The 116,741-nt window shown below is 41.1% G+C and overlaps 3 protein-coding genes across 3 annotated transcripts; 1 reads left to right on the plus strand and 2 right to left on the minus strand.

Moving 5' to 3' along the window:
* Positions 1 to 52,730: 52,730 nt before the first annotated feature.
* PLET1 (placenta expressed transcript 1) lies at positions 52,731 to 62,555 on the plus strand. Its single transcript, XM_049778414.1, has 4 exons — positions 52,731 to 52,914; positions 57,851 to 58,052; positions 60,556 to 60,611; positions 62,356 to 62,555. The coding sequence occupies exons 1-4, from the start codon at positions 52,731 to 52,733 to the stop codon at positions 62,553 to 62,555; spliced, it is 642 nt and encodes a 213-aa protein (XP_049634371.1).
* Positions 62,556 to 77,744: 15,189 nt separating this feature from the next.
* PTS (6-pyruvoyltetrahydropterin synthase) lies at positions 77,745 to 87,519 on the minus strand. Its single transcript, XM_049778692.1, has 6 exons — positions 87,383 to 87,519; positions 84,288 to 84,367; positions 83,019 to 83,041; positions 82,596 to 82,652; positions 78,358 to 78,428; positions 77,745 to 78,176 (listed from the first exon to the last, which is right to left on the minus strand). The coding sequence occupies exons 1-6, from the start codon at positions 87,463 to 87,465 to the stop codon at positions 78,053 to 78,055; spliced, it is 438 nt and encodes a 145-aa protein (XP_049634649.1). The 5' UTR covers positions 87,466 to 87,519; the 3' UTR covers positions 77,745 to 78,052.
* Positions 87,520 to 87,567: 48 nt separating this feature from the next.
* Positions 87,568 to 109,176, minus strand: BCO2 (beta-carotene oxygenase 2). Its single transcript, XM_049778415.1, is given in 20 exon segments — positions 87,568 to 87,639; positions 91,712 to 91,783; positions 91,962 to 92,002; positions 93,327 to 93,368; positions 93,371 to 93,391; positions 93,394 to 93,439; positions 94,435 to 94,532; positions 94,535 to 94,625; positions 95,186 to 95,324; positions 98,629 to 98,799; positions 100,497 to 100,523; positions 100,525 to 100,562; positions 100,564 to 100,643; positions 100,646 to 100,668; positions 101,144 to 101,205; positions 101,207 to 101,250; positions 105,030 to 105,092; positions 105,095 to 105,158; positions 108,967 to 109,043; positions 109,155 to 109,176. Coding segments are annotated over 20 exon segments (1,293 nt in total).
* Positions 109,177 to 116,741: the final 7,565 nt, after the last annotated feature.

The raw sequence follows: 116,741 nt of genomic DNA on the forward strand, positions 1-116,741 counted from the left end.
TTTGAACCCCAGATTTTTTTTCTCAAGCTACTTCTATCTACTATTTTCCAAACCAGCCTCTTCCTTAAAATATACCATGACAACACCAACTTTGAGCACTCTCACCCCAGAATCCACAGCACCTCAAGAACTGGCCAGTGCTCAAAACGCATTGTCTACACTAATTGTCAAGACCTAGTACAAAATAAAGATATGGGCCCTTTGTTTCAAAAGGCATTAAGACTTATATGAAGGTGACAGTAGAGACTTAAACTCCTTCGAGCTCAGTCCCTGAGTGGTCACACTGTCCAATGGAAGTTGTCCTTGTCCTCAGACCTCTCCAGAAGGAACAAAACAACAGGAGGATTACAGGGGATGAAGCAGAGCCATCCCCACCTTGGCATCTCCAGCCATGCATACTTGGGTACCTACGCTAGCTTTCTGTAAATTAACTCAGTCTTTGGATAGAAAACCATGATAAACTTGTGGGTACAACAAAAGGGGAAAAAAAACGATGTTTTAATAAAACTCATTAGAATGCCTTTATTAACTCCAGAAATAAAAAGATTAGTTGAAAAATTACACTATTCTGCTGAGAGGCCACGATTCCAGAAACATTAATTGCTGGGTCGTCTCACTACTGATTAAATAAGAAATCTTGAATACTGCTAGATAATCGTAATGGAATATAAGTCATTCTAGTTGAGTGTGAGTTTTACTTCTGTCCACTAAGCTGGCAGGTCACCTTTCTGCTTTGCAAGTGTGAAAGAGGCACTTCTGGGCAGTGGCAGCACTGGGAACCATTATTTCCGGTGTTGTCTCTGTCGCCACCGCTGTGTTTGCAGGTGGGAAAGGAACGCGCCATACAATAGGGAGTCTAAGATGATAGAAATAAATCGCATTTAATGGCACGGCTGAGCCCTTCTCCCTCTCATCTCATTATCTGGCTCTGGGCTTTCTGACACCAGAAATCATCTGCAGTCCCCCTGGCTTCAGGGTCATTGAGAAGTAGGAGTTGTGGCATCTTGTTTGGCTTCAGGAAAGAAGCTCCAAATTCTTAAAACAAACTCTGGTGGGGATTATGGAGACATGAAACACATTTGGCTTCATGAACTCTCCCTCATTTCTTCTAAAAGACCTGATAAGAGTCTGCTGAGGTCCATTCTTTCATTTTTCAAGGTCAATGTCATAAAAGTAAACTTGTCACCATTCTTGTTACCCACCTATCTCAGAGACAGGCTATTACCTCTGCATCCTGCTTCCTACATTGTTTGAATTGAGAGTCATGGTGGAAAAGACAATAGAGATGAAGGCCAAGAGAATTGGTCCATAGTAGGAAGCTTGCCACAAAGAGTGCAGAAGTACAGTTAGGGCAGAGAAGGGGCTACTAACTGTGACAATGACAGTGGAAGATGAGCTCTTAGAAAATAACTGGATGCTGAAAGAAAGTAAAATGATAATGTATGATATCCCTTTAGTAACAATATTGCAAACCACAGTGTCTAAAAGGGAAAAAGGGGGTCTGAAGCAGTGGTGTAAGCAGTAAGGCACCTGCCTTTCCTGTGCTAGTCTAGGACGGACCATGGTTCAATTCCCCGGTGTCCCATATTGTCCCCCAAGTCAGGATCAATTTCTGAGTGCATAGCCAGGAGTAACCCCTGAGCATCATCACTGGGTGTGGCCCAAAAAAATTTTAAGGAAGAAGGAGAAGAAGAAGAAGAAGAAGAAGAAGAAGAAGAAGAAGAAGAAGAAGAAGAAGAAGAAGAAGAAGAAGAAGAAGAAGAAGAAGAAGAAGAAGAAGAAGAAGAAGAGGAGGAGGAGAGGAGGAGGAGGAGGAGGAGGAGGAGGAGGAGGAGGAGGAGGAGGAGGAGGAAGAGGAGGAGGAGGAAGAGGAGGAGGAGGAGGAGAAAGAGGAGGAGGAGGAGGAGGAGAAGAAAGAGGAGGAGAAAATATCTGCCATAGAGGCAAGTGAAGAGGAGGAGTATGGGAAACTAGAAAACTAGGTGGCAGGAAATGTGTACTGGTGAAAGGTGTTGGAATGATTGAAGGTGTTGTATGATTGAAACTCAAATTGTGAACATCTGTGTAATTGTGTATCTTACGGTAATTCAATTTAAAATTTTATAACTTAAATTAAAGAGTCGTGATAAAGCCAGGATGAGCACCCTATCATGAGCCCATCACCCCCATTCTCACCTGACCCAGGGAAAATTTCTGCCCTGCTTGAAAGCTGGCCCTGGGCTCGCCCTTCTAAACCTGGACCCATCACCTGGTTTTCTATTGCAGTTGGAAGGGTGGAGAAAGGGAGAAAGGGAGTGTCAAAGCAGGCTGGGGAAGGGTAAAGATCTTGCAGGCTTTAAGACTGCTTGATAGGGCCAAAGGAGTTGCATAGGCTTAAGAGGCAGCATGGATTAAGGGTATCAAGGCATCATGGAAGAACAGAGGATAGAGGTCTCAGAATTAATATGCTAGGCTGGGTCCAGAGATAGATCGTGCAGCAGGGGAAAAGCTTGTAGTACCACATGTAGTCCCTGATCTCCACCAGTAGTGATCCCTGAACACAGAGCCAGGAGTAAGCCCTGGGCACTGCCAGGTGTGTCCCTCTAAACAAAAGCTAGTAGGCCACTGGAAAGGGACAGAAGTAGAGCAGCCTTTCTCCCTCCCTCTTCCCCAGGGCACAGTTGCCCCTTCTCTCCTCCCTGTCCCTACCCTTTCTCAATGCAATTCAGAGCCTCTCCCTCCTCTCTTACATAAGACCACTAAAGATGAAGGAAGGCCACTCACTACTATTCTGTAGAAAGATCAGGATACAAAAGGTTGTAGCTGCCCCTTCTGGTCACCAGTCAGTGTTTCTGTGGGCTGTCAGGTCTCTGAAGAAAGGAAGAGGGAATTGTCACACATACAAACACACACACACACACAAACATACACACACATTCTCTCTCTCTCTCTCTCTCTCTCTCTCTCACACACACACACACACACACACACACACACACACACACACCTCGTCTGCCCAAGTTTTCCGTTTTGTTTCATTTATCCTTCTTGAATACAAAGCCCAAAGCAAAAAAGACTCACTTCAAATTTGTGACTTTTCCCACTTGGAAACTGAACTTTCAAGTTCCCTGCCCACCTACCTTGCTCTTTCTGCCTGAGATCTGTCTCTTCTGGAAACACAGCCCAGAGAGCCTGATCAGGCCACCACCAGGCCACCCCCAGGGATGTTCTTTCTGTCAGGGTTTGTAGTCAACCCATCTGCATCCAGAACCTTATTTCATTTCCACCATGCACTTTCCAGGGAGGTGTGACAAATTGTCTTATCTTTGTCTAACCTTTGAGGGACCCGTGCTTGCTTCGGGGGTTTAACTTTAATATATGGCTGCAGTTTAATAGCAAAGTGATTCTCTTAAAATGTCAGCTTGTAAAATGCTGAGTCATTCACCAAGAAAAGGCCGTTCCTGTGTAGAAATTAGAATCACTGGGGCGCAAAGAGCGATGCCCACATATCTTGCATCTAAGTAGAGGGAGATGGAACTAAAGTTCAGATCCAATTTTGGAAAGTGGCTCTCAGCTCCAAATGGAGCTTTTTTCTGAAAGAGGATGAGTCAGAGAGAATGATGACTCATTGGCAAGAAAACTGTTACTCCTGAAAGCAAATGTAGTAGCAGAGATGATACAGCTAACGTTTTAAAGACAGAACAAAATCAGCTACGCTAATGAAACAACACTAGGAAGACAGGCAAGCAAGCAGAGTCTGAGATGTAAGATATATCTAGAATGATTAGACCAGGGACCCGGGTGGCCAGAAAACTCCAATGTTTGTGCTGTGTAGCTGTATGGGCGTTATGTGTATGCAGAGACTCAGCTTCCTGACAATAATTATTTCAGGAAAAAAATCATTAACAGGTTCTTAAGTCAGTGGGCAAAACCAGGATGTGTGCTTATAAAGTATCTTCCCACCAATTTACTGATAATTATGATAGTAAATTCACAAAGGAGAAACCTAAGTTTCTTTACCTAAAAGATCAAGCTAACATCACTGGTACTAGAACAAAGAAACTGTGAACAGAGCATCTTTCCTCTGGTGTTATCTGTATTGGGGAGATGGAGAACCCTGGCCCTGGTCTTTTAGTCCCACTGATACCAGCTGAATCTAAGCCAGAAGGAAATATCACATAAATCCATATCAAATAAGATCTTTCTAGAAGCTACCTGGCCAGTACTCTCTAAATGTGAAAAAGTCATGAGAGGCCAACTAAAACGAAAACACTATTCCTGACGAAAGGACAGTCAAAGGTAGTGTAGGATCCAGAACTGCATTCCAGACCTGCAAAGAGGTGTGAGTGGGGGGAATGATGGCATGTCAATGAAGCCTGAAGCACAGATAATAGGCCCAGATTTGAGTCCATTTCCCAGTCCTGACTGTTGGGCTCTAGATTTGTATTATCAGTAACACTTAGGGGACTCTGACTGGGGGGGGGGGTACATTGCGTTCTCTGAGCTATGAAATTCAAAACGGAAAGTGAGACACGAAACTCTGAAGCAAATAAAAGGATGTCAATTTAGCCATTCTAAGAATGGGAGTCGTGCTTCAGAGGACCTCCTCCTCAGCCTCGGAGAAAATGAATGCAGGTAACTGTGGAGAATTTAATGGAACTGGCAAAAGTGTATAAAAATAGTGAGTCACGCTTCGTGGTTTTCTCTTTCCCCTGTACCTGTGTGAAGCCCACACATTTCCATTGAGGCGGACAACGTGGGCTTTAGAGCCCAAAGAGCCAGCATGAGCAGATGACTGGAACCAGAGAGGCCAGGGGGCAATGGCTGGGGGTCCCTCGGGGCAGCTGTGCTTCCTCCAAACACCAAAGGGCTGTCTCATTGCCTATGCTAGGATGTAAGAGGGGCCTAGAGAGACATGCCTCAAATGCATCTACCCTAGATCCCATCTCCAGCACCTCAAGGTCCCCTTGGAACCATCAGGTTTGCCCCCCCCCCACTGTCCCAGCACCTCTGCGTGTGGCCCCAGCATTGCCACAGTCCCCACATGGTAACATCCTCTGGGCTGAGAATTCTATGGACAGGGGGGTGAGGGTGGGAAGAGACATCTGCAAATCTGCCTGCCTGGCAACACGCAGACACACCTACATTCTCATCTTGTGGATTTGCAACAAGATTCAAAGTCAAACCAAGGTCCTTACACTTTGCTGGTGCCTCTCTGTCCTAGCACACAGAGCACTGAGCCACACCCCAATACAGGTGACCCCTCACCTGTCCAGCAATTGGCATGTGCCCTGCGGGCTTAGATATGATGCAAAGCCCCACGAGTCAGACAGTGACTGTCTTGGCTTCTAAAAGGTATAATCACTGTTTATCACAGAGCAAACAGTGACAGATTGGCACATCACCAGACCATCTCCTGTCACCTCCCCCTAGACCATATCCCTCCCCTCATAGTGACACACTTTTGAGGGTGTACAGGCATGGAAGGCAGAACCAGGACTCCAATCTTTTCATCCCACATACCAGCCTTCCTGGGTGCTCTTAGTTTGGACTCGGATCCACTTTGTCACAACTCAGGACAGTCCTGACATGAACTTTTGTTCCTAAAGTTTCAATCGCTTCAAGACTCCATGAAACAGAAATATGGAATTCTTAGTTTCCTCCTAAATTTTATTTCCCCAGTCCTGCCTCTGTGCTGTGGCCAGACTATGGGGCAGACACTTGCTTTGCCCTTACTGTACTTTCTGTATGAGGACCAGGAGATGCATTCCTCTTTCTGTTGGAATGGCAGCTTCTGTGCAGTCTTCCTTGCCTGATGTCCTGGTTCCTAATGTAAAAGTATTTTAATTGCTTGGTTGTATTAGGTAGCACTGGAATTTGGTTTTAACTTGGTATTCTTGAATTGCTTTTACAATAAACAAATTTTGTAATCATAAAAGAAAATTGTGGGGCCAGGAAGAAAGCCCAGGACTGGTCCACAGAAGCAGATGGGAAGTAAAAGGAAGAAGCCAGCCTAGGTAAAATTGCACAATGAGTTTTGCACTATCTAGAGAGCAGGGAGTTTTGGGATGGAGGGAAGAGGATTCCCATAAACCTCCAGAGCCTTATGTGTTGAGCACAGAAAGGGAAGCACGGGTGATGCTCAGGGCTTCATGGCTGGGCACAGGGAGGGAAGCTGGTCAGAACCTCCCTTTCAGCATGTAATCCCAGGACCAGCAATGGCAGCTGAGAGCTTATTGGAGATGCAAATCGCCATCCTCCCAAATCAGAATGGGGCCTCACCTTACTGACCCTGGCTGAGAAGCCTGCATCAGAGTGGGCATCCTCAAGCATTGAACAAGAAAGCACAGAGGCATCTCTCAATCTTGGCCAAGCAAGCTGAGTCATCTGCATCTACAAAACCTGGGGCTGACCTCAGCTCACCACAGTCAGAAGCTGGGGAGCAGGATGGGGGTCGTGTCACTAGGTACAGTAATAGGAGGAAGAAATCTAGGGTCAACAGACTCAAGAGGGTCAGAACAAACAGCCTCACCTGTCTGTGACACTACACAGCCAGTCATGGCACTGTCCATCAGGACCCCTCAGCTATCATGATACCAGACCCCCCAAACTGTAACACATCTCCCAGAATGGCCTGTTCTCTTTTGCTTCAGGTACCACATTTCCTCTTCAAAGTCACAGGAAGCCTCATCTCTTTGGGGGTTGCCCCTTCATCTAAGCTGCATTCACCTTCCAGGAATCCTGAGGCAGAGGGAAAAAAAGTAGTTTCTCCTACCTTCCTTGGCTCTTCCTTCAGCAGCCAGGCATGTGCCCCACAGAAGGAGGGGCACTATCCACCAGGTCTACCAATTCATAAGCAGAATCTGCATGACCTTGTGACCATGACACAGACTGCCTTCCTTTTCCTTTGGCACAGGTCAGAAATATGAGTACAAAGGAAGCCAGGAGGTTTTTGAGGACAGTGGAGGACATGCAAAGCCTTCCTGGCACTTCTGGCCCTCCTAGAAACATTCATCAGGTTCTAGGCAGCCTCAGCTTTTGTCTGAACCAAACACCTTCTTAAATTCCTACCCCTCCTCCTGAGACATTCATGTCTCCATTAACTAATAGCAAACAGTTGAGCCACTAGGATAGGTCCATCTTCTGACAGCAAAGGATGCCTCAGATTTGTCAACCTTTGACCACATGTTGACCACTTCCTGTGTGACAAAGAATTATTATCCTTATATTCTACATTCAAAAGCTGTGACTTGAGAGCCGGGTTGTCAGGGCACACGTGTTTGCATGTGTGAGGTCCTGGATTAGATCCCTGGCACTACTTGGCCCCGTAAGCAACACTGAGTCTGGACTTGGGGGTCCCCAAGAACTGCCATGCTAAAAGCAACAGTCAGGCCTGCAACTCTGGGCAGAACATTGTGAGGAGGTGCCCTGAAATACTTAGAATGCCCACCACAGAAACAGAAACAAGTCTAAGGTGTGTGTCCTTTGGTAAAGTCACCTAAAATCTAGGAGTTTTCTGTAAAAAGAAAGGAAAATCTGAGACTTTTTTTTTTTTTTTTGGCAGTGCTAGCATTAAACCAGGTCCCTTCCCATAAACACCTTGAGTTCTGTCCTAAAGAAATATCCCCTGGCCCTTTCTGGAGGTATGGGGAGTGAGGGGAGTTAGAGCCAGGGATGAACTCCAGGGCGCACGCACACACACACACACACACACACACACACACACACACACATTCTCTTTCTCCTTCTTCTTCTTTTCTTCTTCTTCTTCTTCTTCTTCTTCTTCTTCTTCTTCTTCTTCTTCTTCTCTTCTTCTTCTTCTTCTTCTTCTTCTTCTTCTTCTTCTTCTTCTTCTTCTTCTTCTTCTTCTTCTTCTTCTTCTTCTTCTTCTTCTTCTTCTTCTTCTTCTTCTTCTTCTTCTTCTTCTTCTTCTTCTTCTTCTTCTTCTTCTCTCTTCTCTCTCTGTCAGTCTGTCTGTCTTTCCCCCCACCAAAAAAAAGAAATACTTGTATCTTATTCCACTGAATACATTGTTGAGAGACCATCTTCTACTTTTACCTCCACACAACCAGTGGTGTTAGTTGACAGGCTGTGTCCAGTTGCAACCATCCTGCCTCAGTACTAGAAGGGGAGCTTCGTTTCCAAATAAAGTCGGGCTGAAAGGAGAGTTTGCAGGATGTGGATTTCATATTAAAGAGCTTTTCTAATTACAGGGGAGAACGTAATGGGAGACAGCTGGTGATACAGGTGTGCAGACTTGTAAATCACTCAGCAACTCCCCCAGAGCCCCCCAGACCCACAGATCAATGGGAAAAGTGGTTCTCTGCTCCACTCAGGATACTTAGAGGCCTGGGAGAAGGATGGGGCCAGGCTCAGCTCAGGAGGACAAGACCTGCTGAGTTACAGTACCAAGGCCAAGAGATCAAGGCCTCTGAGGGACACAAGACCTAGAGTCTGCCTGTGTCCTCTCAAACCTACACACAACCATAATGAACTGGTCCTGTGGCTACTGACCCCAAACAGCTCATTCAATTCTCTCTAACCTAGAATCTGGAATCAAGATAGATTCCTGGGCAGAGTCATCAGACAAAGATGAATTATCTGAGTGTTAGGAATTCAGGAGCTGGAAGAAGTTTATTTTATATTATTCTATATCCACAGAAAAGAATCCCATATAAAATCCTAATCCCTATACCAGTTTGACAGTGAAATCCAGAGAATTAGATTCTGAATTTCAGAGCCCCTAGTCCCAACTCTTAAAAGCCTAAATGGCCTTGGGTTCTGGGAAATATTCAGTGTCTCAATTTTATTTCTTTTTCTTTCTTTCTACTCCCCCTTCCAAACTGGCTATAGATAGTTTGTTATTAACAAACAAAAGTAGCTTAAAAAAAACTCAAGTAAGAGAAACAACCCATGATCGCCACCCATGTCTCACCCTTGCCTCTTCCAAAAGCCTAGTGGTAGAGTTTAGAAAAGTAAGAACAGTTTGTGACACAATGGATGCAGTGAATGAGAACAGAACAGGGTGAATAAGTAGACAGAACTAATTATTTAGACCTATATTGTTGGGGGGGGCAGGTTCAGGAGTCCATATGATGCCTGAAATCAAACCCGAGGCTCCCACATGCAAAGTCTATGCTCCAGTCCTTTTAATCAACTCCTTGTCCCCCTGGAAATGTTTAAAAATTAAAATAAGAGCCAGAGAGAGATATGAGCACAAGTTTTGCATGTAGAAGACTTGGGTTTGATTCCCAGAACCACATAGTCTCACCAGAACTGTTGAAAGTGAGCCCAAACACAGAGCCAGGAGTGGCCCCCAGCACTGCTGAATCAGACAAGAATTAAGTCAGAGCTACTTCAGGGTTTAAAATGGCATCTGACTGGAACTCCTGATGAAGTATCTCTACACTTCTCCCTAAATTATTTATTACTGTAAGGACAGGTGACTAGAGGGGAAAGACAAACATTCCCGATACTGGAAATGAATATTGACCAATAGTTATAATAATGTATATTGAAGGGATTTCTATTAAATAAATAAAGCTGGCCAGAGTTGATAGTACACTGAGTAGGTCACTTGCTTTGCATACAGTCAACCTAGATTCGATCGCCAGCACTCCCCATAGTCACAAGCCCTGCCAGAAATAACCCCTGAACACAGAACTAAGAGTTAGGCCTGGGCACTGACAAATCTGGCCACCCAAAAATAATTAAGCTCATGCAGTTGAGCAGCACTGAGATTTAAAAAAAAAAAAAAGTCCCTGCTTCACTTTGTGAAATGGCTGCCCCAGTAATCTGAAAATGATTTTTTTATTTATTTGCTTCTTGTTTCTGTTACCTTCTACCCAAGCCCCAGGATCAAACCAACACCAAACTTACCATGGGTGTCACTTTTTGGATAATATTCTCTGTCTTCTACTGTATCTACATCCATTCACATGATATAATTCCTGGTAAATCACAAATCAGGGCATAAAAGATTAGTAAGGGCACATTCCAGTTTGGAAAATATTTTCTCTTGCTGCCCTTCATTGAAATGTCCTACCATACTCCATGAATGAGTGAGGTTTTCACATGCTCCATCCATTCTGAATATTCCAGAACAGGTAGAAGCAGAAAACCCACATGGGTTCAACAGGGCTCCCTGGGATAAAACCCTTTGATTCTGGAAACTTGAACTGTGCATGGTGACTAGCCCTCCAACAGCACACCTGAGGAATACGGCTATGTGCAAAGGCAAAGGCAGCCAACATTCCCTCTTTTAGCAAGCATCATGTTTCCACAGAGCTCTATTGGCTTATGTAAACAAAGAGTTGCATACTGCTAGATGGAGGACCCCTTGCAGTTTCACAGAAAAACAGTACTACATTCAGGAAGAGTGGCAGGGGAGGAGAGGGAAAAAGATTATTTAAAAAGAAAATTTTAAGAACTTGACATCTATAAGAGGAAAAATAAAATTTGATCCTATGATCTTGAATCTGCAACATATGGAAAATAAGCTGAGATAGGATATGGAAATATATTACAGTGGGTAGTACACTTGCCCTGCATGTAGCCAACCTGGGTTTGATCTCCTGCACCCCATAGGGTTCCCCAAGACCCACCAGAAGTGATCCCTGAGCACAAAACAAGGATTAAGACCTGTGTACTGCCAGATGTGGTCCAAAAAACAAGGAGGGGAGAGAGGGAGAGAAAGCGCAAAGCTGAGATAAACTGGTAAGATGATAGAAAAATCCCATCTGAGATATTTTGAATTCTTTCTAAAATATTAGGTGGACCAGTTAGAGGGGGAAATAAGGGAGGCCTCAAGACCAAACAGGTGCAAGACTACTAAGTAATAGGTTAGATACAGAGGGGACCACATATTCTAGCCGCCCTGGGGGTGAGGGAAGAAGAAATGGGAGGGAAGACAAAAACGGATGGGTAGGGAGAACAATTCGGTGATGGATGGGAATCCCTCCTGATTTTATGTAAATATGTACCTAAAATATTATTGTCAACAATATGTAAGCCACTATGATCAAAATAAAATTATATTATAATAAAAAAAAGAAATCAAAGGAGAGTCAACTAGCATCCAATTCTGATTCTAGACAGAATGGGGATGGTCATTTATTCATGTGCAAAGGAACAATTCAAAGGAACATGGCTCAGCTGTACATTACATCTTGAAAGTGTGAGGCCTAGACCCAATTCTCCAAACTTTAGCCTCCCCAATTCCAAAAATGTGCAAATTTTTTGTATATTTTCTATATAAAATATAATTTTTCTATATTCATTAAATACAGAATATATATTTATATTCATTAAAAATAAAGAATATAACAATTGTTAAAAAATATTAGGTGGAAACACAAAGGGAGTGTCTCTGTTTATGCTAAGCCTTGTTTTTCTTTAAATAGATTGTATTATAAAATAAAAATGTTGGGGCTGGAGAGATAGCACAGAGGTAGAGCGTTTTCCTTGCATGAAATTAATTCAGGACAGACAATGGTTTGAATCCTGGCATCCCATATGGTCCCCCAAGCCTGCCAGGAATGATTTCTGAGAGCAGAGCCAGGAGTAACCCCTGAACTCCGTCAGGTGTGACTCCCCAAAATTAAAAATAAAAATGTTATTCTTTTGAAATAAATAGATAAAACTTTAGACCACAAGAGACAACAATTAATTAAAAGCATGGATATTTGAAAGTATTTTTCTCCAAAATAATGTTATATAAGAGTCAGTTATTAATCACTCAGTTTCAGATATCATTAGCTACTGAAAATTATTTTACCAAAATTCAGAGCAAAAGAACATTCTACATGTTCTCACCGAGGATAAGGGGACCAAAATTATAAATGCTGAAAACAAATAATTACTTTATGTCCTCATTTGAGATCATTTCACTCCTCTCTCTGCCCTTTTTTTTTTTTTTTTTTTTTTGGCGACAGCAGAAAATAACTAAGGAAACAAACTGCTGCAGTGCAATTCTCATAGAAGCTCTACAAAAATTTAGTGAAAATTTTTTAGGAAAAGATCTATGAGAAATTGACCCAAGCCCTATCCCTACCACCATACATAGTCCCAAGCATTGCCAGGAGTAATCAATCCCTGAGCAAATCGGGGTGTGCCCTGATAAACAAAAAGCAAAGCAAAACAAAACAAAATAATGTCTAATTACAGTATCTTTAACTGCTGTACAAACACATCTAATATTTGCATATTTGCTTTATCACAATAAGTGTTTCTGTTACTTACAAAACAGCCCCAAGCAAATGTTCCCAGGTGCTAGGAATAATTCTTCCACCTTGGGCCTCTCAAATAACAAAAGTTCTGCAGTCTTTATAATATATCCTCATTAATATATGGACTTTGTCATTTACTGCCACTCAGCTAGACTGGGGGGAAAAAGATCAAGGGGGGGCTTACTAGGTACTCTTTTAGGGGAGTCCTAAGAAGTCACCACATCATGTGGAGTCACCTACTGACTAGAACCCAGTCACATGGGAAAATTTAAGGGATTACAAACCCTTAAAGAAGATGCTGGGACAAAGCAATAGAACAGCAGGTAGGGTCTTTGTTTTGCATTTTGTTTTGTGTTTTACAGCTGACCTGGGCTCCACTCCCAGCATCCCATATGGTCTCCCAATCCCTGGACACAAAGCCAGGAGTCAGTCCTGAGCATCAACGGGTATGCTCACAGCTTACTTACTCAAAAATAAACCAAAAAGAATATGGCCAGTGGTCTCCAAAAACAGATGAAAAGGAATTTTGTTTTGACCAAAAGACTCTTTCCAAACATTAAAAGAGGTTAATGAGTGCAACTGATATGTAGAAAATCAAGTAAGTGTTGTGATGATGAGCTTAAGAAAGTCTCAAGATGCAGAGAATGAGGACAAAGCTGTGATGTGCTCATATGTCACGGATTCTAAGACAGAAACACTTTGGAATTTGTGTTGTCTTACAGTCAGTGGCATCTTGTGTTCACTGTGGGGTAGGGTGAGGTTGTCAAGTCCAAGGCAGAGAAAGCTTGGACCCAGCTGTTTATATTGTAAGCACTTTAATTGAGTCATGTACATTGTTGGATTACATGTGGGTTTAATTGCCATTTAAAATGTCTTTTAAAAGATTACACTATGATTTGGCACTGAAGCAAGAGGTTATTGTGTATGCAGAAAGGCGTGGAAATAGAGCAGCAGGATATAATTTGATATTACTGAAGCAAACCTCTGTGACTGGACCAAGGACTGCTACCGGACTAAATCTCTTTATTTTAAGGAAAATGAAGAGTGTAAGAGGACCCAAGAAAGGGAAAGAAAGTTATCCCTAAATAGAATTCATGTCATGCTTTGTAATTGAGACACACAATATAAAGGTTATTATTATATAGTTGTCTGACATTTGCCAAACATTGCAACTAAAGACAGAAGATGCAACTGCTAAATCCTTCACAATAGATTAAATATTTTAAAACAAGAATCTGGTGTGATCAATTTATCCAATTTCACAACACTGTAATTACAACACTGTCACAATTGATTTGGCAGCAGCTTTTTCTTCCTATTGCATATAAAATAACTCATCAATAAATACTATTTTAGATTTAAAATAAATATTAATTAAAAACAAGAGATAACAGCCATGGAAGACCAGGGATAATTCAACCTAAGAATTATTCTTCTGTGGAAGAATTCAGATCAAATAAAAAGCAATACATAGGTATCATTAAAGAAAACCTTCTAAATAGAACTAAGTAGAAGGGAATTTAATTTAAGTGAAACAAAATAGGGTTCACCAGTTTCCTGGTAAAGGTAACCAAGAGAAACAATTCCAGAAATACACTAATATTTTTTTTTTCGTTTTGGGGCCACACCCAGTGATGCTCAAGGGTTACTCCTGGCTGTGTACTCAGCAATCACTCCTGGCTTTGGGGATCATATGGGATGCTGGGAGATCGAACTGTCCATGTGGGCCTTACTGCTCTGGCCTCAATACTAATAATCTTTTTAACTATTAAAACCTGCTTTCTATATATGTCCAGATTTTTGTTAGGACGTGGAATGTCTTTGAAGTAATCAAAATCATGCTCTTTGATTTTCTCATTCATAATAAAAAAGCAATATCCTCAGAGTTTTGAAATGAAAAAGATGTAGGCTCAATAATTTTACCCATAGATGGTTTTAGTTTGGGAGATAAAACCAAAAAAAGAAATTCATAAGGACTCAAATATGTTATTCATATACTTCAAAATATACTCCAACTACCAAACGATGGGTTCAACTTAGGAGCTCAAAAATAGAAAAATTAAAATGTGACTGTTAAAAAATAATGTGATTGTTGGTGAGCACTGAAGCCAATGAAAAATAGTTCAATAATATGACCTAATACACATATCAAGAAACATTTTAGAACTAGAAGACATATAACATTAAAAAATAAAAGATTTAATAGGATCAGATAGTACAGAAGTTATGGTATATGCCTTGCATGTGCTCAACCCCGATTTAATGTTTAGAACTAGATGGTTCCCCTGGGTGTGACCTGGAGGCCCTGAGCTCCCCTTGGGAGAACGCCCCTGGAAAAAAAAATTTTATAGGGGCCAGCAAGGTGGTGCTAGACGTAAGGTGTCTGCCTTGCAAGCACTAGCCAAGGAAAGATCGCAACCACGGTTCGATCCCCCAGCGTCCCATAAGGTTCCCTCAAGCCTGGGGCAATTTCTGAGCGTTTAGCCAGGAGTAACCCCTGAGCATCAAACGGGTGTGGCCCGAAAAACCAAAAAAAAAAAATTTATAACCATCCAAATCCCAAACACATACTTTTTAAATTTAGAGTCACATTTGGCAGTGCTGAGGACTTACTTCTGACTGTGGCTAGAGATCACTCATGGTGTGACTCAGGGAACCATATATGATGGCAGGGATTGAACCCAGGTTGGTCCCTGCAATGCAAAGTACTACCACTCTGGCTCCAACTCAAATTTTTTTGGATGGGGTCACATTCTGTGACTTTCAGGAGATCCATCTACAATTGGGGCAACTTCGTGAATGCTTTCCAATAAAATCCTTTGAGCATCTTCCCAGCCTCTCAAACCTATATTTAATTAACATTCAGGTCAAAAGGGATAGATGAGGGAAATAAATATATAAAAGTCTTTGTCCTTTACATTTGTGACTAAAAATAACATTTTTATTCTTGACTATCAACCAAAGAAATATTGATTACCAAGCACCAATATTTTTGTTTTGTTTTGTTTGGGGGTAACAACTGGCAGTGCTCAGGGATTACTCCTGGCTCTGTGCTCAGGGGGGGTCATTGCCTGGAGATGCTCGGTGGACCATCTAGGATGCCAGGGATCAAACTGGAGTCAGCTGCATACAAGGCAAATGCCCTGCATACTGTGCTATCGCTCTGGCAGACCAACATTTTTAAGAGTGCAATATGAGAGTATGAGTGCAATTGAGGGCCCAGAGAGATAGCACAGCGGCGTTTGCCTTGCAAGCGGCCGATCCAGGACCTAAGGTGGTTGGTTTGAATCCCGGTGTCCCATATGGTCCCCCGTGCCTGCCAGGAGCTATTTCTGAACAGACAGCCAGGAGTCACCCCTGAGCACTGCCGGGTGTGGCCCAAAAACAAAAAAAAAAAAAAAAGAGAGAGAGAGTATGAGTGCAATTGAGTGCAATGTGAGAATAGGAAACTGTCTCTAAAGAGTTAAAGTTTCACCTGAGCCTCACCATTAGCCAATGTAAAGGATCCATTTTAAATTTTTTAATTAAATCTGCACCTTCATTAAGAAAAAAAAAAGCTAAGTTCCTGAGGAAGCTTTTAGAGAAAATCAGTCTTCAGATGTGATTTCAATTCTCTTTCAACAGGCATTTCCCATTGGCTTTGGCATCTACTCTGAACAGATATTGTGCTCCTTCCTGAAGGCATGAATCTCTCTACACCTCGTGGCAGTCTCCATTACACACACACACACACACACACACACACACACACACACACGTAATTCATGCCCACATGCACCATTCAAACAGACACCAGGCTCCCCATTGTACAGATGTAAAAACTGAGGCTCCCAACACTGGCTTTTGCAAAAGCACAGGCCATAAGTGGGTGGCAAGGCAGGAATTTCTGACTCAGAAGTTCATTGCACCACATCATATTATTTCTTCAACTCAAAGAGGAAGACAGAAACTGGGTGGGAGATTATAAAGAAATTCATTCTCTGATTTATTAGGGTATCAGAGCAGGTGCCTGGTCCTTTAGTGAATAATGATGAATGAGATTGGGGGTGCCCTGACCAGAACACACTGGCCTAGACACTCCTCTATCCTGTAAAACAATGACTGGCAAAGCAGACACAGGCTGCTTGCTGTGTTCTCTAACATCCCAGGGAGACATTACCAGGGAGTGTCCTGGTTGGTCTCTGAGGCCTAAAAGCAGCCACGGTGCATGTGCCTTTGGTTATGTTTCCTTTGTTTGTTTGTTTGGCAGCCACACCCAGTGATTTTCAGGGGTTACTCCTGGCTATGTGCTCAGAAATCGCTCCTGGCTTTGGGGGACCATATGGGACTTATGGGACCAAATAGGACCTCCAGGGCTTCAGAGACGGGGCAGAAGTTTTGACCATAGAGGCATCAAATCATGAAACATCAGACCTTGGCCATGGAGACATTTTTCGGTCCCCATGTCCATGTCCCACCTGCAAAACAAAACAAGCAAGCAAGCAAACAAACAAACAAAACCACTTCCCATCACCCCCACTCTGGAGCAGGAATCCCTCCAGTGGGCACCAAGGACTCCAGCTCATCTTGGAGTCACTTAACCCAAGGCCTTGCTCCCCGCTACATCCTAGGATACTCAAAACCTGAGCATCCCCGTGCGGAGCCCTTGGAGACCCCCCGGGGTGTCTCGGCTCTGGGCGGGTCCCCGTTTCTGGGTCTTTTCGGGCCTATGCTGCCACCTCTCGGCCACCGCTTCCTTTCCCTCTCCCGACCCTGCCCCCCAAAAAAGCATCCCGGGGGGCGTGGGGCGTGCTGGGCGTCGGAGGTTGGGGATGGAGGGATAGATGTTGGGGCGCTGACTCTCCATCCCCAACCGGCCCTGCAGTCGGAGAGACTGCCTTTCAGGTCCCCTTGCCGAATTGGGGGTCAGCCGAGATGAGGGGATTCTGAGAGCCCATCCCGCGCCTCGTCCTGGCCAGGACATCTCCCAGACCCAGTCTGACGCACCTCCTACACCGCATAAAAGAAAAAAAATTAAAACGGGAACCCCAAAATTATGAACCATCCTGGCGGCTTAAAGGAAGACAGGTGGAGATGAGGATTTTTTTTTTTTTTTCAGATTTTCTCTGTCCAAGTCACTGGATTGGAATTTCCAGAGCAGAGGACAAGAAACTCATTTTGCAGAGTTCCCCCAAGTGGTCGCAATGGAGGAGTAGCTTGAAAATCTGTATTCCCACAGGAGAGAAAGATCAAGGGGCTGGGGACACACACACACACACACACACACACACGATAAAGCAGAAAGGAAAAGACAATTCACATTCAATTATTCAATTTCCAGTTTCACCAGGCACACAATAGACAAGATCCGATTTGGGTCCAGAGCTCCGAATAAAAGCTTTTTCTGAGCTCCTGTACCTATAGCACAAGGCCAGAGGTCCAGCCTTCTCTGTTCATACTGACCTTGGCAGTGTAGTGACTTTTCTTCATAATGCCCTATGCCACAACAAATACCGAAGTATTATATTCATTGACTAGAAGGCCCCAAACAATGCAACGGACATTTATGTGCTCACACCCGAGTAGCCATTAGAAAAAATAATAATAACACATATAAGTTGAGAGGGAGCTGTCTCAATTTCATTCTTCAGTAATCACAACTCCTTATGCATACCTGCTGGGCACTGTCAAGCTCTATCCTGGCACCTCCTATATTCTACTGGTTCTTCCCTGTGCCTGCTTTGCATCCATGAGCTGAGCACATGTTACAACTGCAGAAGCCCCGGGCTCCATCTTCAGCATCACATGTTCTGATGGTGGTTGGGAAGATTTCATCATGCAGTCTCGTTTCTGCTCTGGGACTTTCATCACATCCTGGAAAAGACATATGAGATGACCTAGGCCAGCACCCAAGCCCCGTGTCAGAAGAGTGAGCTGCTGGGACACCAGCTACAGTCACTTCTTTCTGTCAGGGTGGCAGGGGGACTCCTGCCAACTGGGCTCTGGATTGATGATTGGGTCAACAATGTGGCACTGATCTGGCCCAATATGCTGCAAGGACCCACCCATCGGTGTTATGGGGGTCATGCGTTGTCAGTGATCAAAATCAAGGCCTTGCACATGCCAGACATGTTCCCCAGTCCTTTGACCAAGCTCCCTGGCCCTACCGTCCCTTCTTCCATTTCTGAGCATGCTCCTCTGAGTCTGGAGAATGAATTCGTGACTGTACTTTATCATCTCTTGGGCCAGGATCCGCACTAGGTCAGAGTGATTAATCCCTCTTGGGCTGATGACGTCATATCTACCACAGGCATATTCCCTTTGCCACCCAGTGGGGGAAAAGATATGCTTGCCAAAAAGACTGTTGGAACAGCACTTACATGGAGGCTGGCCAGGGAGCGAGTAGCCACAGGCAGGAACAATGAAGCTGGCAATGTTTGTGATTGTCTGCATGGGGGTTGACCTGGGAGACCTGGGGGTCTAGCCTGAGTCCTCAGCAGATTCTGCCACTGGTGCTGGCAGCTCCCAGAAGAGCAGAAACACTCCCCTGAAATCATGAGCTGGAGGCCTGGCTAATGTGAGAGCCAATGGGTCTCCTCAAACTAGGAATGAAAGGAAAATGCCCGGGCATGGTAAACTGTCTCCTGAGGCCCTGGAGAAATGGGCATCTCTGTAGAAGAACTAGAAGAGGGAGATATGGAGAAAGAACAAACTCTGGAACATGACAGAAATATGAGGTGACAGATTTGATGGCTAAGGTCATGAAACCAGAAGAGAATCAGATAAACAAATGTAAGCACAAGCTAAAAAGTAGACATGGAGAATTGAGGAGAGTGATTTTGAGGGCCAGGGAGCTAGCCCCAGGACTAGAGCCTGAGTCTTGTATATGTAAAGCTCCAGGTTGGATCCCGAATGGCACTGAGCACTGCAGGCTGTGGTCCCCATCCATAGAGAGGCCTGAGCAAGGAAATGTCAAACTCATTGGCTGATTTCTGAGGCCTCCACAAAAATTAATACAATCAATAATTTCAAAATGCAGGACCAGGTTTTCCCAGTCAGTCAGAGTCAGGAAAGTGTGAGGGATGCTCTTTGGAATGGGGAGTCATGAAACCAGAACCCCTGGGGATCGTCACTGTACACAAGGAAAGCTAATCACATTTACCCTCAGTTCCCAGGCTGTGAGGTCACCTGCCAGCATGTCTTGCAGGGCTCTTGAGGAACTGGACTACCTTACAGAGCTTCAAGAAAAAGCCCCCAGTGGAAGCCCCTCTACCCAGATCTCATAGCAATGCCACACAAAATGCCTCAGAGCAGCAAAGTAGCCTGAGTGATTGGGAAGGAGATAGAGGCGAAACCCCATGGGCCTCAGGGCAGCCTGCATCCCTTCTCCAGCCACTTCTCACCCAACAGTCACTCATTTCCCATCACCAGAACATGCCAGGCCCCTTCCTGCATGGCCCTCTAACCCAGCCCAGCCTAAGGCCAAGTCCCCAAACCCCAAATGTAGTTTCCTGATGTTCCCCACTTCCCTCTAGAGGACCACATGGTAGGTTCTCAGTGGGACAGCGCCTACCTTGAAGGTGAGGCCTTGGCCTTGACCCCACCATCACAGAGACAAGGGGGAAGACACCCCTTCACAAAGGCAGACAAACACATGTCCCAAGGGTTCTGAATAATCTCCTATGAGTGGCGCAAGAAAAGCAACTTATCTTAGATTATGTTTTTTAGACTCTAGTCAAGAAAGGTAAAGAAAGATTAAAATGTGGGAGGTCAGATTCCAGGACAGACCTCAGCAGGAGAACATTTGCCCTGCATGTCTAAAGTCCTGGGTTCAAGATCAGTTCAAGATCTCTTCTCCAATACAGACGGATCAACTCAGCTCCTACCAGTTCTCACTAGATCCCCAGAGGAGCCCACCTGCCATTGCTGCTGTCATCAGGCATCCAGCCCTTCCGCTTGACTGCAGCTGGGAGCAGGGCCTTGAACTCACTGGCCCACAAGAGACAGATACAGTCAGGAACAAAAGGAAAAGGCAGAGAAGTGTTTCCATTTGATTTCTTTGCACCTTGTGGTGCCCACAAAAGCTACTCATGGGTTACTCCTGGACTATCTATCTAGCCCTCAAGTCAATTTCTTTTTTTTTTTTCTTTTTTTTTTTCTTCTTTTTCTTTTTTTTCTTTTCTTTTTTTTCTTTTTTTTTAATTGTATTAACTTCAAAAATATAATTATCCATAATTTTTTTCTTTTTTTTATAATGCAATGTATTGTATATAATAATATATTGTATATACATTGTATTCCATTATTGAATAACAATATTTTTTTTCTTAACACCACCCATCACCAGTGCAACATTCCCATCACCAATGTCCCAAGTCTCCCTCCTCCCCACCCGACCCCCGCCTGTACTCTAAACAGGTTCTCAATTTCCCTCATACATTCTCATTATTAGGACAATTCAAAATGTAGTTATTTATCCAACTAAACTCATCACTCTTTGTGATGAGCTTCCTGAGGTGAGCTGGAATTTCCAGCTCTTTTCTCTTTTGTGTCTGAAAGTTATTATTGCAAGAATGTCTTTCATTTTTCTTAAAACCCATAAATGTGTGAGACCATTCTGCGTTTTTCTCTCTCTCTCTGACTTATTTCACTCAGCATAATAGATTCCGTGTACATCCATGTATAGGAAAATTTCATGACTTCATCTCTCCTGACAGCTGCATAATATTCCATTGTGTATATGTACCACAGTTTCTTTAGCCATTCATCTGTTGAAGAGCATCTTGGTTGTTTCCAGAGTCTTGCTATGGTAAATAGAGCTGCAATGAATATAGGTGTAAGGAAGGGGTTTTTGTATTGTATTTTTGTGTTCCTAGGGTATATTCCTAGGAGTGGGATAGCTGGATCGTATGGGAGCTCGATTTCCAGTTTTTGGAGGAATCTCCATATCGCTTTCCATAAAGGTTGAACTAGACGGCATTCCCACCAGCAGTGGATAAGAGTTCCTTTCTCCCCACATCCCCGCCAACACTGTTTATTCTCATTCTTTGTGATGTGTGCCATTCTCTGTGGTGTGAGGTGGTATCTCATCGTTGTTTTGATTTGCATCTCCCTGATGATTAGTGATGTGGAGCACTTTTTCATGTGTCTTTTGGCCATCTGTATTTCTTCTTTGTCAAAGTGTCTGTTCATTTCTTCTCCCCATTTTTTGATGGGATTAGATGTTTTTTTCTTGTAAAGTTCTGTCAGTGCCTTGTATATTTTGGAGATTAGCCCCTTATCTGATGGGTATTGGGTGAATAGTTTCTCCCACTCAGTGGGTGGCTCTTGTATCTTGGGCACTATTTCCTTTGAGGTGCAGAAGCTTCTCAGCTTAATATATTCCCATCTGTTAATTTCTGCTTTCACTTGCTTGGAGAGTGCAGTTTCTTCCTTGAAGATGCCTTTAGCCTCAATGTCCTGGAGTGTTTTACCTACGTATTGTTCTATATATCTTATGGTTTTGGGGCTGATATCGAGGTCTTTAATCCATTTGGATTTTACCTTCGTACATGATGTTAGCTGGGGGTCTAAGTTCAATTTTTTGCAAGTGGCTACCCAGTTGTGCCAACACCACTTGTTGAAGAGGCTTTCTTTGTTCCATTTAGGATTTTTTGCTCCTTTATCAAAAATTAGGTGATTGTATGTCTGGGGAACATTCTCTGAGTATTCAAGCTTATTCCACTGATCTGAGGGCCTGTCCTTATTCCAATACCATGCTGTTTTGATAACTATTGCTTTGTAGTAAAGTTTAAAGTTGGGGAAAGTAATTCCTCCCATATTCTTTTTCCCAATGATTGCTTTAGCTATTCGAGGGTGTTTATTGTTCCAAATAAATTTCAAAAGTGCCTGGTCCACTTCTTTGAAGAATGTCATGGGTATCTTTAGGGGGATCGCATTAAATCTGTACAGTGCTTTGGGGAGTATTGCCATTTTAATGATGTTAATCCTGCCAATCCATGAGCAGGGTATGTGTTTCCATTTCCGTGTGTCCTCTCTTATTTCTTGGAGCAGAGTTTTATAGTTTTCCTTGTATAGGTCCTTCACATTTTTAGTCAAGTTGATTCCAAGATATTTGAGTTTGTGTGACACTATAGTGAATGGAGTTGTTTTCTTAATGTCCATTTCTTCCTTATTAGTATTGGTGTATAGAAAGGCCATTGATTTTTGTGTGTTAATTTTGTAGCCTGCCACCTTGCTATATGAGTCTATTGTTTCTAGAAGCTTTTTGGTAGAGTCTTTGGGGTTTTCTACGTAGAGTATCATGTCATCTGCAAACAGTGAGAGCTTGACTTCTTCCTTTCCTATCTGGATTCCCTTGATATCCTTTTCTTGCCTAATCACTATAGCGAGTACTTCCAGTGCTATGTTGAATAGGAGTGGTGAGAGAGGACAGCCTTGTCTTGTGCCAGAATTTAGAGGAAAGGCTTTCAGTTTTTCTCCATTGAGGACAATATTTGCCTCTGGCTTGTGGTAGATGGCCTTAACTATATTGAGAAAGGTTCCTTCCATTCCCATCTTGCTGAGAGTTTTGATCAAGAATGGGTGTTGGACCTTGTCAAATGCTTTCTCTGTGTCGATTGATATGATCATGTGATTTTTATTTTTCTTGCTGTTGATGTTGTGTATTATGTTGATAGATTTACGGATGTTAAACCAGCCTTGCATTCCTGGAATGAAACCTACTTGATCGTAGTGGATGATCTTCTTAATGAGGCATTGAATTCTATTTGCCAGGATTTTGTTGAAGATCTTTGCATCTGCATTCATCAGCGATATTGGTCTGTAATTTTCTTTTTTCGTAGCATCTCTGTCTGGTTTAGGTATCAAGGTAATGTTGGCTTCATAAAAGCTATTTGGAAGTTTTCCTGTTTTTTCAATTTCATGAAAGAGTCTTGCCAGGATTGGTAGTAGTTCCTCTTGAAAGGTTTGAAAGAATTCATTAGTAAATCCATCTGGGCCTGGGCTTTTGTTTTTGGGCAGACATTTGATTACTTTCTTAATTTCCTCAATAGTAATGGGTGTGTTTAGATATGCTACATCCTCTTCATTCAATCGTGGAAGATTATAAGATTCCAAGAATTTATCCATTTCTTCCAGGTTTTCATTTTTAGTGGCATAGAGTTTCTCAAAGTAGTTTCTGATTACCCTTTGAATCTCTACCATATCAGTAGTGATCTCTCCTTTTTCATTCCTAATACGAGTTATCAAGTTTCTCTCTCTTTCTTTCTTTGTTAGTTTTGCCAGTGGTCTATCAATCTTGTTTATTTTTTCAAAGAACCAACTTCTGCTTTCGTTGATCTTTTGGATGGTTTTTCTGGTTTCCACTTCATTGATTTCTGCTCTCAGCTTTGTTATTTCCTTCTGCCTCCCTATTTTTGGATCCTTTTGTTGAGCACTTTCTAATTCTATGAGCTTCGTCATTAAGCTATTCAGGTATGCCCCTTCTTCTTTCCTGATGTGTGCTTGCAAAGCTATAAATTTTCCTCTCAGTACTGCTTTTGCTGTGTCCCATAGGTTCTGATAATTTGTGTCTCCATTGTCATTTGTTTTCAGGTAGGTTTTGATTTCCTCTTTGATTTCATCTCAGACCCACTGATTATTCAGTATGAGGCTATTTAACTTCCAGGTGTTAAAATTTTTCTTCTGTGTCCCTTTGTAGTTTATATATAATTTCAGGGCTTTGTGGTCAGCAAAGGCAGCCTGCAAAATTTCTATCCTCTTGATATTATGGAGGTATGTTTTGTGTGCTAACATGTAGTCTATCCTAGAGAATGTCCCATGTACATTAGAGAAAAATGTGTATCCAGGCTTCTGGGGGTGGAGTGTCCTTTATATATCTACTAGGCCTCTTTCTTCCATTTCTCTCCTCAGGTCTAGTATATTCTTGTTGGGTTTCAGTCTGGTTGACCTGTCTAGTGTTGACAATGCCGTGTTGAGGTCTCCCACAATTATTGTGTTGTTATTGATATTATTTTTCAGATTTGTCAACAGTTGTATTAAATATTTTGCTGGCCCCTCATTCGGTGCATATATGTTTAGGAGGGTGATTTCTTCCTGCTGTACATATCCCTTTATTAATACAAAATGTCCATATTTGTCCCTTACAACTTTCCTAAGTATAAAGTTTGCATCATCTGATATTAATATGACCACTCCTGCTTTTTTTTGGGTGTTGTTTGCTTGGATGATTTTCCTCCAGCCTTTTATTTTGAGTCTATGTTTGTTCTGACTATTCAGGTGCGTTTCTTGTAGGCAGCAGAAGGTTGGATTGAGTTTTTTGATCCATTTAGCCACTCTGTGTCTCTTAACTGGTGCATTTAGTCCATTGACATTGAGAGAAAGAATTGTCCTGGGAGTTAGTGCCATCTTTATATTAAAGTTTGGTGTGTCTGTTGGTAAGCCTTGTCTTAAAGTATGCCGTTCAGTTTTTCTTTTAAGAATGGTTTTGAGTCTGTGAAGTTTTTGAGCTGTTGTTTGTCTGTGAAACTATGTATTGTTCCTTCAAACCTGAAAGTGAGTTTTGCTGGGTGCAGTATTCTAGGCGAAGCATTTATTTCATTGAGTTTTGTCACTATGTCCCACCACTGCCTTCTGGCCTTGAGTGTTTCTGGTGACAGGTCTGCAGTAAATCTCAAGGATGTTCCCTTGAATGTAATTTCTCTTTTCAATCTTGCTGCTTTCAGAATTCTGTCTCTATCTATGGGATTTGTCATTGTGACTAGGATGTGTCTTGGGGTGTTTTTTCTGGGGTCTCTTTTAGTTGGCACTCTTCGGGCATGCAGGATTTGATCACATGTATTCATTATCTCTGGTAATTTCTCTTTAATGATGTTCTTGACTGTTGATTCTTCCTGGAGATTTTCTTCCTGAGTCTCTGGGACTCCAATGATTCTTAAGTTGTTTCTGTTGAGCTTATCATAGACTTCTATTTTCATCTGTTCCCATTCTTTGAGTAATTTTTCCATTGTTTGATCATTTGCTTTGAGGCTTTTTTCCAATTTCTTCTGCTGTATGTAATTGTTATGTATCTCATCTTCCAGTGTACTGATTCTATCCTCAGCTGCTGTTAACCTGTGGGAAATCTCAAACATGTTTTTCTTCAATTCATCTACTGAGTTTCTCAGACCTGTTATTTGATCTGAAATTTCTGTTTGGAGTTTTCTCATTTCTATCTTCATATTCTCCTGATTCTTTTTAGTTTTCTCTTCTATACTTTGTTTGAGTTCTTTGAACATGCTCCATATTGCAACTCTAAACTCCTTATCTGAGAGACTGACTAGGTGGTTGGTCATGTTCAAGTCATCAGAGTTGCCATCTTCATTCTCTATGTCTGGCACTGGCCCGTGTTGTTTCCCCATTGTCACACTAGTACTGCGTGTTTTTCTACGTGTTGTGATTGTATTCATCGGCTAAATGCTGTGCACCGTCGCGAAGGGGGCGAAGGGGAGCGGAGCAACCGTGCACCTCTGGCTTCTCCCTTTCTGGGCGTGTCGACTCACCTCCACGGAAGGCTCACAGGAAGGCAGGCTGGCAGATGGGCCGCACCCAGGATGAAATCAGGCCAAAAATGCAGGACAGCAGAGTAGAGAGGCAGAAGTGTGCTGGCATCTGAGATCCAGCGAAGTTCAGTGGCTCCTCCCTTTCTGGGCGTGTCGACTCACCTCCACGGAAGGCTCATGGGAAGGCAGACTCCCCAGAAAGCTCACAGGAAGGCAGGCTGGCTGATGAGCCGCACCAAGGGTGAAATCAGGCCGAAAATGCAGGACAGCAGAGTAGAGAGGCAGAAGGGTGCTGGCATCTGAGATCCAGCGAAGTTCAGTGGCTCCTCCCTTTCTGGGCGTGTCAACTCACCTCCACGGAAGGCTCACGGGAAGGCAGACTCCCCGGAAAGTTCACAGGAAGGCAGGCTGGCTGATGAGCTGCACCAAGGGTCTCAAGTCAATTTCTGTTTCAACCAACAGAACTGGGAAATGTCAGGAAATAAACAGATCAGCTGGGAAGGAACACAGAGGCTGAAAGATCTCAAGGTGGAGAAACTCTAGAGGGACCCCAACACAAATAAGGGGGAAACAAAAGGCATCTGTGAACAAGCAGCAGCTCTGGTAGAGGGGGGATTGGAACAATGCAGAGCAAGGTCAGCAAAGGTGGAGCCAGGAGAGCAGTCAGCTAGCCTAGTGGGAAGGCCAGCTCTCTCGCTCTCCTCACCTATCTGAGCCCAGATTTGGGGTCTCTACACACCGAGTCCCCCTCTTCTGTGCTGCCAAAATTCGCTCACTTCCTCCCTGACTTCCTGTCAGCTGGTGTGTAAAGTCTACTATGACCAAGAGATCTCCTAAATCACTTTGCAGATAGAGGTGAACACAGAATAGTGATTGCCAATTAATAAGAAAGTTCCCAAAAAGAAGAACAAAATTTCTAGAGTTTGGGGGACTTATGCTATTAGCATATATAATCATTAGCATAGTTAATCATTTTGGTTTAGGACAATTATGAGAAAAATGGACAAAGAAGCAAAAGTCAGTCTCTGTCTCTCTCACTCCTCCCTTCATTCCACCTTCCCTCCAACACACACATACACCACTGCAAAATCATCCACCAGATCATTCTCCCAGAAGGCCATTCAAAGGATGCTGTACTCTACAACAGCCCCCACTTACCCCTCTGAATTATTTGAGCAGATAAAGATATCAATCCCTTTGAGCAGAGACCTAGAAAAAAGGAGTGGGGGGGAGGCATGAAATAAGACTCAAGGGCCACTAGAGGGCGATGCTTCCCTATTGAACACGTCACAGCCACAGCCCTACCAGGGTAGATTAAGAGCGGGAATGAGAAAAGAGGGACCTTTCCTCATGAAGGCCTTCCTCATCTTTCTCCATGATTCTTTCCAGGACCAAGAGGGCTCCTTCTCCTCCTTGTTTTATAAGGCTCACATGGCAATCTAGAATCCGTGGAAGGTTAAGAGAGGAAACCAAGAGGAAAAAATTCGAATGCCACCTCAGGTAGCTGAGAGGACATGAAGGGACATACTAGCTCAGCTCTGCCTTAAATAGCAGAACAACCATAAATGTGATGTTTCTGCTCTTAATGTCCAATTGCAAGAGGAAGAAGAAAAACCACAGGCTCACTATCTGATGGACACAGAGCAAGCAAGCACAAGCAACAAGAGAGGACAAGGTCAGAGTTTGCAGGGAAAGGGCAGCAGCCAGCCACATGTGCTCCATGGCATGCGGGACACCTTCTTGTCCATGCGTGCCCCAGGCAGGCACCTTCCTTCATTCCTTTTCTCCTGCACAAGCCCAGGTTTTATAGCAGCTGAAGTTAACACAATGTGGAGGACCAGCTTTATGAGAAAGATGACAGAAGCACAGATTCAAAACAGCAGATGAAGGACCTAAATGAATGAACGCCCAGTATCTCAAGGCAAATCACTTCTCCCTCACATACCATTGGCAATTAACTTGTTTACTTTTTGAGAGGACTGGGGCCTTGATAGCAGTGCTGGGCCATGCCCTCTCCCTTTGCCCCATGGAACCTTCTCTGCCTTGCTGCTTTGACCTCTGGCCACTTGGGCCTGGACTCTGCAACTAGGAAGCCCAGTCATGACAATAAAGGCCTTCCTCAGGCCTACCCAGCGCCCTGTTCACTATCACTCTGCCCATCCTCTCCTTTCCCAGGAAGCTCAGCTCCCCCCACCATCCCCTAGGTCTGGTTCCCTGGACCTTCCTGCTTAGAATTCTCTTCCTCTTCGTAGTGTGTCCAAATCCCACTCTTCTTTTCAGCTCCAAGGGCTGCATTTTCTTTCTCTCAAGTCCTGAGTAGAACCAGCTACCTCTTAACTTCAACCCCATTCCCACTCTCTGTCCTTGGTTCTTGACAGGCCCTTATTACTGTTTTTCTTTCTCAAACCCTCCTCCATGCTGCGGTTGATCCCACTCTTCCACTCCAGCTGGAAAGGCACCCCACTGCTCTTCTGCAAGACTGATCAGCACTCTCACGAGAAGACAGAAGGAAAAAGGTGGAAAGTAATGTCGGGTACCATGCTGCCCTCTTGTTTCTGGGATAAACCTATGAACAGAAAGCAGGGAAAGATGATCCCAGGTTACATGTATGGGTTTGCCAGTACCTGGGTATACCTGTAAGCAGAGGAATAGGAGAATCCAGTAGCTAGGAGAACTCTGAGGAGAAAACAAGGAGAAGGTGAAGGATGTCACTGAGAATTTGGAGAAAGATTTGTTCCAACTTGTACAGAAAAAAGTAGCAGGATCCAAGAGGAGGCTCCATCTACAAGAAAAGGGCCAAGGAGAGCAGGGAGAGAACTCCACCCAAAGGACCAGATTTCTGCTCATGACATCAGTGGTTGGGGCTCTATGGGGCCTAATGCAACCCTTCTAACTGACTTCTCAGTCATCAAGGATGGATGGATTTTCTCCATAAAGGATGGGGAAATCTTAGGAAACACAGCCACGATCTATGAAGTGCCATAGGCCAGTCACTTTGCATTTCAGTGTCTCAGTTCATCCAACTGTCAAATGCACTTTTACAAATGATTCCTAAGCTCTCATCTTTCTCATGCAGATGTATTAATAATTTATACCTTTAATTACTTTTATTTTTAAATGTGACTCCAGCATCATTTCCTTCCTAAGTACTTTGCTTTTTATTAAGATATGTACTATTGGGGCCAGAGAGATAGCACAGCGGTAAGGTGTTTGCCTTGCATGCGAAAGGTCGCTGGTTCAAATCCCAGCATCCCATATAGTTCCCCGAGCCTGCCGGGGGTGATTTCTGAGCGTAGAGCCAGGAATAACCCCTGAGCATTGCCAGGTGTAACCAAAAATATATATATGTACTATTGATTATGCCATAATTTTTATATCTTTATTTAAGCATCATGATTACAAACATGTTTGTAGTTGGGTTTCAGTTATAAAAAAAAAAAAAAAAGAATATCCACCCTTCACCAGTATGACCTTCCCACCACCAATGACTCCTATCTCCCTCCTCTACCCCTGCCTGTATTCGAGACAGGCATAACACTTCTCTCACTCACTACCATTGTCATGATAGCTGTAAATGTAGTTATTTCTCTAACTGCATTCACCACTATTTCTGGTGAGCTTCATATCTTGGCTGGTCCTTCCAGCCCTCGTCTCTATTGTCTTTGGGTATTATTATAATAATGTCTTTTATTTTTCTTAAATCCCATAGATGAGTGAGTCTATTCGATGTCTATCTCTCTCACTCTCCCTTATTTCCCTCAGCATAATAGTTCCCATGTCCATCTGTGTATAGGAAAATTTCATGGCTTCATTTTCCTGACGGCTGCATAATATTCCACTGCGTATATGTACCACAGTTTCTTTAGCCATTCATCTGTTGAAGGGCATCTTGGTTATTTCTATATTCTTGCTATTGTAAATAATGCTGCAATATATAGGTGCAAGGAACGTATTTCTGTATTGCGTTTTTGTTTTCCTACTGCATATCCCTAGGAGTGGTATAGCTGGATCATATAGGAGCTCAATTTCCAGTCTTTTGAGTAATCTCCATATTGCTTTCCATAAAGGCTGGACTAGACAGCATTACCACCAGCAGTGACTGAGAGTTCCTTTCTCCCCATGTCCCTGACAGCACTGGTTGTTCTTGATGTTTGGGATGTGAACCAGTGTCTGTGGCATGAGATGGCACCTCATTGTTGTTTTGATTTGCATCTCCCTGGTGATTAGTGATGTGGAACATTTTTAATGTGATTTTAACTGTTCATCATAGGATGGCTGATCATGGTAAATACACATATATCAGCACACACACAGAAAGCCGGTCACTGAAATACCACCCGGCAGAGATGACACCACTAACATTTCTACTAGTCTGTTTAGTGTGCAGGTGTGCATGTTTTGTTTGCTTGTTTTTTAGTGGACACTGAGTACCTGAGGATCTGAGCCTCATCAGGCATGGAACTAAGAGCTCCACACACATGCCACCAATTCTTATAGTGACACTGAGGAACAAACATCAATACGCTGCATAACGCAAAAGGAACATTAAAGCCCCTGTCAAAGCCACGGTATCAAGTAATTCCACCCTCACAAGATTTTAGCACTGGGGGGCCGGAGAGATAGCATGGAGGTAAGACGTTTGCCTTTCATGCAGAAGGTCATCAGTTCGAATCCCGGAATTCCATTTGGTACCCCGAGTCTGCCAGGAGCAATTTCTGAGCATGGAGCCAGGAGTAACCCCTGAGTGCTGCCAGGTGTAACCAATATATATATATATATATATTTTTTTTTAGCACTGGGCTAATTTAATGATTTTTTTTTAACTTAATGTTTATCATGTTCCTGTTTTTAAAGTTCTTTCCTTCTAAATTTCTACAGGTTGCTTCAAGATACTCAATCACACAGTTCCTCATTCTTTTTTTTTTTTTTTTTTTTTTGGTTTTGGGGCCACACCCGTTTGACACTCAGGGGTACTCCTGGCTATGCGCTTAGAAATCGCCCCTGGCTTGGGGGGACCATATGGGATGCTGGGGGATCGAACCTCGGTCCGTCCTACGCTAGCGCTTGCAAGGTAGACACCTTACCTCTAGCGCCACGTTCCCAGCCCCAAGTTCCTCATTCTTTAGAACTTAAGATGTTTCCCCTAGCTTAGCCAATGATATTATTTATCTTCCATATAATTGGGGGGGGGGTGTTGGGCCACACCTGGTGGCACTCAGGGGTTACTCCTGGCTCTGCACTCAGAACTCATCCTGGCAGGCTTGGGGGACCATATGGGATGCCAGGAATCGAACCGAGTTCCTTCCAGTTGGCCATGTGCAAGGCTCTATCCCCTATAATTCTTTTCATTTGCTTTAATCATTTCCTTAGGGAAAGTTCAGAGAGTCTAGACATTGAGGTCACAGAAAATGAATCTTTTAAAGGCTACTGGCAAATAGTTTTCCTTCCTCAGAAATGGAATAATGAGTCTACCTTTTACCATTTATAAAAGTGTCATTTACCTGCAATTACATTCATGTGGAGAATTACCTTATTTTTATTCACCCATGTTGATACTTTAAATGGCATTTTTGTTAACTAGTTAAATTTCTAGCACAAATGACCATCGCATGATTCATTTTAATAGACACTTATATAAATTTTTGAAAGACAGGAGAGAGATGAACGATAAGAAGGAGAATTGGTTTTATTTATTTGATAAAACCCAAGCATCTAACCTTACCATCAGAGCAATTATTCAAAGATCAAGCATTACTTCATATTCAACATCATATATGTTTCCAAGGAGACCCTGAAGAAAGTAAAATATTTATCCTTTGTTATTGTAATCTTGTCTGGAATGGATAGCAATACACAGGAAAGTGTTGTGAATGCAATTCCTCCTGCTCCAAGTCTCTCATGTTTTTGTTTCCTTATTTTAGTAGGATTCTTTGGGTCAAGGTTAAACTTCTGTCTTCCCAGATCACCCTGAGAAGGTAGGGATGGTGTCTTACTCATCCTCCCTTTCATTACATCAGAGTGTGATTTCATAATTTCTCCACAATCACCCAGTGTTGAAAATGGGCACGTTGCCAGGACTTCAACCTGCTGCCAACCCACCCACACATTAGTCCTGTTGATAAACAAACAAGGGCTGGGAATATGGCTCAGAGGTAGAGCACTGGTCTCACATGTGTGAGGCACTGGGGTTCAATTCAAGGTGCTGTATGGTGTCCCAAGCACTACTGGAAGCAAGTACCAAACTGGGAGCAGTCCCAAGCACTACTGGAAGCAAGTACCAAACTGGGAGCAGTCCCCAGGCAACACCAGGTGTGGCCCAAAAACAAACAAAAAGTAGAATCAATTTTGCTGGGTCCCACCAAGACTCAATACCTAACCTTATTATAGTTTCTGCCTCTTGGTAGTATATTTTTGAAGCACATTAGTTTGTAATATTATATGCAGGTTTCAAGTATCTAACATTACACTTAGATCTCTGTATATACTCCATTAGGCTCTCTATCCAAAGTCTAGTCTCCACTCATCACCACACACTTGACTCCTTTTATCCACTTTGCCACCTCCTTCCATCTTCTCTCTGGAAGCCAAGGTTTTTATTCTCAGGCTCTAAGTATATGGTTTGTTTTTGGTTTGTTGGATTTCTTTTTTTTGTTTTTGTTTTTGTTTGTTTGTTTTGGGACTACACCTGGTGGTGATCAGAGGTTACTCCTGACTCTACATTCAGAAATTATTACTGGCAGGCCAAGGACCAAACCCTGGTTGGCCTCATGCAAGGCAGCACCCTACCCTCTGTGTATCACTCTGGCCCCCATTTGTTGGCTTTCTTAATCGTCCCTTTCAAGTTAGGTCAGCCCTATTGCTCTTTCAGTGGGTGGGGGGAATACAATGTTCCCTGAGTTTCCCTCTGCTATTATGCCTGTGTTTATCTCTATTCCCTTAGGCCAGCCCACAGTTAAACAAACATCTGCTTAATTTAGATTCTGACTTCAAGAGAATTTGAAGACAATTTCAGATTAATGTGGGCCAGACAGGTTGGAGAGGTCAGGCTGCGAAAGCTGGGCCTGAATAAGAAAATCAGGAACTCTGTGTGAGATGGAGACAAAGTGGGATGGGGCTTTGTCAGACTCTCTTCACCCACTTCTGAGAAGGCTCCAATCAGAGGGAAGAGAGATGGAACACATCTGAGCCACGGGAAGGGGAGTCTGCCTTGATTAGCTCAGCTCATGGTTCACACAGGCCTCAAATGGACAGAAGACAGGACTGAGAGAAGCTAGGACCAAAAGGGGAGCCCAACCCCAGAAGGGAATTTCCAGAAGAGTGATCTACTGGCGCTGCGAGGGGAAAGTGAAGCAATACTTGACCCCACCCACTGGATGGCATGTGTGTCAGCTAATGACAGATACTGGCCAGGGCCTATGGCCACACACCCCCATGTGTCACCCACATGACAATAGAGGCAGTTCATACAGTCATAATCATTGATGAGACAGATCCTGTACATGGTGATGGATCTATATTGAGTCACTGAATACCATCAGATGATAAGCACTTGGGGGCCACTGACACTCATGAGAATCACTCATGCACTCAGGAACAATCTGGTTTTGGAGGAGATAACAATCTTTTGGGAGGCCATACTCTGCAGCATTCATGGTCTACTCCAGATTCAGTGCTAAAGGATCACTCCTAGCAGTGCTCAGAAGAAAATATGCTGCGATCAAATCAGCTGTGTGCAAGGCAAGGATCTTAACTCTTGTATTAACTCCCATTCCAAGAAATATATTTAGGAATGGGGGCTCCCAAGTAGTGCTCAAAGGCCCACAGGCCCCTCCTGGCAGTTCTCAGTTGACTAGGCTGAAGGTTCAATGGGAGGGTCCGACAATGTGGTATTGTCAGATCCTGCAGAGCCAGGGGTCACCAGGGCCACCCCCAGTGATTCTTAGGGACCTTTAGGGCTGCATACACCTGGGACCATGTGATGTTTGGGCTCAAATCAAGTGAGTCTGAAGGAAGCGTGTGCTATCTCTCCCAGCTCGGAAACATGGGTGTTCAATAAGCATCCTTGACACTGATGCAGATATCTGAGGACCACAGCAGACCACAGAATCTAGGATTGTTCTGGAGCTCAGCTTGGCTGGGGCTGATTTCCTGTGGGGCCCTGGAGTAGTCAGTTCATAAGCACCAAGGAGCCCACCAGCCCCAGCTCCAGTCTACCAGAAGCCCTGTGGACTGTCCATCCTCCCCAGAGGGGACTTGCAAGCCACTGTCTCCTCTTTCCCCCTCACTGTTCCTCTCCAACATCTCCTCTGTGCCACTCAAACCTGGTAGACTCCTGCTCTACATTTTGGACACTTTTTGGACCCATTTCTCTTAGATGAACCTGCCCTGCTGAGGGAACCACCTCCTATAAACACCACTAGCCTAGAGTGCCCAGGATAGGAGGAAAAGTGGATCTTAGGTGCTGAGGGATAGGTAACCAAGGTGAAGGGCTCTCTGAGGAATGCAGCCCCTCAGTACCCAGAGTATGGCCAAGGCCTGGATTGAGCCTTCTCAGGAGTTGAACGAACAAACTCCAATCCTTTGAAGCCCATGAGCCTCTTGTAGAGCGCTGACCTCTCATCCTGCAGTAGCCCCAAGAACACTAAGAGACCTGTTGCCCTCACCACTGCTCAGTGCCACTTTCCAGCCTCGTCTTTCCCTGAAAGCCCTCACCACTGGGTTCAACTCCTCATGGAAACATGTATCTCCAATCATGCCCCAAAAGCCCGACTCCTCTCCCCTACAGCCCTCATCCTGCTGTGAAACTTGGGCACTCACACAGCTTATCCAATCTGGAGTCTGTGCTCACAAACTTATCCTGAAAGTTCCACGCCACCCCCTCAAATGCCTCTACAACCAAGAAACTTCCAGAAACATCCCACTCCAGTAACCAACTACAAACAGTACTCCTCTTTCTGATAACTCTCTCCTTTCTCTCCAACATCTCTACTCCTCGCCGAGACCCTCCAGCCCCTGTCCATCACGTCCTACCCATCCAATCACCCAGCCTAGAGCACACAGTTGGCTTTCAACTCTTCTCTCACAGTAGTCACTCACTAGCTCATTGTTATAAAAAAAAATCTAAATTTTCTGAGTCCCATGAGCCTTCCCCAGCACTTCCCTGACTTTCCCAAGGATCTTGAGAGAATCTTGTCCCTTCCTCCTCTGCTGATGAAGAAAGGGACAACATTCTCCCAGGACCAGTGCTCCCCAATCTTCATGGCTCTGAGCACCACAAGTCAAGGGCTCCTTTGATTTGCAGGTTCTCTCCCTGCCCCCATCCCCCTGTAAGAAGCCATCCACAATCCCTTCAGATCCCCAACCTGAGCAACCCTCTTCCTATTTTTAAGAGAAACTGAGGCCTTCACATGAGAGGAACCTTAGCCTTCCATCCCCCACCTCCCCACCCTGGTCTCTGCACTCTCAGGTGTTCCCACAGGTGCCCTGCATTATGGGTCTCTTGATGCTGACCATCTTCCTTCCCCCGCCTCTGTTTTCACTCCTTGCCTTTCCATCTCTCTGTTTAGTTGATGCATTCAACTTTTTAAGATTTCAAGTACAAAGTATTTCCTTTGTCCCTACAAAATCTTTCCTTTGTTTCTTCCATTCCCACTATATTTTCCTCCTTCCTTGGCTACTAAATTCTGTACATCCCCGATGCTCCCTTCCTCGTCTGTCTCCCTTCACTCTCCTCCTCTTCCCAATGCAATCCACTGTGCTCTCTGACTCCCTATTCACCTCTCCTCCCTCAAAATTCACTATTACCTGTCCATGGCCAAGCCAGTGGACAACTTCCCACACTTTCCTCACTGTTACCTCTCACCTTGTGGCTCATTATCTCCCTCCCACCCCAAACAGTCCTGAGCATCAGATCAGTGAATGCAACTGTGAGCTGGACAGGGGCCTCCATTTAGTCCTGCTGAGAACTGAACTCAAAACAACCAGCCTTACTCATGCCCGCCCCTCCTGGGATGCCTTTCTCATCCACAGCTCCGCTTACAACCATCCTCACCACTTTCCTCTTCTCTGAAATCTGCCACTTGAAACTTCTCTGATTATTAATATCAGTTTATAAAATGTTCCCCTCCCCTTTAGCCTTTTATCTACTTCATATTTATTTTTGCCTACTTTCCATTTTGTAAGAATTCATCCTCACACACACACTCCTATCCCCAGACTTCAGCTTCCTAACTTGTCTCCTTTGGCCAGATTATCCACTCTCACATCTATGACCCCCCTCAGTCACAAAAGTCACTGATAGCCAAATCCAGGCCTGGCGACATCATTTGCCTGGCATACTAAAAGGCCTCTCTTTAGAGTGACTTGTCTGCTGTTAACTCTTCAAAATCAATCTGCTCAGGAATCTTCTTGTCTTAAACATAGATTGGTAGGGGAATGCCTTCCTCATATCAGGCTATTTCTCTCAGCCAAGCTCACCTGATCCAGCCTCCACCAACTGTGAACACTTCTACCTCTACCTATCAAACAGCCTGTACATCATTTTCTCAGGTTTAAAAAATGGATAACTTCAAAACAATGGATATACCAAAGATGGAGGAGCTGGAGCGGTGGCTTAGGCAGTAGGGCATTTGCCTGGCATGCGCTAATCTAGGACAGACCACGGTTCTACACCCCTCTCCCCAGCATCCCATATGGTCCCTCAAGCCAGGGGCAATTTCTGAGCACATAGCCAGGAGTAACCCCTGAGTGTCACCAGGTGTGGCTCAAAAACAAACAAAAAAATGGAGATAAATATCGGAATCTTTACCAAGAAAGGTCAAGATATATGTTTTGCATGCAGGATGCTGTGGACGTGATGCATCTCAGCAATTCTCGTGGGTCATAATACTTTCACGAGAGGAAAATGGGTACACGAGCGGACGAATATGAAATATGAAATATTGAGACCACACAAAAATGTTTGTATGGGGACCCACATCTATAAGACAAGAGACAAACTTTACTTTTCAGCTGATGACACTTCAAGCACAACTGGTATGCAAGGTATTTTCAAGGGAACAAAGGGCAGAGAATCTTAGGAGAAGAAAGACAATGATACCATGCCCTAGAATATGCATATCTAAAGAACTAGCAATGTAGGTGAGAAAGAGCCCTGCTTGAGGTAAGGCAAAACAGGAGGTCGAGGTGTTCTGGTTTGCAAGAAGTTCGCAGGAAAGTAGAATTCAAGAAAGTCAGAAGCTATAGTTAACACCGTGGAGCTAAAAGCAGGAAAAAGCAAGTTGCTGGGAACTAGCTTGGCTCAACCTTTGGGTTGCAAATATACTAGCCAGCAGGAAATTTACCAGTCTTTGGCACTGAAAATTTCTATAAGATTGCAGGATAACTAAGGCCGAATTTCTAGTTATGCAAGGAAGACAAAGTCAAATAAATAAAAGTAAAGAGATATATAATGTCACAGCCATGTCAGAAATATAGCCAGTAATCCATGCAGGGGTTATGATTGATTTCTCCAATGAGCCTTCTGGCTGAAATATTTCTTGGGGGGAAATCAGGCACTGCACCAGGAAAGCCAAAAGACACGTCTGGTGCGTGCTTCCCTAATAATGGAGACATACATGCTGCATGCCTTGACAGCAGGAGGGAGGCCTAAATTAGATCCTGGGAAGTACATCAGGGTTACCCAAGTATGGCAAGGAGCACAAAGCACAAAGGAAGGGCAAGCAGAAAATATGCAATGGTATAAGGTGTGGTACATTGTATGATGAAACTCAATTGTGAACAACTTTATAACTGTATCTCATGCTGATCCAATTAAAAATTTTTTGACATGCTTTGAAAGTATCAATTTAGGAGCATACCTCCCAACTCTAAACTAAATTCCAAAGCAGGAACAGAGTCTTGGGCCCTGGTTTTTTGTGGTCTGGTTTACCTGGAGCCATCTCCAGTGCCACAAGTCTGACCACCTGACATAGTAATAAGTGTCACCCAAGAGTAACCAAGTATGTTGCAGCACCACCAGCATTTGGATCTTGGCACTGCAGCAATATGAATTATTAAATTGTCACAGTAGGGTGAGGAGACAGGTATTAGAAATGGGAACTCAATTGAGGCTGGGTCAACAGTACAGCAGCTGGTAAGGCGCTTGCCTTGCATACATATAGCTAACCCACATTCCATTCACATCATCCCATATGATGCCCCAGCTCCAATTGAAGTGATTCCTAAGTGCAGAGCCAGGAAGTCCTGAGCACTGCCAGGTGTAACCCAAACAAAACAAACAAATAAACTCTCCCAGTTGGCAGGTCACAGATTGGTCAATAGAAAAGCAGTGACTGAAACCAACTCTGAGTCTCCCAAAACATGCATCTTGAATTTCTTGGTAAAGATTCTGATGTTTATCTCATCTTTTTTGTTTGTTTGTTTGTTTTTGAACCATACCTGGTGACACTCAGGGGTTACTCCTGGCTATGCGCTCAGAAATCGCCATATGGTGAGGAAGGAGAAAGAGGAGGAGGAAGGGGGAGGAGGCAGAGGAGGAGGAGGAGGAGGAGGAGAAGGAAGAAGGAGGAGGAGGAGAAGGAAGAAAAGAAGAAGAAGAAGAAGAAGAAGAAGAAGAAGAAGAAGAAGAAGAAGAAGAAGAAGAAGAAGAAGAAGAAGAAGAAGAAGAAGGAGGAGGAGGAGGAGGAGGAGGAGGAGGAGGAGGAGGAGGAGGAGGAGAAGAAGCAGAAGGAGAAGAAGAAGAAGAAGAAGAAGAAGAAGAAGAAGAAGAAGAAGAAGAAGAAGAAGAAGAAGACGAAGAGAAAGAAGAAGAAGAAGAAGAGGAAGAAGAAGAGGAAGAAGAAGAGGAAGAAAAAGAAGAGGAAGAAGAAGAAGAAGAAGAGAAAGAAGAAGAAGAGGAAGAGGAAGAAGAAGAGGAAGAAGAAGAAGAAGAAGAAGAAGAGGAAGAAGAAGAAGAAGAAGAGAAAGAAGAAGAAGAAGAAGAAGAAGAAGAAGAAGAAGAAGAAGAAGAAGAAGAAGAAGAAGAAGAAATCCATACAAGGAGTAATGGCACATGTGAGAAATCAAAGGAAATAAAGATGGGCAAGATGATTAAAACCTGGTATAGGCAGGGTAAACCTGGCAGTGCCAGTTCTAAGCAAAGCTCTAATTTCAGTAAATGGGTCAGTCGCACCAGGTCTCTAAACCAACATGCTGGGCCTGGGGCAGCCAGTGTCCCAACAAATATTACTGAAAGCTTTGCAACCATCTTCTCAGTCCTGCACTTGCCCCTCTCCAGGCTCAAGTCTTCAGGGTGTTCCTAGAATAGAAAGAGATGGTTCTGGACAAGACAGAGGTTCTAGACAAGGACACAGGGTCAAAAGGAAACTAAAAATATCTTGCTGTGTTGACAGAACACAAAGGAAGTTAGTATGTTGTGATGTCCAGGGGTGGAGAGAGGGTGGGTGCCCTTCTCTGCCCTACTCCAGGGCCCACAGAGGTGAAGTCCGGGATGACCTCATGCGTGAACCTGGCAGGATGCTGGGCAAGGACATTCCTCCCTCCTCCAGTCAATGACCAGTCTCTGAGGCCCTGAACAGCCAGCACCTCCTTTTCCTGAGGTTTGAGGAGCCCGGGGACTCCCTTCTTGCCCTCCTCGCCTCCAGATCACTTCTTCATTCTCCAGCAGTCTCACACACCTGTTCCCTACCTGGCACCTGCTCTGTACACTGAGATAAGGGCCTTGGGGGAGGCAAGTTTCATGTGGAGGAGGACTGTGCCGCCCTGCTCGCCCACCTCCCTCTGGCAACCCAGCCAACTCCACCCCTGTGCATCTGCAAAAAAACGGATGGGCTGGAGCCTAGAGCCAAACGGAAGCTGAAAGCCCTGACTCACACCCCGTTGCTCCAGAAGAGAAGCCTGAGAATGTGGAATTTCCCTCTGGAAGGGGCGTGGGTAGCACCCAGGGAACACCCCAGTCAAATCTCTCCAACAATAACAATTAAAGGAGAACAGTATTTATTGAGCACTGCCTCCATAGCCGAGCATTGTGCTTCAAGTATATTATCCCATTAAAGGCTCCCCCCAAATGGGTGGAGGACATAGCCCAGAGACAGAACACATGTGAGTTCAGTCCTAAACACCACAGGGCCCCTGTGTGCTGCCAGGTGCAGCTCTGATGGCCCATGCCACCAGACCAGTGTCACTGGCTCCTACTTTTTAAAAATAATGCTCTGACCAACGAGATAGTACAGCTGGTAAGATGCTTGCCATGCATGCAACTGACCCGGTTCAATCCCCTGCATTCCATATGCACCCCCATCCCTAGGCTCATCAGGAGTGATTCCTCGATGCAAAGCCAGGAGTAACCCTTGAGCGTAACTGGGTGTGTTCCATTTAAAAAAAAATGCTTCCAAGAACCTTAGTTGCAGTGGGTTGATTCTCCTAGTTTATGCTAGAATTAATGGAGCAGCTCTTTGGAGGGGTCTGCAGAGAAGCAGGGTTCCTCCCAGAAGTCTCTCCCTGAGTTCAAAGCCACATATGGGGTCTGAATGGGGTGTATTGTTTCCGGTCTGACAGCTGCATGGATCTGCTTTGCCATGGCCATCAGCTTCCTGACCTCAGCACTGCTTTCCAACTGCTCTTGGGAAGTGATGCGGGCGCAGAAAGGCCAGCTGAGCCACCAAAGGGCTCCGGCCACACTGGCTAGCCAACAAATGTGTCCTGACCTCTGGGACTGGATAATTCACCCTCCTGGGACCATCCTGGTCATTGCAGGGGGCTCTGCACTATTCCGGCCTCTACCTGCTGGAGGCCAGAAGCAAACCCTGCCAGTGGTGCCGAACAGAATTCCTCCAAATGTCTCCTGAGAGGCCAAATCACCCCTATTGGGAACTACTACTCAAGAGTAAGCAAATAAAAGTGACAGTACTTATTCCCTGTGAGAAAACACCACGAAAGCTTTTTTCAACCTACAATAAAACAGCGTCTTATTACTCATAGTTAATAAATGTGAGAGTTCCTGAGAATTACTTATAAAATAAAAGCCCCAGAGCACCAATTTTAGAAGATCAAGATAATGTCTCTGCTCTGCCTGAGCCAAATCACTTTCTGCCCATGGAATCCTTTATATGGGGATGTTAGAGGCGAAAAGAAATGCAGAAGCTAAAAGGAGAGGGTCTGGGCTCAAATTCCAGCTTACAGTCCAAAACGAATATCAGGAGATGGACTTGTTATAAATACTTGTAAATATCAGTGCCTTTACTTACTAGTTTTGTTCTTGTTTTTGGTTTTGGTTTTGGTTTTTGGGTCACACCAGGCAGCACTCAGGTGTTACTCCTGGCTCTACACTCAGAAATCGCTCCTAGCAGGCTCGGGGTACCATAAGGGATGTGGGGATTCGAACCACCATCCTTCTGCATGTAAGACAAATGCCCTACCTCCATGCTTTCTCTCTGGCCCCTACTTACTAGATTTTGGTCAAGCGACCTTTAGGTCATTTTAGAGGGCTGGGTCCCAGTCTCTCTAAAACTGACAGGAGTTTCTAGTTGATGGATTTTGGTAAGGATTAAACACAAAAGCTACAAACCAATCATTTCCTAACGTTGGACTCAAGAGAACTCAAAAACAGTTAGTTCCTTCCCCGCCTGTACTTATTTCCAGTTGCTAAAGAGGATCCTAAATGTCTGATAGACTTTATTTTTTTCCTTCTCTATTATCCTAAAGAATAGCTCTCAATCCTGGCTGCACTCTCAGAGTTTCCAAAATTTCAACAACTGGTCCCTCTCCACCCTGCAGACTAGATCTGAAGAGGACAGATCCCGAGTGTCCAAGTACACTTTGGTGATGATGGTAATACATTATGCTTCACTTCATTTTCTTGACACCACAGAATAAGGCTGCATAGCATTTAGAAATCATAAAAAATTGCAATAAGTCTAAAGAAATAGAATATCAGGAAAGATACATGCCTTGCATGCAGTAATGCCTGATCCAATCTCTGGCACCACATCTGGTTCCTGAGCAGTATCAGGAATGATCACTGAGCACAGAGTAAACTTTGAGCAGTTTCAAGTGTGGACCCAACCACACAAAATAAAATATTTGCTATACAGATTACAAATAATCAAATTGTAATTTTAAAAGATTAATACATCTTCCAGCATTCTACTGTATTCTTAGAATTCAATAGCTTTATTAATTTTTAATTTCATGTTTTCATTTTCATGATAATTTTTAAATAGGCTTTATGTGAATTCCTATAAAGTTTATCTTTGAAGCGATAATTTGTAATGAAGGACATGTTCATAAACAAAGACTTTAATTTCTGTGCTCAGGGGTCACTCCTGGAGGTGCTCAGAAGACCATATGCAGTGGCAGGGAATGCACCCAGATCAACTGTGAGCAATGTAAGCACCTTACCCACTATCTCTCTGGCCCCAACACTTTAATTTCCTTTTAAATATTCATATTAGCTATTGTAATTTACAATGCTGATAATGGCAAGGACTATATATAAAACATTCAAGCTCCACACCCTTCACCAGAGTGTCTACCAGTGTCCCTATGACTCCCCTGACCCTAAACCCAAGCTTCCTACTAAAGACCAGTTCTGTTTCTGTTACCTTCTGTTACCTTTTTTCTATGTTTCTTTATATTCCTACATATGATGGAGATTATTCTGTATTTGACCCTCTCCTTTTGGCTAACCTCTTACCATAAAATTTTTCATATGTAACAGTAAATTGCATAATTTGTATTTTTTCTTAAGTTGAACAGTATTTCATTATGTATATGTGCTATAGTTTCTTTATCTAGTCATCTGTTTTTGGACTCTCGGATAGTTCCCAAATTTTAGCTATTTTCATGAACAATGAACCCAAAAGTGCAATATCTTTTTAAAATAGTTTTTGGACCATTTTGGGTAAATATCAAGATATGGAATTTCTGTGTTATATAGAAACTCAATTCCTAGGGTTTTTTGTTTTTTTTTTAGGCATTTCTATACTGTTTTTCAAAAGCATTGAACCAATTGACATTCCCATCAGCAAGCATTAAATGAGGGTCCCTTTTCCCCACACCCTCACCAACACTGTTGACTCTAATTTCTTAAGTCAGAGGTTCTCAAAGTTTAAGGAATCTAGTCAGAGAACATATTTTCCTTATTTTATTCAGAATATTTTAAAAATTGAAGAAACTACCCACCACTCAAAATCTACAATGACTATAATTTAATAGAAACAATAATATTTTAATACCAAAGTGTCAAAGGGTCATAATGTCAGAATAAAAGGCAAGTTTCAAATTTAATAGGCCTTTTGTTTTCTTTCCTTTTTTTTAATAGCTTCACCATTTTTCCTCTTATTTCTCTAACTCTACAAAGATAATAAAACTATTGAACAGATTATCACCAGTCTGTAGTTTAAGGACAATCTGAAAAATCAGGACTCATTGATTCCTAAGGCTCCTAGCCTTTAGTATCTCACACAATGTCCCAACCCAAGTCCACCAACCACTGTAAGTATCCAAGGTAGTGTGGGAGCTAATACAGGTAAGCAATCAAGTCCAACTGGACTCTTGACAGGGAGTTTAGGATTAAAGTCACCTAAATGATTAATAAAAAAATCTTTTCAAAAAAAAATGGCTGATGGGGCCACAGAGATAACATGGAGGTAGGGCATTTGCCTTGCATGTAGAAGGACAATGGTTCAAATCCCGGCATCCCATATGGTCCCCCGAGCCTGCCAGGAGCAATTTCTGAGCATAGAGCCAGGAGTAAGCCCTGAGCACTGCCGGGTGTGACCCAAAAACAAAAAACGAAAAAAAGAAGAAGAAAACAATGACTGATAACAAGAATGTGGTGTATTCCTTACATTGCATTGCAAGTCCAGACATAAATAAAACCATCAGACCTGCAAGGTTGGGTCAAGGGATGACAAAAGAGATATCCGAACCACCTGACTAATTATAAGGGGGCATGTATGCACATACACAAATATATACATTTGTGTATACATATACTTTTATACATGCATATACATATTCAAAGTCTTAAGCAGATGGAACATTTGACCACAACAACTGTAATGTCTCTGCAGGCTCTATAAAGTGCATGGAGACTGGGCAAGAGTCCCAAACATATTACATAGCATATAGGACATATAAAAATCAAGCTGTGCTTCTCCTTTAGCTTAACTAAAGCATTCCTGAATCCAGCCATTAGTGGAGAATGCAATTGGCCAGATGCAAGGTGAGAGGGATCTTGCACTGACCTCCCGGCTAGAGTCTTAGGCAAGTTGCTTGTTTGCCTTGGAGTGTTTCCTCAGATAAAATGAAGAGAATTTCATTAAAACAGCTCCTTGGGGGCAGTTCAACTTGAAGATCCTCAGTCTGATAAATAATAGCATGATACCTCTCCAACAAAGTGTAACACCTCAAAAATAACGAGCATGTTCTACCTTTTTCAACAGCCAAACACTGGATTATCCCCGAAAAGTATATGGATCTGCATTAAGGGGACCTCTAAAGTAAAGCAAAGGGCACACCCCCCTGAGTCAAATCTTACAAAGAAGCACTCACTGGAGGCAGAAGGATGACAGTGCGTGCAGAACAGCCACTCCCTCTCTGAGCAACCCTGTCTCCAACACCTGGTGCCTGCTTCTGTGGTGAGGAAACATCACTTTCTGGCCAGTGACAGTGTCACGCATATTATTGCCTTTTCCTTTTTCAACCCTGACGTACTCCAATGTGGACAGAATGAGAAAATTAGGTTCAGACAACCCACACGCAGTTGGAGGGAATGTGAAAGAGAGGATTGGGATAGAGGCTTTCTAGCCTGTGCTGCTCTCTGTGGTCTTGTGGTTGCCATGGCAGCCCTTACACCTCTTACACATATGGAATACCAGATCAAAAGCTCCAGGGAGCCACAAATGAGGAATGGTCCCTGCATTCACCAGTGGTCACTCTGCCTTCCCAGCTTGCGCGCTGCATGGGCTACACCTTGCGCTGTTCGATGCCAACTGTTGACAATGCACATGTGAGACAGGCTCTCTCCCTTTCTACTAAAAGTCACCAGGGGTGATTTTTTTTTTTTGCATGCCAAGATAGAATCCAGGATTGCAGATATGTAAAGCAAGTGTTCCTATGCTGAGCCACACTACTGGGCCACAGTGGTTTCTTCTGAAGAATTTCAGTAAAAAAAAAATAAAATAAAATAAAATAAAAAAAAAAGAATTTCAGGAACTCTCTCTTTTTTGGGGGGGGCCACACCCAGTGATGCTCAAGGATTACTCCTGGCTATGTGCCCAGAAAATCGCTCCTGGCTTAAGGGACCCTATGGGATGCTGAGGGGGTCAAACCACGGTCCATTCTAGGTCAGCCGTGTGCAAGGCAAATGCCCTAATGCCTGTGCCACCGCTCCGGCCCCTCAGGAATTCTCTTTAGAATTTCACCTTGAAAAACCAAGCCACTGTCTCTGCTCTTCTGGCAGATCTCCTTGCCAGAGAAACCAGTGACATCATGGAGTGTCACCAGACCTCTACAGCACAGAGAACCTTGGCACATTCGCCCTGAGGTGCCTGGCAAGTTTAGACTGAACAGTAATCACAGAATCTAGCCTTTCCGGTATTGATTATTAGTCTGGTGTTCTCTCTCAGCAGTGTTCAATTATAGCAGCAGATCCCTCACATTTAAAGTGTGGCCTGAAAATTTGGCACCAAATGGGAGTCTATACTGGCAAGGATACTCAGTTCTTACATACCTCAGGCCCACAAAAATCAAAAACTGTGCCAACAAGATGTTTCAGGAGACTGGAAAGGCATTTGTCCCAAAAATTACCATCCAAAAATCCTTATAAAAATTTTATAATGTAAATTTAAGGAATCAAACCCCAAAATTCCAGAGAAGGGAATGGAAGAGTAGAGGGAAGTCCCAATATGCATATTTTTAGAAAAACTCATTTTCTGGAGCCAGAGAGACAGAACAGCAGATGTATGACACTTGCCTTGCACACAGCAGACTCGGATTCAATTCATGAAATTGGTCCCCTAAGTACCCAACGAGTGATTTCAGAGCACAAAACTGGGAGTAAGCCCTGAGTGTGTGACCCAAAAACAAAAACCAAAAGAAAACAAACCCCAAAACTAATTTTCTTATGATTCCCTGGACTCAAGAAAAATCAACTCCTTTTTAGCTAAACAAAGAACAACTTTATTTTGTCAGCAGCTCTCCTGGTCAACAGCCCTCTCCTCCCTAGAGGTAATGTGGATGATTTCACAGAGGCCCTCTTGTGGGCAGAGCTCAAGTCCAATTCTGTTTCAATCAGAGTGTTCCATTCCAGGCTGCTCCCCAGATCCCCAAACTTTTGCCCTCAATTCACTGGCAGATTTATATTACTGTCTCTATATAAACAGCATTTTATTTTCTCCTGATCTGCCTTAATCTATTATAAGTTTAGAAAATAAGAACAGGCAGGAGGAAGGAAGGAAGGAAGGAAGGAAGGAAGGAAGGAAGGAAGGAAGGAAGGAAGGAAGGAAGGAAGGAAGGAAGGAAGGAAGGAAGGAAGGAAGGAAGGAAGGAAGGAAGGAAGGAAGGAAGGAAGGAAGGAGAGGGAGGAAGGAAGGAAGGAGAGGGAGGAAGGAAGGAGAGGGAGGAAGGAAGGAGAGGGAGGAAGGAAGGAGAGGGAGGAAGGAAGGAGAGGGAGGGAGAGAGAGAGGAGGAAGGAAGGGAGGGAGGGAGGGAAGGAGGGAGGAAGGGAGGAAAGAAGGGAAGAAGGAAGGGAGGGAGAGAGAGAGGGAGGGAAGAAGGAAGGGAGGGAGGGAGGGAGGGAAGAAGGAATGGAGGGAGGGAAGAGGGAGGGAGGGAGGAAATTAACAAATATTACATGTGTCAACCATCCTATCTTCCAAACAATTCATATATTTCTCACTTAATATATACATAAAATAGATATATTGCTCCAGTTTGGAAAAGTGAAGTCAAAAGTTCAAATATGTTTAAAAAATAACCCTCACATTAGGATTTGAAACTGAATCTCATACGAAACTATGGTCACATTCTTTACTACACCATATTACAGCAATATAAATTATGCTGAAATACACTTCATATACCATAAAACTCAACTTGGGGCTTTCTCTTCAAGTCTGTGTTCTCCCTTGAACACACATCTCATTTGCTTGTCTCAATATTTCTTTGCTTGCCACGCTGGAGAAGCCTATGCTCTCTCTCAAACCTGCACTTCTCCCTTTTCTACACTCACATCTTTCTAATTAAGTTTCAATAAAAACTTTGTTTCAGGGGCCGAAGCAAAAGCACAGCACGTAGGTTATTTGCTTTGCATGAGGTTGACCTAGATTCAATCCCCAGTATCCCATATAGTCCTCAGCCTGCCAGGAGTGCCTGATAGCCACCAGGTATGGCCCAAAAACTAAAGCAAAAAATGTTTGTTTTGTTTCACAAAACACTTCAATTCGGTGGTTTTGAGTATATATACATGTTTGTGAAATTATGACCACTATCTAATTCAAAACATTTCCATGACCCTCAAAAAATTTCAATTAGAATTCACTTCACATTCTCCTTTTCCCCCAGTCCCAAGTAACTACTTTCTGTCTCAATGAGTTAGACTATTCTAGAAATTTCATACACAGGAAATCACATATATAGTGTATTTTTTGCTCTATAAGATGCAACTGACTATAATATAAGATGCACATAGTTTTTAGATGCTCTCCTTCCCTGCACTCAGGCTTCAGCTCCAGGCAAACTTCACTCCATAAGATGCACTTTGGGGGGTGGGGCGGGGGAGTGTATCTTATGGAACAAAAAAATACAGTATATTATATATATCATATATATTCATAAAAATTATACAACATTTGTTTCAATAAGGCTTCACTTTACAATAATGTTTTCAAAGTTTAACCAACTATAGTATCTATCAGCACTTCATCCCACTGCATAGCTGAATAATAGAATTACTATACTTTACTTATCCATTTGTTAAACCCCCATTAGGAAGAATAACTCTGGAAACAGAATTTTTGGTAATTATGAATTGCCAAAATGAATTTTGTTAGATAAATAAAAAATAAGTAAAATAAATTAATAAAAAATAAATTGTGTTAAATATTTATATACAAATGTTGTATGGACATGTCTTCAATTCTTTTGAATATATATCCCAGAGTGGAGTTACTTACTGGGTTCTGTAATAGTAATTTACATTTTCTTAAGATATTTACTATCTCTTTTTCCTTTTTTTGGCAGTTCCAGAGATTAAACCCCATGCAATAACTTTAAGTTTACTGACATTTTCTTCTGCCAGTTAAAAATCTGTTGTTGAATCCTGGGGCCAGAGTGATAGCACAACAGTAGGGAGTTGTACGTGGACAACCTGAGACAGCATCCCATATGGTTCCCCAAGCCTGCCAGGAGCAATTTCTGAGCACATAATCAGGAATAACCCTGAGAGACACCAGGTGTGGCTCCCCCACACACAAAAAAAATAAAACTGTTGTTGACTACTAGTGTTTGTTTGTTTGTTTGTTTGGGGGATGGGGAGAGGCCAAACCCATGCTCAGGGGTTACTCCTGGCTCTGAGTTCAGGGGTCATTCCAGCAGTGCTCAGAGGACCCTATGGGATGTTGAGAATTGAACCTGGGTCAGCCACATGCAAGACAAGCATTCTACCCCTACTGTACTATTGCTCCGGCCCCTCTTTGAAAATATTTATGATGCTTAAGTTAACATCTTTGTCTAATAAGCTCACTCAACAACTGGGCTTCTTTGAGGACAGTTTTCATTGACTAGGAGCTTTTCCCTATATATGAATAATACTTCTGTTTCACTGCATATCTTATATACATTTCTTTTGAAAACTGAACATATGTATTATATGTGAGATACTTGTGTTTCTGTGTGTAACATGGTCATTCTAGGCAACAGATTTTCCTCCTTCCCAGAGTTTGTTGAAATTTCCATTGCTACAATTTTCTGTTGTTGCTGCTATTTGTTTAATGATTTTTTTAATTACTTGTGTAGGGCTAGAGCAATAGCACAGTGATAGAGCACGCAGCTGACCTGGGATGGACCAAGGTTCGATCCCTGGTATCCCAGGAATCCCTAGCATCCCGAGCTTGTCGGGAGCAATTTCTGAGTGCAGAGCCAGGAATAACCCCTGAGTGTCACCGGGTGTGGCCCCCCCCCCCCAAAAAAAAACCCAAAATTATGTAAAGTTGTATTCTTTATCATGAGTGACCCAAGTCTCAATTAGCCTTATTAGTCAACAAATGATTTAATAGAAATTTTCTTAAAGGCTTTGAACCAATGTCTCCCAGACTTTGTCAAATTCCTCAGTGTGCAACTAGGGAGCATGTTTTCAATGTTCAAGTAGGAAGTCTGTGATCCTACTGTAACCTTCATTCCTTGCTTCTACAATACCTCAAGATCAAGACTTTCTCAGTCGTTCCTGGCATGTGCATAGCCCTCTACATGCACATAGCCCTCCAGTTTTCCAGGATTCTTCCCTCTTCCCTTCTCCTTTTGTTGTTGTTACAATGACCAGAGACCAGAGGGTTACACACCCTGTGGCACTAGTTGAGAAGTCACACATTTTATTGAGGTGCCAATGCACACTTAGATGCTGTTCACTACAGATCACTTTGCTGTGCTATGGCATTGCACCTGGCATGAGAGGTGGGTGGTACCAGGGATTGAACTCATAGCCTCATATCTGCAAGGCAGGTGCTCTTCTGTGGAGCTTTCCCAGGGCCCCAAGATTTCTGGGAACTTGTCAAAATCCACAATCAATAACTTATTCCTCAGTTTTGTCTTTAATATTTCTCTGCTTTGTTAGTCCAAACTGTAATCACCACCTCAGGCAGCACCCATGTTAAACCATTTCTGCTGATGTTTTCAACAAATCCACTAGCAATATCATTGTTTACATGAAGAAATTTATGAGGTATGTCAAATAAAACAGTCCTGAGAATGCAGCTGTACCGGAAATTTCCAGACAGGTCACATAGTGGTAATTCTTTGGGGATGGGATTCTTTGAAGAGGCTTGCTTGCACCACTGGTGTTAAGGTTGATTATCCTCACTGTTAATTTTTATTAATATCTTTGTTTAAACACCTTGATTACAAATATGATTGTAGTTGGGTTTCAGTCATGTAAAGAACACCCCTCTTCACCAGTGCAACATTCCCATCACCAATGTCCCAAATCTCCCTCCTCCTTACCCCACCACAACCCCACCCCTGCCTGTACTCGAGACAAGCTTTCTACTTCCCTCATTCACTCACATTGTTATCTCCACTGACTTCTAAAGCAACTGCAGCACAGGTGTGGGGTATAGAAGTTAAAATCTTACCATGCTTTGGCCATCTTTCTTAGATAGTTGTTCCTTTGGTTTTTAAAAACCTTTGGTGGACCTGAAGAAATGTAGCACAGTTGGCACGGCATGTGCATTGCATGTGGCCAAGTCTAGTTTGATCCGGGCATCCCACTGCGTGCAGAGCCAGGAGTAACCCCTGATCACCACTGAGTGTGCCTCCCCCCAAAAATTATAGTTAATTTCTAGAATTCAAAAAAAGTTTATTTGGACCATATTCTTTTCTTTTTAAAGTTAAATTCCTTTATTTTCATGAAGGAATTGCTATATTGCATTAAAATGGATAAACAATTGTCATGTTATATCCTATGTTTATTTAACTGCTTATCAAAAATGGAAACTTGGGAAGATTTTCATTGGAGTTGCCCCTTATGAGAGAGGATAAACATAAAACATAATAGTTATCATTAGAGATATTCTTACAGTATTTCTTATTTAACTATTTAACATATACTAGTTGTTAACTTCAATTTTTTTTTGTTTTTGTTTCTGGGCCACACCCAGCAGCGCTCAGGGATTACTCCTGGCTATCTGCTCAGAAATAGCTCCTGGCAGGCACAGGGGACCATATGGGATGCCCGGGATTCGAACCAACCACCTTAGGATCTGGATCGGCTGCTTACAAGGCAAATGCTGCTGTGCTATCTCTCTAGCCCCGTTAACTTCAAATTTTTATTTTAAATATAAGATATGTCATTGAGAGAAAACCCTTCATCTTTTAAAACATAAAAAATTATTAAGCCCTGGGCCGGCGAGGTGGCGCTAGAGGTAAGGTGTCTGCCTTGCAAGCACTAGCCAAGGAAGGACCACTGTTCGATCCCCCGGCATCCCATATGGTCCCCCCAAGCCAGGGGCAATTTCTGAGCGCTTAGCCAGGAGTAACCCCTGTGCATCAAACGGGTGTGGCCTGAAAAACAAAAACAAAAACAAAAAAATTATTAAGCCCTTTACAAACATCATATGAGATATGAGGATATTTTTTGCCATGAAAATGAATAATTTTAATTAAAATTTCACTTGATTTTGTTTTTTTCTTTTATTTTTTAATTTTTATTGTGACTGAAGTTCATTACACAAAATTATTTACGGTACATAGTGACAATGAATGAAGGGCATTCCCACCACCAATGTTGTCCTCCCTCCACTCCCGTTCCCATCATGTCTCCTGTATCTCCCTCCTTTACCACCCCCCCAGAATACTAGTGTAACTGGTCTCCACTTTACAGCTTGTTGTAGGTTGGGTATCTATTCTGTTTGGTGTTCCAGTCTGGTCATTTTTTATTTACACTACATGATCATATGACTGGTCCTGGTATCATCCTTTTCCCCCTCAATTTATGAGGCCACAACCAACATGCCTGCTGACTCAAGCTTGTGACCCCTCTCACCCCCATCAAATCATGGACTGTTGCATGATACTGGATTCAGCTGCAGCAAAACCCCCAGCTCAAGGACATTACAGGACTCTGAAATGCCGCAAATCATATCTTAAACTCTAGACCAGGGCCCGGAGAGATAGCACAGCGGTGTTTGCCTTGCAAGCAGCTAATCCAGGTTCGAATCCCGGTGTCCCATATGGTCCCCCGTGCCTGCCAGGAGCTATTTCTGAGCAGACAGCCAGGAGTAACCCCAGAGCACCGCTGGGTGTGGCCCAAAAACCAAAAAAAAAAAAAAAAAAAAAAAAACTCTAGACCAAAGTCTGTGATACAAAAAAGTGCCTTGGCTTTCACTTCCCACAAGAATATCTCAGAAGACCTAATTGGGTCTATGTAAGCTTAATACCTTTATAATAATGCATTTAAGATATGTATTCCTAAACATACAGTATTTGGACCATATTCTTTTTTTTTTTTCTTTTTTTGGTTTTTGGGCCACACCCAGCGATGCTCAGGGGTTACTCCTGGCAGGCACAGGGGACCATATGGGACACCGGGATTCGAACCAACCACCTTTGGTCCTGGATCGGCTGCTTGCAAGGCAAATGCCACTGTGCTATCTCTCCGGGCCCTGGACAATATTCTTAAAGTTCTGCTTTGATGAAGTAGATTTTTCTAGGTATTTGCTCTACCGTTTTCTAAGATTTCTCTTAAGGAAACATTTCTTAATATGACCTAATTCAAGTCTTCTGTAGTTTTCTATAGAATTGCTTTCTTCAACACATATAGTAGAAGCTATTTCTTCTTTTATCCTTCAGTGCCTTCACTGAAATGGAACAGTGTATGAAATATTCCAGGGCAAGTTCTTATGTACAAGTTTCTGGCAGAGAGAAGAGTGTGCAGCTTCTAAATGGACCAGAAATCTGATTACTCAACTCCCAATTTTACTTTACTTGTTTTAACATTCAGTCAGTAGCTTAATCCAATACCAGATGCTGAGATGAATGAAATACAAAAATTAAATCAGGATAAGCATATTACCCTTCTTGAGTAAAACTGGAATTGATAAAAAATCATAGTGCCAGGTAGAGGAACATTTGTTCCAGGTTATACCTTCAAAATGCAGAAACCAGTTCATTTTGGGAGGGGTGAGATTTGCATAGATGACTTCACCCTGCCCTCCAGCCACACAGCATATAAGCAGATGATCTGTCAGTCTAACCCACTCCCAGTCCCTGCTGTCTCCAGACCAAGACCATGGCAGTCCTCTACTTCACACTGAAGCCATGGGGGCTATTTCTGTGCCTGGGGCTGCTGCTTCCTTCTGCCTGCATGGCAGAGTACAATGGCAGTTGCTCAGTCTTCAAGGAGATCCTGTCCTCACCTGGCCCAAACATCCAGGTCGAGCCTAATGCCTACACAAGCAACAACACCTACAAAGGTAAGCAGAAGCCTTCGGAGGGGAAGCAATCAGAATTTCAGAACACACCCTCCCAGAGATCCTGCTCTTAAAGACAGGAAAAGTGTGAGTGAACCAATGGAAGTAATGAAGAATAAGAATATGTGAAGTGTTGTTGGGTAGAACTTTCTGTGCAAACATGTGTCATAGTATTCGCTTTGCCCCAATACTCAGGCTAAACAAACCCCTATAAGATCATGCCCATAATCTATAAGATCTAGAACCTAGAAGATTCTAGAGCTCACATAAAATGGGCATTTTTACTATGTCCTGGGATAATCACTCTGCTGCAGTTCGTTGTCTTTTTGCATCTAATTGATCAAACAAAACGCCACTGAGGGTGGCAAAATCCTGAACCAAACCAGGAGGCACAGTTTGCATTTAGTCCTCAGGACAATGATCTGGTAAGCCAGACAAGGGAAGGACAGTGGCCCTCCTATGTGCACTGTCTGAAGCTGGGAGATATTGAATGGTTCACTTGAGGTTGCTTGAGCACTAAGTGGTAGAAAGTACTCTTGGGTCTTGGTCTTTCTAGTCCTAATACAAAGACACTTTTCTCAGAGGCATTGAGAAATGTTTTCTAAAGATCCCTTTGGGGATCAGCCAATCCAACAAGTTAAGGCAAGGGCTTTTTAATTATTTTGATAACAACAATTACAGTGGTGACTCACATAGATGAATGCTTTCAGCCTTCCTACTATCAGGTAGATACCATTGTCATTCCACTTTGTAGATAATAGGAGTAATTCGAGGGGTCACAAGGTTGACTCGTTCATGTCACAGAGTCATCAGAAAGTTGACACTGAACCCTTGAGCTGCAGAGACCCTGCCCTTTTCACCACTCCTACTATGACAGTTATGAGATATATGTGTGTTAATTATATTGCTTGCTACTGTTCTGAGGATGAATGCTCTCAGTGTTTCCATTTTACTGTTGAGAAATGAGGCCTGGGGAAAGTTTTATCCAAAGCCACTGGTGGAGTGACAAGGCTAAGAGCTGAACAAAATAACCCCCCCCCCATGTATCTAGCTTTATTCTGCCAGACTGACAGTGTCAGAGTCCTTGTTGTCCCACTTGTTCAGAATCACTTTGCAGAGATATCCAGAATGACACCACACCCAAGATCTCCAGCTCTCGGGCATTGGCAGGATACTCTGCTCTCATGTAGTCCTCCCAACTGGTTTTATTTTACAACCCTCCTGCCCCATCACACCATGGTGGAAGCTCACTAAATCAATGCCTCCTTTTGTGTTCACTTCCCAGAATAGACTATAAATCAGGATGACCAAGAGAGTAATGTATGACCTTCTTTGGTTTGGGGGGCCACACCCATTTGATGCTCAAGGGTTACTCCTGGCTAAGCGCTCAGAAATTGCCCCTGGCTTGGGGGGACCATATGGGATGCCGGGGGATCGAACCGTGGTTCTTCCTTGGCTAGCGCTTGCAAGGCAGACACCTTACCTCTAGTGCCACCTCACCGCCCCCATGTATGATCTTCTTTATGAAGAAGGTAGGTGGGAGTAAGGGATGGTTCGGGGGCCTCTACTGAAGAAATCACAGACCTTTGATTTCAGGACCAAACTCAGGAGAGGAAGAAGGAGGCTGTTGAAATGAAAGAGAGGAACTGTGGAACTTGGGGAACTGGGGTGTAAGCTGGGAGCCTTCTAAAAACAAGATGATAGGGTGAGTCTCTAAGACAACTAGAAGAGGAACATGCTAGATGACAGGGAATTGTGGCAGAAACTGAGATTTTAGGAGAAGGGAAGGAAAAAAAGGAAGAAGGACCTTGGGTGCCCACACAGTGCCAGGCCTGTGCCCACACAGGTCCCAACTGCCTCTCAGAACAGAAACATCAGAGACTCTGTGGCAAGTTGGCAGGAGTGATTTCCCTGAGATCCAAATCCTACACCCATAAAGCCTCTGATTACACAAGAGGTTTGGTCCTCCCTAGTTACTGTCACAAAAAGACTCTGTTAGGACTTGGAATTTCGGGGGAGACAGTAAATGACCACACAAACCAATGTTTTCTCATTTTGCCTTTGGCCTTCTGTTTGTCTAAAGTTTGAGGTCTTGTGACAACCTTGGGCAGTTTTGTGTAAATGATTTGAAAGGTCCTAAGACACAACTGTTGATTGAGCAGTAGCTCCATAGATTCTCCATATCTGTCTTAGTCTTATTTAAAAGACCCCAGAATATATTTGCTTAATACCCAAACTATGATGAGCAAGCTTTTTTTTGTTTGTTTGTTTGTTTGTTTTGGGCCACACTTGTTTGACACTCAGGAGTTACTCCTGGCTATGCGCTCAGAAATCGCCCCTGGCTTGGGGAGACCATATGGGATGCCAGGGGATCAAACCAAGGTCCGTCCTAGATTAGCACTTCCAAGGCAGATGGCTTACCTCTAGCGCCACCTCTCTGGCCCCCCTCACTATTCTTTTTGATCTGTGAGGACCCATATCCAGTGGTTGTCAAGGCCTATTCTGGCTCTGTACTCAGGAGTGACCCCTGACTTGGAAGACATGGGGGAGTGTATGTGGTACTGGGGATTTACATGAGAATCAGCCACTTGCACTATCACTGTATCCTATATCCTTCCACCCCCTGACTCCATTGTTAACTTCTGTGGGCAAGAGGGATACAACCAGCCTGCCATTTTTCCTGAAATGTGGCATGTTACAACACTGCATGCACCGTGTTTAATCAGTAAGTAATTATTTCATGCCTGCCACAGACCCAGCACAGGGCTCGCTAGATACTGGTATAGATACAACCAAAGTAGATATACAGTACAAACTGGAAAATAATTGAGTACATACACACACACACACACACACACACACACACACACACACACACACATCCCAAGAAGGGATGGGCGGTGTGATAAGAAAGGATGGGAGGATTTCAGATAAGCAGGAGCAGAAACCAGAGGCAGGTGTGAGACAATCCCCGGAAAATGTGGTTTTCCTTGAGTGGGAGGAAAAGTAGCACAGGGAGGGTAGGATCTGAGGATCACAAAAGCCATGTTCTAGGTGCTATCACTAGAGGACAGAGGCTGTGATATATAGGCATAAACAACTTCAGTATCTAGAAAGGACACTTTGGAGGTTGGAGAGTGGCATGACCCAGCCATAGTATTGTGTGGGGTATTCCAATCTGGCACATCCTGGAGGGAGGAGAAGATAAGGAAAGCAGAAGAAAGGACAGAGGCATGAACATGCCCACGGGAGCAGAGACAGGCTTGCTGAATGCCTGGTTGACGCCAACTCGCATCACCCAACACTAGCCACAGAATCAACACTCCAATAACTAGGGCAAACATCTGGTTCTCGTCGAGCAAGTTCAAGTGTGTGAGTGTGTGGATCTGGCTGAGCCCACCATTAATTATCAGAAATAAACAGATAAATGGATTTTGTTAGAAATAATGAGATTCAGCAATATGTCCAACACCAACCATATATAAGTATTTACATTCTTCTTTGTTTCCTCCCAAAGATCTCCCAAAGTAAATTCTGATATCCAGAAACTGGGTAAATTAGTCTCCCTAGTTCCAGAACCAGGACCTCATTCAATGTAGATGTTTCACCAGTATTTGTGGGGTGAATGATGGGAAGTTTAGTCACAGTGGTGACATGTTGGAACACAGAACCGATTAACTAATCTAATTTTCATAGTGTCTGATAATATTGTACTAAGGTAACTTTTTTTTCTCTTGTGTAAGAAACATGTGTGAAGAAATTTTGCATGGCTGAGCAGTCCTTGGATGATGACGATTAGCAATGAATAGGGAAGAAGTCATTCAGAAGGGAATGTTGGGCCCAGAGAGATAGCACAGCGGTGTTTGCCTTGCAAGCAGCTGATCCAGGACCAAAGGTGGTTGGTTCGAATCCCAGTGTCCCATATGGTCCCCCGTGCCTGCCAGGAGCTATTTCTGAGCAGACAGCCAGGAGTAACCCCTGAACACCGCCGGGTGTGGCCCAAAAACAAAAACAAAAAAAAAAACAAACAAACAAAAAAAAAAAACAGAAGGGAATTTTGAGGAGAGAAAATTGATAAGCTAGAATATTTTTTGGAAACTCCCTAATATCTCTCAGAATGCTGAGATTCACACATATTTGGACAGGAGTGGAGGGGAATGTCCCTGTTGGTGCATGAGTGTAGGTTAGAGAGGAAGCCTCGTTCAGAAAATGCAGAAAGGTTTAAGGGGTGATGTAAATAGTATCTGGGTTAGGGCCTCTGAACTTGAAGGAACCCTGCGACATCCTCAACAACAGAGAGTAAAAACATCTGTATTTCTGGGACCAAGGAACGTCCTCTGCATTGACTTGACAATATTCCCTTAGTTCACAAAAGACAGGGGTCTACTTGACCCTCTCATCTGCATCATATCCTTTCTTACACACTCTATTCTCCTGAAAGAAGGAAGAGCAGGCCCATCTTCCTCATCTGGTAGATGGGAATCAAACTCTAAAGGTAAAGGGCCAGAAGGCTCTCACCTCTACTCTGGTCTACCTTTTACTGTAGAACATTTGGAACACATAAAAGGCAAGAAAATAAAAGTGATCTGTAATCCCAGGTACTAAGAATTCACTACAGCTATGTATTTCTTCGACAGAGAGAGAACTCAGCAGGAGGCCCCAGCCACTGCAGGGTTCCCAAGCCTGGTACAACTCCTGAGCTAGCTGTGCCCTAACAACTAAAATCCAAAGGAAAAATAAAAATCACCATAATTCATATTTTGATATAGTCCCTTCCAGATTTATCTCAATTTTCTTTACAAAAGCAAGTCCAAAATTAAATGTATGTACTACTTGTATCCTTTTATATTCTTTTTCAAACTTAATTTTGATTTAATGATTTTTATTCCTTGGTCTTTCTGTACAGATGGCTAATTATTTCCTTATTCTTTCCTCCTAGTATCGCTTCTTGTGAATAAAAATATCAACTTTGTGCTCCTAAAAGCAATGGACAAGAATAACCACCCAGTGGGCATGTGGCAAAATGCAGATAAGCTTTGCAACGATGGCGCCCTGTATCAAGTGGATACCTCACATGAAGTGCCCTTCTGGGCCTTCTGGGCTTCTCCTCCCTCCACAAATGTAACTCCAGTCAAGCTACAGTAAGAACCTACCGATCTATCATTTGTATTGGGTTTTTACAATTTCATATTCCATTCATGTTTTTTTTTATTTTGGAGGACTTGAAATATAATCCAGATATGATGTACATAATTCGATAACTATATTAAGGAATGCAGCTTTATATGTGTCACCATTCTTTATTCTTCTGTTTACTGATAGAACATGAATACACATATGTCATATGCTCAGCATAAGAAACTGGTATCAAAAAAAAACCAAAAACAAAAACAAAGTGGGGCTAGAGAGAGCACTAAAGGCACTTGCTTTATATGTAGCTGACACTGATCGATCCCAGATACCAGGCTCAATTCTGTTTTCAACACAAGCAAATGGAAACTTACAGTCAAGAGTGAAGGAGGGGTGTATCAATAGGTGTCAATAGCTAGAAAATTACGAAGCAAAAATATCACAGGAACAAGGGCAATGGCTAAGCTGATCAAATATATTACAGATGGTGGTGGGGAATGAGGAACTAACTCATAGTAAGGGTGATCAGATATCTAGGGAAGACATTTCTTGCTAAACTTACTAAGCAGGATTCTTTGTAAAACTGGCTTTTAAAAGGAAATGCACTTGGCCTGACCACCTGGGTACATCCATTACAAACAAGGATAAAGTCTCCAGAGATAGGGGTGGCAATGAGCCTGGCCAGCATCCTGCCCACTGGGTCTAATGAAGATCGAGCTGACTTTGGAGAAGACAGTAGCATAGCAGAATCCAAAGAAAGCAGCCTCAGTCCAGCCTCTCAAAGACACTGGGCTCTCAGAAACAAGCTAGAACTATGAGGCCATTTTATGAGGCTACTCCCATTTCACCTCATGAATGCTTCCATGACCTAGTCACAATAGGTAGCAATGACTTTTTGTCCGAGAAAAAGCTATTCCTCTTGACAGTGCACAGGGTGAGATCTAGACCTCCTCACACCCAATTGTAATGTCCTGGCTGTTCTCCTAATTTACACACACATAAACACACACACACACACACACACACACACGCAGCAAAATGGGGAGGAGGGAGAGTAGCACACCAAAAAGGTGACAGAAAAGCAACAAGAGATCCCAGCTCATGGGATTCTGTGTTGGGGTTGGGACACAACGTCTTTCCAGAAATAATGGAGGTCAGCATCACTGACTTCAGGAAGCACCCTTATGGAGTGAATTTAGTCAGAAGGAAAAGACAGATCTAGAGTGATATGAGGGTTAAAAAAAAAATCATCATTAGATAACAACAAACAGCCCAAGGCAACAGCACCTGAGAACAGGTCTACAGAACCAACCTAAACATGAGGATGAAGGAGGGAACACTGGTGGAAGGAGCGATGTTGGGACATTGTGTGCATGAAACTCCATAATTGACAGTATTGTAAATCATGCTGCCTAATATTTAAAAAAAATTATTTAAAAAAGCATCTCCTACACTCCCAGATAGAGAATTTATGTATCTGGATAGAGGTCCATGGTATCAACCCTCAGGACCTTCACCTCATCAAAGCTGGTCTCATACCCATGCTCCATTATTCAACTGGCTAATTGATGTTCCTTTCATATCTATCTCTCCTTCATCAAAGCACAGCCCTTATGATACTGAATAATATCTGACCCCTAGAACTAGGAAAGAATAAATTGTCGTTGCTTTTAAGATAAGTAAATGAAATAAGTGATCTCTCTGAAGAAACTGTGAATGCAATGAGAGTCAGGTCCACACCTGTTCACTATGATCCCCCTGCCCCACACAAAGAAGTGATCAGTAGGTCATGCTCTCTCATTAACTGCAAATGTCTTAATGGGAGACTAACATGACAGTATACCAATGGATAGACAAGCAAAATAAGCTGTAGAGGTCAGTTAATGCTAGTTTTCAGGAGTGTTGACATCAGCTCAAGGAGCCAACTGGGCAAGAGGGAGAGAGGCACCTAGCAAGCCAATGCAATAGAGGGTAAGGTTCTCTGCCTGGGTTCACAACACAGAAAAACAAGTTCAGCCAGGTTACTGCTGAATCTGTGGGTCACTGTGAATGACACAGATAGTACAGACAGAACTGTAAACTTCCAGCAAAAGGCTGGAAACATACCAGTGTTTAAGAAGTTTGTGACAGTGAACTTGGTTAAGCTTGGGGGTAAATGTGATAGTGTCTGCAACAAAACTGTGTACTATTTTTGTCAATAAACATATTTCACAGGGATTAAGGTGCTTGCCTGGCATACAGTTCTGTATGATTCAGTTCTCATCACCCTTTCTAATCTCTGAGGACAACCAGGAGTGGTTCCTAAAAATGAAGCCATAATAAGTCCTGAACACTGCTATTTGTGGGAAAAAGTATATAGAGCAAACCTGCATTTAACAATGTGCTAGTTATAAAAGAGTTAGCAAGGAAGAAATGAAGTTAACAGGTCTGAGAGGGCAGAATGCTGAACTTGTGAAATCCTAGAGCTGATGTCCTCAACATTCACTATTCTTTGCACTGATTTGCCCTCCACAGAGTCTTCACTGTCTATTCAAACAGACAAGCTGCAGTTTCTTCTCTGGAACTAAAAGGTACGTACCTCTGCAACTGTGTGCATGACTGCCAATAGAAATTATATTATCAATCAGCCTGGGAAATTATATTGTGGATGCCCTAAAAAAAGTGGTCTTCTAGTCCTACCTGATCTTAATATCATTTGAGTCTTCCTGGAGACCAGGCAATTTCCAGGACTGGGGTTCTCAGATTACCTGCAACTCCAGGCTCTGCTTCAAAAGGAGCAGAATCTACTCACTATGATTCCCTAGACAGGAACTATAAGGAATACTTCTTTCTCACTTTCACAAAAAATTTCCATTCACCCAAAGCCTTGGGAGTTAAACCAAAGGCTTGGGGTAGGGAGAGATTTACACAAAGGACTGAGAGCACAGACAAGAAACCACTTGCCTGTATGCTCAGTGTGGCCTCTGTCTACTATCATAAACTGCAGCGATGTCCACTTCAAAGATTCTCATGGTCCAGCCCATGCTGGGAGTCCTACTCAACCCCTTCCTTTTCTGTTGCTTTTCTTCTTGGGAACTAAAAAAAATTTAAGAAACTGAGGTTCAGAAGGGACAGATAGCAGATCTAAGCCTTTGGAGGGTTTCCACAGCCCTTCTTTCCACTTTTCTTAGACTTATAATAAAACTATAGAGATATGATTTTAAAAAATTAAGCAATTAACCAAAAAATAAGAAATATTAATCTTCCTCAATGTTCAGGGAGTCAGTCCTCTTGGGGTACCCTGAACACTGGAACACCTGTAGATTTTCCTGACAACAATGCACTGCAAATGTGGCCAAAGGGATAAAGTCATTATGCCTAGCAAATACATATATACACATATAGATATGAGCACTAATAGCACCAGGTGGTTTCTCCTCCATAAAAACACTAGGTTATTTTCATCCTCAAGATATTTCTGTGAACAATTATCGAAATTCTAATTAAAAAAGTGTTTGAAATTAAGACTCCTTAGCTTCATGCTAATAAAGTTACAAAAGATAATAGAAAATGTGCCATGAATGTGGCTCAGCACGCAGATTACCTACCTTGTACATATGAGAACCTAGGTTCAACCCCTTACCTCAAAACAAAGATAAAATGGTTGTGTTCAGACTTTCTGCGTGGGATGTAGAGAAAAGTACCCTGGGGAGGTGCTAAAAAGCTAAGAAAGTCACTGAACTGGAGGGCAACCCCAGGCAGAGTGAAGAATGCAAAGATACCAATCACTGGGCAAATCCCAACTAATTCTCCCTTGCTACCTTTTCTGTAATCCACACAGACCTTTAAAAGTGTCAATAGCAAGGTATAGATTTTCCAGAAGAAATAGGAAAGGTTGGAAGGGAAGATGAAGAGAGGAAAAGAGAATGGTGGGACAAGAGAAAAGAGGAGAGAGATTACATGCAACTACTGAAACATACTAAAACTGAATCATATCTGCACTTATTGGTCTAATAAAATATTAAGGATATTAATATATGTGAGGGTACCCAACTAAAAACAAACTCTATTTGTAAAAAAAGATATGCCTTTCCCTAGAGGATTGCATAGACCTTTTAAGAATATGTGGTAATATTTTTCTTCCTTGACATTTTACCTTCCCACTATGACCTCCTCTACCCAGCCCCAGTTTTCCTCATCTATAAAACTTAGCCCTTGGGAAATATTTGAGTTTTGCTTATTAACTTAAGCTCCCCCAAACATAAGCCCCCTGTCTGTCTCAAGTACTCATCTACCAGCCACCAGAGGTTCTGATGTCACTGTTTTGTTCCCCAGATAAAACCTCAACAGCCTCACCATCCAAGACCTCTACAAGCAGATCACCCCCCACCCCAGCCCCAACCTCAGTCACAATCCGAACCCCATCTATAGCTCTGACCACCAGCATCAGCTCAGCCAGCACAGCCTTCCTCAGTCCCATTACTGGTGCCATTCAAATCCTGCTCATCTTTCTGACCGGCAAACTCCTCTTCTAGAAAGAAGCTTGAAGAGCAATGGATCCTGCCCCTCTTCCTAGTGTCTTCCTACATTCATCCAGTTTTAAGTCAGCACTCTGCACTGTGCTAAAAAGGCTTTGTTTTCCAGTGTACAATTCTAAGGTTACTACATCCAACCACATGGACACCCCAGGACTGCTCTAAAAGGGTAGTCTGTCCACTCACTAGTGGACTTGGAGCACATGGAGGTTCAACTGGATCTGTAAGGACACAGTGTAGGTCTTTTGTAATCATTAAACCTGGCCTGGTGTAGCCTGGAACTCTGACTCAGGTTGACTGTAGATTCACGGCCAATCTAAACTTCCAGTGATCGCCAAATGATTCCTTTGACACCCTGAGACTTGCTGTGGGAAGAACCTTCCTACACTTTTCAGATAACCTCAAATTTCTGACCAAACCCACTCGCGCTACACAAAGCTTCCTGGAATCATGTGACTCAAAAAAAAAAAAAAAAGAAGAAGAGAGGAATCACTATTCTGATCCTGCTGGCCACACCAGTAGCAAGAAACCAGCCTGCAGCCAACAAAGGAAAATTACGGTTCAAAGGCATCATTCTCTGTTTGCCAAAGAAACTCTATTTCAAAAAAGAATAATGGTTAAATTCAAATACGAATCTTTGAGTGATTGCTTTAACTTATAATGCTTAGTATGTTATCTATTTTGTTCACATTAAAAATGAATAGAATGGTAAAACTGTGTTTAAGTTTGCAATGATAGATCTAAGAGTTAACAAGTTCCTCATTTTAATTTTTGTTTGTTTTTTGTTTTTGGGTCACACTCCTGGCTCTGCACTCAGAAGTCACTCCTGGCTTGGGAGACCATATGGGACACTGGGATTCGAACCGGGGTTCATCATGTATTGGTCACATGCAAGGCAAAGGCCTTACTGCTGTGCTATGGCTTTGGCCCCATTTTAATTTTCTTAAGTGCAAATTTTCTGTGCTTCCATTGGTAATTTTCACTAAGAGAAATGGGTAAAGTATGATATTCATGGAGTCAAGGAGACAGCACAGGGGTCAGGAGCATATTATTTGTATGTGTGGGTACCTTGTCAGGACTTCATTTTCCCCAAGTCATTCTGGATATAGTCAAGAGATTCCAAGCACCACCACCAAGTGTGGCCCTGATGGCCCCAGGAATGGAAGTATGCAATAATTTTGCATCTTTGGATCTAAGAATTGAACTATTCAGATCCATGGGTGGAGTATTGCCTGAATTGGCCACAAATTCCCACTAAGTACAGCATAGGAGGCCTCTCGTGGCAGTCATAACACAATGTAAAAAGCAGAAAGTGGTATTTCCAGCAATACACTTCTAAGAGCTCTCTGTCCCAGGGATTTTCTTAAATGCCAGCATTCGGTAGCCTTTTTTCCAAAATTAAGCAGTGCTTAATAACTCTAAGGTCTTTATTAGATTCTTTATTAGAATTCTTGGGGCTTCATATATCTGTCAAACAATGTCCGGCTGCCACTATTAGCATCTTCCAAGCACCATGCTAAGCACTACACAAGCTTCAGCTCATTTAGTCTTCATAAGACATTCAGGCAGAAAATTTGTTCAGTCACTCAGAATTAGAAATGCTAAGTTTTGAAGAAGGGTCTCTATCATCTCAGCACCTGTCCCTTAACAGGAACAACATAAGGACTCCATAGTGTCCCCTGAAATACCTGAGGGGGGGAGAAGTGCTTCATTGAACAATTTCTTGCTGCCACAGCAAGCAGAATATGATTCCAGTCGCCTCCCTCAGCCCCTGCTTTTCTGTTGCCATCTTCCATTATCTACAATGGGTCCTAAGCTACAGTCCAAGAAAGTTTTTTCTTCACTAACTTGGTCCCAAGTTCAGGTTCAGTGTGAATGGTAAGAACAATATTGGATTCCTGGCAAATATAGGCTTTGAAACTGGAAAACATTTCAACTTACATCTGGGAATCTGAACTCTCAACAGAAACTCACTGTAAAGGAGAAATGAACAGGTTGTTTTTCCTTATCTGCCTCTGTGTTTTCAGGTCAGATAAAGGGTTGGAGTTGGTTCAAGAAGTTCTTGTTCCTCTTCCAGGTATCAGGTTTGAGTTTGTCACACCCAGACCTGGTTTCTTGGCTTGAGTCAAGGATGGTAAGCAAGTGTCCCTTATGCTATATCTAACTGAAAGCTGCCACTAAGCGTCTAAGATAACACTACTGAGTAGTATGAAGCAAAACCCAGTTTCAGAAATCATCACATATCCAACCTATAGCAGTGTCCGTGGGCTCAGGATAAAGGAATGGAAGTAACACACACACACACACACACACACACACACACACACACACACACACACATATATATGTAAAATGTGAAGTTAGATGATTTGGGTTAAATTCCATGTGATTCTACCTTTTATTAGTTGTGGGATCTATCACCTGATTTCTATGTCCCTCAATTGCATCTGTAAAAAAAAGGAAGAAAAATAGCATCTACCTGCTTTAACCAGGCCTAGGAAGGGGTGCGGGACATGGGTCACCCCAACACCCCTCTACCTCCTTCCTCCGGTACTCCAGGGCTTTGCCTGGCCACATGGGACCGAGGTGGGTCCCTTGGAGGAGTTTATTGGTTTTCCTAGGCTCTCCTCATTTCCCTCCCGGCTCCAAAGGGAGGGTCTAGGGCGGGGGCTTCGACCTTGCGGCCTTCTGCCTCGGGAAGGATCTCTTTCCTTCCTGGGAGCCGAGCCGGGAGGTCCTGCCAGCATGGCGTTTGGCAGCCCTACGCCATGCCAAAGGCTGCTTTAACCAGGCCTAGGAAGGGGTGCGGGACATGGGTCACAATAGGTTATGGCATTAGGACTTATCAGGGAAGTTTCCTTATTAATCTTGTCCATTGTGAAATGGAACATTATAAAAAATATATGGGTATCATTGTGTTTCATCTGCTTGGCATTATCTGAACGCTGTCCAGGCGCTCGTTTTATTCCTTTACTCCCTCACTCCCATCTCATGTTACCCCGCATTTAACCATTTTCTGTACTAATGATTTTTGTTTTGGCCAAGGTAGATTACATATCTTTCACAATAATTTTTGTGTGGAGTCTGAAGCTTCAACAGGCAACGCGTCACAGCAAGGTTCCATGCTGTCGGCTTTTTGGCCAAGATAAGTTGATGATGCAGCCTCGGTAGCCCCCCACAGCCTTCTCTCTCCTTCCTCCCCGTCCCCAGGGTTATTCCTGGACACCTGCTCAGGGTCCCAGCAAGTGGGTTCCAGTGAGGTGCAATTTAAAAGAGACCCCAGGCTTCCTTGTTCCTGCAAGGGGCTGGGGGGTGGGGAGGTCTGCTGAACTTTCAACTTCCAGCAATTAGGAAGAAAAAACCTCTCGGGGAGTCAGAAGCTTCAGCAGGCAACAAGGGGAGGACATGGCTCCATGCTCTCTTCGCTTGTCCAATCACAGACCAAAGTGGTATCTCGGAAACACCCCCTTCCCTCTTGACTATTTCTAAAACATAAAAGGGTCACGTGTATCTCCTTCGTATATCTCAGATGTATTCCCTTAATATCTATAACTCTTGTCGAATATCCTCATATAGTGACAATTTTGCCCACTGGATTTATTATTTGATTGTTTGATTTTCCCCCTTTGAGATGTTTTATAAGCAATACTGGTAGAAGAGTATCGCTGTATAGATTTCATGTTTGTACCAAGTTATGGGGAATTTTGGACTTTATTCGTCGGCCCCCAGATGCACCAACAATATCTTGTGGCATTGCTTCACTTTTGCATAGGCACATTAAAATAGGAAAATAATACATATGCAAACAAGTTCTTATCTAATGGAGATGGGAACACAAATTTGGTAATGTAATTAGGCCTTTTACCCTGAACATTGGCATAATGATTTGGCTCAGGCCTCAGAAGAATGGGCATCGCCCACACACCTGAACAATGGATACCATCTATGGAAACAACCACAATTGTCTTCAACATTACCAGGATCCAAGCCTCTACAAGGGAAGACCTATCACTGCTTTGGCATTGACTTACTCCAAAGAGTTCTCCCAATACCCAGACGACTCCGCAACAGTCTACATGCAGGGCAGATCGCTCTGCTTTTAATGGTATGCTGAAACTAGAGGATGCTCCACATCAGCCTGACATTGATGAAAGAAATGTACAGAATCCAGAGTCTTTAAATATAAGAATCTGATACCAACAATAACTAAAGTGTGAAAAAGTTTCACCGGGACCTTGAGAATGACTGGAGTTGGACGAACTGGTATGCCTGGAACCCAGAGTCTATCTTATGCCAATAAATTTCTAGGGTGAGGTCTTTTTGTAATCAGGTCAAGGAGTTTTTCTCCATTTTCCCATTTTTCTGGACCTATGCAAACAATGGCGATTCCCACTATCACACCTTTAATATATTTTTTTACTCTTATCCTTTAAGAAAAAAAAATACAACTTACTGAACTTAAAAACAAATAACTGTAGTAGAATGCCTGTCTCGAATACAGGCAGGAGATGGGAAGGGGGCGGGGGTAATGTTACACTGGTGAAGGGAGGTGTTCTGGTTATGACTGTAACCCAAATATGATCATGTTACTTAAATAAAAATATATTTTAAAAAATAGCAGCTACCTCATAGCTTATTGTGGAAATTAAAGGAGCTGATGTATACAAAGTGCCTAGATAGGACCTTGCAAAAAGTAAACACTAGTGTCTAAACATTCATTTTACTAATGCAGAAATTAATGTCTACAATAAGCATTATAAATGCACCAATGCAGCACCAACATTATAATAATTGTAAATAAAATTCAAGTGCAAATAAAATGATGTCTATAACATGGATTAAATTTGCTCTTCTGTAAATTTATATAATAAATTTATAATAGCTGACATATGGCTTTTCACAGCATAGTCCCTCCTCCAGGTCCTTGAAGCTTCAATAGAAACTGTTTAGCTACATAGTCATGTTAAGTTCTGTTCTTGTAGAAAACCTAAATAATGGGCAAAAGGGTTAACTTATTTACACAAGAGTTGTATTGGGAAAGAGTGTAAGGGATGCAATTAAATTTTGGATTAAATATTATGTGGATTGAGGTAGTAGGTATTGAGAGGATAGAGGATTTCCCAACTACCACCTTGATTACAAATGGTTTCTCTGCCAATTTTCTTCAAGAGAAACAAAAATTAGATTTTACTTGATTGCAGGGCTGGAGGTCTTTTTTCTTGTATATTTGTTTTGTTTTGGGGTCACACCTAACATTGCTCAGGAATTACTCCTAGATCTGCACTCAAGAAACACTTCTGGTGGGTGTAGGAGACCATATGTACAGGGATGAAACCTGGGTCAGCTGCATGTGCAAGACCCTACCCTCTGTACTATTTATCACTGTTGCAAGTCAGCTCCTGAAGAGGTTGACTGATGGAGGGATGGAGGATGAGGTCTTTCCCCTCCAGCTCGGAGCACGAGTCTGCCACCCTGTTCAGTCAGCAGTTCTGAGGTGAAGCAGCGGGTAAACAGCTCACAGACAGTCAGGCTTGTGGAAATATTAGCTTTATTCGGTGGACAAGACTGAAGTCCAAAGCCTCAGCATCAGTTCCAGCCAAAAAGCCCCTCGCCTTCCACAGACCCTTGTTTTTATCCCCCAGAATCAGGTACCACCCAATGGTGGGATCAGATACCACCCAATGGTGGGAGCAGAATCAGGTACCACCCTAGGGTGAGGGCAGAATGCCAGGTCACACCCTAGGGTAGGGCACAATCACCATCAGGGTAGGGTCAGTAACATAATAATCCCATAAAATGTTTACATACACAACACCACCCTCAGAACTAGTCTTCTTTAATGTGATTCAACAATAAAAACTGGGACATAGGGGGCCAGGCGGTGGCGCTAGAGGTAAAGTGCCTGCCTTGCCTGCACTAGCCTTGGACAGACCACGGTTCGATTCCCCGGCGTCCCATATGGTCCCCCAAGCCAGGAGCAACTTCTGAGCGCATAACCAGGAGTAACCCCTGAGCGTTACTGGGTGTGCCCCCCCCCCAAAAAAAAACTGAGACATAGGAATACTCCATCTGGCTTTTATGTATGTTAAATTCATGTACACAGAATGCAGTGAAATACCTGATATAAGGGAAAGTAATTTGACACATGTAAAAAGACATATTTGCATGCATATGACTATAACCTATACATAAAAATAAATTTAGATGCTGATGCTTGATTCCAACAACTTCAATAAGCCTTTTTTTGGGGGGGAGGGGCCACAACCAGCGACGTTCAGGCATTACTACTGGCTCTGTGCTCAGAAATCACTCCTGGCAGGCTCAGGGAACCATATGGGATGCCAGGGGTCAGCTGCATGCAAGGCAAATGCCCTACCTGCTATGCTATCACTCCAGCCTCTCAATAAGCCTTTTTTGATTAAAATAATAAAGTATGGAGCCAGAGTGGTGGCGTAAGCAGTAGAGTGTTTGCCTTGCACGCGCTAACCTAGGACAGACCGCAGTTTGATCCCCCAGCGTCCCTTATGGTCCCCCAATCCAGGGGCAATTTCTGAGCGCATAGCCAGGAATAATCCCTGAGCATAACTGGGTGTGGCCCAAAAAGCAAAATAAATAAATAAATAAATAAATAAATAAATAAATAAATAAATAATAAAGTATGTTAACAAGGCACATTTAACGAACTTGAGTTCTTTTTTAATGGTTACTTAGATTTGTGTTGTGTTGTTTTAAAGTTAAACAGATTTAGCTTCAAATCCCAGTTCTTCCTCTTATGACTGACTTTAAACAATTTGACTCTTCTTAAACTCTACACTCTTTTCATTTTAATGGAGCTAATCCCTACGTCAAAGAGCACCAGTAGTTGACTGGGGATACAGGATAAATAGTGACTGACATACTGTTAACTCACAATAGAAAGCCAAAATAGGAAGCTAGCTAATTAAAAACCTTGACACAATTGCAGACAAAGGTGAATACATTATGTCTAACTTTGGCTAAGTGGCTTTTCTTAGTTTTCTACATAGCCTGGACTTTCCCCTAGTACCTTAATGATTACTACAGGTTATTATGATAAAAAAATCAGGGCCTTGTTTGCTGAAAAGCATAGATTACCTCAGTGCTGCTACAAGTATAACCAGTTCACAAGGAACCATGTTTTCAGGGGCCAAACAGATGGAATGATAAAATATATTCTCTGCCCCATCTCTGCCAGGCGCACTTTTCCTCAATGTGCTGATGCAATAACTACTCACTAATTTTAACAGTGTAAACTGGGCCTTAGTGAGTCCTAACCTTAGTGAGTGCTAACCAAGGTCGGTACAGTATGTGTGATCATAAAGAGAATAATCTACTGAGGCCACTGTTTCAGAGTAGTTCATCTTAAAGTAGTAGTCAAGGGCTAAAGAAACCAACCTCACCCATGAATGAAAATAGAAAGTTCCAGGAAGTTAGCCAGATAAACGGGTTGGGGGAATACTTAGACCTTATTGCATACTGGTTGTGGTGGTTCTCTGAATTGATCTAAAGAATGTACCAAAAAGTCTGCATTAAATATCAGTGATCAAGCAACTCAGGTTAAACTAGTTTCTTTAAAGATGGCAGATACTTCTTTCTGCTCCATAACTAATTACTTAGCACCTACTATATAGCAGGCACTGGACTAGATCTGGGAGTTGGGGATGGGGTGAAAGCTATAGCTTTCATGCAACTGTTATGCATGTGACTGGGGAAAACAATCCATTGCTAAAGGGATATATAAGTTCAAACTACAAGACAGGATATTTCAATAAAAAAATATTATAGTAGAGGGACCGGCACAGTGGCGCTAGAGGTAAGGTGTCTGCCTTGCCAGCACTAGCCTAGGACGGACTGCGGCTCGATACCCCTGCATCCCATATGGTCCCCCAAGCCAGGAGCGACTTCTGAGCGCATAGCCATGAGTAACCCCTGAGCGTTACCAGGTGTGGCCCAAAAACAAACAAACAAAAAAAAAAAACAAGAAAATATTATAGTAGAAAGGATTGGAATAAGAAAGGGGGTCAGAGAGATAACATGGAGGTAGGGTGTTTGCCTTGAATGCAGAAGGACAGTGGTTTGAATCTTGGCATTCCATATGATCCCTGCCAGGAGCGATTTCTGAGCATAGAGCCAGAAATAACCCCTGAGCGCTGCCGGCTGTGACCCAAAAACCAACAAAAATAAATAAATAAATAAATAACAGAAAGGTATTACAATAGAAAATGAAGAGCGGTCAAGGAAAACATTTTCAAGAGAACTTAGATTAGATATAATGAATGATTAGGTTTTAAAAAAGAGGGAAAGGCTGGGAGGACAGACAAAAAAGGAGGAAAATGCTAAAAGGCAAGAAACAAGCATGCAGGGCCGGAGAGATAGCATGGAGGTAGGGTGTTTGCCTTGCATGCAGAAAGTCGGTGGTTCGAATCCCGGCATCTCATATGGTCCCCTGAGCCTGCCAGGAGTGATTTCTGAATGTAGAGCCAGGAGTAATCTCTGAATGCTGCCTGGTGTGACCACCCCTTCCCCCCAAATAAAGAAAGAAACAAGTGTGCTCTCGAACTGGAACCAAGGCCAAGGCAAGGAGAGCAGAATAAACAGTTTAAACAGGCAGTGGCCAGATCTTGCAGTTATCAGGCCAGTATTATGTTTTTAAAGTACACAAAAGCATTCAAGGATAACATTTTGGGGCGGGGTGGAGGGAGAGGTATACAAGAAAACCAAAAACCAAAGTAAAAACAGGAAACCAGTTAAGAGGCCATGTCAATTATCTACTGGTGGCAATTTGGACTAACTAGGTAGGTAGCAGCATGAGAAATACAGATACCAAAAAAATCACTATTTATTTTAGAAGTAAAACCAACAGAACTTTGAGAGATTAGAAGTAAAGTATAGGAAAGAGATGGATGGACAACTCACAGATTTTCTGACTGAGGAAAAAAAACAAGTTTTAGAAAGGGAACATGGACAAAGCAGAATGATGGAATTTTCAAGAAAGACTGGTAGAAGAATATATATTAAGGAGTACTTGGAAATTCATTCCTAGATATGTTAAATTTGAGATATGCATGATACATTCAATTACCCAACTTTAAAAAAAAATAAAACTAATCTTTCTGGTTTTTAGGCTGTCCCCCCACAAACTGCTCATATTTACTATTTGGGAAAAGTAAAAAAAATGTGATTTATTATTATCATATTTAAATAAATATTTCTGATAGGGCCTGAGAGTATAGGAAGTAAGACACCTGCCTTGAATGTGACTCCAAGGATCATGACCCTGGTTCGATTCCCTGGCACCACATATGGTCTCCTGAGCAACACCACAACTCAAGGTTGACATTCTGAGCATAGAGCCAGGAATAGCCCTTAAATCAGGGGTCTCAAACTCAATTTACCTGGGGGCTGCAGGAGGCAAAGTCGGGGTGATCCTTGAATGCAAAGTCAGTAGTAAGCCTTGGACATTGGGGGGTGTGACCCAAACAACTAAAATAAAACAAAACAAAAAAAGCTTGATAATTCAGAAAGTTAAGCCATTTATAGCAGGAGGCAAAGTCGGGGTGATCCTTGAGTGCAAAGTCAGTAGTAAGCCTTGAACATTGGGGGGTATGACCCAAACAACTAAAACAAAACAAAACAAAAAAAGATTCCTCTAGGGCAGGGCCACAAAATGTTGTGCGGAGGGCCGGAAACAGCCCGCAGGCTGTGAATTTGAGACCCCTGCTACTGGATGTAGCCCACTCCTAGCCCCCAAATAAAATAACTATTTGTGCTATACAATAAAGAGGCTAGGTGAAGGTGAACTAGGATTTGAATACTGTGGACATCTTCAGTTTTGTGGACACCATTAGAAACACAAGCTTTAGGCCAGAGAGATATACAGGGGTTTAGCTACTTGCCTTGCACACACAGACTCTGATTCAATTCCCAGCGCCCCATAAGGTCCCTAATGCCAGGGCACCATTAAATGTTGTTTTCTTCCCTAATAACAGGAAACAAAAGCTGTGTTCTAGCATGATTGATTAATACTTAAGAGTGGCACGATACCAGTGGAAGAAGGTACATGGAACCTAAAAAAATAAAAAGTCAACCAAGCTGCTACCTGAAAGCATAAATGCTACTTTGGAACTTCCCCAGCATAACAACCACCTCCTCCTACTTTTCTGGTGATAGCAGTTCTCTCTGCAGCCAAATGGAGACACTATTTATCTGGGACACTTTCCAAAACTATCTTGTCCTAGAATCTTGCTATAATGTTAAATTGTGTGAAACTTACAGTGATTTTTCTATGTGAGAGAAGTTAAGAGATATCTCAAATATAATAGAAGTAAAATGAGCACAATCTGTTTCCTATCTTTTAAGACAATTCCATTGGGGTGAGGGGACACATAAAAGTTTATTACAAAAAACAAGAGATACTTAGCCACAGATCTAATCTATTGGTGGCCACATGTACGCAATGAGTCATATTATTCTGACCATTTTTATGTCCAGTTGGCATAACATTTGATGTATCAATTTTATATCCACATGATTAAGGCTACACAAATGAGTTCTGAACACAGTTCATAGAGATCTGCTCAATACAATTTCCTTGGACTTCTCACCTTAGTTAGTCTAAATTTCAAGAATCCTGCTTCAAAGTTACCACTATACCCACTGGAAAACACTATTATTACTCTGATATTTCATGCTTGCAAAATTAAATGTACTTCGCTTGCACTGGAATCAAAAGGGCAGCATTTATATCCCATGTCCACCTTTCCAACCTCTTCTTTGGCTATTCCTTCCCCATAACACATTTGACACACAACAGTAAATGTGTAAGACCTCTCCTGTCAAGTGTGGGATGATTTAATGACTTGCTTTTAAGGAAAAAAATACATAAAAGGTGACAGGTTGTAGGACTGTGACGTCCAGCATGCTAGAATGTGAGCCCGCTCCCTGTCACTCCCCTGCTGATTTTCTTCCTGGCTCTCTCTCCTACCCTCTTACTTGCTTACTCGGATCAAGCAGGCTGTCACATTGTGAGATGCTCTATAGAAAGTATATGGCAAGAAAGAAGGGTGGAATGCCCTACAAAGGACTGATGCCTCCTGCAGTGTGTGTGTGAGCAGAAAGCTAAACCTATCTACACCGGCATAGAGATGACCGCTAAAGCCACATAAGTTACTGAATCAGAGCTCCCAGCACCACCACACCTGACTTTCACTTATATAAACTGTAAGATAATAAGTTGTGTGTGGTTTTAAGCTACTATGTTTTGAGATAATTTGTTCTGTAGTAGTATTACTAATGCAACAATAACCTTGATTGGTGGTGGGATAGATAAAAGGCAACATAAAAAATATGTAACAAGGGCCCGGAGAGATAGCACAGCGGCGTTTGCCTTGCAAGCAGCCGATCCAGGACCAAAGGTGGTTGGTTCAAATCCTGGTGTCCCATATGGTCCTCCGTGCCTGCCAGGAGCTATTTCTGAGCAGACAGCCAGGAGTAGCCCCTGAGCACCGCCGGGTATGGCCCAAAAAACAAAAAAACGTTAACAAAATGTCTGACACCATAGTCTGTTAGTTCTAGTCTACTTCCCCAACTTTCTGTGGCCACTATCATGCTCCAAGAACTCAGCACGTCATGTCTAGAACTGAGTTTTGTAAACTGGTTTCCTGGCTTCTTTTGCCCACTAGTCACCTTCCTGAAAAGAAAGCAGAGGCCAGAAAGATAGTACAGTGGGTAATACACCTGCCTCACAAAAGCCAACTCAGGTTCCATGCCTTGTACCCTATATAGTCTCCTAAGTCCCACCAGGATTAATCCTAGTAATCCAAAGCCATAAGTAAGCCCTGAGTACTGGCCCAAACCCACACCAACACACATACACCAAAAGAAAAAAAAATGAGAGAGAAATGAAATTTCAATAATGTCCTAATTTTTTTTGTTGTTTCTTTTGGGGCCAGACCCAGCAGTGCTCAGGGGTTACTCCTGGCTCTGAGCTCAGAAACCACTCCTGGCAGACTGAGTGGACCATTTAGGATGCTGGTGATCAAATCTGGGTTAGCCATATGCAAGGCAAAAACTCTCCCCTGTGATCTCTCTCTGGCCCCATGTCCTAATTCTTAATAGATAAAATTCAACTAATAATAAAAGTCCTCCAGTCTCACCTCATTCTGCATTTCCAAGCTACCTTCCCATTGCATCTCATCACCACTTAAGCTCAATCTATTTATTCACCATCCTAAAACCGATCATTCCCACCCTAATAATCTCACTAATGGGATGGTTCTCTTTTAGTTCTTAGTCCTTTTTTTCCTTCTAAATCCCAACCCAGCAAAACTTGCCCCACCCCATCACATTAAGTTGCCTTCTGGCAAGTCTTACCTCTTTCACTAAACTTTTTCAAACTTCATATCCCTCCATGTTAAATTTTTCCCATTTCCAAAATTACTATCTACTAAAACTTGGTATTAAAAATCATTGAGGGGCTGGAGATAGCACAGCAGTAACTCATTTGCCTTGCATGTAGCCAACCCCGATTCAAATCCTGGCATCCCATATGGTCCCCCGAGCCTGCCATGAGCGAATGCTGAGCACAGAGTAAGGAGTAACTCCCAAAGTGCCGCTGAGTGTGACCCAAAAACAAAACAATACAAAAAATCATTGAGATTTCAGGCAAAAGCTTCAGAAAGCCTAGAGTCCTGGTATTAGGGATAACACTAACGTGTGTGAGAGGAAAGAGACACTAAGAGTAACAGCATCTGAAGAGAATTTATGTCAAAACTTATACATCATTTAACTCTAAAAAGTTTAACCAAGTGTCTATTAATAATAAAGCACCATAATTTTAATTGTCTATTAATATGTCATTCATTTATTTAACTAGTTAAGAAATTAGGGGACGGAGTGGTGGCACGAAGTGGTAAGGCATCTTGCCTTGCTGGCACTAGCCTAGAATGGACAGCAGTTTGATCCCCTGGTGTCCCATAGGGTTCCCCAAGCCAGGAGCAATTACTGAGCGCATAACCAGGAGTAACCCCTGAGCATCACCGGGTGTTGCTCCGCCAAAAAAGAAAAAAAAGAAGAAGAAATTAGTGAGGGCTTGAAAAATAATTAAATTGCTGAGCTCATGGTTTGCGAATAGGAGGCCCAGTTTGGTCCCCAGTAGACATGGTCTCCCAAGCATCGATGAGAACAACCTCCAACATAGTCAACTGCAAACCCAAGCAAAACCAGGAAAAACAAGAGCAAAAATTATTTAGTACTATTGACTAGAACTGAGATGGGAAAGAGAATACATGGATTACAGCATTGACCTTGCATGTGGCCAACTCTGGATCTCTGGGTAAATCCTTAGCCCCATGTGGTTCCCTGAGCACCACCAGGAGTGACAACCCTCCCTCACACATACAAACACACACAATACCACTCATTAGGTCTAAAAACAAACCAAAATATAAAGACTGACCACAAGAAATTAAAAGTAATAAAAAATCAAACAAGCAAAGCTACAATTGCAGTATAGGCTTAATATGGTCTTAGATTTCAGACTCTAGGAAGATTCCAAAGAAAACCACCTATTCACTATTTTTACTCCTTGCAAACATTTTCTATCCACTCATTCATTCACTCATCTCTCAGACTGACAGATGAAACTGACACTTTCCTTAAAAATAATAAAATAAAATAAAAATAAACACATGTTAAAAAATTTCATTAAGGGAACATACACAAATACCTGGAGTCCCTACATTATTATTAAAAACATTCCTTTTCTTTTTTTCTTTTTGGTTTTTACCGCACCTGGGAGTGCTCAAGGCTTACTTCTGGCTCTGCACTCAGAAATCACTCCTGGCAGGCTTGCGGGACCTTATGGGATGCCAGGGATCAAACCCAGGTTCATTCTGAGTCGGATGCATGCAAGGCAAATGCCTTACTGCTGTGCAATCTCTCCATCCCCTAAAAGCATTGGTTTTTCTAAAAAAAAAAAAAAAAAAAAAAAAAGCATATGCTTTTCTATTACAATATCTGAAAATTTGTCATTTAGAAAAATATACTTACAAAGACATATGTACTCCACTTTAAACAGTATCCTTAGGAGTCAGGCAGACCATGACACTATATTTGCAAGCTATTTGCTAAATGACCTTACACAAATAGCTCCAATAAATTTTCTTATCTGTTACAAGGGAATAATACCCACTTTGCCTGATATTTGAAGATATTAAAATATAAAGCACCAATATCAATTATAAGGCCACCTTACCTTACAGTTAATCAATATTAAAAATGCATACATATGTCCCATAAAACTATTAAATTAAATGAGCATGTTTTATATTATTATATGAAAATTTATTTTTTTTAAAAACATTGCAGTTACCAACTCTCTAAAATTAAAGTACACTCCCTTTCCTTTGAAAGTATAACTACCACTGTGCAACCCTCTTAATATTTTTACGTGACAACACTCTGCAAATCTGCTGTACATTAGTTACTAAATGGAGAAAAAAATTAAACCCTATTATTTAAGAAATTTAAAATGAAAACAAGAACACAGAGACCAATTCTTTATACAAAGACATTTCTTGTGTGTTTAGGCATGAGGAAAAGATACCAAAGATGAAATGTTAAACTTAAGCAGGTAAATTTAATGACCAGAACAAAATGGGATCATTTGGAAATATGTACATGAGACACTTCAGTAATAGAACCTTTCATGTTGTCAGTTTTCCACAGTTTAATATCTGTGATTATTCTTCAGTCTTCTCAGTTAAAACTTGTTCAGGTGGCCATAAGATCTTGAAACAAAACAACTGTATATTTACTAATATTCTATTATTATTGAATGTATTGTTCCTCATGAGCTCAAGTGCAACTTGCAAAATTACAATCAACAATGTATAGTAAAGGAGTCTCATTATTCTTTGTATATTTATTTATGATGCACTACCTCAGATGATTCAGTTTTGCAATTTTCATAACCCTGTGCCTCTGGCACACTGAGTAGTAATAAAGGGAACTGAATCATTAAAAAAATATATATGCTTCCAGACTTGTGGTCACCTGTATGTATTTCTTTTCCATAAGCTTCACCTACCATAAAGGCATAGACATTTTTGCCATTTATCTCATTCCAAGAAAGAATATTAAAAATAGTAATGGGAAATCAACAACAACAACAAAAAAAAACCCAGACTTCTTTTGCTTCCAAATAATTCCATATCAAATCATTTTGATAAAAAATAAAGTGATTTTTAATCAATAAATAAAAGATTCTCTAAATGTTACTCAGGATACATTGCAAATGTCGTTTTAACATAGACTGATTCAAAATAGATCTTACAATGATTTCAATAAACCGAGCTCTCCAGAACTCAGTGTGGAGGTGCAGTAACTAGGAATTACTTCTTAATAATTCAAAGGAACAATGATCTTTTCTCAAATTTGGAAAGAAACTGAGTCTTTCTATGGTTATCAACTCCAAGGAGCTATTCTCCTTTATAGACCACAATATTATTGTCAGTTTCATAGATTTTTACTTTATAAAGAACTCCCACAGGAAGAAGTTTCTGGAGGTTTTCCCAGATATATACAGCCACATTTTCTGTCGTGCTGTAAAAGAAAGAAGATTTTAAAAAAAGGCAAATAATAAAACAAAATTTCCTGATAATATTTACAGATACAGAAATTTGAGTTATAAAAAATATCAAACTTAGACTTCAGAAACCATGAGCAATGAGATAAAATGTTCAAATAAATCCTCATTCTTACTATCTATATAATAGCCTCTCACCTTACAATATCTGCAAAGTATGGCACATCCAGATCCAGATTCTTATGATCAAGGGGTTTCATAATTGCCTCCTATAGAAAAATGTAAAAACAACAAATATCAATTCCAGTTTCAACTCACATTCTAACGTGTACTACCTTTATCTCTAAACATGATCTTATCGTTTTCTTTTTGTTTAGCAACTACTCCAATATTTGGTGTTATATCTGTGTCTTACAAAGCAAGCTCGGAAAATTTAAAGTTACAAAACAAAAGACCCAAATCCCTACAATGACTGATTATCCTCATTACTGAATGCAAAACATAAGAGAATTCACACTGGAACTTCCTTATAATAACCTGGTTACACAGATTTCAGTTTAAAGCTTCTTTAATTCTGCTCAAATAGTTACTATAAATATTTCTTCCTAACAATTTTGCCTTCAGCAAATGCCACAATGTCATTAGAATAAAGATTCTGTGAGTACATTTTATAAAGCAAATAAAATTAAAATTGTGAAGCAGCTATAAATTTCCACTGAGGAGTAGTTTCCAAATAAAAATATAGAAATTATTACTTCTTTGTGGGGATGAGGGCTCCCCACCAGTGCTGAGAACCATGGGGACCATTCCTAGCAATACTTAGCCATGCTACGAAGTTTTGGTGCTCTGGTCCCAAAGTGATACTAGAGGAGCTATACCTGAAGATGTTGTGTGGATTTCATATGATGCCAGGGATTGAACTCAGGGCCTACCACAGGCAAGGCATGTGCTCCAGACATCTATCTCCCATGCCAAGATTAATATTTCTTAATGTTTATAACATGTTTTTCTTTCTCCCAGGTTAGAACTGTACTTCCCTTATTTTACTTTTCTCTATAAGTATTTGTAAAGAAATCTAATTTTCATATAGTATGGCCAACAAGTATCCTTAAACTAATAAAAAAAAATGGAGCAATTTTCCCACTAACAAAACTAAAATCTAGAAGATTAAATTCTAAATAAAATAAAATAGCCTTTAAAATAGAGCATATGAAGAAATAAAATGAAAATGAAAAAATATCTACTTTACATTAGATCCCAACATTTCCTCTTTGATGCCTTCTCTTTTTTTTGTTTGCTTGTTATTTTTGTTTTAAATCTTCTGATTCTGTGCTCACTGATCACTTCTAGTGGATGCTGGGGATCTTACTGGGTGACATAATCGACTGCATATGCCCCACTCACTGGAATATGGTTCTGGCCCCAAATAAGAATCCTCTGACCTAACTAGTTTACCATAAAGAACCACTTTTATTGTTGGGAGTGTGTAGAATTCTTCAGGCTAAAAGAGGTGGGAAAAGACTCACAGAATTTTTGCTTGAGGTGTCTCATTTTTATCAAACTGTTTTGAATTTTACATCTGCATGTATTATATACACAGTGATTTACAAAAACAAAAACTGTATTTGTACTTCCCTTTTAAACTCTATGGCACAAGGTTACTTGCTCATTCATGCATTCTCGAATTTATTTGCTCTGCCAACACTTCCTACAAAAAAGTAGTATGGCTCTGTTTTTCTCATCTCTATATTACTAGTCCTTAGCTCAAGGACTGATTCAAATTAAACAAACTTAATATATGGATGCGCCATAAGAAGTAATTATTATCAGTGATAATATTTTCATAAATAAAACTCAAATTTTAGAACAAAAATATGGTAAAGTGCTAAATAAATGTAAAATAACAGTATAATAAAACTAAGCTGGGTAGAAGGAAATCTACTAATAGCTTTGTAAAGGATTGATGACATCACTTAGGCATACTGGTTAGTTGTTCTCATTTCAATCTATGGAATAAAGAAGTTGGCTAAATCACTTAATCTTTAATTTTTTTACACTGTAAGAATCATATTCCTAGAACTATCTGCCCCAGTAAATGTATAATAAGGCTAGAGTGAATAAGACTGGTAGCAAGGAAAAGTTAAAGAAAACCTTCAAGAAAAAAGCTTTTATAATTATTTTTTTTTGGTTTTTGACCATACTTGGCAGCACTCGGGTTATTCCTGACTCAGAAATTATTCTACCAGGCTTAGGGATCCATATGGGATGCTAGGAAATCAAACCTGGGTCAGCCACATGAAAAGCAAGTGCCCTATCCACTGTGCTATCACTCCAGCCCCAATAATATTTTTAACATGGTGCCTAGGATCAAACCTAGGGTCTTACACAAAGCAAGCACCAATGATCTATCTCCCTAGCCTCTGAATCCTATGTATTAAAAGAAGAGAAGGGCCAAAGATAGTGTAGAAAGTTAACCCAGCATAGCATAGTCCCCCAAACACCATCAAGTGTGACCCTGCATACAGGTCTCAAACACTGTCTGAGTGGCCCAATAATCTGCGGTAATACCTGGCATGACAGGGCCCAAACAGCACCATTGAAACAAACCTGTGGGGCCTCTTTTACACTGCTTAGAAGTAATCATCTGCATCCACCCCCACCAAAAAAGATGAGCAGAATGTGTTAAAAATGGAGGGAATACCAGCAGCACAGTATGACACCATATGTTTTTGTATGGGCACAGTAAAAAAAGGGGAAACCATAGACACAGAAACAAGATCTTATCTTCTAGGGATAAGAACTCACACTTTTTATAGCAGAAGGGTACCTCCCATCCTGAACATGTGTCATGTGGATACAATCATCCCCAGAAGATTGTACAGTGTTAGTCCAATCCCAAACCCCAGATCCCAGACGTAGAACTGATACAGCTCTGGGCAACACCACCAGGAACTAAGCTCCACTGGGAGATTTATAACACTGCTCTAGCACCAACTTGTGCCAGTTTTGATATGACAACGAGGAAAGGACAACTTGACCTAAGATCAGGTTGTCCTATCACATCACCTAACATTAAATGGAAATCAGAAGAGGTATCGTCCTCTGAACTGTGAAAAATAAGAGCACCAACAACAGAAAACTGACTTTGACAACTGTGACTAAATAGAACCTACCTTGGGACCAATAAGGAAAATCCTACCCTAGGCTGTAGTCCAGGACTCCAACAACAACAAGATGTCTTATTGCAGAGGCCCAACTTGGACAACAGAGACTGAGCAGAACCTTTGGATCCATAATATCCTAGGCTTCGGCTTAGGGACTGAACAAAAACAGGGAGCAAGTATTACATAAGACTGAATACAACAACGATGGATAGGAACCTCTAGAACCGTAAAGACTCTATCCTAGACCCTGGCCTGTAACCTGAGCAAATACCAAGATCGCTAGCTACAGTGGCTTGATTTTCTCACACACAACTGAGAGGAAAGTTTCCTGGCACCACAAAAAAGCCTTTGGGATGGGGTAATGAGTATATACGGAGCCAGGGGTTGACCCCATGATGGTATGCTTCAAGGATGGAGAAACCCTGAATCTCTTAGGCCACAGGAATTCCCTTTCTTCCCCAATGCTTACTGTGCCTATGCAAAAAAAAAAAAAAGTGGGGGGAAAGCCAAACCCTGCCACTCCAGCACCCCTACTTTTTCTTGTTTTGTTTTGATTTCTTAGTTTTTTACTTTATTTTCCTTCTCTTTTTTCTTCCACTTTTCTCTCTTTTTCACTCTTGTGGTTATTATTTGGTGATTTATTTTTATTTTTACTTTTCAGGTGCATTTTTTTTTCTTTTTCCTTCATTTTTCTTTCATTTTTTTGGTAGTTGTTACCAATTTTTTTTCTCCCTTTTTTCTTATTCTTTTTATCTCCAATGACGGTGGAATGGATGCTCAATCTACAACAAGCTGTAAAGTGGAGACCAATTGCACTAGCATTCGTGGGGGTAAAGGAGGGAGATATGGGATACATGCTGGGAACAGGGGTGGAGGAAGGACAGCACTGGTGGTGGGAATGCCTCTCATTCATTGTCACTATGTACCATAAATGATGCAGTGAAAGATTTGTAATGCACTTTGGTCACAATAAAAATTTTTAAAAAATGGAGGGAATTGGGATATGCCAGATTCAAAACGTAAATACTACATTCATACATTTATGACCACACTGTAAAACAAGTGTGATGAATTATTCCAGGAAGCTTCTGTAAATTATCCAAATTTAAAAAAAGAGCTTAACGATAATTCCAGCAATTATTCCCAAACTCCCACACCCAATTCCATTCACGATGTCATAGACCTCTGGAGACTTAGTTGTGGAAGTAAAAATTGGGCCATTAATTATTACAATTAGAGGACAGCATATAATAAGTACCCACATCCCATTACCTCCATGTACTCTTTGAGATCAGTCAAATTCATAACCATTCCTGTAACAGGATCAATCTAGAGAATTTAAAAAGATGAAAATTATTGCCATGTACTCCCTATACTTAGCCTCTGACAAATTATTAAAGGCTATACAGAATGCAGAAATTCTTCCCTTATTTGTCTATATCCCTGAGACAATCAGTCTCAGGATGGAAATATCAAGTGAAACAAGCATTCTTTTCAGTGCACTGCTCTTCCACCTATCCACATATAAGACATTAAAGATGGCACTTGGAAAGAGAAAAGGACCAGATTGGCAGCAGTTCACCTTGCACAAATACCAACAGTGAAGCAATTCAGATTTAGATGGGATTTTTCAACATAGAATATGCACATTAGCAAAAGCAATTAGCGCAATTGACAGATATTTTCTGGACATACCTCTCCGTGTACTGTTACCACAACTACAGAAAAGAAAACAAAAACACCAAAAAAGCATGACTTTCAACAATTCAACATCTACATACATGTTAGCAACACAGGCCATTAAATCTCTGCCCCACAAAGCTTCCTGGTATACCTCCCCAAATATCAGGATTTTCTGTAAGCTCTTATATATTAACCAAAGCAAGACTCAACCAGGACAGAGGTTAGTAAAAGGAACTTGTCCAAGACCAAAATAGATATACATTCTGATTCTAATGTTGATTCACTATATATGAATCTCCACTGGGCAGCCCTGAGATGCTGTTTTATTTTTACCAGTAAGAGTAGAATATATAGGGCCGAAGAGATAGCATGGAGATAAGGTGTTTGCCTTTCATGCAGTAGGACGGTGGTTCGAATCCTGGCATCCCATATGGTCCCCTGTGCCTGCCAGGGGCGATTTCTGAGCATAAAGCCAGGAGTAACCCCTGAGCGCTGCCGGGTGAGATCCAAAAAAACAAAAAAAAAAGGGTAGAATATATAAAAGAATTCAAGTACACGTTAATGTGATATTTCTGAACAGTACCTTTTTGACCAACAGGGCTCAGAACTCTTCTCTATTTAGTTCCATATATATAAATAGAAATACTTTATAAGTTATTAACCACTTATAGCTCTTGTCTTTGCATAAATTACTAATTTGGAACACCTCTAGCAAAGTTGTGGGATCTTGGGGGCCGGGTTGAATCATACCCAGTGATGCTCAGAGTTTAATCCTGGCTCTGTACTCAAAGATCACTCCGGATGGGGCTCAGGGACTCTATGGGGTGCTGAAGATTGAACCCAGATTGGTCATATGCAAGGCAAACACCCTATCCACTGTATTCTCACTATGGACTCTTCTAGCAAAATTTTATATTTAACCTGTTTTCCTGCCATACAAAATAGTCCTCGCCAATATTTCCCTTTTTTCAGTCAATATGCAAAAAACATAATCTTATTTTAACCTTAACATCAATATTATCTAATTAGGAAAAAAACACTATGCAAAAAATATGCCTAGATATATTAAAGCCAAGACAAGGAAATATTATTTACTTCATTGCTTTTGGACTATTTGTAACAGACAGAGCAACTAAGGTAACTGATCTTTTCATTTTAAATTTATATTACTGTCTCATTCAAGATTCAATGCATATGTATCTGTACATAAGGTTTCTTAGTAAAACTCTATTTGTTTCCACTGTTATTGAAGGAACTAAATGTCATCAACTTTTCTCTCACCTTTATAATTGTGACCATGGCCATTTGGATTGTTGCATTTCCCAAAAAGTTTCAAATTTTCTTCATTACTCAGACATTTGCTAACCAGGGAAGAAAAATAAAAGTCAAAATGTTGTCATGTTAAAACATATTCTATACTCCATACATTTCTTATTTGCCCTGGTCTTTGAAAAGCTTCATAATTTATTACTTTCGTTAACTAATTCATAAATCAATATGATGACATTACTTGGTTTTATGCAGAAACTATAGCTACTGTACCAGACAAATAAGCATTATAAACACTAAGTTCAAAATTCCTGGTCACAGCAAATTGCAGCCAATGATGTGCTTCAAGTCCTCTCCCAGACTCAACATTTTCTGAATACCACTACAGGCTGCATGAAGCAAAGACATACAACAAAGAAATGTCTTTCTCAAGTGGCCTAAATTCTGGCTTCTCCTGAAAAACTACAGGGCCTCAGAAGTCTTCTCTTTAACAATTTGTTTTATTCTTTGGGGGAAGGAGGGTAGACCACAACCGGTGATACTTAGGGGTTACTTCTGGCTCTACATTCAGGAATTTCTAGCCATACTCAGGGGATCATATGAGATGTCAGAGATCAAATCTGGGTCATCCACATGCAAGGCAAGCACCCTACCCACTATACTGTGGCTCCAACCCTTGTTTTTGTCTTTCGTTTTGTTGTGATTGTCATTGTTGGGTCTTGGACATCTCACACATTCAGGGGACACTAGGGCTAGAAACCAAGACTTTGAACATGCAAGATTTACAACTTGAACTACACTGCTTTCTTAGACCTCCACTACTGCCTACTAAAATATCACTAATTCACTGAAGACTATTCAAATTAAATTTTAAAATTACAATACTCAGCTGTTGCCCCAGAGAAGTTTTCTGAATGAATTTATATCTATGTGTGTATATATACATATACAAAATAGATATAGTATATATCTATGCCTTTCTGATCAGTTTATTTTCCAAAGAGGCATTACCAATTTTCATGTTTGAATTTCCTATTAATTTATTATTAATTTATGTTATTGATTATTTATTATATTTATATAAATTATTGTTTATTGTTAATTGTTATTAATGATTCAGAAATTTTTGTTTGGTTTTTGGGCCACACCCGTTTGACGCTCAGGGATTACTCCTGGCTATGCGCTCAGAAATCGCCCCTGGCTTGGGGGGACCATATGGGACACCAGGAGATTGAACTGCAGTCCGTCCTACGCTGACAGGTAAGGCAGACACCTTACCTCTAGCGCCACCTTCCCGGCCCCAATGATTCAAATTATTAATTTGAATTTTCTATTATTTCCTCCTGAGAACTTTATTTTCCCCATTTTCTCTTGCTCACACACTTCTTACATCTGGAGTACTACAATTCAAGTTTTGCACAAAATTATCTGTACAATTTCTTCACCAGACAAAGAAAACTTATGTCAACTTCAGACAGATACCAGAGGCAGGAACTACGTTGATCATAGCTTCCCTGTTAGCTACCATTAACCCATGACAAGCACTCAACCTGTCCAGTCAGTAGTGAATGACTGAAGAGATCTTGCTAGGTGGGAAGTACTGTTTTCCTTTCACAGTCACAGAGAGAGATGCTCTGAGTGGAAATTTGGCTGACGAGTAGAAAAATAAAAAAATCAACGTTTCAGGTTAACCAAGCAATCCAAGTGCTGGATTCAAATCCCTGATGTGTCGCTTCCTCCAGTAAGAGGGACATCTGGATTGATGTTATCTGCAGTAAAGTCGGGGAGAAAACTTGCCTTTGGGGTAGCTGTGTATACATATAATGTACAAATCATCTAAAATTACGAAGCTAATGAAAGCTTTTCCTTGTAAGAACCGTGCCTTACAGAGCATCCACCAGGCCTCTGAAATCACACCTATTCTGGCTCCAAACAAAAACAATTACTCTGCCACTATCACACCGTTATTATTGTACTTTTTAATTCTTATCCTTTAAAAAAAAAGAAGAGCTTACTAAATCTGCTTTAATGAATTCATTGTGATTCAATAATTTTCAAAAAATATTCTTCTTTCCTTTCTCTTCCATCTCTTTAGTTTTTCTTTCAACTTTCTATTTTTTAAAATCATGTTGCTTTTGGTCTTCCTAAAACAACTGTATTATTATCAGTTATGTCAACTATGTAATGCATTTTCTTTAAATAAATTAAAATAATCAATAAATTTCCAGATTAAATTTAAAAAGACATTCTGGGGGCCGGTGAGGTGGCGCTAGAGGTAAGGTGTCTGCCTTGCAAGTGCTAGCCAAGGAAGGACCTCGATTCGATCCCCCTCGATCCCCCGGCGTCCCATATGGTCCCCCCAAGCCAGGGGCAATTTCTGAGCACTTAGCCAGGAGCAACCCCTGAGCATCAAACGGGTGTGGCCCCAAAAAAACAAAAAACAAAAAACAAAAAAAAAATCACTCTGATCACTACTTTTCTATCCAAAGAGCTAAACATCAATTGTTACGAGTTTCAGAAGACTAAAATTCGCTGGAATCACTGGAGCCAAGGGGGTGGGGGGATCCAAGATGGGGGACCAATTCCCAGCTTCAGCATCAAATACTCCCTGCAACCCTTGTAGTCAAGCACAACCTCCCTGCTCAGTGACCATGACAGCACCCCCAAATCTGGTCAGAACCTGCAGGGCACCGTCCTGAAAGCCCAGGAACACCCCCAAAAACGCCTATCATCCATTCCCGGACCTCCAAAGAAGTCTCTGCCACAGTCCCTGGGATTGACAGGTGCTTAAACTCGGTCCTGTGCAGGCCCCAAGGCACCAGCAGGCACAGCAACCTCACAGGCCCAGGACCTGAGTTGGCAGCAGAATGGAGGTGAGAGAGGCCTTGCAAGAGGGCGGCGGGACATTGGGTGGGATGCAATGTGTGTCAACCTTCTTTGCAAGATGTGGGAGCTAGTTGCACCCCGAGATCCAACTGTCTTGTCAACTCGCTTTGGAAAGTGGTTGCTCAGGCCACTTGGGAGCCCAAGAGGCGCTGCAGGTTGGGCCCAGGGCCTGAGAGTCACCTCCCCGCCTCCCCGTCCCCGCCTCAGCCCGAGGCCACCACCTGTGGAGCCGGTGAGTCGCGCTGAACGAGACGACGCGGGACACCTGGGCCCAGCGGCGGCCACCTGGGCCGGCCGCGCACATGTTCCTGCCACGCACACCTGGGCGGCGGCCCGAGCCTCGTTCCCAGCCGGCCCGCGCAAGGCAGGTGGGTGGGGCTGCCCCGCGCCTGCGCAGTACCCGCTCCTAGGCGCCGAGCGAGCGCCCCCTGTCGGCCTGGAGGCGGCACACCCGGAAGCTGGTTGGTGCTTGAATGCTCTGAAAGGGGAAAGATGGAATCTTGGACATAATTTGTTCTGTCCGCTCGCCAGGGATCAGTTGAGATCTTGGGGTGCTCGGGCAACCTCTTGGAGCCTCCCTTCCCAGTTCTATGTTGTCTTGAGTGGAACTTGGAGGGTCAAGTTTCTACTTTTTACTTAGCTTAGAGCATGAAAGTTGCAAGAATTTGAGGGCCTGTGTGGTTTGCAGAGAGATGAGATGACAGTAGGACAGGTAGGAGGCTCCATTGATCCTGCACCACATTACTGTCAAGTGCAAGCCCATTGACACTGTCAGTGTGATTCCCCAGTGTCACCACAAAGGGTGTAATCTCTAACATATTGCATTGGCTCCTAAAAAGCCAGGCAATTAAAGTGTGACCCAAAGTGAGTTCTGCCTCCCCCCTCCCCAAGTTTGCAAGTACTTCAGCCTAACTACTGGCATCTGGTTATTGCAAAACAACAACATAAAGGAGGGGAGGGAGAGAAAGGAAGGGGAGAGGAGGGGCATTGAAGAATTATAAACTGCAGAGACTGGAGTTAAAGACTACCTCCTACTTTCCTCTCACTTGAAAGATAAGGAAACATAAAAAGAATGAAACCAAATTACTGTCTCACACCATGCACAAAAGCTAACTAAAACAGATTAAAGACTTGGAGATTAGACCCAAATCATACACTACATTGAAGAAAACAGACAAAACACCTTATGGTACTGTTTCCTGATAACAACTACTCTTTACCATTGAAATTTGTATAAGACTAGATTAAACTATTATTTTTATGGGGAAGTACTATGTTACCCTCCCCACGGCCAAATGCTAATCTTACCTAATGGTCAGACCCTCCCACAGCTGGGAGGGGTGTGTGGTTGGTACCAGTAATTATAGTATGGAGGTAGGGCGTCTGTCTTGCATATAGGACAGTGGTTCAAATCCTGGCATCCCATATGGTCCCCTGAGCCTGCCAGGAGCAATTTCTGAGCGCAGAGCCAGGAGTAGCCCCTGAACGCTGCCAGGTGTGACCCAAAAAAAACAAAAATAAATAAATAAAAATAAAAAAATAAAGTGGCCTGGAGGAGGGGTGAGGAATAGACTCAGCAAGGAAGATGCAGCAGGTAGAGAAGAGACACAGGTTAGGTGCAGAGAGGCTGGTTAGCTTTGAGGCCATATGAGGAATATGTACATGGCGGTTAGACCCTTGCAATAAAACTTTATGTCTCCTGAAACTTCATCTGACTGCCTGTGGATCATTTCTTCGCTGTCACCCTGAACCCTCAGACCCGCGGACCAAAGGGGTTGCAGGCACCAGGCATGCCTGAGAAAGGCCTCACCGTCCATCCATCCACCTCTAGGACTTTATAATTACTAATCCTTAATGCAACAGTACTACACCTTTTCAAGAGCTTCTGTAACATATCAGGAATGTGTTCTCAAAGTTACTTGAGTCCATAATAATTCACATCTGCTTTATTAGCTATATAGGTATCATCAAGCTATTCCATAAATGCCACTGGTGTCCTAGTCTTAGCAACCCAGACCTTTATTACCAGTATATTTAACAATGTTAATCCCTGCATGTGGCATTGGTTAAGTACAACTACATATGTCCTGTGTATAACAAATATTAAAGGGACAATGAGAAGAAATTGAATTTCAGGATTGTGTTGTGAATTTAATCATGTGTTGTTAACCAAATCAAGTTTAGGGGGAATTTTCACCAAAAATTCAACATGCAGAGGGAACATGGATGATCTAATGGGCCCATTAGTTCAGGTCAAGTGTTATAACCAAAGGGTAAGAGAACAGGGGATTCTGAAGGTATCATCAAACTAGGCTGATTTGGGCTTCTGATAAAACTGGTGGTTTTAAAATGTGATTATGACACCAGAGAGTTAGTACAGGTTGCCTTGTACACTGCTGACCCAGGTTTAATCCACAATGCCCTCTATGCACCCTCGAACCCCACCAGGAGTGATCCCTAAGCACAGAGTCAGAAGTATGTCCCAAACACCGCTGGGTGTGACCCAAAAATACACACAAAATAAATTAAATTAAAGTTAATGTGATTATATGGTCTCTAGTGCCACCTGTTGCCCAGCTAAATGAAGAGCTACCAGTTTTTCAATTCTCAAAGAGCTCTACCCCTAGAGATTAAAAGAAAGCCCTGATTTTTAACAATATTCCTCAAAAGAACACCCTTTCTAGGCTGAGCTGAGGACAGGATGAAGGGTTATTAAGGGTGATGGTAGAAGGAAGGTACAATTGCAGTGGTATCTGCTGTGGACAGAATATCAACAAACGGCTGGAGAGATAGCACAGCAGTAGGGCATTTGCTTTGCACTGGGCCAACTCAGGAGACAGGGGTTCAATTCCCAGCATCCCACATAGTCCCCGGAGCCTGCTAGACATATTCAATAAATTTAAATGTCAAACTCCCTGAAAAAGATATCTCTCCACATTTGTTGATAGGGCTGATTTTTGTTGTTGTTAAGTTTACAAGTGCTTTTTATATATTGGATATAAATCCTTTGTCCTGGTGAATTGTAAAAAAAAAAATTCCAATCTGTGGGTATCACTTTTATTCTATTAATTTTTTCACGCAGAAGAAGAGACTACATAAATTTTATGTAGTCCCCATTTGTTGATCTTTACTTCCATTTTCCTAGCCAGTGGCATTAAATCATTGAAGATGTCTCTAGACTCACTGTCATGAAGAGTTCTGCCTATGTTAACTTTAATATAACTTAAATATAATTAAATATAATTTAAATAGTCAGATCTAGTATTAAGATCCTTGTTATATTGTGAATGAGTGTGAAAGAAATTTCAATTCATATTTTTACATACAATACACCAGTTTTCCCAACACTTCAGAATCTTAGCTCCTTTGTAGATTCGCTTTCCACATACATGAGGATCTGTCTCTAAATTCTCAATTCTTTTCCATTGGTTTGAATAAAGTCCAGTAATTACTTTTGTTCTATAATATTATTTAAAGTTTGGTAAAGAAAAGCCTCCCCTTTTTGCCTAGGATTACTTTGGTTATTCTGGGATTTTATTACTACACATAAATTTCAACAGTATTTTGGTCTATGTCTATTAAAAACTATCCTGAGCATTTTATTTAACTGCATTGAATCTACAGAGTGCTCTGGGTGCTTGCTCAACTGAAATTTGCCACTATGTGGATACCATGCTGAGTGAAGTCAGTCAGAAAGTGAAGGACAAAGAATGATCTCTCGTGTGAGAATAAAAAATAGATGAAAGCAACAGCATCAAGACAAGCAACTTGTCTGTAGAACTGAGCTTGCATGACATCTCATGACAATGAGATGGAGATGGGAAGATAAGGGACTGGGGGGGAGGGACTCAAACAATGGGACTGGGGGGGAGGGACTCAAACAATGGTGGAGGGAAACAGTCTGGTGGGAGATGAGGTATTGGAATGCTACATGTATGAAGCCTTATTATGGTTTCATGATATCATGGTTTCATTGACAGTATGGTAAATGACGGTGACTAAAATGAAATCTAAATACATAAATGTAAAAATCTCCTCCAAGTTGTTATCAGGAATTGGAATAACATGCCTTACATGCAGAAGTAAGTCCTGGGTTCTCGAAAGCATTATTGGTAATAACCCCGAAGCACCACAGAGTACAACCCCTGAGTTCTGTGCCACAAATAGTCCTGATCACTATCCTCAAACCAGAAAGAAAAAGCCATAAGACTTGCTTAAGATGTCTTAAGGATTTATGAAAATATAAAACCAGGCTGGAGCAACCAGTATGTAAGGAAATTGCCTTGCATCCAGTCAACCAGAATTTAATCCTCTGTGTCCCATATAGTTACTGAGCCTGCCAGAAATGATACCTGAGCATAGCACCAAAAATAAGCCCTGAGCACACCCAACTATACAGATAAGTAAGCAAAGATAGCTTGTGAGTTCTGATTCTAATAGAAATTCTAAGATTATATGTCAATAGTTTGCAAGCCAAGGTGACTCTTTCACAAAGCATGTTCATCTAAAACCTAGTTCCCAGACTTGGCAATTGACCATCAGCTAGTTACAAAGGTGCCAAGGCCATATGGCATTTGTACTGATACCTCTGCTCAGCCCAGTTCTTCAAAAGTTCTTTTCATCTAAGGTGAGGAGAAATTTTCTTTCCTTCTAGAATAGGAGAGACAATACTGAAAGGCTATCTTTCTTTTTTCTTTTAATTAAAATTTAAATTCATAATGGTAAGACCATGTTTTAATCATATTTATATTTATCCCCAATTCAGCACCTTTCATAGCCATTCACTAAATGCTGAATTGCCGAATGACTGAAAAGGAAGTCTTGGACCACAAAGCTGAAAGCTAGAGCAAAGAAACGAAGTGGTTTATGTCAGTCACCTTTATACAGATTGTTTACTTGACGCTTTTCTATCTTCTGAGACATACATATGTTCTTTATTCAAAATTATAAATGACACCTTTTTGTGTTACTGTGGAGCTGTTCAAAAGGTAGCATTGCTATTAGGAAAAATGTAAAACTCTCTTCAAGGTTGTTATCAGGAACCAGGGAGATAGCTCATAAGTTTGGAACAACATGCTTTGCTTGCAGAACCAAGATCTGCTTCTAAAAGTCATAAAATTTGCTTATATATGGAATAATATGGGGAGTATTGTGATGAGTGAGATTAAGTCAGAGGGAGAGGAAATTATTGCATTCATTTGTAGATATTAAAAAAATACATACAGTATGGTAATAGTGCCCAAAGACAATAGAGACAAGTGCCAGAAGGACCGGTCCATGATAGGAAGCTTGCCACAAAGGAGCGGGTAATGCAGTTAGGGCAGAGAAGGGGCCATCGTGACAATAATAATTGAAAATGATCACTATGGACAAGAACTGGATGCTAAAATAATGTAAAGTGATAGTGATATGCATGATACCCCTTAAGGGTAAGAGTATTGCAAACCACAGTTATTTAAGAGAACAAAGGAGAGAGAGAAAAAGAAATATCTGCCATAGAGGCAGGTTGTGGGGGAGAAAACACAAATATGACCAGATGTGTCACAAAGTGGCCCTCCTTGAGAACTCGCATATTGACACTCTTGAATGCTAGCCCAGAGCTTACCACATTAGAATCTCTGGGTCACAGGATTAAAACTAGTAGCAGAAATAAAGGCATTTTTATTAGACTAGAAGTTAGAGGCTTGAGATTTAACATTGGTTTTATCTTGATGAAATTTGAGTAAGTCTCTGTCAATGCCTTTAAATGATAACCTCCACATGCATAAAGAGGTATCTCACAATTGTTTTGACGACTGAATATTATATATGTTTGTAAACTTGAAGCTGGATAAGTAGTACAGCAGGTAGGGCACTTGTTTTGGATATGATCAACTTGGGTTTGGTCCATGAACCCACCAGAAATAAACCGTGAGCACCGGGAGATGTGGCCCAAACGAAAAAGTTTGTAAATAAACTCCTCCTATGCAAACAAAATTATTTTATGGCCCTAAAAATAACAATAATAAAGTGGCTTATTTAAAAATAAATTTAGATTTCATAAAGGAATATATAAATAGTGAGGAGAAGAAAAAGTACAGAGTACCATTCTGGATTCGAAATCAACTATCTACAACAACACAGATATAAAGTCATTATTCCTTCTGAGTAATGAGTTTCATATACTTATGTGATTGGGAGTAATTACAACAGAAAGAATAACACCCCATCTTCCTCACTGGATCCAGGTACGGAACAAAAACCAGTTTGGAGAGATAGAAGCCATCTTTTCTCCAAACCTAAATGTCCAAAAGAGCATCTGATAAAATTCTTGTTGTAAGCTGAAGTTTCCTATAGCTTTTGTTACTGTGGAATCCTGAGGTTTCTGCTTTCCCCATGAAAGTTTCTGCTTTTTCTGAAACTGCTTAAAACTGCTTTTATCTTCTGTATATTCTCTTCATTAGCTTGTTAGCTTGTGGGAATGTGGCCTTCAGATAAGAGTCGGAGATAAAGGGAGACTCATCAGTCTGGAATAGATGGCTGGGATATTCCGTGTGGGTGTAGGGAGGGGCTATAGGTAAAAAGGACACTTAATGTCACTGTCTGTTGTCATGGAATCAGGTTGTCTGAATTTTGACATTTGGTGGGACCCAATAGAATGGAAGATGTATTTTTTGAAATGTAGCATGTGCCAATAGGAAGGTAACTGGGAGGCTTTAGATTGATGCTGTACATCTAGATAACCTGAGTGGAAAAGTGACTCGGGGTCCTTGACTGAAAACCTGTTTCAGATCTTGGACCCTTAGCTAGCTAATCAATAAAACCGCCTCTGTGTTTTGCGTCCTCGTGTCTTTGTCTGAACTTACCAACTGCCCACTCTCTATCTCGAACCCATGCCAAACATGACTCCAAACATGAATTTGGCTGTCAAAATAATATCCCAACAGTAAAAGAACCAGGATTACTGAAGTGTACAGAGGAGAGAGGGAATTCTTACCACTCAAGATCCCATATAAAGACCAAACACAACTTGTAAAATTCTAATTTGCTATCTACCTGAAATGTAGGTAGCTTCACTACCTTAACCCAAGACTTCTATCAAAGTATCATCAAGCATGGAATTATTTTCTAGTTTGTGGTTCATTTTTGATTCTCCAGAGGAAACAACTGAGGTATTCCCTGTTTTTAAACGTAACTAGTTGTCTGCTTGAATATTAAAGAGTCTCAAAGCCACCTTAAACAAAACAAATCAAAATGCAGAAAAGGCCATTTAAAAGTTCTGGAAAAGTGTGACTTCCATTATTTTCAGTGTCTTATGCACAACATCAACCTTGATCAGAGAATCCCCCACCAAATGCTGAAAGTCATAGTCATAGAATAAATTATACTTTTGCCATTGAATTGATCATAATTGATCTGAGGAAATTCAATACCTCCCTCTTTCTGTAGCTCCTCAGGATGTAGATTTTTATAAGAACACCACACCTAAAAGTGGTCCCAACAAGTTCTATAATGATTATTAAGTATCACATTTTCTTCAATGTAGGTCATAGTTGGGGAAAATGGGGAGGGAAAGGATATTATTGTGTAAGAGCTTGAAATAAGGCTTGGAAATTGAGGTTGTGTCTTTTTTTATTGATCATCTATCATGTTTATGAACGCTTAAAATATTTTAAGTATTTTTTGACTAAGTTGTCAAACAGTATCAAAGGTAGAGGTGGGTTTTTAATTCTTCTAAAGCTAAGAGATAGCTACAAATGATGAAAATGGTCAATATCAAGTGCTTAGACATTCCACAACCATTAGAAAATTGTGTTTATTAGTTTCAAAATACACACAAAAAATGAATAGATAAATACAATGCTCACTCCCTCCTAGAATTCTGTGGTTTTTGTGCAAGCAAAGCAGCGTTCTGGGACTTGACCCTGTTTGTCTTTTGTCTAATGTTACAAAACTTCCTGAATGCCCAGCACTGCAAACAGTCAGTGAATAAAGATACGCCACTGAAGGTCAAAGTCTTAGTCCAATGTAAACTCATAGCCTACCATTCCATCAGCCTGCTTCACAGCACTGGCTGCAGAATAGGACAGTAACATGAGGTTTTCTCCCTCAGGGGCATTCAGACCAATATTTAAAGACAACACAAATCTTGGAGGGAAAGATCTGGCTAATGAATTATAGACCCATACAGGAGCAAGAAATAGGAGAGGTAATTGTCACTGACAGGATAATAGTATGCCATGATAATTTAGATCCACTCAACATTATTAGCATCCTAAGATATTGTATAAATAATAATTTTCATTCATTTATTTATTCAACAAATAGGTCGAGTTTTCTATAAGCACTGCTTTAAAAACTAAGCATACAACTGTAACAAAAGGAACTCTGTAGTTTCAAAGAATTGTATAATCTAGTGGAAAAGAGTGGTAATAAAAAGGAAATAAAATGTTACTTAATTAGCATCAAAAGAACACTTGATTATATATAAGTACTATAGTGATAAGTGCCCTTAAAAAATAATACTACCAGGGGGCCCGGAGATATAGCACAGTGGTGTTTGCCTTGCAAGCAGCCGATCCAGGACCTAAGGTGGTTGATTCGAATCCCAGTGTCCCATATGGTCCCCCATGCCTGCCAGGAGCTATTTCTGAGCAGACAGCCAGGAGTAACCCCTGAGCACCGCCGGGTGTGGCCCAAAAACCAAAAAAAATAAAAAATAATAATAATAATACCAGGGCAGAGCAGTGGCGCAAGGGGTAGGGCATTTGCCTTGCACGCGCTAACCTAAGATGAACTGCAGTTCTATCTCCCAGCTTTCGATATGGTCCCCAAACCAGGAGTAACCCCTCAACATCACCGGTATGGCCCCACCCCAACCCCCAATAAAAAAAAATACTGTCAAAGGCCAGAGAGCTAGCACAGTGGTAGGGTATTTGCCTTGCATGTAGCCAATCCAGGACGGATGGTGATTCAAATTCGGGCACCCCATGTGGTCCCCCATGCATGAAAGGAGCGATTTCTGAACACAGAACCAGGAGTAACCCCTGAGCGCAGCATGCAGCTGGCTCAAGCCCCACCAGGATTGATTCCTGAGCACAGAGCCTGAAGTAAGCCCTGAGCTCTGCTGGGTATGATCCAAAATAAATAAATAAGACAAACAAACAAATAAACAAAAACACCAATACTAAAGAGGCAAAAAAAAGTGCCATGGATATGATGTTTGCCTTGCACATGACCAACCAGGCTTCAATCCTTAGCATCCCATGGTTCCTCTGATTAACAGATGTGATCCCTGAACATTGCTGCGTGTGGCAAGAATAAAACAATACTACAGAGATACTACAGAGGGTAGGGCACCTTTCTTGCATGCCACTAACCTAGGAGTGATTTCTGGTATCACATATGTACCTTTAACCACTGCCAAAAAGTGATCCCTGAGTATAGAGCCAGGGTAAGGCATAAGCACCACTGGATATAACTCAACAGAAAGAAAAACAAAACAATATCATGGGAGAAAGAGAGAATGGGCTCAAGGCATTTGTTTTTTCATCTAACTCACTCCAGTTCAATCCCTGGTATCATATGGTTCCCCCAAGCACTGCCAGGAGTGATTCCTGAGCACAGAGCATGTAGCATAAACACATGAGCTCTGCCATGAGCACTGCCAAGTGTGTCCCTAAATACATATATAAATAATACTGCAAGGCTGAGGAGATAGTACAGGGATTAGGGCATATTAGAACCTCCTCTAATTTCTAATACCATATGGTTCCTCCAAGTGTCACCAGGTATAGCTCTTGAATACCCTCAGTATCACAGAGTCTGAGCAATGCCAAATCTTCAGATCCAAGCATTCAACTGTCTGGCAAAGAGTCCCTGGGAGTAGACTCCTACCTCCTGAACACTGATTGAAAGAACTTACCACCACCACTAAAAAAGAAAGAGACAGGGCCCGGAGAGATAGCACAGCGGCGTTTGCGTTGCAAGCAGCCGATCCAGGACCAAAGGTGGTTGGTTCGAATCCCGGTGTCCCATATGGTCCCCCGTGCCTGCCAGGAGCTATTTCTGAGCAGACAGCCAGGAGTAACCCCTGAGCATCACCAGGTGTGGCCCAAAAAAAAAAAAAAAAAAAAAAAAAAAAAAAAAAAAAAAAAGAAAGAAACATATTGCAGAGAGTAACAAGGAGGGTTTCCTTCTGTTTAGTTAGGGTAGTCTGTGCAAGGAGAGCTAATTGTGCTGCCCTGGCTTGCTGATACCCAAACAGTCTCAAGAAAGGCAAGTTTTTATGACTCATGGTGCTTTGGCAACACCTGGAAACTCAGTACTTGAAATGTTTCATCTGATTACCGCAATTTTGCATAGCCGAAGTTTTTTTTTTTGGGGGGGGGCGGGTGCCACTCAGGGGTTACTCCTGGATATGTGCTCAGAAATTGCTCCTGGCTCAGGGGACTATATGGGACACCGGGGAATCCAACCAACGTCCTTCCTAGCTTGGCCACATGCCAGGCAAACGCTCTACCACTATGCTATCGCTCCTGCCCCCATAGTCAAGGGTCTTGACTCAACTTTAAGTAACTTGTTCAGCTAGTTCATATACTGAACATTTCCATTAGGGAACTGGAATATCAGTAACCAAAGGGCTGGAGTGATAGCACACTGGTAGGGTGTTTGCCTTGAATGCGGCCAATCCAAGACAGACCTTGGTTCGATCCCCAGCATCCCATATGGTCCCCTGTGTCAGGAGCGCTTTCTGAGCGTATAGCCAGGAGTAATCCCTAAGTGTCACCTGGTGTGGCCCCCAAAAAAAAAAGTTTATGCTACATAATTCAAGGAGGTAAATTACCTTGGATTCAGTATAAGGAAAAATATTAATCCCTCAACCTAATGAGCTAATATACTTTCTTTTATCAGAAAATTAAGATTACAGTTCCTTCTATTATACCTTCCAAGAAATGTAAATTATGTTTAGTGCACTAGTGTAATAAGGAACATATCACAATTGCTTCAATACACATCTCTTGGATTTCTTTATTATGCTTTTATTTCTTTTTATAAGGAACACACCCTAAGGGGCACTCCAGGAGCCTCTCCCAAGCATGCTCAGTTTGATCCAGTGGTGTGGGGCCCTGTGGGTCTAGAATCTTGGTGCTATGGCCCTTAGGAGTCAGGGACCAACAGGGCTATTTTGGTGATAGGGTGGTGACAATGACTAAACTTCAAGCTTCACGCATAGTAATCATATTCCCTGCCACTTGGTCTATCTTCCTGCCCCTACTATGCCTTTAATTTAATAGATATTAAGCAAATACTTTCAATTATTTTAAATGTCAATACATAATAATAATAAAGTAGTATTTTCAATGCAAATAATTCAATTGCAAATAATTCTCCTTTATTTTCCAAAAGAGAAAGAGAAACAACCATTGCCAAGGCTGTAAATTGGTGATCCAAGTATATTTTCATAATCCCTGACAAATTATAACCTTCACCAAGTTGTTCCCTAGTTTCCCTGAGATTCTGTAGTTTATAAATGTCTATGCTTTTTTCATCATCTTTATAGTACAAATCAAGTACAATACAGTCTAGGTCTTCAAAGGCATTGATTTGATGAAAAGTAACAAAAGGCTTGCCATGATATATACCAGAAAGAAGCTGCAGAGGAAAATACAGTTAAAAAAAAAAAGTATCTTTTCTTTTCTTTTTTTTTTTTCTTACAAAAAAAGTAAAACTTGGGCCCGAAGAGATAGCACAGCGGCGTTTGCGTTGCAAGCAGCCGATCCAGGACCAAAGGTGGTTGGTTCGAATCCCGGTGTCCCATATGGTCCTCCGTGCCTGCCAGGAGCTATTTCTGAGCAGACAGCCAGGAGTAATCCCTGAGCATTGCCGGGTGTGGCCCAAAAACCAAAAAAAAAAAAAAAAAAGTAAAACTTAAAATGTAAATGCAAAATTTCTCTAATTTAAAAAATTACTTATTCAAATAATTTTATATCAATTAATTCATAATTGGAGCTATTAGAACTAACACAAGTCTTCACAAAATTTAGCCCATTGTATTAAAAAGTAAATATATCCTGGCTCCTAACTACATGGTAAAATATAAAATAACACTACTAAAGCAGATTAGTATAAATTAAGTGAACAATTCCTTAAAAACGTACTCATTAAAACTAATTTTTTTTTGGTTTTTGGGTCACATCCAGCAGTTCTCAGAGGTTACTCCTGGCTCTACATTCAGAAATCGCTCCTGGCAGGTACAGGGGACCATATGGGATGCTGGGATTCAAACCACCGTCCTTCTACATACAAGGCAAACACCCTACCTCCATGCTATCTCTCCTACCCTAAAATTAAATTTTTTTTTTATTTTTTGGTTTTTGGGTCACACCCGGCAGTGCTCAGAGGTTACTCCTGGCTCTATGCTCAGAAATCACTCCTGGCAGGCTCTGGGGACCACACAGGATGCCGGGATTCAAACCACTATCCTTCTGCATCTAAGGCAAACGCCTTACCACCGGGCCCCAAATTAAATTGTTTAATAATAAAATTAGTGTACAATAAATATAAGACACTATCTCTTTAGAGAAGGTAAAAAATATATCAATACAATAGGTATATATTAGAAGTATAGAATATTTAAGCAGCATGCTTTGGATTTGATAAAGAAATTTCTTGATGTAATTAAAATATCATTGCAGCAACTAGAGACATAGGACAGTAGGTAAGGCACTTGCCTTGCTAGCACAGAACTGGGTTTGATCTACAATACTTCACTGGGTCCTCTGAACTGTCAGGAGTGTCAGAGCCAGAGGTAAGCTCTGAAGACTGCTGGATGTAGCTTCAAAACAAAGCAAACAAACAAAATAAAATATTGTAAAAGTTATTAAAGACCTCTCCAACATCCTTTTGAGCAAATATTGTCATATAGAAAAATCCATGTTAGGATGACCTAATATCAGTAGGCGGTGTGATAGAACAGCAGGTGGAGTGCTTGCTGTGCTGTGGCTGACTCAACATCTCATATGGTTCCCTGAGCTAACCAGGAATGATTCCTAAGCACAGAGCCAGGAAGTAATCCCTATGAACCACCAGATATGAATTAATAGAATCCCCCCAAAGATGACCTGGTATCATTTAAATAACATAATTAAAATAATAGTTTCCCACAAGTTTTCTTATATGTATCTTCCCTATATTTATCAATGTGCAACTAGCTTTGTTTATAAAAGGTAGCATCCCTTACTAATTGTGTTTTATGCAAGTAATACTTGCACAGAATGGCCATACTCAACTATATAGAAATCTGTCCCTGTATCTAAGAATTTTACAATAATGATACTGAATGATTCCATCGGTCTAGTGTGCTTATCCACAACATGAAACTGTACTAAAATGGGGTTTCCAGCTTATTCCATATGAAAAGCCCTTTTCCAGAAATTCAGGCCTTTTCCCGAATTTCAGAAGTGGTAATCTTTCCCAGGTACATCTTCAGAGATTGTTCATGAAGATTATATAGTTTCTTGTCATTCTTAAAGGTGTTCTACAAGGGAAAAAAAAGTTACTTGGAAAACAAGAGTTAAAATATTGACTAATAGTGACTTCTTCTCAGAAGACTGAGAAGTTACCTCTGGTTACTTCTGACCTAAACAAACACTAGCTAGATATAATCAGTCACTGCTTCCTGTTCTGGATTTAAAAGTGGGGAATAGAGATAGTACAGCAGGTAAGAGCTTGCCTTGCATGAACTTAACCTGGTTTCAATCTCCTGTAACCCTTATGATCACCTGTGTCCACCAGGAGTGATCTCTGAGTGCAGATCCCTGAGCATTGCCAAAACTTGTCCTCCACAAAAAAAAAAAAAAAAAAAAAAAAAAAAAAAAAAAGGCAATCTTGGTCTCATCATATTATTCAAATAAAAAGGACTGGCACAGTACTTGCTAAAACTAGTCCATCTTCTATAGAGATCTTGATATAAGTCCTACTACTTTACCTTATCCCTGAGCGCACCAAAACTATGGTAGTAGGAAGGTTTCATCCTCTCTGTAGAAGCAAAAAAAGAACATATATATCACCTGGGTTCCATGGATTTTTTCACAAATGTACACATTCTCTCGAGGAGTCCAAATAACATAGCAAGAACATAGAAAAAGAAATATTCTATATCAGCTATTTTATATACATTCTGAAAATCAAAGCTAAGTTTGTGATTCATGGAACACCTATACCTAATGGGCTAAACTTCAAACATTTGGATATTAAAAAAAATTTTAGCATTGGCTTTATGATTGGCATTAACTAAAGTTTTGAAACAACAAAGTACTGATTCTTTGTTGTATTTCAAGGCTCTCAAGTGGCCCCTGAAGGCACACTCAATCCTTATACTTCTTGGAAAAAGATTAAAATGCCATTTTTTATTTGAATAATATCCTCAAATTCTATATGTTCCTTTGTCTATTCCCATCCCAACTATCACCTCCATTTGAACCTAAGCTCATGTCTCTCTCATTCCTCTCATATATTATGTCCCATCTCTTCCTGACTCCATGTCATGGGGTTATATTATGTCCCATCTCTTCCTGTCTTATCAACACCAACTTACACAATCATTCATCTGACTATTGCTTGTATTTATTTATTTGGTTTTTCAAGAATCAACTTAGGTATCCACTTCCTGACTCTTTGTCCCAGAGGTATTTGGTGCTCTTTATCTTTGCTCTGATTATATTCTAAGAGTCATAGCACTTATCATAATATATTATAATCATGCTTGTTTATCTATTTCCTAAGAGATGGCTGAAATTTTAAAAGACAGGAATTATTTTTGATTCATCTTTGCATCTTTGCAACACTTAGCAAATTGCTAAAAGCTATAAATTACCGATGATGAATTAACTAACAGCATGTGTTTACTAATCATTCAGTGACCAAAAAAATTAAATTATCTTCCAGGTATTAGAACAGTCCCAAGTTAGGTCATGAAGAATTTGTGTAACTATAGAATTTCATAATCACTATGTTTCTTTTGAAAAAATAACCATAGTTTTCTGTATTTGGTATTTTGGTTTATTTTGGGGGGTATTTTATTTTGAGGCAACATGTGTCAGTTTTCAGAGGCTATTCCTCTGTGATCAAGAGTACTACCTAGAAGTGCTCAGAAGACCAAGAATGGTGCTAGGATTCAAACAAGGGTCAGTTGCATGCAGGCAAACATCTCAAGTCCTATACTAGCTCTCTAGCCCAGACTGTTTTCTAGTTATTTGTTCAGCAACTACTGATTGTTTGCATACTATAATCCAGACATGCTTACAAGTGCTATATATCCCTACTATAATCCATCCAGACACTTTTGTTATGGGGCCATACCTGGTAATGCTCAGGGCTTACTCCTGGCTTCATATTCAGTGATTACTTTTGATGAGGATTGGTGAACCACATAAGGAGTAAGGAATCGAATCTGGGTCAGCTGATTGCAAGACAAGCACCTTATTCACTGTACTATCTCACCAAGCCCTTAAAAAGGTTCCTAGGTATCTGCCATAGAGGCAGGCTGGGGTAGAGCATGGAGAGAGGAAGAAAAGAAGACATAACTGGATGCTAACTGTGGAAATTGGTGTCAGGAAATAAACACTGTTGAAGAGATGGATGTTGGCACATTGTATGACAGAAATTCAACTATCAACAACTTTTTAACTCTGCATTTCACAGTGTTTTAACAAATAAATAAGTTTTTAAAACGTCTTTGTTAAGTATAAAGTTTTTTCGATCTGGGACAATCTGGTACATCTGGGGATGTACCTAGGGCCATGGTTTTGATCCCTGGTACCACCTGGTTCCATAAACAATACTAGGTGTGACCCTAAAAATGAAATAAAATAAATAAAACTGGGAGGAAAATCACATTCATAGCATTGCAATTATTTAAAATAGAACTACATTAGTGGTGAGAGACTTGCTAGACAGACATCAAGGTGTCAAGAGAAGCTGTAGTACATGTGCTTTCCTTTACCTTCTTTTGTATTTTCAAAAACTTTATGCAGGTTAAAAACTGTAGAATGAATAAAAATAAAATATAAATAAATAAATAAACTGTAGCATGAGGGTCAGAGAGATAACATGGAGGTAGGGTGTTTGCCTTGCATGCAGATGGATGGTGGTTCAAATTCCGGCATCCCATATGGTCCCCCGAGCCTGTCAGGAGCAATTTCTGAGCGTAGAGCCAGTAGTAACCCCTGAGCACTGCCAGGTGTGAACCAAAAACAAAAACAAAAAACATAACAAAACAAAAAACTGTAGAATGAAAAAAAGTATATTTGAATATTTTAAGTGTTTAAAACAAAGCAGAGTTTATCTTGCTCATAAGAGTTTTTCATGACCCTAGAAGACATGCAGGACAAATGAAACAATAGTTAGTTTTTAATTTACTTATTTATAGTACAAGCCACTTTCCCAGATATTGGGCATATCAAGTGAGCAATAGTCTCTGCCTTCATGATTTCTCATTCTAGTGGAGAAAAATAATAAACAACATACAAGTAAAAACTAGACACTGATGGTGCTATGTAGAGAACTGAATATTGATAATAGCTTTTTAGTTTGCAAGATTAGAAAGGATTCAGAAGACATTACCTTTGAGCTTATATTTGAATAATAAGAATCTGACTTGGGAAAACAGATAAGGAAGTTAAGGCAAAAAATCCATAGCAAAAATAAATGTATTGTGGTAGGAAGCTTGCCATAAAGATTTGAGGGGGTTGCCATGAGGGGAAAAAATGGACCATTATGACAATGACAGTTGAAAATGATCATTCTTGAAGCTGGAGCGATAGCTAGCACAGTGGGTAGCCTTGCACAGTGGGTAGTGCTAACCCTGGTTCAATCCTGGCATTTCATATAGTCCCCCGAGCCTGCCTGGAGTAATTTCCAGGGTTACTCAGGAGTAACTTGAGTGCTTCCAGATGTGGCCTACAAACCAAAGCGAAAAAAAAAAATGGACTCGTCTCTGGACAAGAACTGGGTGCTGAAAGGATGTAAAGTGATATACATGATACCCCTTCAGTAACAATATCGCAAACCACAGTGGCAAAAAGAAAAAAAGGAAGAAAGAGAAAGAGAAATGTCTGACATAGAAGCAGGCTGGGGGAGGGGTGAGTTGGGAGAGAGAGAAACTGGGGACATTGTTGGTGGGAAAGGTGCACTGGTAAAGGGTGTCGGAACATTGTATAACTGAAACTCAATAATAAACATCTTTGTATCTGTATATCTCGTGGGGATTCAATTAATTAATTTTTAAAATAAATGTGCAGGAATTGAGGAACCGAAAGAGCCAGTGGGTCTAGGGGGTGTACTGAGTAGGGAGAGGCATGAGGTGAAGACATTGCCCCTTCCTTCAGGAACTTGTGGTGAAACAGAATTCAGTAGTCACAGAGCCACTTCTTGACACTTCTCTTTTTGCCATAAACCTTCAAAGAACTTTGAATTCTTAATATTCAGAGAAAAAGTCAGAACTTTTAGAAAATAATTATACCACCTTTTCCCCATATGCAAGTGTCCTCTGTAATCAAAATGTCTGACTGACAAAGTTTGCTTCAGAGAGAAATCAGGTACTAAAACATATTATCTACACCAATGTATATTAAGAAATCCAAATTGTTCTCCAAAACCAAAGTTTATGCATCGGACAGAGAGATAGCTCAGCAGGCTGAAGCTTATGCTCTGTCTGCAAGAGCCCCAGGTTCAATTCCAGACACCACTGACATGCCAAGCTCAGAGCTGAGACAAGCCCCAAATGACTGGTCTCCACCCAGTGGAGGGGTGTGACCAACCCCTCCACCCAAAACAAAAAAAGTAAAGCTTGCAGATCCAACTTGAAATAAGGAGCCATTGAGCTACTGAAAAAAAAATGCCCTTGTACTTGAGCAGATAGCTGTGATAGCTCCTCTACTGTAGTGATGTGATGCATGGAAGATTCCTCCGCTCCACTGACAATGGTTCTCTTCTGACATATTTTTGAGAAATTTCCTTAAAATGTTAAAAGAAACCCAAAAGTATAAAAAATAATTTTACCAACCTTCTGCAAATAAACTCTTTTCTCAAAAAAAAATGTATTCTTATCTATGGTAGTTTGAAAAAAATAAACCTAATAGCAAATACTCTTCAAATTCTTCTTGCCTTTTTCTCAATTTCATGAACTCTCTGGTTATCCAGTCTTGAAGAATTACTACAATTCTTGTATTCTCACTGTACAAATCTGCCTAAGAATTAGTTTAGAATTTTATCTTTTATTAATATTTTTCATAACATTAACTAAAGATGTTAAAAAAAACTAAACAAAAATACTACAAAAGAAAACAAAAAATGGACATGAGGAAATAGAAGCGTATACCCTGCTCATGAATTGGAGGTATTGATTAATTTCATCAAAATGGCATACTCCCCAAAACATTGTGCAGTCCTTATTAAGATACCCATGACAATAAATCAAACATTCCTGAATTTATATATAATAATAACCTCCCAATAGCTAAAGCAATGCATTGAGAAAAAGGAGATGAGAGGCATCACTTTCCTCAACTTCAAACTGGACTACAACATAGTAGTAATTAAAACAGTGTGGTACTGCAATAAAAACAAACTGTCAAAATCAATAGAATAAAGTTAAATATCCTAAGACAGACCCTCAGATATCTGGTCAGCTAATATTCAATAACAGAGCAAAAAATATGGAGCAAGAAAAACCTCAACAAGTGATACTTAGGAAAACTGTGAAGAGGGAGTGGGAGCGATAGCACAGCAGAAGGGCATTTGCCTTGAATGGGGCTGATCCAGGACCGACCTCAATTTGATCCACTGGTGCCCATATGATTCCCCAAGCCAGGAGGGATTTCTGAGCACATAGCCAGGAGTAACCCCTGAGCATCACCGGGTGTAGCTCAAAAACCAAAACAAACAAACAAAAACCTGTGAAGAAGAGGGAGGAAGAGGAAACAGGAGAAGTAAAATGAGAAATAAGGAGGAAGGTGAGGAAAAGGAGAAGAACGAAGGAGGAAGAGAGGAGGAGGAGGAAGAGGGGAAGGAGAGGAAGGAGGGGAAGGAAGAGCAGAGTAAGGAAGGGGAAGGAGGGAGAGAAGCCAGAAGAGAAGGAAGAGGAGGAGAAGGAAGAAAAAGAGAAGAGGAGGAGGAGGACGTGGAAGAGGAGAGGAGGAAGAGATGGAGTCGGAGAGAAGAAGTCAAACCTTTTGCTAATGCCATCCACAAAAGTCAAATCAAAATGGATTAAACAAGTTGATGTCAGACCTGAATCCATATGGTACCCAGAGGAAACTGTAGGCAGAAGAAAATGTAGGCAAAACTCTTCATGACATTGAAGCTAAAGGCATCTTCAAGTATAAAATACTATTGGGCCAGAGCAGTAGCACAGGTGGTAGGGTGTTTGTCTTACACTCGTTAACTTAGGATGGACTGCAGTTCAATTCCATGGTGTTCCATATGGCCCCCCAAGCCAGGAGCGATTTCTGAGTACATAGCCAGGAGTATCCCTTGAGCATCACCAGGTATGGTCCAAAAACAAACAAACAAGCGAACAAAAGAATAAAACACTTATTGACCAAATACAAGTGGAAGCAAAGATAAGTGGGACTACATTAAATTAAGAAGCTTCTGCACCTCAAAGGAAATGATAAAGAGAATACAAAGGTAGCCCATGGAATGGGAGAAATTATTTACCCAAAACTCTGATAAAGAGTTAGTATCAAAGATACATAATGTACTGGTATAACTTAAATGAAAAATATCCTATCACATCAAGAAATGGGAAGAAATAAACAGAAACTTCCACAAAAAAAAAAATACAAATGGCCAGAAGGCACATGAAAAAATGCTCTACAACACTAATCAGGGAAATAAAAATCAAACAATGAGATAGCATCACACATCACAGAAATTGGCACACATCAAAAAGAAAAAGAACACTATTGCTGTCCTAAATGCATAGAGAAAGGAACTCTAATTCACTGCTGGTGAGAATGTCGACCAGTCCAGCTTTCCAGAATGCAATATAGATATTGCTTAAAAAAATAAGTAATTAGGGCCATAGCGATAGCACAGCAGTAGGGCATTTGACTTGCATGCAGCCGGCCCAGGACAACCTGGGTTTGATTCCCGGCATTCCATACGGTCCCCTAGGCCTGCCAGGGCGATTTCTGAGCATAGAGCCAAGAGTAACCTCTGTGCACTGCCACTTGTGGCCCCAAAACAAACAAAAAATTAGGAATTGAGCTTCCCTTTGACCCAGCAATTCTACTTCTTAGGCCCCAAGGGTCCTAAAACAAAATGAATAAAAAGACATTTGCACCTCAATATTCCTTGCAGCACTATTCAAAATAGCCAAAATCTGGAAATAATCAACTGTCCAAGAATATATGATGAAATAAAGAAACTATGATACATATACATAATGAATATTACTCAGCAATAAGAAAAGATAAAATCATGAAACTTGCTACTACATGGAGAGACCTGGAGATATCATGCTGGGTGAAATTAATCAGAAGAAGAAACACCAACACAGAATGATCTCTTATATATGGAATATAAAGAAAATAATGGTGGAATAACAAATGCAGAAAGAAAATGGAAACAAAGATGAGAACTGGTATTCAGTAAGAAATACAACACTTAAGGGGGTTAGGGGATAAGGAAAGGAGAATTCTATGGTGGAGGGAAGCATTCAACCAGGAGGTGGAGGTGGTGCTGAAAGGTGATAGTGTTATGTATGAAATGCTATCAGCAACAGTACTTTTAAACCACAATGCAAAAAATAGATATATTACAATATTATATTAATAATATATTATGCATATATATATGGCAATGGTCAATGGTGGAGGGAAGTGAGCACTGATTAAGGAATTAAAGGTGAAACATTGTATGTCTGAAACCCAACCATGAACAAAGAAAAAAGAAGTTTATCTAAAACATTATTCTTCCTTCAGGCAGCATAGAGTAAGACTATGGACCAAGATTCTATCTCCAGAATGTTTCTATTCAAATTTAGAACAGTATTAAAGATAGAAAGAGGATGCTTTGCAAACTTAAGGGTTTGTCTTACTGTATACTTTTATTAACTTTATTGGGCCAGAGGGATAACACAGGAGCTAAGGAGCTTGCTTCATGTGGCTAACCCTGGTTTGAATCTCAGCACCACATTTGGTCTCCCGAGCAACAACAGAGATCATCCCTGAGCACAGAGCCAGTAATAGCTCCTGAATATTGCCAAATGTGCCTCCCCAAATCAGATATTTAATTTATCCTACTTTTATTATATTACACATTTTTATCTTATTCTTCTCATCCCCTCAAATTCCCTGGAAACAAAGCTATGGCCCAAGTGTAGAGCATATACCTCATCTATTATGTCACTGAGTTCATTCTTAGCATAAATAAATAATAAACTCCTAAGTTCAGGTATTTTTAGGTAGAACTAAAGTATAAATACATCATTTGAGCATTTGCCTATAAAGTTTTATGAATTTAAAAAGTTATATTTTACAAAATATTTACATGTGTATTTACTATTTAATGAATATTTACAAAAAGCTAGCACCAATATGTTAAATAAAATATACATGAGCATAAAATGTGGCTCAAAAGTGCATGCCTTGCAAATAACTAGACCAGCATTCCATCTCCGGCATCACAAAAATAAACAGAACTGGAGGTCAGAAATATCCATCAGTATCAGAGCACCTGCCTTGTATGTATGAGTCCCTGGGTTTAATCCCCAGCATCATAAAATAAATATTTGCAGTATAAAAAAATCAATAAATACAGATGGAATTGCTGTTCTCCTGACAATTAAACAAATAACATCTTCAACTCCCAGTTCTGCAGTGTTGCTACCTAGACCTGATTCACAGAGTGTAAACATTCACAAGCCCTCAATATAATTAGGCAAAGTTCTAAATTTTTAGTGATAGAAAGAGAAATGTAAGGAAAAGGAATGGGCAAATCTCCTACCTGGGGTCCGGTGTACTATCATATCGGATAAAAAAGGAAATCCAGTACTACCGTAGAAATACTTCTGGCAAAATGAAGGAAGATTTAAAAAAAAAACATTCTTTATATTAAATTCAAGAGGAGCAGATTTCAAAGTTGAAGCAGTAATATAAACCACTATTTGGTAAACTCAAACAGAACTTCCTGGGCAGTCGCTGGCTCAGGAATAGAATAAAAGGTGATTGGAGTGAGTGGTGGGAGGGACTTGAAAAACACCTCCAATCTCTCAGTCTCCTTTTCATTACAAGTACTCCAATAACTTGCAATAAATTTAGCTGTTTAGAATACTAGAACTGAGCTACCAGTAGCAGTTCTTCCTTCTTAAATATTCCTCTGAATCTGTCCACACATTAGACAGTTGATCGACTGCATCAGTTCATTATGCAAGAATCCGCTTTCTCCTTATAAAATTCAAAGAATGCTGCAATCTGACTGCATGCATCCTTTCATCAGCTGTTCATGTCTTTCTAGAATTTCATCCTATCTTTTCTATTATTTTATTTACAAAACACTTTCTCACAATCTAAGTAAAATAAGACTGAAAGCATGACTTTAAAAAACTCGTAACCAGAGACATTTCATTTTGGAATTACCTGTATCCCAATTTAGAGTACTTTAATTACTTCCTTATACTTCACGAGGCTCTTCCCTCTCTGGAGAAGTCTGCATTCTCTCTTGAACACATTGCCAATTTTTCTCTTTTCCCTTTGAACTATTTAACTTCATTTAAAAAAAATTGTAACATGGATATTAATATGCATTTTAATATGCACCAATATTATCAAATAATGTGCTACAAATTAAGGGTACCAAGAAACAAGATTCAATCTCTGATCTCCAGCTTCTGTTTTTTTTTCATTAAAGTATAATTGACATATTAGTTTAAGTCTTCAGCAATTTAGATGACTCACTACGCCCTCCACACCACCACCCCTTTGTGAATTCTCAGAACAGTAAACTGACCAATGTTTTTTGTTCTTCTGTGCTCTTGAACAAACTTCCCTGCCTGAAATATCCTTCCTCTTTTCAAAAATATACATTTCAAAATACATGTCTGACTGGCCCCCACTCTTGACTATTTGTAACTCTCACTAGGAGTTATCAGCACTGTCAGAGATCTTTTGACATTTAAATTGAAAAGAAAAGACATCTGAGTTTATTTCAAGGAAGGTTTGGCTAAAATCACCAGGAGAAAGAATATCAGAAGTTTGTGTTTCCTATAGTGCCCCAGTATACTCCAGTATGATATATAAGGATACTCAGTAGATGGGCCAGAGAGATAGCATGGAGTTGACTCCAAAATATTTGATGAATGTGCTCTCATAGGAAAAAAAAAAAAAAAGAGGAAGAAGAAGAAATGCTCTCATAAAATAAGGATACTATATAATGTGTGAGAATTATGTTAGGACAAATTGGTCCTCAAAACAATAGTAATTTGTTATTTTTTGTGTAGTTTCTTTTATATATGGAAAAGACTAGACTAGTATAAAACAAACAAGCGATTTGCTTCTGTGGAAGCAAGAGGTCACTTAACAAAGTGGATATCCAGTTTTGTACATTAATTATTCAATGAATTCTACTGAATGAATGAAAAAAATTGTTAATGTGTTAAAATTAGGAACCTGTAAATTGATGTATTTTAATTTTTTGCCAATCTCCTGCTGTTAAATGAATAAATAACCTAGAAAAATAAATGCAGTTGCTCTGTAGCTAAGGCTCAAGCCAAAGCTCTCAGCCAACTTTCAGCACCCAAGACTTCTAGTCTTTTGTTATGCCAACCGCCCATCTGTCTTCTGAGGAGGACCCAAGTGCTGCCCTCCAACAGCTGAGCAATCTGTGGCATGGCATATCATATCAACTCAAATATAGTCTTCTGGTTGCATTTCGTATCTTAAAACTCCATTAACTCCATCTCTAATAGTATTCCTGGACCTCCAACCTATCCGGGGTAATTACTAGATCCCTCTAAAACAATATTTTTACACTTAAAAATCAATTACTTAAGTAAATATTTTACCAAATATTTATTTCCACTTATGTATTTGTTAAATGGTTTTTATCTCTTTTTTTTCATGTACCATTCCTCTATTAATCTATTACACAAAATAGAATTTGATTGACAAAATCTATACAAATAGTGTAAAGGAATTTAGGAAATCAGAACAAAACTGAAGGGAAAATTTTAAATCATGTGCCATAAATGTGTCCTATTTTATAAACTAAGTTATCCCAAATATATACACATAAAAATAAAACATATTTAAATGAACTTTATTCTAAAATATAATCTTTTTTATTTTTTTATTTAAACAACTTTATTACATACATGATTGTGTTTGGGTTTGTCATGTAAAGAACACCACCCATCACCAGTGCAACATTCCCATCACCAATCTCCCAAATCTCCCTCCTCCCCACCCAAAGCCCACCTGTACTCTAGATAGGCTTTCTATTTCCCTCATACATTCTCATTATTAGGATAGTTCAAAACGTAGTTATTTCTCTAAATAAACTCATCCCTGTTTGTGGTGAGCTTCATGAGATGAGCTGGAACTTCCAGCTTTTTTCTCTTTTGTGTGTGAAAGTTATTATTGCAAGAATGTCTTTCATTTTTCTTAAAACCCATAGATGAGTGAGACCATTCTGTGTCTTTCTCTCTCTCTCTCTCTGACTTATTTCACTCAGCATAATAGATTCCATGTACATCCATGTATAGGAAAATTTCATGATTTCATCTCTCCTGACAGCTGCATAATATTCCATTGTGTATACGTACCACAGTTTCTTTAGCCATTCGTCTGTTGAAGGGTTCTTGGCTGTTTCCAGAGTCTTGCTATGGTAAATAGTGCTGCAATGAATATAGGTGTAAGGAAGGGATTTTTGTATTGTATTTTTGTGTTCCTAGGGTATATTCCTAGGACTGGTATAGCTGGGTCATATGGGAGCTTGATTTCCAGTTTTTGAAGGAATCTCCATATTGCTTTCCATAAAGGTTGAACTAGATGGCATTCCCACCAGTAGTGGATAAGAGTTCCTTTCTCTTCACATCCCCGCCAACACTGCTTGTTCTCATTCTTTGTGATGTGTGCCAATCTCTGGGGTGTGAGGTGGTACCTCATAGTTGCTTTGATTTGCATCTCCCTGATGATTAGTGATGTGGCGCATTTTTTCATGTGTCTTTTGGCCATTTGTATTTCTTCTTTGTCAAAGTGTCTGTCCATTTCTTCTCCCCATTTTTTGATGAGATTAGATTTTTTTTCTTGTAAATAACTGTCAGTTCCTTGTATATTTTAGAGATTAGCCCATTGTCTGATGGGTATTTGATGAATAGTTTCTCCCACTCAGTGGGGGGGCTCTTGTATCCTGGGAGCTATTTCTTTTGAGGTGCAGAAGCTTCTCAGTTTAATATATTCCCATCTGTTAATCTCTGCTTTCACTTGCTTAGAGAATGCAGTTTCCTCTTTGAAGATGCCTTTAGTCTCAATGTCCTGGAGTGTTTTACCTACCTGTTATTCTGTATATCTTATGGTTTTGGGTCTGATATCGAAGTTTTTCATCCATTTGGATTTAACCTTCGTACATGATGTTAGCTGGGGGTTTAAGTTCAATTTTTTGCAAGTGGCTAGCCAGTTGTGCCAACACCACTTGTTGAAGAGGCTTTCTTTGCTCCATTTAGGATTTCTTGCTCCTTTATCAAAAATTAGGTGATTGTATGTCTGGGGAACATTCTCTAAGTTCAAGCCTATTCCACTGATCTGAGGGCTTGTCTTTATTCCAATACCATGCTGTTTTGATAACTATTTCTTTGTAGTACAGTTTAAAGTTGGGGAAAGTAATTCCTCCCATATTCTTTTTCCCAATGATTGCTTTACCTATTCTAGGGTGATTATTCTTCCAAATGAATTTCAAAAGTGCCTGATCCACTTCTTTGAAGAATGTCATGGGTATCTTTAGAGGGATCGCATTAAATCTGTACAATGCTTTGGGGAGTATTGCCATTTTAATGATGTTACTCCTGCCAGTCCACGAGCAGCAGGTTATGTGCTTCCATTTCCGCGTGTGCTCTCTTATTTCTTGGAGCAGAGTTTTATAGTTTTCTTTGTATAGGTCCTTCACATTTTTAGTCATGTTGATTCCAAGATATTTGAGTTTGTGTGGCACTATTGTGAATAGGGTTGTTTTTTTAATGTCCATTTCTTCCTTATTACTATTGGTGTATAGAAAGGCCATTGATTTTTGTGTGTTAATTTTGTAGCCTGCCACCTTGCTATATGAGTCTATTGTTTCTAGAAGCTTTTTGGTAGAGTCTTTAGGGTTTTCTAAGTAGAGTATCATGTCATCTGCAAACAGCAAGAGCTTGACTTCTTCCTTTTCTATCTGGATTCCCTTGATATCTTTTTCTTGCCTAATAGCTATAGCAAGTACTTCTAGTGCTATGTTGAATAGGAGTGGTGAGAGAGGACAGCCTTGTCTTGTGCCAGAATTTAGAAGAAAGGCTTTCAGTTTTTCTCCATTGAGGACAATATTTGCCTCTGGCTTGTGGTAGATGGCCTTAACTATATTGAGAAAGGTTCCTTCCATTCTCCTCTTGCTGAGAGGTTTGATCAAGAATGGGTGTCGGACCTTATCAAATGCTTTCTCTGCGTCTATTGATATGATCATGTGATTTCTATTTTTCTTGTTGTTGATGTTGTGCATTATGTTGATAGATTTATGGATGTTAAACCATCCTTGCATTCCTGAGATGAAACCTACTTGATCGTAGTGGATGATCTTCTTAATGAGGCATTGAATCCTATTTGCCAGGATTTTGTTGAGGATTTTTGCATCTGTATTCATCAGTGATATTGGTTTGTAATTTTCTTTTTTCGTAGCATCTCTATCTAGTTTAGGTATCAAGGTGATGTTGGCTTCATAAAAGCTATTTGGAAGTGTTCCTGTTTTTTCGATTTCATGAAAGAGTCTTGCCAGGATTGGTAGAAGTTCCTCTTGAATGGATGGAGTTCCTCTTGAAAGGTTTGAAAGAAGTCATTAGTAAATCCATCTGGGCCTGGACTTTTGTTTTTGGGCAGACATTTGATTACTGTCTTAATTTCTTCAATAGTGATAGGTGTGTTTAGATATGCTACATCCTCTTCGTTCGACCATGGAAGATTATAAGAGTCCAAGAATTTATCCATTTCTTCCAGGTTTTCATTTTTAGTGGCATAGAGTTTCTCAAAGTAGTTTCTGATTACTCTTTGGATCTCTACCATATCAGTAGTGATCTCTCCTTTTTCATTCCTAATATGAGTTATCAAGTTTCTCTCTTTCTTTGTTAGTTTTGCCAGTAGTCTACCAATCTTGTTTATTTTTTAAAAAACCAACTTCTGCTTTTGTTGATCTTTTGGATTGTTTTTTGGGTTTCCACTTCATTGATTTCTGCTCTCAGCTTTGTTATTTCCTTCTGTCTCCCTATTTTTGGGTCCTTTTGTTGAGTACTTTCTAATTCTATGAGCTGTGCCATTAAGCTATTCAGGTATGCCCCTTCTTCCTTCCTAATGTGTGCTTGCAAAGCTACAAATTTTCCACTTTTGCTGTGTCCCATAGGTTCTGATAGTTTGTGTCTCCATTGTCATTTGTTTCTAGGAAGGTTTTGATTTCCTCTTTGATTTCATCTCAGACCCACTGGTTATTAGTATTAGGCTGTTTAACTTCCAGGTATTAAAGTTTTTCTTCTGTGTCCCTTTGTAGTTCACTATAATTTCAGGGCCTTGTGGTCAGCAAAGGTAGCCTGCAAAATTTCTATCCTCTTGGTATTATGGAGGTATGTTTTATGTGCTAGCATGTAGTCTATCCTGGAGAATGTCTCATGTAAATTAGAGAAGAACGTGTATCCAGGTTTCTGGGGGTGGAGTGTCCTATATATATCTACTAGGCCTCTTTCTTCCATTTCTCTTTTCAGGTCTAGTATATTCTTGTTGGGTTTCAGTCTGGTTTGTCCCCCAAATCAAAAATATTTAAAAATAGTAATATGATGAATGAGATCTAACATTACATGGCAAACATGCTATTTATATGAGCATCTATGTGCTATTTAAAAATATGGCAAATTTGTGATTGCAAAAAGCATACAAAGTGATAAGATTTAAATCTGATTAAATATTGTTATATTAAACATTGAAGGATTTCAATATAAATAATAAATATTAGTATATCAAAGGAAGTTCTTCAGTTAGATGAACATTAAAGATCCTAAATCCAAATTCAACTTCTGATTTGTAATAGATTTTAAATGAGGGATCGGAGAGATAACACAGAAGTAAGGCATTTGCCTTTCATGCAGAAGGACAGTGGTTTGAATCCCAGCATCCCATATGGTCCCCTCTGCCTGCCAGGGGCAATTTCTGAGCATAGAGCCAGGAGTGACCCGAGTGCTGCTGGGTGTGACCCAAAAAAAAAAAAAATTAAAATGATTCACCAATGTTGTCTACTACTGACCCAATTTCTTTATTTTACCCCATAGCAAACTACTGTTAGGGTTTCTAAATATAATTAAGTGCTGTTTTGATATGAATGCATGAAAAAGCCAGCTCATGGCTTTTTACCACAAGAAACTGCAGGACCAGGAGAGTTATTAGGATATATGCCTGTCATGTGCCTGCCCCAGGTTAAATACCTGGTATATTGTTCATTGAGCATCACTACATACAGTCCTGGAAAACTGTACAGTTGTGGAACACTGCAGGGCCTTAAATAGGAACACATCCTTGAACCCTTATATTGAACTTCTGACCTGGTTGGATGAGTACGATCTCCCACGCATTTCAAGCACCACTTGTGAGGCTAGCATCCCAAAACAAAAATAACTGTAGACTGAGTTTGTTTTATTTTTTTGGTTTTGGGGTCACACCAGTGGCGCTCAGGAGTTATTCCTGACTCTGCACTCAGATGTCAGACTCAGGGGACCATATGGGATGCTGGGATTCGAACCATTATCTATTCAAATCAGCTGCGTGCAAGGCAAACGCCCTGCCGCTGTGCTATCTCTCCGACCCCAGACTGAGAATTGCTTTTTATTATCCATGTATAATAAAAATGAACTCTGAAGCGTTGGAGAGAGAATAAAGCAGGTAGGGGGGTTGCCTTGCATGAAGCTGATCTAGGTTCAACTCCCGGCATCCCATAAGGTCCCATGATTACAGCCAGGAGTGATTTCTGAGTACAGAGCAAGGAGCATCATAAGGTGAGGCCAAATATAAACCAAAAAATAGTAAATTATGATAATTGTATTTAATAATAATATCAGATGACAATATTAAATAGCATCATAGTACATATTAGTATTACATAATGAGAAAATGGACAAATTACCTCTAAAGTCTTATTTTTATAAAGTACTAAGCTATGAAAAACATTTTAAAATAATCTCCAAAACTAGTGCAATTTAAACAAGATTCTAAAAAAAAAAAATACAATATTGTTGTATATTATCACATTAACCAATAAGTCCCTTTCAGAAATTTGAAATTATAAGGCTTCAGAAAACGAATTCATACATAATTTAAG

This window comes from Suncus etruscus, chromosome 8 (assembly GCF_024139225.1).
Source record: "Suncus etruscus isolate mSunEtr1 chromosome 8, mSunEtr1.pri.cur, whole genome shotgun sequence".
In the NCBI taxonomy this organism is placed as follows: Eukaryota; Metazoa; Chordata; class Mammalia; order Eulipotyphla; family Soricidae; genus Suncus; species Suncus etruscus.

Bases quoted from the DNA above. Each gene is read 5' to 3' on its own strand.
- PLET1 (XM_049778414.1), top strand. From the start codon at position 52,731: ATGGCAGTCCTCTACTTCACACTGAAGCCATGGGGGCTATTTCTGTGC. The intron at 58,053-60,555 runs GTAAGAACCTAC...TGCCCTCCACAG, and splicing joins GTAACTCCAGTCAAGCTACA to AGTCTTCACTGTCTATTCAA. The intron at 60,612-62,355 runs GTACGTACCTCT...TTTGTTCCCCAG, and splicing joins TTCTTCTCTGGAACTAAAAG to ATAAAACCTCAACAGCCTCA.
- PTS (XM_049778692.1), bottom strand. From the start codon at position 87,465: ATGTGCGCGGCCGGCCCAGGTGGCCGCCGCTGGGCCCAGGTGTCCCGC. The intron at 84,368-87,382 runs GTGGTGGCCTCG...TTCCCTGGTTAG, and splicing joins GCGACTCACCGGCTCCACAG to CAAATGTCTGAGTAATGAAG. The intron at 82,653-83,018 runs GTATGTCCAGAA...TAAATTCTCTAG, and splicing joins TGGTAACAGTACACGGAGAG to ATTGATCCTGTTACAGGAAT.